General features: G+C 44.4%; 1 protein-coding gene across 1 annotated transcript; it reads right to left on the bottom strand.

Moving 5' to 3' along the window:
* Positions 1-14080: 14080 nt before the first annotated feature.
* LOC137379176 (CUB domain-containing protein 1-like) lies at positions 14081-91422 on the bottom strand. Its single transcript, XM_068049889.1, has 9 exons — positions 91230-91422; positions 66496-66714; positions 65012-65362; positions 62276-62608; positions 44261-44488; positions 41240-41614; positions 27001-27360; positions 24099-24186; positions 14081-16260 (listed from the first exon to the last, which is right to left on the bottom strand). The coding sequence occupies exons 1-9, from the start codon at positions 91297-91299 to the stop codon at positions 15861-15863; spliced, it is 2424 nt and encodes an 807-aa protein (XP_067905990.1). The 5' UTR covers positions 91300-91422; the 3' UTR covers positions 14081-15860.
* Between the last annotated feature and the right edge of the window lie 44349 nt (positions 91423-135771).

The raw sequence follows: 135771 nt of genomic DNA, 5'->3' as shown, positions 1-135771 counted from the left end.
TGGATGGCTGTGTCTTCAACTGCCCGGGCCCTAGGCTCTACCCACACCCTGAATGGGGATGCTCTACCACCAGAACAATGAGCAGATCCATGCTGTGCAGATCTATGTGGCTAGAGAAGGCAAACACAGAGTCTGTTCGCTTGGTGGAAAATGAAATCCAAGCCAGAATAGGTCAGAACCTGGAGCGACTTGAAATACTGACCAGCAAAGGGCTTCCAGAGGGCAGAAGGCCAAACGCTGAGCAGATCAAATTCTCTCCCCAATTTCCTCCACCTCTCGACCTCACACACCCTCCTTCAAAGCCACCTCCTTTGACCCAGCTTTTGGTTGCCTCTGTAAATAACTCGGTGTTTGACTCTATGTTCTTTCTTCTGTGATGGATCTTGAGTTGTTTTTCTCTGTTGAAGGCACTATGCAAATACAAGGTGTGATGAAGTGAGGTTGGTGAGCTGAGCAGCTGAATTTGTGGGGGTTTTTTTAAGGAAAAGAGACTGAGAGAGGATGTAATCAGGAATTTCAGGAATCCAGAATCCATTCCCAAAAATGGCCAGGTCACTGCTTTAAAAACAACAAATTAATCAAAAATAGCTCATAAATGTGTGGTTTTATCACACAGAAACAAGTCGTTCAGCCCAACAGATCCATTCCAGAGTTTATGCTCCATGCCAGCTTCCTCACCCCTCATCAACTAACTTCATTAACATATCTTAAGAATATAGGAGCAGGAGTCGGCCATTCGGCACCTCGAACCTGCTCCGCCATTCAGTAAACTCATGGCTAAACTTTTACATCAACTCCCACCCTATCCCCAGCTCCCTGAATTCACTTGGTGCTCAAAAATCTATCGATCTCAGTCTTGAATATACTCATCGACTGAATATCCACAGCTCGCTGAGGTAGAGAATTCCAAAGATTCACAGCCCTCTGAGTGAAGAAATTTCTCCTCTCAGTTCTAAATGACCGACCCCTTATCCTGAGACTATGACCCCTAATTCTAGACTTTCCAGCCACGAAGAAACAGCTTCTCAGCATCTACCCTTTTAAACCATCTCAGAATTTTATTCAATTCAATGAGATCATCTCTCATTCTTCTAAATTCTACAAAATGTAAGTCCATTCTACTCAATCTCTCCTCATAGGACAGCCTCCTCATCCCAGGACTCAGTCTAGTGAACCTTTGTTGTATCCCAAGAAAGAACACAAGAAATAGGAGTGGAAGTAGACCATGTGACCCATCGAGCCTGCTCTGCCACTCAATACAGTCATGACTGATCTTGGGCTTCAATTCCACTTTCCTGCCCGCTCCCCATATCCCTTGATTCCCTTTGAGACCAAAAATCTACCTATCCCAGCCTTAAATATATTCAATGATGGAGAATCCACAGCCCTCTGGGGTAGAGAATTCCAAAGATTCACAACCCTTTGAGTGAAGTAATTTCTCCTTATTTCAGTCCTGAATGATTGCCCCTTATCCTGAGACTGTGTCCCCGTGTTCTAGATTCCCTGACCAGTGGGAACAATCTCTCAGCTTCTACCCGATCAAGCCCTTTCAGCATCTTGTATGTCTCAATTAGATCACCTCTCATTCTTCTAAACACCAGAGACTATAGGCCCAATTTACTCAGCCTCTCATCATCGGACAACCCCCCTCATCCCAGGGACCAATTTAGTAAATCTTTGCTGCACTGCCTCCAGTGCAAGTATATCCTTTCTTAAATGTAGAGACCAAAACTGCACGCAGTATTCCAGGTGCAGTCTCACCAAAGCCCTGTACAATTTTAGTCAGACTTCTTTCTTCCTGTACTCCAATCCCCTTGCAATAATGGCCAACATGCCATTTGCCTTCCTAATAGCCTGCTGCACCTGCATGTTAACTTTGTGCATTCCTTGTACGAATACCCCCAAGTCTCTCTGAACATCAACACTTACCAGTTCCACACCTTTTAAAAAATATTCTCCTTTTCTATTTTTTACGACCTTTTTTTACTTCCTCTAAGGTAAGTATATCTTTGTATATAATGAGACCAAAACTGTACTCAGTTCTCACCAAAGCCCTATGTAATTGCAGTAATTCCCTTATGTAATTCCTCTTATACTGCAACCTCCTTGCAATAAAGATTAACATACCATTTGCCTTTCCAATTGCTTGCTGTATCTGCACATTAACTTTGTGTGACTCATGTACAAGAAGGCGTAAATTCCTCTGAATACCAATATTGACCAGTCCCACCTTTTAAAAAATATTCTGCTTTTCGATTCTTTATACCAAAGTGGATGATTTCATCCTTCTCCACCTTACACTCTGTTTGTCACCTTCTTGCCTAATCACATAACTGGTCCCTTCTATTGCTTTCTTCCTCATGTGCTTACCTAGCTTCCCCTTAAATGCATCTATGCTATTCGTTTCAAGCGAGTTCTACATTCTAACCACTCACTGGGTAAAAAGGTTTCTCCTAAATTCCCTGTTGGATTTGTTAGTGACCATATGATATTTATGCCCCTAATTCTGATTTCACCAGCAAGTAGAAACATCTTCTCTATGTCTACCATATCAAACTCTTTCAAAATCTTAAAACTTCTTTCAGGTCATCCCTCAGCCTTCTCTTTGCTAGAGAAAAGAGACCCAACTTATTTAATCTTTCCTGTTCTTCTCAGTTCTAGTATAATTTTAGTAAATCTTTCTTGTGCTTTCTCCAGTGTCTTTTTCCTTTTTATTATATGGAGACCAGAACTGTTCACAGTACTTCAAGTGTGGTCTAACCAATGTTCTATACAAATTTGACATAAGCTCTCTGTTTTTCAATTCTATCTGTATAGAAATTAACCCCAGGGCTTTGCTTCGTTTTTTTTAAATGGCCTTATTAGCCTTTGTTGCTGCCTTTAGTGATCTGCATATCTGTACCCCCAGATTCTTCTGTTCCTCAACCCCATCTAAACACTGATTTCCCAAGGAGTATGTAGCCTCCTTATTCTTCCTACCAAAATGTACCATCTCACACTTATCTCCATTGGAATTCATTTGCCCATTCTGTAAGTTTATTAATGTCTTCCTGTATTTTGTCGCAGTCCTCCACTGTAATAATTACAACCCCCCCAATTTGGTGTCTTCCACAAATTTTGAATTTGTTCTCCCGAGTCCAAACCATTTACGTAAATTGTGAACAAGGGTGATCCCAGCACTGATCCTTGTGGAACACCACTTCCCACCTTTTGCCAGTCTGAGTAACTACCTTCAACTCCGACTCTGTTCTTTATTTTGTAGCTAGCTGAATTTCCGTTCTGCCTCTTGTCTCCTGACTCCACCTGTTCTGACTTTGACTCGACTGTGCGGCAGCTCATCAAAGACCTTGCATTGAGCCATTAGAAACAAGCTGGGGAACGTGTTAAGGATTGTGGAAAGCTTGAGTTAAATGTAACCGAATGGGTGACTGTACTTAAAAGCTATTGACTTTGATTGGCATCTAATGAAGCACGTAGGGAAGACGATAGATTCCTCAATCCATCAGCAGTGAAAGGCTGTCATCTAAACAACAATGCAAACTCAATGGGCTAAATGACCCTTTCTTGTTCCCATCATCAGCGAGACAAAGTGACAGAAATCTCTGCAGGAGGCACCTTGAATTTTTTTTTAGCTTTTTCAGGACATATTTTGTCTTTGAATAAGTAAAGCTCAAAAATTGTAAGGTATAATTTTTTTTTTGTTATTTCGGTGCCTGACGTATATATGCAGACCCTCAGCACAATGCTTATCAATAATAACCACGCAGCATTTTACTTTTAATTTGCCTGATATTGAGTGTACACTCTCCCTGCAGACGCTCTTCCCATTTATTGACCAGACAGCCAACTACCTGTAACAAAAGCAAAACACTGAAATAAAATCAGAAAATGCTGGAAATACTCAGCAGCTGTGGAGAGAAAAGCAGAGCTAATGTTTCAGATCGATAACCTGACTGTAGAACATGCTAAGTTTTTCATCTCGAACCATAGGGAGAGCAATACAGACTAAATGGTACAGTTTTGAAGAGTGCACAGGGACAGAAGGACCTGGGAGTTCATGTGCACAGACCTTTCAAGTTGACAGGACATATTTAGAGAGTAGTTAGCAAAGCATATGAGATCCTGGGCTTCATAAATAGAGGCATTGAGTACAAAAGCAGGGAAGTTATGCTGAACCTTTATAAAGCTCTGATTTGGCCCCAACTAGAGTATTGCATCCAGTTCTGGCCACCATACATTAGGAAGGATGTGAGGGTCCTTGAGAGGGTGCAAGAGAAAAAAAATCATCAGCTTAGAGCCGTGACCTGTGGCATCTCATTGAACTTCATACAGCAATCAGTGTGCTCTTGTTACGGGGATTGCTAGTTTGAAACCTCTACTACCTGGAGACGGTTTAAAGCAAATCAGTTTGATTCAATGACTGCACCCACCAAAAACAACAAACATACACTTCTCGTCTCCCCCTATAAACATCAGCTCATCCAAAACTCAGCTTCCGCTAACTTATCCTAGAATTGTGGAATCTTACATCACAAAAGGGGGCCATTCAGCCCATTCTGTCTGTGCCAGCTCTTTCAAAGACTAGTCCAATTTGGTACAGGCACCCTACAGAGCTTAGTAAAGCAGCTAAATTTAAGCATGCAAAATGCTGGCTAATCAAATTAATAGTTTCTCCTGCGACACATGCAGTGATAATTATTGCCTTTGTTGTCTCACTCAGTAAGGCAACAAATGAGGTACTAAAGCTAACATTTTGTCTTGTGTCCAGTTTGTACCCTTCATACATTGTAACTGATGCAATGCAATCGTTACAAGAAGTGATATAAACAGAAAATGCTGGAAATACTCAGCAGGTCTGGCGGCATCCGTGGAGAGAGAAACAGAGTTAACATTTCAGTTCACAGACCCATCATTAACAGTTCTGGCAAAAGGTCACATTCCTCAGAGCAATGCCTCGACCAATCAGAGTCGAGCTGCCTGGTTTAAATTTCAAACAAAGCTTGGTAATTAACTGTCAGTCACTGTAAATTGGTGCATTCTCCATGGCAAAGCCTCTACCAATCAGAGTTCACTTGCCAACCAATCAGCACTCTCTTTTCATACAGTATAAAGTTGTTGCTTTCCCTTACTCCCGTATTCTTGCGGATTGTCCTGATGAGTGCAAGACGTAAAGCTTTGACAAAGGCTCTATTTTCAGCGATTCACTAGTGTGAGAAAAGCTGTTTCAGAAAATGGAGCTATCACAGAAAAAATAAACTTGTTCCTTCCCCAATGTGACTGGAAAATCCAAGTGACTCACTGAGTTCTCAAACTTTTTACTTCACTGCTACTCTAATGCTGACTCATCAGCAAGTCACCACTTTTGGCCCATGGTTAAGAAACAAAAGAGTGCAGAAGACAGGTGGACCTGAGTCACAAGACAGATCACTAATGTGAATTTGTCTCATCTTTTTGAGTTCTGAATGATGATTGTGTTCTGATGCTCCGCCTATTCTAAATACTGGGGAAATCCTAAGTGCTGAAAAGATGTGTTTCTTCATGTGGAGACACATTCCTGTTCAATGTTCCTTTCTTAACAGTTCCTGAGTACTGCATGACGTGTACATTTTAGATTAACAATATCTTTCATTTGCCTCTTGAGTCAGAACTCTCGTAATTTGAGCACACAGTCTGGGTTAGCACTTCGGTGCAGTGCTGCGGGAGGTGCAGCACTGTTGGAGGTACCATCTTTTGGATGAGGCATTCAGCTGTCTGCCCTCTGAAGTGGATGTAAAAGATCACATGGCACTACTCGGCTTACTAATATCACTGTTACTGGACCCCTGGAGATCCCATTGACTTGGAGTCAGGTTCAAACTGTCGTCGGGATAGGGGAAATCTACACCACAGAGATGGCTGAATCTTCGTGGACAGCTTCCTTCAAGGTCAGCTGAGCATCCTTGCTTTGCCACTGACTGCAAAATCCAGGTCATTATCTGGTCATTATCACATTGTTGTTTGTGGGAGCTTGCTGTGCGCAAATTGGCTGCTGCGTTTCCTGCATTACAACAGTGATTTCTATGCATTAATTAAACCTTATTCCCTGTTAAGGATGCCAGCTGGGTTTCCCCAGAGCTTTAACAGGTTTATAAAGAAAGAACTTTTATGTTGCATTTTCAAGGTCTCAGGACATCCCAAAGCACTTCACAGCCAATGAAGTATTTCTGAAGTGTAGTCACTGTTGTAATTAGACAGCGCTGAGCGATCCCACAACCAACAGATCAGATCTAAGCTCTGGAGTCCTGTTACATCCAGTCGTGAATGGTGGTGGTGGACAATTAAACAACTGGCAGGAGGAAGGAGGATGGGGGAGCCCAGCACATCAGTGCAAAAGACAAGGCTGAAGCATTTACATCCATCTTCAGGCAGACGTGCCGAGTGGATGTCCCCAGCATCATAGATGCCAGTCTTCAGCCAGTCCGATTCACTCCACATGATATCAAGAAACGGCTGAAGACATCGGATACTGCAAAGTCTATGGGCCCTGACAACATTCCAGCAATAGTACTGAAGACATGCTCAAGAACTAGCCACGCCCCTAGACAAGCTGTTCCAGTACAGCTACAACACTGGCATCTTACCTGCAATGTGAAAATTGCCCAGTTATGTTCTGTACACTAAAAGCAATTTACCGCCCTATCAGTCTACTCCCGATCATCAGTGAAGTGATGGAAGGGGTCATCGACAGTGCTATCAAGCGGCACATGCTCAGCAATAACCTGCTCACTGATGCTCAGTTTGGGTTCTGCCAGGGCCAGTCAGCTCCTGACCTCATCACAGCCTTGGTCCAAACATGGACAGAAGAGCTGAACTCCAGTGGTGAGGTGAAGTGAGTGACTGCCCTTGACATCAAGACAGCATTTGACTGAAACAAAAACAAGAAATGCTGGATTCACTCAGCAGGTCTGGCAGCATCTGTGGAAAGAGAAGTAGAGTTAACGTTTCGGGTCGGTGACCCTTCTTCGGAACTCATTTGACTGAGTATGGCATCAAAGAGCCCCAGCAAAACTGAAGTCAATGAGAATCAGAGGGAAACTCTACACTGGTTGGAGTCATACCTAGCACGAAGGAAGATGGTTGTGGTTGTTGGAGGCCAATCATCTCAGTCCCAGGACATCACTGCAGGAGTTCCTCAGGATAGTGTCCTAGGCCCAACCATCTTCAGCTGCTTCATCAATGACCTTCCCTCCATATAACGTCAGAAGTGGGGATGTTTGCTGATGATTGCACGATGATCAGCACCATTCGTCACTCCTCAGATACTGAAGCAGCCCATGTCCATATGCAGCAAGATCTGGACAACATCCAGGCTTGGGCTGATAAGTAGCAAGTAACACTCACGCCACACAAGTGCCAGGCAATGACCATCTCAAACAAGAGAGAATCTAACCATCTCCCCTTGATGCTCAGTGGCATTACCATCACTAAATCCCCTACTATCAACAACCTGGGAGTTACCATTGACCAGAAACTGAACTGGAGCAGCCACATAAATACTGTGGTTACAAGAGCAGGTCAGAGGCTGGGAATTTTGAGGTGAGTAACTCACCTCCTGACTGCCCAAAGCCTGTCCACAAGTCAGGAGTGTGATGGAATACTCTCCACTTGCCTGGATGGGTGCAGCTCCAACAACACTCAAGAAGCTTGACACCATCCAGGACAAAGCAACCCGCTTGATTGGTACCCCATCCAGCATCTTCAACATTCACTCCCTCCACTACTGGCGCACATTGGCTGCAGTGTGTACCATCTACAAGATGCACTGCAGAAATTCACCAAGGCTCCTTCGACAGCACCTTCCAAACCTGTGACCTCTACCACCTAGAAGAACAAGGGCAGCAGATGCATGGGAACACCACCACCTGCAAGTTCCCCTCCAAGCCACAAACCATCCTGACTTGGAATTATATTGCTGTTGCCTGGTCAAAATACTGGAACTCCCTCCCTAATAGGATTGTAGGTGTACCTACACCCCAAGGACTGCAGAGGTTCAAGAAGGCAGCTCACCACCACCTTCTCAAGGGCAATTAGGGATGGGCAACAAATGCTGGCCTGGCCAGCAACGCCCACATAGCCCGAACGAATAAAAAAAAAATTTCGGCAGACTGCAGCTGCTCGCAGAAGGACTCCAGGCTCGATCACTGGTGCGTGCTTAGTTAGTTGCTTTGAATCAGGGGTGGCAATTCAGGCAGTAAAATCGGTCTTGTTGCACACGAGTTAAGGGTGAGAAAACCAGCCTACAATCTGGCGCTATTCACTATCACGAGGGTCCCGGCAGGGAGAGCGTCTGAGCCTGCCTAGAGTGCTGGCCTCCCAGTCTGCCACCGGGAGGCCACCTACACGCAGCTGCCCTGTCCCCCTGAGGGGACTTGGAGGGCGACTGGAAAATCGGACAATAGGCCTCTATAGGCCTTTACTCAGGACCACCCGCTGCTTGTGAGCTTGTAGCCCTGCCACTAACCCCCACATCCCCCAGGAAAATGACCGGGGGTGGGATGAAGCCGGGGGATTGGCATGCTGGCCAGTGGCGCGAAACTCCGTGCCCACCCCAATCGGCAGCTAAAACCTGAGCTCGAAGTGCGGACTGTGATCTATAGGTTCACCTCAGATAGTCCCTGTGACTGAATAATTTACTGACAACTATTTCCAGGCTCACGCATAAAGAATGGCCAATGGACGATATTGTAGAGGGCGTGACATCGCCGAGCATGTTTCAAGAATTCAGGAGCTGGGGAAAGAAAATTAAAGAATAAAATTTGTAGACACCCCACCAGGCCCCATAAAGCAGCTAAACTGAAACGTGCAAAATGCTGGTTAACCAAATCAAGAGATTGTTCTGGGACACAACTGGCGATAATTATCGTGTTCGTCTCTCCCTCGCTGCTGCAGCAAATGAATGCATTAAAACAAAAGTATTTCGAATGCAATGTTTCTGTGACAAGCAGCTCGGCCACTGTGAACAGAAGAACGTCTGCTCTTCTGCTGTTTTGTTTCTGTCTCGCTCAATGCAGCTCTCAGCATGAACCAGTCTGAGCTGGTTTGTGGCTGGCTATATCAGTAATATGAGTCTTTTAGCAATTACTCTGCACATTCTGGATGCCTTAAAGCTGCGATTTATGTGGAGGCAGATTACTCTCCAGAAACCCATGTGCCACTCATTGTCGGTCTGGTCTCTCATAATGCTTAATTTTTAAACAAAGGCAGAGGTTGGCATTTGTTGCCGAAACTAAATTTTAGAAAAAGTCTCCATTACAAACAAAGCTGAGGAGAAATAAAACAGATGAAGCCGCAGTTCTGGCTCTAACCATGAAAGCGTTGCACAATCAGCAATATCCTCACTCCCACATCTGGTGTCAGTTTCCCTGACAACCTGCGGTCAGTGCAATATTTGTCATGTTCAATAAGCGTGAACATTTGGATTAAACTCGCAAAGGATTTTATTTTCTCTCTGCCAGCAGTTGGATGTGTCTGAGAAGAAAATGAACAATTGCTTTGGTTCATTATTAAAATCCAAGCAGCCACAAAACTCAAAGTAATAACTTGGGCTGGTATGGTTGAGATATTGTTGTGAGGAAAGGTCCCTGACCTGAAACACGCACACTCTATTTCTCACTCCGCAGATGCTGCTTGACCCACTGTTTCCAGCATTTGCTCCTTTTATCTGAGTTTTCATTTGTTCACTGTAAACCCAACTTTGGACAAGTTACCAGAGAGCTCCTTCGACCCTGGATTTTCAATCCAGGCCAAGAAACGCAGCCACCACGAACAAACCTGAGACAGATTACAGAAAAATATTTTTGCTGGCACGTGTGCAGACTCCAGACGTTGCTGGCAGTTTCAGAGGAGCAATGATGGTGAACGCTGACAACTTTGCTGTCATTACCGCCACAAGACCTGGGGCCATAAGTCCCTGTGGATCTCAGGATTGTTAGTATCCTGGGCTGTCTGCAGCTCCGTTTTCACAGGCCATTCATTATTCATTGCTGCCTGTGGGATCTTGCTGTGCGCAAACTGGCTGTTGTATTTCCTACAATTTCCTTCACTTCAAAAATACTTTTTTGGCTGAAAAGGAAGTCCTGAGGTCACGAAAAGAGTTAAATAAATACAAGTTCTTTCTTTGTCTGTTGGGTAACAAGGGAGTGTTTTATACAGTTGAGCATCTAAATCAACTGTTTGACGGTGTGGAAAAGGCTGCTGGAGCAACAGAGAAAGCAGCAGGAGCAGAGATAGGAAAGCAAGATTTAGATACAAGGAGAGATTGATTGAGAAAGAAAGAGTGAGGGAGGATGTGACCTGTAGTTGTGTACAGCACAGGAGGTGGCCATTTGGCCCTTTGTTGCTGTGCTGGCTCTTTGCCAGAGCAATCCAAAACTAATACCATGGCTCTGCTCCGCTCTTGTTTCTTTCTTTGCTTCAAATATCAATACATTGATTTCAGCCTCAACCACTCCCTGTGGCAAACAACTCCACAATCCTATAATCCACCTGTGTCAGCCATGGTTCGGTGGGTAAGACTTATGCCTCTGAATCAGAAAGTTGTGGATTCAAGCCCCATGCCAGGGACTTGAGGATATAAGCACTGATATAAGATGTACTGAGGGAGTGCTGCACTGTCGGAGGTGCCGTCTCTTGGACAAGACGTTAAAACAAGGCCCCATCTGCCTTTTCCGGTTGACAAAAAAAGATATCATGCACTGTTTGAAGAGCAGGGCTGGTTTCCTGGCCAACGTTTATCCCTCAACCAACAATTAAAACAGATTGTCACATTGCTGTTTGTGGGAGCTTGCTGTGCACAAATTGGCTGCTGCACTTCCTACATAACAACAATGACTACACTTCAATGGTACTGTAAAGCTCTTTGTGACAGGCACGATAGAAATGCCAGTCATAGAGTCATAATGGCACAGAAGGAGTCCATTCGGCCCATCAAGTCCATGTCGGCTCTCTGCAGAGCAATCCAATCAGTCCCATTCACCCGCTGTATCCCCGTAGCCCTGCAAATTTATTTCGCTCGTGCCCATCCAACTTCCTTTTGAAATCATTCATCGTCTCCACTTCCACCACCCTCGTAGGCAGCGAGTTCCAGGTCATTACCACTCGCAGTGTAAAAAGGTTCTTCCTCACATACCCCCTGCACCTCTTGCCCAAAACTTTTAATCTGTGTCGCCTAGTCCTTGTACTATCAGTTAATGGGAAGTTTTTCCTTATCTAAGCCTGTCATAATCTTGTACACCTCTATTAAATCTCCCCTCAATCTCCTTTGCTCCAACCCTAGCTTTTCCAATCTAACCTTGTAACTAAAATCCTCCATCCCTGGAACCATTCTGATAAATCTTCTCTGTACCTTCTCAAGTCTTTTACTTTGTGTAGTTTTTTCTAACCTCTGTCATCACTCAAGTTATAATTTTAAATTGAAAAAAACTCTCTTCACTGACTCACCAACTGGACAAAATAGACTTTCCCTGTTTGTCCCATCACAACTTCATAATTTTATAAACATTTATTAAATCTCCCCTAAGCCTCATGATTCCAGAAGAAATAATCCCAGTATTTTAACTCTCTCTTCACAATGATAGCTTCTCTTCCCAGATAAGATTCCAGTGAATCAACAATCTATGCTTTCAATGTCACTTCTATAAAATTACCCTCAAAACTGTACATAGTACTTTAACTGTGACTTAACAAATTTATCATTAACTCTTTACTTCCGCGTGATCTGCTCCTGTTTATGAAATCCAATTGTTATCGTCCCTTTTTATTTAAATTAAGCAGCTCAGTGATGGCACTCTTGTCTTTGAACTAATGGGTTCTGGATTCAGTCTCCACTCCTAATACTGCAGTGCACTACTGACGATGTGCTCAAAGTGCTGTGAATCTTGAGAAACTACACTTTATCTTTCAGTGAGGCACTTTGCAGCCTTCTAGACTCCACATCCAGTTCAACAATTTCAATCATAACCACTTCTATTCTTTCAGACAGCAGGCGATGGTAATGATTCTGCTATTGCCATTTACACCTCCTCCAGACCCATCTTTTGTTTCTTCACTTGTCCTGTTACCACATCCTTTTGCCTTGCACCATCATCCCTTTAGCCTTTTAACCTTTCCTGCCCGCTATCCTATTATAGATCTTCCCTTTTGTTCTTTCCTCCCTCTCCGCAAATTTCCCTGCCTCTGTACTTGCTTTAAACCTGTTAAATCTCTAACCTTTTCCAGAATTTTCAAAACGGGGTCGAGAACCTGGATGAATTCCGGGTCCCAACCCTGCACCTCAGCTGTGTCATTAACGTGACGCAATCGCCAAATGTTAATGCCCTAATTGCACAGAAGGCGAGCTCATCACCCAATGAGTGGTGCCAAGTGTCTGCAGAAGGTGGGAGCTCCCTGCAGAGTGCGAGTGGCATAGGCAGACGACAGCCATGACAGGGCCTGCTGTTGCCTTGCTGACGAGAGCAGGCAGCTCTTGGAGGGCTAACGGAATGAGGTGGTGAGGCAGCGCTTCCAGAATTTAAAAATGTGCTGCGCTCCCCAATCACCACAGGCCCAAAATATTTCATCATGCAGCAATAAAGTTTGCCTCCTGCCCGGTGAGCCCGACGTCGGGCAATGTTGTGCTCCAGACTGGTCAGGCTCACTGGAATCGTATTTGAAAATTATTGTGCAGACCCCTCACCCCCCAGCCCCCGATCTCCTCCATGAGCTTAATGGGCCCTTAATTTGAGATGGGCATCTTCCCAGTTCCCTCCACCTCACGCCCCCCACCCCACATTAAAACTTGCGGACTGTCCCAGAAGCGTCGGGTTCCGGAAACGACCTCTAGGATCGCGATTTTCAGATCACCTCCACACCTGGCCCTGACCCCGCGGCCCTTTGAAAATCTGGCCCGTTAACTCCGTTTCTCTCTCCACAGATGCTGCCTGACCTGCTGAGTGCTTCCAGCATTCTTTCTTTTTATTGCTTAAACTGTCCAAAGCATTGACAACAGTTCAACCAAGAATGCAAAATTCTTTGAGGTGTGTTGAGGCCACGAGAAGAGTTGTCATAATACAACTTTAGTCCAAGAGCCCGAGCTTCTTCAGCCTTTCCTCATGGTACATGGGATATGGAGACCAAAGGGACAGGGAGTCAATGGTTTAGTTGAATGGGCAGAAAAGTGGCAAATGGAATTCAATCCGGAGAAGTGTGAGCTAAATGCAATTGGGGAGGGCAAACAAAGCAAGGGAATACACAATAAACAGGAGGATATTGAGAGGGGTAGAAGAAGTGAGAGACCTTGGAGTGCATGTCCACAGGTCCCTGAAGGTGGCAGAACAGGTAGATAAAGTGGCGAAAAACGCATATGGAATGCTTTCCTTTATTGGCCAAGGTATAGAATTCAAAAGCAAGGATTCAATGTTGAAACTGTATAAAATGCTGGTTGGGCCACAGCTGGAGTATTGTGTACAATTCTGGTCACTACATTACAGGAAGGATATCATTGTTCTGGCAAGAGTACAGAGGAGATTTTCAAGAATGTTGCCAGGGCTTGAAAGTTGCAGCTATGAGGAAAGATTGGATAGGCTAGGGTTGTTTTCCTTAGGAGGCTGAGGGGTGACTTAATTGAGGTGGACAAAATTATGAGGGGCCTAGATAGACAGGAAGGACCTGTTTCCCCTAGCGGAGGGGCCAATTACCAGGGGGCACAGATTTAAGGTGATTGGTAGAAGGATCAGAGGGGACATGAGAAAAAGCTTTTTCACCCATGGCGGGTGTCTGGAATTCACTGCCTGGATCTGTGATGGAGGCAGAAATGTTCAAATCATTTAAAAAGGTACCTGGACCTGCAGCTGAAGTGCTACTAGACCAGGTGCTGGAAGGTAGGATTAGATTGGGCGGCTAGTTTTTTCAGCTGGCGCAGAAACGATGGGCTGAATGGCTTCTTTCTGTACTGTAACTTTTCTATGGTTCTATGGGAGTCTTTGTCCCTCGAGAAAAATAAACTGTGAAAAAGAAACAAGTAAATAATGAATAAAAAAACTTTATTAAAATGTTTCAAACACAATTGCAAGCTGTAATTTCAAATGTTTGTATTTTCATACTTTTATTAGAAAAACATGACTGTAGTGAGCCCCATCTGGTGATTCGCGGACTCACAGATTAAAGCATATTTACACATCTATCCTCAAAACAAGTACTTTGTACCATAAATAAATTACACATTCCCAAGTTCACTTAAACCCACATCCCGTCCACTTATTTTACATATTCTATTTACACAAGTTTGATTAAAGGGGGGATATGACTGTAATGAATTGTACAGAATAATTGCTTGAGAAGGCAGTAGGCAGCATGATTATAAACAACATAAAACAGTTCAAACTATCAATGTAAGATCAGGGGCTGTGAAATGTCATCCAATGGATACCACATTCGGAGAGCAGAATGTCAAACACTCCTAATGTACACAGTTGGTTTAAAGTGCATGAATGCTGATGGCACTCATCTAAAATCCTCTCTGTGCTAATTTTACCAGAGGTATTATCCAGTTTAAAATAAATGGGTTTCACTAACAAAGCGGACCAAGGCATTTCAGTTGATTGCATTAAGCTGTTGGTGCCCTGGTAACTCACCATATTGAGCTCAGGGCCAAATGTGGCTGCTTTGTTTTGGTTTCCATTCAAGATGATTGTAGCCAGTGAGGCTTGCAACACATTGCAATTCTCGTACAGACAGACATTCTGTATCAAGGCCTTACGTAAGTGCCCTCACGTACTTGGTGGGCTTGCTGCAGAATTCCATTAATAGAGGTCCACTCAATCTAGTATTTGGGGAATGGAAAGCGGCACAGGGCTCCGGAGGAAGAAGAAACTTAAAAAATGTGGAAATCAACAACACAGCAGAAACTTTCCATTTTTCTATCAGCAGTGCCAATAGGCACAGATCATAGACACACAATAACCTGAAGCACACAACAAATTCAAGTACATTCAATTTACGAAGTACGTGCACCACAAAACACAAGACACTTCAGGTGAAAGAATTCCATGTAATTTTTGTAAACGTTTTCAATCAAGTACAGATAATTTTTGGGACAAAAGGAACAATTTTTTTTTTTTTTAAGTAGCCAGTTTTATTTTAACCTGCCTCCTGTACAGCTCACTAACTGTGGAAAAAGCATTCAGCTTTGGAGAGACAAGAACCGTACCCTCACGATACTTAATTGCCCAAGTCAGTTGCCAATTCAGCCCCACGTGAACTGGGACCAGCGGAAATGAAAAGCACGAATGCAGTGCCTGGTCCTGTGGCTCACCTGCTGCTGCCTGAAGTGCGTCGTTACTGGCTACTTTATCGAAAGTGGGTTTAGGGACGGATTTTCCATCTTGGATAGTAAGGGGAATGGAGTGTGAGGAAAAAGAATGTCATCATCGACCACTGAATGAAATGTTACCTTCAACTGACCACAGTGATGTTCATTGTGACCAAGGATACAATGGAGGGGAGGTATAAAAGGAGATAGACGTTATAGGTTGAAGATGCTTCTTTATTTCCAAACTCTAAAATATTCATCCGTTCTGAATGTGGAACAATGAATCATGTAAACTATGCCAAATGAAGGAGTGATGTTCTGGATGATAGCCAGTGCTTGTGAAACTATACCCTAGCACAGGGAAAAGTAAAGTTGGAGAGGGAAAAATATGTCCAAATAAAAAAGCCCCAAAATGTTGCCAGATTCAAAGGGTTAAAGCCAGGGAGGCACAGTCCATCAAAAATAGAACTGATTTGTTTGTACAGAGCAGCTGCTATAAACACACACACACACATTTTGTAAAATCTGACATCTGCTATGAACTGGAATCTTTTTCACCATTCCCAAGAAAAGTGACCATCTCCCCATTGCTCTTCTCCACATCTTGCTTCTTTACTGAAAATGTATACAGGTCATTGGACACCATGGGCACGGCCTCTGGACTGGCACTTTTGGACGTAGCGCTGCGGGGAGGAGGAAGAGTAGGTGGCACGTTTCCCATGGGACCCTCGAAAGACCGATACACGTCCACCTCTGGGATGGACAACATTCTCGATTTATTGAAGTAATCAGCATAAACACGGTCCTCATCAATCACAGCGTAAATGTGTGAGTCATTGTCCTGTCTCCTCTTCCCAAACTTCTGCCTCCGTCCAGGCATATGGTTGTTCACACCGGGATTATAGATGCCAAGTGCAGGCTGACGTCGCCTTTTCCTGTGCAGGGTGAGAATAAAAAGCCTTCATATTTGAGAAATTTCTGATGCCCCTTTCCATGCACGTTAAGATTTGACAAATACAAGACATAACCAGAGAGATGCACATCTATGCAGCCATCTTTGCAACTCAATGGGCTACCAAAATTGGAGATTACATTTTGAGAAGAGTAACAATGGTTTTGTCTCATGTCGAACTCCAGAGAATGTGCAGAACTTCTAGCACAAAAAAAAGGGTAGGTTGGTTGGTGGAAATGTTCAGATTTTGGACCCTGACCCTAACCTGCCCACCACTGGGTTTTCCCGAGACAGGACAAGGGCAGCCAACCTGCTCCCAGGTGGTGGGTTGGCAATTTAAATATGTTAATATCTGGTAGACTCTGGTTTAACCTACTTTCCAGCCTTTAAAGGGGGGCGGCCAGTTTCCCAGTCCGCAGGAAGTCTGGCAGCTGAAGTGAGGTGAGGATGGCTTCCGGGAAGGTAAGTGCCTTTACAGCACTGCTTGTGGGCCGGAAAGAGTAGGGGTGTTTTCCACTGACCCCCACCAAGCTCTCAGGCCCATCAAACACCCTCCCCCCCACCCCATATAAAAACCACATGGTCGTGGGTCAGACCCTCAAGGGTCAGATACCCTCTCTGGTATTGGACACCATCCTCCCCCAGCTTTAAGGATTGATCCTATCTGCTCCTGTGGCCTGCTCCGGAGGGTTTCCCGCCCAACTGGATGCCAAGTTTGTCAATCAGGCTGACTATCAGATTGGGAACTCTATCAGGACTTATGGGGAAACCTGAACTTTCCTACTTGAAATTCTGACACCTACACAACCCACCCCTGATAATATCCAGGACTAGCTTTATATTTGAATCTCAGATTGGAGAATTTCATGAATGTTGCTTTAGAGGCAACTAGATTTAGTATCGAGTTCTAGAAAAAAAAAACTTTTAAAAATTAAATGCACAGTCCCCTAGACACCAGAAGGGGCAAACTAAACAGAATAAGATAATGTCTGTTGGATCTTTGTGAAATATAAAATAGATAATCTTACTAAAGAGCCAACTATTTTATGCAGCTGCACCATTGGAAACGTCTCAAAATGCATCAAATATTTATTTCAACTGTACCAGTAATTTGAATGATGTAATGTTTCAGCCACTCTCCCATACCCGTCCTTCTATTAATGACCTTGTGCAGGAAACTATAATGAAAATAAAGTGTAGGCAGAGCACAATAGAAAGATCTAACAAGTTGAAAAACATTGGAAAAGTTATTGAAGTGATAAATCAATGCTCACCATTCGTTAAAGAGCATGAGTATCTGAAACTGGTTAAAGGTCGAAGGATTAAAGCAAGTGCAGTGGGAGCAGTTTGTGGAGTTGGCAGAGAGATTAAACGCATCAGCCATGTCAACTGAGACACCAAAAAGGAGGACGTCACCCAATGTCGTTTATGGCAACAGCTGACCTTGTCAGATGCTGGGCGATCCAGTTTTACAGGATCAGTGACGCTAGAAACAGCACAGGTTTCATGCATTAATTCAGAGCAATTCCATTGGAACAACAGTAGAACAAGGTATGCTGATAGCAACAGATGCCAAATTGAAGGGATTATGTGGAAAAATCAAGCAGATGGAGAAGTTAAATCAACAGTTAAGCTTTGGTGACAAATTAAGCATGAGAAAACCACTGCCACTAGATATTTACACCAGTATTAATATTTTTTATTCTTTCATGGGTTGTGGGCATCGCTGGCAAGGCCAGCATTTGTTGCCCATCCCTAATTTATCTTGAGAAGGTGGTGATAAGCTGCCTTCCTGAACTGCTGCACTCTACATGGTGTAGATACACCCACAGTGCTGTTAGGGAGGGAGTTTCAGGATTTTGACCCAGCGACAGTAAAGAAACGGCGATATAGTTCCAAGTAAGGACAATGTGTGGCTTGGAGGGGAACTTGCAGGTGGTGGTGTTCCTGTGCAACTGCTGCCCTTGTGCTTCTAGGTGGTAGAGGTCGCAGGTTTGGAAGGTGCTGTTGAGGGAGGTGTTGCAGTATATCTTGTAGATGGTACACACTGCTGCCACTGTGAGTCAGTGATGGAGGGAGTGAATGTTGAAGGTGGTGGATGGGCTGCTGATCAAGTGGGCTGCTTTGTCCTGGATGGTGTCACACTTCCTGAGTGTTGTTGGAGCTGCATCCATCCAGGCAAGTGGAGAGTATTCCATCACACTCCTGACTTGTGCCTTGTAGATGGTGGACAGGCTTTGGGGAGTCAGGAGGCGAGTTACTCGCCACAGAATTCCCAGTTTCTGACCTGCTTTTGTAGCCACAGCATTTATATGGCTACTCCAGTTCAGTTTCTGGTCAATGGCAACCCCCAGAATGCTGATAGTGGGGAATTCAGCGATGGTAATGTTGTTGAATGTCAAGGGGAGATGGTTAGATTCTTGTTTGAGATGGTCATTGCCTGGCACTTGTGTGGTACGAATGTTACTTGCCACTTATCAGCCCAATCCTGAATGTTGTCCAGGTCTTGCTGCATATGGACATGCACTGCTTCAGTATCTGAGGAGTTGCGAATGGTACTGAACATCATACAATCATCAGCAAACATCCCCACTTCTGACCTTATGATGGAGGGAAGATCAATGATGAAGCAACTGAAGATGGTTGAGCCTAGGACACTATTCTGAAGCACTCCTGCAGTGATGTCCTGAGGCCGAGATGATTGGCCTCCAACAACCACAACCATCTTCCTTTGTACTAGGTATGACTCCAACCAGTGGTGAATTTTCCCGGATTCCCATTGACTCCAGTTTTGCTAGGGCTCCTTGATGCCATACTCCGTCAAATGTTGCCTTGATGTCAAGGGCAGTCACTCTCACCTCACCTCTGGAGTTCAGCTCTTTTGTCCATGTTTGGACCAAGGCTGTGATGAGGTCAGGAGACGAGTGGCCGTGGCGGAACCCAAACTGAGCGTCAGTGGGCAGGTTATTGCTGTTTAAATGCCGTTTGATAGCACTGTCGACGACCCCTTCCATCCTTTTGTTGATGATCAAGAGTAGACTGATGGGGTGGTAAGTGGCTGGATTGGATTTCTCCTGCTTTTTGTGTACAGGACATACCCGGGCAATTTCCCACGGGTAGATGCCAGAGTTATAGCTGTAATGGAACAGTTTGGCTAGGGGTGCAGCTAGTTCTGCAGCAAAGGTCTTCAGTACTATTGCCGGAATGTTGTCAGGGCCCATAGCCTTTGCAGTATCCAGTGCCTTCAGCGATTTCTTGATATCACGTGGAGTGAATCGAATTGACTGAAGACCGGTATTTGTGATGCTGGGGATCTCAAGAGGCCGAAATGGATCATCCACTCAGCACTTCCGGCTGAAGATGGATGCAAATGCTTCAGCCTTTCTTTTGCACTGATGTGCTGAGCTCCCCCCATCATTGAGGTTGGGGATATTTGTGGAACCTCCTCCTCCTGTTAGTTGTTTAATTGTCCATCACCATTCACAACTGGATGAGGCAGGACTGCAGAGCTGTGATCTGATCCATTGGTTGTGGGATTGCTTAGCTCTGCCTTGTGCATACTGCTTCCGCTGTTTGGCATGCGAGTAGTCCTGTGTTGTAGCTTCACCAGGCTGACACCTCATTTTGAGGTCTGCCTGGTGCTGCTCCTGGCATACCTTCCTGCACTCTTCTTTGAACTAGGGTTGGTCCCCCAGCTTGATGGATATTGATTGAGTGGGGGATATGCTGAGCCATAAAGTTGCAGATTGTGTTTGAGTACAACTCTGTTGCTGCTGATGGCCCACAGCGCTTCATGGATGCCCAGTTTTGAGCTGCCAGATCTGTTCTGAATCTATCACATTTAGCACTGTGGTAATGCCACACAACATGATGGAGGGTATCCTCAATGTGAAGGCGGGACTTTCTTTTCATAAAGACTGTGCAGTGGTCACTCCTACCAATACTGCCATGGACAGATGCATCTGCAACAGATAGATTCGTGACGACAAGATCTAGTAGGTTTTTCCCTCGTGTTGGTTTGCTCACTACCTACCGCAGGCCTAGTCTGCCAGATATGTCATTCAGGACTCGGCCAGTTCAGTCAGTAGTGGTGCTACTGAGCCAGTCTTGGTGATGGACATTGAAGTTGCCCACCCAGAGTACATTCTGTACTAATGGATCTGCTGCTGAGTTGCTGACACTAAGTCATATCATAACGCTGTTTTACAAGGACAGGACATATCACATGATGCATAATATTGTTAAGATGAAGAGGTATGTAATCTTTTTACATGTACATGTTCTGACTGTGAGGTCAATTAGGGAGCAATTTTCTTAAAGCAGAAAAGTCAGTTAGATATCAGAAGTAACCAGCAGTTATACGAGTGGCGTTCTTTAAAAAAAAATGCTCCATGTATAACAGAATTACTTCAAAACGGTTTCATGTACAGTAGCTGATCTCCTGGAGCATTGCTCATAAGCCAGAGAATACAATGATTGTATGATGCTAGTCCCACTCTGCCATCCTTTCCCTGCAGCCCTGCAAATTTTTCCCTTCTAGTTGCTTATCGAATTCACTTTTAAAGGCTATGACTTCAGGCAGTGCATTCCAGATTGTAACCACTCGCTGCGTAAAAATGTTTTTCCTCATTACACCTTTGGTTCTTTTGCCAATCACTTTAAATCTATGTCCTCTGGTTCTCAACCCTTCTGCCAATGGGAACAGTTTCTCTCTATCTACTCTGCCCAGACCACTCATGATTTTGAACACCTCGATCAAATCTCCTCTCAATCTTCTCATCGCTAAATAGATCAACCCCAACTTCTCCAATCTATCCATTGAAGTGAAGTCCCTCAGAACTAAAACCATTCTCGTAAACCCTTTCCTGTATCCTCTCTAAAGCCTTCACACCCTTCCTAAAGTTTTGTATCTGTATCAAAAAAGTGTGACATCTCAATCTCGCTGACAACATGTTAGTAAGTTACTAGTGGATCTCCTATGGTGCTGCTCACAGTGGGGTGGATGTTATACTGCTTGATAAGGACATTTCACCATTGTAAAGCACAACGTATCATCCTGCTGCTGAGTTGAAGCTATGTCTAAGGTAGCAATGTATAAATGCTGTTAAATAGAACACTAGGCGAGGGTTAGATTTAATTGCTGTCTAGTTGCACGTCTGAACTGTGGTTTGTTTTCTTTACATATTGAGAGGCTGTTTACCCTGAACTAGGGGGCACAGTCTCACAATAAGGGGTTGGCCATTTAGGACTGAGATGATGAGAAATTTCTTCAGAGGGTTGTGAATCTTTGGCATTCTCTACCCCAGAAAGCTGTGGATACTCAGTTATTGAGTATATTCAAGACTGAGATCAATAGAATTTTGGGCACCAAGGGAAGCAAAGGACATGGGGATTGGATGGGAAAGTGGAGTTCAGGTAGAAGATCAGCCATGATCTTATTGAATGATGTAGCAGGTTCGATGGGCCGTATGGCCTACCCCTGCTCCTATTTCTTAAATAAAAGTCTAATTGGTAACATCAGTCAATTTGGTGTCAATTAAGTTAATTTCAAGTGTTAGAATTCTTAAAAGAAAGTCAGAATTATAATGAAGAGGAAATGCAAACTATATGTACACACCAAGTACTAGTTTCCTTGACAAGCTGTATAGCAACTGGAGTCAATTTACAAGGCGTGCTTGGAAAGAGGCAGTTGAAATCGCGATGCTGTTTTGGCTACTGAGAAGATCTTTACAGTGTTCACTGGGACCCTCTGCATGCAATGTCCTTCAGCTCTAAAACTCTTGGCAAACCTTCTGCAGTTGTCGCTGAAAGCAAGCCAAAAGCACAGAGACTTCACCAACCACCACTCTCAACCTCAATAAAACTAACTGACTGGGATACTTTCCAGCTCAGATGGGCCAGACTGTTTTTTTCTGGAACATTTTATGATCTGGAATGAACTGCTTGAAAGGGTGGTGGAAGGACTAACTTTCAAAAGGGAATTGGATAAATACTTGAAGGCCAAAAATATTTACAGGGCTATGGGGATGGAGCAGGGGAGTGGGACCAAATGGATAGCTCTAGCAAAGAGCTGGCACAGGCACGATGGGCCAAATGGCCTCCTTCTGTGCTGTATGATTCCATGATTCTAAGTCGAGCACAGCAGACTCCCAGATTGACAAGGCACAGTGTTGCCCAATGACAGTGGCACCAGTCAAATTAGGCAATAGAGTTTTTAAGAACAGGAAGATTGGAGTACAATTTTTTTTTTAAAGTTTATCAAACATCTATAGCTGGATTATAGTAATTTGGTTCACCCACTTGAACCAACCTTCATTCATTCATCCAAAAGTTTGTACCTTTTGTAAAAGATTAAATTTATACTTTAGTTGCTTTGAAATGTTAAAGTAAGGCAAACCTTCACCAGCTGGAGTGATGTCACATCATTCTGTATGAGAAGGCAAAATACACAATTGGGGAAACAGAATAGTTCACACCAAGTAACAGCACCCTGGGCCGTTACAACTAACAGGCACCCAAGACTAGACAAGATTACGTACAGAGTAATAAGCACTGAAGAGCAATTGTACTATAGACAATAATGGGAGAGATGATGCAGGCAATAAAATGTACAAGTGAACATGTATAAGACCAGGGGATCTAATCAGGTAATCAGAAGACCAATTTACAGCAATCATCAAAATGAGACCATGGCTTTGAGTTCACTTCAATGTAAGTGTGTGTTTAAGGGATTTTTAAAACTTCATATATTGTTAATTTTATGAGCTTTTTATGTCTCTCTTTTTCCCAGCAACTACCAGTGAAGCCAAATGAGAGTACAATCCATACACTTAAACATGCTACAAGACTTGAGTGATTGAACATTAGATAAGGTAGCTTACCAAAAACAAAATCTCCTGTTTATTGTGGGCCCATTTTTAAAGCCGTGATTTATACACATATTATTAGTTGTAAATATGCCTCGAGTCAACTGTACATATATGAGCATTTCAAAATGCAGCTTTTGGTTTGCAATATTATAAGGGATGTCTCAATGATGTTCAGAAAAGATGCCAAGTTCCCAAGAAGAGTTAATTATAAGATCATGAATATTATGAGCACTGGAAATATTTGACTGTTTTTTGAGATCGTTCTAGATACTTCAAGTTTCTCCTATGAAAAGATTGGAATGGCACATGAAAGTTTGGGACATACTTTGGACAGCTGAGTGTCTGAAGCCATTAAACCCTTGCCACTCAAAAGAGAAAGTCACAAGTTCAAGGACCAGGCTGCCCATCACTCAAACTCGTTCTGTTTAGTAGGAGAGGTTCAATAAGTCTCGAATAGTTTTGCTCCATGGTGATCAATGTATTACAAAGTTTCAAAGTAATTGCAGCACAGAAACAGGCCATTTGGCCCAACAGGTCCGTGCAGTGTTTATGCTCCATGCAAACATCCTCCCAATCCTTCTTCATCTTACCCTATCAACATAAACTTCTATTCCTTTCTCCCTCATGTGCATATCTAGCTTCCCATAGAATGCATTTATGTTATTTGCCTCAACTACTCCCTGTGGTAGCGAGTTCCACTCTCTGGGTAAAGAAGTATCTCCTGAATTCCCTACTGAATTTATTCGTGACTCTCTTATATTTATGGCCCCGAGTTCTGGTCTCCTCCCCAGCCTGGCCTTGTCCAGCTCAGTTCTCTTGTCAGCCCATCACAAGTGCAGCATTCAAGCGGTTGTGAAGAAACCCTGTACTGACCGTCTCAACCAACCTTGTTGAAGATACCATGAGTCTCCATGAGAAGGTGGGGCAGAGGAAGGGTAGGAAAGGTACATACCATTTTTTAACGCAGCAAACAATCACAGCAATAATGACGAGCAGAGCCACGCCTCCAGCAACAGCGACAGCAATAGTGATAGTTGTATCTGTTGTTTTAAGAAAAAGCATATGGTGTTACTCCAACTCTCATATTGGAAGAGTACATTGTTCACTATCCCCATTTCTTTGTTATGAGTCTCATAAACAGACAAGTTGGGGGATTACCGCAGTGAACTATTGTCTGGAAGGCTTCAGAATTGACTAGGAGTACGTAATCGCAGGAGTAGGCCATTAAGCCCCTCAAGCCTCTACTGTCATTCAATGAGATCAAGGCTGATCTGTATCTTAACTAATGCAGGTGGGAGGTATACAGTAAATGGCAGAACCCTTAGGAGTATTGACAGGCAGAGAGATCTGGGCGTATAGGTCCACAGGTCACACTGAAAGTGGCAACGCAGGTGGATAAGGTAGTCAAAAAGGCATACGGCATGCTTGCCTTCATCAGTCGGGGCATAGAGTATAAAAATTGGCAAGTCATGTTGCTGCTGTACAGAACCTTAGTTAGGCCACACTTAGAATATTGCGTGCAATTCTGGTCGCCACACTACCAGAAGGACGTGGAGGCTTTGCAGAGGGTACAGAGGAGGTTTACCAGGATGTTGCCTGGTCTGGAGGGCATTAACTATGAGGAGAGGTTGGATAAACTCGGATTGTTTTCACTGGAACGACGGAGGTGGAGGGGCGACATGATAGAGGTTTACAAAATTATGAGCGGCATGGACAGAGTGGATAGTCAGAAGCTTTTTCCCAGGGTGGAAGAGTCAGTTACTAGGGGACATAGGTTTAAGGTGCGAGGGGCAAAGTTTAGAGGGGATGTGCGAGGCAAGTTTTTTTTTTACACAGAGGGTGGTGAGTGCCTGGAACTTGCTGCCAGGGGAGGTGGTGGAAGCAGATACGATAGCGACGTTTAAGAGACATCTTGACAAATATATGAATAGGAAGGGAATAGAGGGATATGGGCCCCGGAAATGCAGAAGGTGTTAGTTTAGGCAGGCATCAAGATCGGCGCAGGCTTGGAGGGCCGAATGGCCTGTTCCTGTGCTGTACTGTTCTTTGTTCACTCCATACACTTGCCTATCCTTATACTGGCCATTACTGAAGACCACACCCTCAAGAACAATAGCTCACCTTACAGACTGAAACCTAAAGATTAATAGAACAGCATATATGATGGGAAAACAAATATTCAAATGAAAGGTTTGAAGACCAAAGGGTTAAATGTTGACAGCAGTTGGACGTTGGGTCAGTGGTCTATGAGATAGCCCAAGTACCTGCGGAATATTAAAAGATGGAATGGATTAGATCAGAGTGGGAAATTACTCATTGTCAAGGCCAGTTGTTACCACAGAAGTTGCTGACAATCTCAGCAGTGGTAGCCGACCTCCCAAACTGTAAATATAGAAAAGCTACCCAGCTTCAAACAAGCTGACAACACAAAAAAACAAGGTACAACTGGAAAGCAATAAAAGCCTGTGACCAAGGCCACTGCCTCAAAGCAAATGAATAAGTTGAATTCCTTTTTATTAAATTGAATTTAAGAATTTTTAATGCTGTGTTGGGATCGCATTTTGCAATTGTTTGTTTTCTAAGTAAACTGAAGCTGCAGGACCTCATGCATGACATACAAAAACATGCAATACAATGAGACTGCAGTGGGACGTGCTATAGCCAATATTAAATCAATTGTGTTATCGAAGGAAAAATAGACAAAAAAAGGCAATTTTTGCATTAAAACATTTCTGATGGGGTAATTACCACAAAATGTATTTCTGGGCCTGTCCCAGAATAAGCTTCGATTTCTGACACTATTTTGGGTGCACTTTTCAGCATTTTGAAGTGTTGGTTGATCTTTCCCTACATTGCAACAGTGACTACACTTCAAAATTACTTCATTGGCTGTAAAGCACTTTGGGATGTCTTGAGGATGTGAAGGGCACCAGATAAGTGTAAGTCTTTCTTCACTTTGCCTTCTTTTTCTGCGTTTTCACTTTTTGATATAACATTTCTAAATGTTATGTCCTGCGATTGAAATTCATTCCAATCGTGCATCTTTACCACCTTCACTGAATATGTGCCTGCACAGTCGTGTGAACTTGCATCATCCTGTTAACTCTGATGCATAAGCAGTGCTTATGGGACTTGAACCAGTTAGATTAGAAAACCCAGTACAATCTAGGACAGCTGCATCTGAGGTGAAACAAATATACATGCAAAATAAAATGCACTGTGCTTAAGAGACACATGACATTGAAAAATAACCTATATTCTATAACCATTACATTAATCTCTGGTTTCATTTAAGTTTGGAATCAAATAACCTGAGAGAATTTACATACAGTGTTAAAAACATTAGGCTACATTCACCAACCCTGGATCTTTAGAGTAAAATGGTCACTTTTAATTCAATGCTCAATTTCTCCGGTTACAGTTTCTTGTTATTTTTCGTACAATCTCATATTTAATCGAATAAATTCACTTAAAGCGTAAGTAATACTGTAGGAGAAATAATACAAGTGCCTTTTTATAGGCTTGCAGATTCAGCACAGCGATCAAGGATAACCAACAAGTTGACTATGAAAAGATTTATAAAAAAATGTATAAAATACATTTATAGATTTATCAGAAGTACTACTTTAATCAGATTACCTTTGAGTCAATTCACTGCTCTCTTCCTTTCATTTTTTGAATGTTGTAAAGGTATAACCTTACTCGCCATTGACCTATGAACAAACATACAGCCACCCTCCGAGCCTCATTAGTGACCGCATGCAGGATAATTACTTTGGAATAAATAAAACCCAATCTTTATTTTGATGCAGCGAAGTCAAGTTTGGGTCAAACTCAAGGTGGCTGCTTCTTACCTTTATCTTCCAACACTAGCACTTGAAACATAAGGTTTAGGTGTCCACTTGAAAGCTCGCAGTTAGACACGTTCAGCCAGAATCTGTGGGCTAGAGTGACGGGTGATTGTGGCAGACTGTCAGTTTCCCTGAAGCTCATCAAGCTGGACTCCTCTTCTTGTTCTCTGATGCCAATGACCACATGCCCATGTTCGCACTTGGGGACTGACGCATTCATAAAGGTAAGTTCAGCCACATGGTCTGCATGAATGGAGATATTCCACGATGCAGTTAACTTATTTGGCATTCCAGGACCCCAATTAGGAGTTAGGAGATACACTGGGGAGCCGATATTTGGGAGAATGTTCATAATATAGTCCTCTGGTGGAAGAAGACAGAGAAACAAATGAATTGAAATGGAAAGAGAAGGATGGATAGTGAAATCTGCTTATTCCATTTGTAACATACAACAGCAACCAGCACCATTACTATAACATTCCTCATGCAAGAAGATATCGCAAAGCACTTTATAATGAGGGAAAAGAAACTGTGGAAATTGAGCGGTAAGGAAGAAGAGAAAATGGAATGGTCTGGGATGGATGACACCGTCATGGTGAATCAACTCATAATCCACCATTCAACATGTGGACAATTATCTGCCATTGCGAGTGGGCCAGTAACCACAGGTCATAGATTCAAAATTATTGGAGAAAGATCTAGAGGGGAGATGAGGAGAATTTGTTTCACTCAGAGAGCTGTCGGGATCCGGAACACACTACCAGAAAAGGTGATGCAAGCTAATTTTAAAACAGGTACTTGAGGATGAGGAATGTACAGGGTTATACGTGTGGGACAAAGCACGGCTCCTCTCTCAAAGAGCCAGCACATACACGATGGGCCAAATGGTCTCCTTCTGTGCTGTAAGTGTCTATGATTTACCGTGGACGATGTACTAAAGCTACTGAACCATCACAGATATCACAATCAGTTGCGTGAAATTGTTGCATTAGTGTGCAACAGCTGGGACATAGGAATAACTTATGAAGCTGTCTTTTATCCTCCATTATCTCTGCAAAAGGAGGGGGCCGGGGTTTAAGGCACAATCAAAGAGAAACAATTCCGCCTTATTCATAATTTACCTTTATAACTAATAATGCGGTGCACAACTGAAGCCATTTATCTTTTTTTTTAGGTAATGTACCCAAGCTAATTTAGCATCAACCTGAATTTAACATGCAAATCACAGCAAAACATATTCACAAATCAGCCAAAGGAGGTTTTTAAAACCGTTTTATGTTGGTCCAGATGGGACTGGCTGGCTTCATGTCAAGTTGGGAAGAGTTTTATTTTTTGAACTGTTTAATGGAAGCACAAGATGTGACTGCCAAGTACGGCTCAGCGAGTAGCACCCTCACCTCCGAGTCAGAAGGTTGTGGGCTTAATTCCCTCGAGTGGGCACATAATCTAGACTGATGCTCTAGTGTAGTACTGAGGGAGCTCTGCACTGTCGGAGGTGTCACCTTTCAGATTAGATGTTTGAACACTCTGCCCTCTCAGGTGAATGCAAAAGATCCCATTGTACAATAGCAGGGCAAATTTCCCTGGCCAATAATGAATCACACAGCCAACACCAAAAAGCAGATTATCTGGTCATTATCTCATTGCTGGTTTTGGAAGCTTGCTGTGCACAAAATTGGCTGCTGCAATTCCTGCAATTACAACAGTAGCTACACTTCAAGTGTTCTTTATAGCCAATGAAGGAACTATGGAACATCCTAGGGTGCTATATAAAAGCAAGCCTTTCTTAAACAATGTTTTACTAAAAACCTACAGTTGGATTGGTAAGCTCCTGAGTGAGGCGTGTAGAAAACGGAGCGTCGAGCCAAGCTGTCTTTCAAGGATTATGCAGCCTGTGAGAAGTTCACAACCAATTGACTGGGGAATCTAGAACATGGGGTCATACTCTCAGAATAAGGGGTCAGCCATTTAGGACTGAGATGAGGAGAAATTTCTTCAGAGGGCTGTGAATCTTTGGAATTCTCTAGCCCAGAGAGCTGTTGATGCTCAATCGTTGAATATATTTAAGACCGATGTCAATAGATTTTTGGATGCTAAGGGAATTAAGGGATATGGGGATAGTGCAGGAAGGTGGGGTTGAGGCAGAAGATCAGCCATGATCCTGTTGAATGGCAGAGCAGGCTTGAAGGGCCGAATGGCCTGCTCCAGCTCCTATTTCGTACGTACACTTGAGAATTCAAAGCAGGCTCCCTCCCTGCTCTGGGGTAACCAGGAGATGAAACACAATGAAATGGGGGGAAAAAAGTCAGTTATCCGGGAACTTTATTTTAAAATATGGTTTCTCGAGAACATGCAGCGTAAATTTAAACTAATGCAAGTAATTGACATCTCTTTTTTTTTTAAATCTTGAAATGCAAATTGCAAGAGGAGGCCTCTCAGATTGAGGGCCTCATTGTTGATGTGAATGTAAAAGGGAAAAGGAGGGGGGGGGGCGGGGGCGGAAAAAGAGAACAAAATGTGGGTTCACGACCTTTGACCCAAGGTTTCTTAAAGGTTATAAAGTGTCCAAGGGGATGATTACAGATATGGTTGGGATTATTGCTATGGCTGGCACAGTGAAGGAATATGATCAACCGTGTAAGATACATAAAGAGATGCAGAGGATTCCCCCACAAACACAATCACTAACTATTTTTCACCAGTGTCCAAATCCGTTGACACGACCTTTCCGTATTTCTTTTAAAAAGCTGGCACAAACACAATGGGCCGAATGGTTCCCTTCTGTGCCTTCTGAATTTCCTATGTTTCTACACTATACATTGCCGAATCCTGGGTCAGCATTTAACATAGCCATTTACCTGCCATTTGTTGGCATTGCAGTTGAGCTACTGAACCATGACGAGGATTAGAATTACTTGGAAAAAATTGCTGCATTCATGTGCAACAGCTGGGACACAGGAACAACATATTAATCTGTCTTTTATCCCACATTCGCATCACAGCTTTATCTTCAAAAGCAGTGTTGTAATATAAATGAGTTGGTTGGTCTCCCTTTTCGAGGGCATTATAAAAGATTGCTACCAGTAACTCCATATACAACAATAACTTGTATTTATATAATGCCTTTAACATAATTAAATGTCCCAAGCTGCTTCAGAGGAACGTTAAGACAAAATTAGATACTGAGCCATATAAGGCGATATTAGGGCAGATGACCAAAAGCTTGGTCAAAGAGGTAGATTTCAAGGTAAAAGCAAAATACTGCGGACGCTGGAAATCTGAAACAAAAACAAGAAATGCTGGAATCACTCAGCAGGTCTGGCAGCATCTGTGGAAAGAGAAGCAGAGTTAACGTTTCGGGTCAGTGACCCTTCTTCGGAACTGACAAATATTAGAAAAGTCACAGATTATAAGCAAGTGAGGTGGGGGTGGGGCAAGAGATAACAAAGGAGAAGGTGCAGATTGGACCAGGCCACATAGCTCACCAAAAGGTCACGGAGCAAAGGCAAACAATATGTTAATGGTGTGTTGAAAGACAAAGCATTAGTACAGATTAGGTGTAAATACACTGAATATTGAACAGCAGCAAGTGCAAACCTGAAAAAAAACAGTGGGTAAGCAAACTGAACAAACTAAGATGAAATGAAATAAATGCAAAAAAAGATTGTAAAAAATGTAAAAAAGAATGTAAAAAAAAGGAAGAAAAAATAACTAAAAATGAAAGTAAAATGGGGGGCTGTCATGCTCTGAAATTATTGAACTCAATGTTCAGTCCGGCAGGCTGTAGTGTGCCTAATCGGTAGATGAGATGCTGTTCCTCGAGCTTGCGTTGATGTTCACTGGAACACTGCAGCAATCCCAGGACAGAGATGAGAGCAGAGGAGAGTGTCGAAATGGCAAGCAACCGGAAGCTCAGGGTCCTGCTTGCGGACTGAGCGGAGATGTTCGGCAAAGCGGTCACCCAGTCTGCGCTTGGTCTCCCCAATGTAGAGGAGACCACACTGTGAGCAGCGAATACAGTATACTACATTGAAAGAAGTACAAGTAAATCACTGCTTCACCTGGAAGGAGTGTTTGGGGCCTGGGATAGTGAGGAGAGAGGAGGTAAATGGGCAGGTATTACACCTCCTGCGATTGCAGGGGAAGGTGCCCTGGGACGGGGACGAGGTGGTGGGGGTAATGGAGGAGTGGACCAGGGTGTCGCGGAGGGAACGATCCCTTCGGAATGCTGACAGGGGAAGGGAGGGGAAGATGCGACTGGTAGTGGCATCACGCTGGAGGTGGCGAAAATGACGGAGGATGATCCTTTGGATATGGAGGCTGGTGGGATGAAAAGTGAGGACAAGGGGAACCCTGTCATGGTTCTGGGAGGGAGGGGAAGGGGTGAGGGTAGAGGTGCGGGGAATGGGTCGGACACGGTTGAGGGCCCTGTCAACCACAGTGGGGGGAAATCCTCGGTTGAGGAAAAAGGTCATATCAGAAGCACCGTCATGGAAGGTAGCATCATCAGAGCAGATGCGTCGGAGACGGAGAAACTGGGAGAATGGAATGGAGTCCTTACAGGAGGTAGGGTGTGAAGAAGTGTAGTCGAGGTAGCTGTGGGAGTCGGTGGGCTTATAATGGATATTGGTAGACAACCTATCCCCAGAGATGGAGACAGAGAAGTCGAGGAAGGGAAGAGAAGTGTCAGAGATGGACCATGTAAAGGTGAGAGAAGGGTGGAAATTGGAAGCAAAGTTGATAAAGTTTTCCAGTTCGGGGCGGGAGCAGGAAACGGCACTGATACAGTCATCAATGTACCGGAAAAAGAGTTGGGGGAGGGGGCCTGAGTAGGACTGGAACAAAGAATGCTTGACATATCCCACAAAAAGATAGGCGTAACTAGGACCCATGCGGGTACCCATAGCGACACCTTTTACTTGAAGGAAGTGCGTGGAGTTGAAGGAGAAGTTGTTCAATGTGAGAACAAGTTCAGCCAGGCGGAGGAGGGTGGTGGTGGATGGGGACTGGTTGGGCCTCTGTTCCAGGAAGAAGCGGAGAGCCCTCAAACCATCCTGGTGGGGGATGGAGGTGTAGAGCGATTGGACGTCCATAGTGAAGAGGAGGCGGTTGGGACCAGGAAACTGGAAATTGTCAAAATGACGTAGGCGTCAGAAGAGTCACGGATGTAGGTGGGAAGAGACTGGACCAGCGGAGAAAAGATAGAGTCTAGATAGGAAGAAATAAGTTCAGTGGGGCAGGAGCAGGCTGACACAATGGGTCTGCCGGGACAGTCCCATTTGTGGATTTTGGGAAGGAGGTAGAAGCGGGCTGTCCGGGGTTGTGGGACTATGAGGTTGGAAGCCGGAGAGGGAAGATCTCCAGAGGAGATGAGGTCAGTGACAGTCCTTTGGACAGTGGCTTGATGTTCGGTGGTGGGGTCATGGTCCAGAGGGAGGTAGAAAGAGGTAGGGAGCTTCCGGTTGCTTACCATTTCAACACTCCCCCCTGCTCTCATGCTCACATCTCTGTCCTGGGATTGCTGCAGTGTTCCAGTGAACATCAACGCAAGCTCGAGGAACAGCATCTCATCTACCGATTAGGCACACTACAGCCTGCCGGACTGAACATTGAGTTCAATAATTTCAGAGCATGACAGCCCCCCATTTTACTTTCATTTTTAGTTATTTTTTCTTCCTTTTTTTTTTACATTCTTTTTTACATTTTTTACAATCTTTTTTTGCATTTATTTCATTTCATCTTAGTTTGTTCAGTTTGCTTACCCACTGTTTTTTTCAGGTTTGCACTTGCTGCTGTTCAATATTCAGTGTATTTACACCTAATCTGTACTAATGCTTTGTCTTTCAACACACCATTAACATATTGTTTGCCTTTGCTCCATGACCTTTTGGTCAGCTATGTGGCCTGGTCCAATCTGCACCTTCTCCTTTGTTATCTCTTGCCCCACCCCCACCTCACTTGCTTATAACCTGTGACTTTTCTAATATTTGTCAGTTCCGAAGAAGGGTCACTGACCCGAAACGTTAACTCTGCTTCTCTTTCCACAGATGCTGCCAGACCTGCTGAGTGATTCCAGCATTTCTTGTTTTTGTTGTGGTAGATTTTAAGGAGTGGCTTAAAGGAGGAAAGCGAGGTAGAGAGGCAGAGAAGTTTAGGGAGGGAATCCCAGAGCTTAGGGCCCAGGTAGCTGAAGGCATGGCTGCCGATGGCTTTTTTAAATTATTTGTTTCACGGGATGTGGGCGGCGCTAACAAGGCCAGCATTTGTTGCTCATCCCTAATTGCCCTTGAAAAGGTGGTGGTGAGCTGCCTTCTTGAACCGCTGCAGTCCTTCTGGTACACCCACAGTGCTGTTAGGAAGGGAGTTCCAGGATTTTGATCCAGTGACAGTGAAGGAACGGCGATATAGTTCCAAGTCAGGATGGTGTGTGGTTTGGAAGGGAACTTGCAGGTGGTGGTGTTCCCACCTGTCCGCTGCCCTTGTCCGTCTAGGTGGTAGCGGTCGCTGATTTGGAAGGTGCTGCTGAAGGAGCCTTGGTGAGTTGCTGCAGTGCATCTTGTAGATGGTACACACTGCTGACACTGTGCATCTGTGGTGGAGGGAATGAATGTTGAAGGTTGTGGATGGGGTGCCGATCAAGTGGGCTGCTTTGTCCTGGATGATGTCGAGCTTCCCGAGTGTTATTAGAGCCGCATTCATCCAGCTCGTGGAAGGTATTCCATCACACTCCTGACTTGTGCCTTGTAAATGGTAGACAGGTTTTGGAAAGTCAGGAGGTGGGTTACTTGCTGCAGAATTCTCAGCCTCTGACCTGTTCTTGTAGCCACAGTATTTATGTGGTTGCTCCAGTTCAGTTTCTGGTCAATGGTAACCCCTAGGATGTTGATAGTGGGGGATTCAGCGATGGTAATGCCGTTGAATGTCAAGAGGAGATGGTTAGATTCTCTCTCGTGGGAGATGGTCATTGCCTGGTACTTGTGTGGCACGGATGTTACTTGCCACTTATCAGACCAAGCCTGAAAGTTGCCCAGGTTTTGCTGCATATGGACATAGGCAGCTTCATTATCTGAGGAGTCATGAATGGTGAACATTGTGCAATCATCAGTGAACATCCCCACTTCTGATCTTATGATGGAGGGAAGGTCATTGATGAAGCAGCTGAAGATGGTTGGCCTAGGGCACATAGGGCAGCAATTAAAATGGGTGCTGTGCAAGAGGCCAGATTTACAGGAGCACAGATATCTTGGAGGGCTGTGGGGTTGGAGGAGATTACAGAGATAGGGAGGGGTGAGGCAATGGAGTGATTTGAAAACAAGGATGAGAATTTCAAAATGGAGGTGCTGCTTAACCGGGAGTCAATGTAGGTCAGTGAGTACAGGGGTGAGGGATGAATGAGATTTGGTACAAGTTGGGGCATGGGCAGCAGAGTTTTGGATGACTCAGGGTAGAATGTGGGAGACCAGCCAGGAATGCATTGGAATAGTCAAGTCTAGAGGTAACAAAGGCATGAATGAGGATTTCAGCAGCAGATGAGCTGAGACAGGGAGGAAGCTGGGCAAACATTAGCATATTCCTAAAGGAACAGACTACTGATGCATGTCTTTGACATAGCAGCCTGAAACTGGTCAGGGACAGTGCACAATAAATAATTGTACCCTTTTTGCACCATGATCAGCAAGAAACGTTCTTATAATGCCAAACAGAACACTGCCTCAGTAATGATAATAAATTCAGCATTAAATCCACCAGATCTGTTCACCTCTACATAGAATACTGCAGCATCTACTTTCAATTAAGTGACTGTAATGACGTATTAGAGCTATCTCGGGTCAGAAATGGGATTGAGACAAAAACATCATGAGCAGAAATTGGTCCTCATTGTGCATTTTCTGGCAGGAAACTGGGGCAAAAAGGACTGATTTTGATGGGGGTGGGGGAAGGGCAGGGTTGGGGTGCCAGCAACATCTCGCACTTGATCGTCCCCTGTTTATGGCTCTACCATATTGATAAAAAGCCACTTTGCAGGCCTCCAAGGCATTAGTCACTTTGAATGTGTTAATGAGGGGCCTGTCTAACCATTTTTTCCTGAAATGCGTTGCCGTAGCTTCACTCTGTTTAGTTCCATATCTGGCCTAACTAGTGGTTCATAAAGAAAAAAAGACTTGCATTTATATAGTCACTTTCACAACCACAGGACGACCCAAAGCACTTTACAGCCAATGAAGTACTTTTTGACGTGCAGTCAATGTTGTAATGTAGGAAATGCTGCAGCCTATTTGCACACAGCAAGCTCCCAGCAATGTGATAATGACCAGATAATCTCTTTGTGTGATGTTGATTGAGCGATGGATATTGGCCAGGAAACCAGGGATAACTCCCCTGCTTTTCTTCAGAATAGTGTCATGGGAGCTTTTATGTTGACCTGAGAGGGCAGACTGGGCCTTAGTTTAACATCTCATCTGAAAGATGGCACCTCTGACAGTGCAGCACTCGCTCAGTACTGGCACTGGAGTGTTGGCTTAGATTTTTGTGCTCAGTTCTCTGGAGTGGGTCTTGAACCCACAGCCTTGTGACTCAGAGCTGAGAGTGCTATCAAATGCGTCATGGCTGACACTAAAAGGAATAAATGAACTGCTGAAGGCTGCCATTGAAATGATAAGTGAATGGAGGGGTAGATGGACCACTCCTTCCAGTTCCACAGAAGTTCTGAGGGCTGTTACTGGCTCTTGATTGCCTCCTCTCATCCCATTCAGCTTACCTTCCTTAGGACCCAGCCAATGGCTACTGATAGCTAGGCAGCCGAACCAAATCTGTCCCAGTCAAGCCTGCGGCCTACCTCTGGGTGTCCAATTAGTGAATGCAGATTGCTGGCAATATGCTGATGAGGCCCAGGGCCCATTTTCAGTGAGCCTCAGGCCTCTAGCGCGTGCTGGGGCTGAAAAGGGATCTCAATGAGCACATGGGGCTACAAATGCAGAGAAGCGAGCAGGCATTTTGAAACGAAGGCTAAACTGCGTTGCCCATTCTCCCAGGTGAAGGTTTGCACATAGGCTACAAGCCCCGTCACGGTGTCCGAACAGAGATGGAAATGGAAAGGTTAAAGCTCTCGGATCATATGAGGCTGTAAGGAAAGGCTGCAAAAGCAACAATAACTTGCATTTATATAGGTGCTTCACAACAGCGATATCAACACTGAGTCACATATGAAGATATTATGCCAGGCTGGCCAAAGTGGTTGGTTATAAGGAGTGGCTTAGAGGAAGGGTAGAGGTTTAGGGAGGGTGCAGGCAACAGTTAGAAACAAAACAGAAGGTCAGATAAATATTTAGCTGTGTGGGATCAGTAAAGTACTGAAGGAAGTATAAAATATTTATGCATACTGAGGGAAAGGACAAATCGAATCCAAAATTACTAAGGAGGTGTGTTTGAAGGAAACCTCACAGCTTAAAAAATCATTTAATAGCATGTTTCAAACACAAGGAGAAAGCACTGATGTGCAACAGAATTGCCACGAGGCCAGAAATCCCTCAAACAAGAATTCATTAAAGAATTATAATGGGTAATAGCAGCAAGATTGAGAAAACACTCGAGAGTCATTGATAGGAATTGATACAAGCAACAACCCAGATGATACAAAGCTTGGTGGGAAGGTAAGCTGTGAGGAGGATGTAAAGGCATATGGACAGGTTAAGTGAGTGGGCAAGAACATGGCAGACGGAATATAATGTGGGGAGGTGTGAAGTTATCTTCGGAAGGAAAAATAGAGAAGCAGAATATTTGTGAAATGGTGAAAATTGTAGGTATTCTGAGGGACCTGGGTGCCCTTGTACATAAATCACAAAAAGTTAACATGCAGCTACAGCAAGCAATTAGGAAAGCAAATGACATATTAACCTTTATTATAAAGGAGTAGAAAAATGAAGAAGTTTTACTGCAATTGTGTAGGAGCTCGGTGAGGTCACACCTTGAGTACTGTGCAGTTTTGGCCTCCCTACCCAAGGTCGGATATACTTGCCTTGGAGGGAGCGCCTCACAGGCTCACTAGTCTGATTCCTGGGATCAGGGGATTGTCCTAGGAGGAGAGATTGAGTAGACTGGGCCTATATTCTCTAGAATTTAGAAGAATGAGAAGTGATCTCATTGAAACATATAAATTTCATAAAGGGCTCAGCTGGGTAGATACTGGGAGGGTGTTTCCCCTGGCTGGGGAATCGAGAACTAGGTGTCAAAATCTCAGGAAAAAGGGGTCAGCCATTTAGAACTTAGATGAGGAGCAGTGTCTTCACCCAAAGGGTTGTGAATCTTTGGAATTCTCTGCCCCACTCAGAGCTGTGGATGCTTATCCACAGAGTATATTCAAGACAGAGATTGACTGAAACATAGGAGCAGGAGTAGGCCATTCAGCTCTTCGAGCGTACTCTGCCATTCAATACGATCATGGCTGATCATCCACTTCAATGTTTTTTTTCCCCCCACACTATCCCCACATCCCTTTATGTCATTGGTATTTAGAAATCTGTCAATCTCTGCATTAAACAAACTCAATGACTGAGCTTCCACAGCCCTCTCGGGTAGAGAATTCCAAAGACTCACAACCCTCTGAGTAAAGAAATTTCTCATCTCTGTCCTAACTGGCTTCCTCCTTATTTTAAAATTGATAGATTTTTGGTTACTAAGGGGATTAAAGGATATGGGGATGGTACGGGAAGGTGGAGTTGAAGATCAGTCATGATCTTATTGAATGGCGGAGCAGGCTCGAAAGGAAGAATAGCCTGCACTTTCTCCTATTTCTTATGCTCTTAAATTGCAACTAGAGTAGAGGAGCAATATTAACAGTGCTATAAGTAACATGGGTGGAGCAGAGATATTCCTACATACAATGAAAAGCATTATAACTAGCTGGTTAATAGATCATGGATTGCAAGCATTGTGGTAAATCATGCAAGAGGAAGAAGTGTCCAGCAAACTTGTATGTGGTATGGCAAATAAAACCACTGCTAAAGTACGTAAATGCAAAACAAGAGCAAACCTGTTAGACAGGCGAAAATAATAAAAGGAAATTCACAGAACACTGAAGCAGTGTGTGAGTGAGAGCAAGAATGAATTTTTCACGGCCGTGAATCAGTGAGAAGATTACAAAGGGTTTACAGCACGGAAACAGGCCATTCAGCCCAACAGGTCCATGCCGAAGGTGATGGTGAATGCACCAAACCTCAAGGTGAATAACACTTTAAGCTTAACGTAACCCGGTGCTGCATAGTCAGTGGAGTATATGATGGAACAAGTTTAATGTAAAGGTGGCGAATGGTTCTGGCCTTTAATTCAAATCAATAGGAAAATGGCTGTTCAGATTCAGGATCAGGCAGTACAGGCCACTGTCTCAGACCGAACTAGACTGGTCACAACCTTGCCCAAGCTCAGCTTCCGAGCCCACGCCCTGCCCCTGACCTCCTACACCAACCTCTAAGATCACCCACTTCCACCCCGCCTTGGACATCAGTTTTCATCTCTAGACTCGACTATTCCAATGCTCTTCTGGAAGGCCTCCTATCCTCCATGAACCTTAGCTCATCTAAAACTCTGCTGCTTGTATCCTATCCTACACTGTCCCGTTCTCCCATCACCCCTGGTCATTGATCACTACATTGCGTCTCAGTCTCCCAATGGCTGCAATTTAAAATTCTCACCCTTGGGTTAACCCAACATGGCCTTGCCCCTCCCTCTCTCCGTAGCCTCCTCAAGTTAAACATCCTCCCCATAGAACTTTCTTGTGCAACCCCTCCCCACACCCACCACACCCTCACCCCCCCACATTCCCTTCAATGCCTCGTCGGAGGCCATGCCTTCAGTCTACATTCTACCTTCCCTAAGCATCTCAACATCCTTCCTCGCCTTCCAGACCTTCCCCGAAGCCCACCTCTTCGACCAGGCTTTTTGCTCATCCCTCCTAATATCTCCTTCTTTGCCTCAGCAGCCAGTTTTGCACTTTTCCTTTAAAAGAGGCGGTGGGTCTCTGCCGCAACCAGCCCCTGTGCCAAAACATTCCCTGCTCCAAACACTCTCTGTGCAAAGAAATTTCTTGTAACTGCTGATGAATATTTTAAATTGATGGCCCTTTGACGACGACTCCTCGATCAGAAAAATAGTCTTTTCCTATTCACTCTCTTAAAAGTCTTCAGAATTTAAAATGCTTTCTTAAATCTTCTCTTGGCCTTCTCGCATCTATATGTGTATGGAAGATATGCATGGCAGAGAATTACTTAAATTGCAAAGGTACATAGACAATGCCCGGAGTTTAAACTTGGCGTGTCCCATCAGTTTATTAAATGACGCCTTGGCCGCACGTTGTCAGAAGATTGTGGGTTACATCTGTATTATGGACGTGAGCTCACAATCTAGGCTGACACTGATGTGCTACATTTGTTGAAAGGGCCATTTACAAGATGAGACACTGGGCTGGATTTTCTGCTGGAGGCGGGGCTCCCAGTGCCGGGCCAAAGAAGTAGGGCCCTCCCCCCGGAGCAATCCTCCAGTCTTTTTGATTCAAAGTTTTAGGAGGTGGGATCCCCGTCCCTTGAAATTCGTTAAAAGGGACATTCAGAGGGCCGGATGCTCAGCAGTACAGGCAGCACCACTGGGAGCGGTGGCCACTGCTGGTACTGCAGAGGCCTTGGACCCAGGCCCAGCGATGGAACCCCAGAATAGAGGTAGGTGTTGCCGGGGCCAATCCGGAAGGCTGCGGCGAGGGGGGGGTGGGGAGATTATTGCTCAGTCCAGGGAGAGGTGGGGGGGGGGGGGGGGGGGGGGTTGGGGGCTGGTAAAGGTGTTCCAGGTGACGGTCCTCTGTGGGCCAGGAGGGGGGACCCCTAAAGTCTGCAAGGAGGGTGTCTTGTTTTACAAGGTGTCCTCCCTGCACGGTGGAGGCCCCCCTCCCACCGCTGGTAAGATACCAGAAGTGTTGGGAAGAGACCCTTAATTGGCTGTTAATGGCCCACTTAAGGGCCTCAATCGGCCTCTGGGCAGGAAGGACGTCATCGGCCTATTCCGCCCCCGGGAAGATCACTGGGCAATGGGCCCTCCGCCCCACCACCCATCACGATACTCTGCACACACCACCGCACCTCCCCCACCTCATTTCCAAGTGGGTGGGGGGGGAACCCATAAAATCCCAGCCATTACATCAGAGCTCAGTCAGTCTATTCAGGTGGAGGTGAAAGATCCCATGCTACTATTTGATAAGAGCACTGTGCTCACCCCCATGTTCTGGCCAATATTCTTCCTCAGCTCACACCACCAAAAACAGACCATCTGGCCATTCACTCGTTTGCTGCCTGCGGGATCTTGCTGTGTTTAAATCAGACGCCACATTTACCTGTTCAACAGCAGTGACTGCACATTGTGAAAAATCATAAATAATCCCTGTGGGCATTTGCCTGAATTTAATGTTTAATAATTAGATATTTGCTGAAGGAAGCAATATATTGATGTTTTTCAGATGCTGAGAACTGACATGAAATTGATACATAAACACAACTGGGTCAAAAATCCTTGGCTATATTACTAGTAGATGTGAGAGAGTAAGAGGCTAACACTGGAGCAGAATCTGGAAAATCCCAGGTCACTGAAGCCTACAGTCCTAATTTGCACAAGGGCCTGGGTCATTGGAATTTTCCTCAACCCCAAACATGCCCCCTGATATCAATGGGGATGGGATGGGGGAGGAAGGAATTCTCAGGTGAGAAATTTCCTCAATTCCAACTTTTAAGGCCCAGCAACCTATCCGTTGGGATGAACCTAGCATACAGGTCCTTTTAGCAGCAGAAGTTGGGCCTTCGTAGGGAGGAGTGGGGAAACCCCAGGCCTGGAGTTCCCATTAAGAATGCTGGCAGAGTATGATAAGGTTCTTTGTAAAGCTGCCACTCTGGCAGCAGGCTAAAAGTTTTGGAGAGGATTGTTAAAGAGCAGCTGACACACACTGCATTTCCCACCCCACCCCCAGGTAAGGACACCATGCCGCTACAATGGTGTGGTTACCCACCACTTAAATGAGGTGATCTGAGGATATGCCTGCGGGGCCAGGAGCAATGGACATCAGTGTCCACTACATTACACTTATGCTGGCATAGCAGCACTGAAGATCTTTGGCTCAAAGACGCTCGAGACATGCTGCCTCCTGGAAGTTGTTGAAAGTATCTCTTAAAACCAACTGCCACTACTGGCAGGTCTTGTTTTAACTAGTTACCTGTAAGATGTGGAATGAAAGATAGGCTGATATCCAGGTCATTGGAGTTCCATGCATCCGTTGTCTTCAGCTCCAGTAATACATGGTCAGCGGTCTGGATCTTGTCTATTGTTCCATTGGGGCAGAACTGGCCAACAACAGATCGGGCCCCGTTCTGGCAGAAAGTACTCATGTTGTACATCAAGTTGCCATCACAGGTCTGGCCCGGTAGAAGTTGGCGGAGTTTGAATCGTTCGGAGGACAACTCTATCGTCAACTCTGGTGGTTGTTCAACTATCCATTTGAAGGTCTGATGAGGCACTGGTAGTGTTGTCAGTATGTCTGGCAAAGACAAGCCCATATTTCTCACAGAACACTCTTCTGAATCTTTACAGGCTTTGTAAGAAAGGAAAAGAAAGGGGAGAAAAAAAAACTTAATTTTTAGACTGAAATCATAAAATGGTAGCAGCACAGGAGGCGGCCATTTGGCCCACTAAGTCCCTGTTGGCTCTCTGCAAAAGCAGCTCAGCTACTCCCACTCGCCTGCCTTTTCCCCATAGCTCTGTAAATTTTTTCTCTTCAGATAATTATCCAATTCTCTTTTGAAAGCTACAATTGAATCCGCCTCCAGCACCCTCTCAGGCAGTGCATTCCAGATCCTCACCACTCGCTGTGTAAAAAAAGTTTTTCCTAATGTCACCTCTGGTGCTCTTGCCATTCACCTTAAATCAGTGTCCTCTGCTTCTCAATCCTTCCGCCAATGGGGACACTTGCTCCCCATCTGCTCTGTCCAGATCCCTCAGGATTCTGGGCAGGATAATCTTTATCCATGCTTGATCCTGGGATGAATTGAGATTTGTTTTCCTGTTCATTCAATGTTTTCCATGTGATTTCTAAATCCAGGTGCAGGATAACCACTTGCCCAGTTTTAAATTGGTCCAGGTTTTTAAATAAAGTTTGTTATGTTTTTTTTGTTCCTTGCATAAAAATTAATTGCTCAAGTGTATGACCGAGCAATTCCAGTGCTCTGCCTGAACCCACATGCATTCAGCTGTTTTTAAGGTTTCCTGCTCCCATTCACTTTTAAACTCGGGCAAAGACTGTCACCTGAGGAAGCCTTTAACAAGCCAGAGGGAGACCATAAAGCTCCTTAATTCAATTCCCAGTCTGTGTTGCTTTAGCTAACCTCATCCTGGTTACTGGAGATTTAAAGATACAAATGGTCAATAAAATATGGCTGGTTTATAAAGGTCAAAAAAGTACAAGAGCAAAGAGGTAATTATGTGCATGTATATGTACAAAACATTGGTTAGACCACAATTAGGGTACTCTGTATACAATGTTGGGCTCCCCATTCTAGAAAGCATATACAAATCATAGAATGACAAGGGCAGTAGATGCATGGGAACACCACCACCTGCAAGTTCCCCTCCAAGCCACACACCGTCCTGACTTGGGACTATATCGGCATTCCTTCACTGTCGCTGGGTCAAAGTCCTGGAACTCCCTTCCTAACAGCACTGTGGGTGTACCTACCCCACAAGGACTGCAGTGGTTCAAGAAGGCAGCTCACCACCACCTTCTCAAGGGCAATTAGGGATGGGCAATAAATGCTGGCCTGGCCAATATGCTCACATCCCATGAACAGATAAAAAAAAACTTTCAGCATAAACCAGCAGGATGAAACCTGTTCTCTCAGCCCAGAAGGACTCCACAGAAAAGTGATTTTAAAAAAAACTTTCTTGGGCCTCAACAGGTCAATCTGCAACCTCTCTGTGGAAGGTTTAAATCTTTAAACCACTGACTATCTGATTCAAGATGGGTTAGTTCCAGACTGAATCAGAAAAATGTCCAACTTCAGCCCTTTAACAGCAACCCTACTGCAGCAAGATGAAATTTCCAATCCCTCACACAAGCTGTCTTTGTGGCCTATCTGAATTATTGTTGAATTATGAAGTGTTTTGGCTTATGGACTCTGCCCAAACTTCTCAAGTGGGGTCCTCATAACCAGCAGAGAGAGGAGAGTCTCATCCCATCAATGCAGACAGGGTTCATATTCCACTTCCAGTCATATAAGACATTGTACAAAACTAGTCCACTCTTAAAAATACACTCTATTTAGTCTCTTGACGTTACTGTGTTAGGGGTTTGCAAAGTTCGCTCAGCTTTACTGTTCATTGGTGTTTGTGGGGAAGAATGGTATTGTTATGGATAGTGACCCATGCTCTATGATTCGCTGCCTGTCAGTGATGCCAGTCGTGTCCTGAAATTCATTCAGATCAGCAAGGAATATGTATTTAATTGTGCAAAACAGCACCTCACACCCTAAATGGGAAAAAAAGACACCTTTAGGGTACCTCAGACACAAGCTGCTTTCTGCAACCAACTCCTGTAATAAATCATGTTCCCAGCTACACCATTTTGTAATGATCAACAAACACATCATCACAAGGGAAGGGAATAGCAGATGGACAACACTAATCAGCATGGCAAAAGAAACTTGGGAGTGGCGGTGGGAGAGGAAGGAGACATCATTTTTAAAACACAGTGAATTCACTGCCAGAACAAGTGGGAGAAGCTTCAATAGTATAAGAGAATTAGATATATACTTGAAAAGGAGAAGAAATTGCAGGGCTATGGGGAAAGAGCAGAGGATTTTGGATGAATTGGATAGCTCTTTCATACAGCAGGCACAGGCATGATGGGCTGAATGGCCTCCTCCTGTGCATTCGATGAAGATTGTTGGCCACGTCCTGGTACTAGGACTGAAAAGTGGCATTAGCAGAAGGCTCTGAGATGTTGATCCGCACTCCTGCTCTGAGGGAGCAAGTTTGTGGCCTCGTGCCAACATAGAGGGATTTGCCTATCACACTGGTTCTCAAACTAAATCTTGCTGTAGCTTGCAAACCTCAAGCTTATTCTAGTCATTTCTGAAATCACTCAAAGAAGGCCCAAAAGAAGTGAAAATACAACAAGTATTCAAACTTTAGATGGCACATTTTTCAACAAATGTGGTGGCCCAGGAAAGTTAGGAGTACTTACAGACATTCTTGGTGGCTTCAACGATGATGTCCCGTGTTTTGTTACATGCAAAGTGGAAAGAAATGTTCAGGTGATCTCCTGGCTCCAGCTCCAACTCGGAGCTACAGTCGGACGAGACAGGAAACTTGCAGATGCAGAACAAAGTTGAGGGATCTCCGTCAATCTTCAATATCTGCTTCAATTTCACATAAACACCATCCTCCTTTTTCAGTTTAATTTCAAGCCTCTCTACAGGATTGAAAACAAAACAAAATTAAGGAGAGTTTCAGAACCTTTTTTTTTGAAAAAAATAATTAAACTTGGCTTTGGAGTTTCTCAGGTAACTTGTTGGGTTGCCAGAACATTTGCCAGATGTAATACTGATCCATATAGCTCAGGAAGCTACGAGGCTTGATCCCAAGTTGTTTTGGGCTAGTTACAACCGAGGCAAAACAATCTTTTAAAAAGCCCTAAAGAAATTCATTGGACTTGCAACGTAACAATAACTTACATTTATGTAGCGCCTTTAAGTGTAATAAAATGTTCCAAGGTGCTTCACAGGAGTATTATAAAACAACATTTGACATTAAGCCACATAAAGAGATATTGGGGCAAAGGACCAAAAGTTGGGATAAAGAGGTAGGTTTTAAGGAGTGTCTTAAAGGAGGAGAGAGAGAGGTAGAAAAGTGGAGAGGTTTACAGAGGGAATTCCAGAGCTTAGGGCCTTGACAGCTGAAGGCACGGCCACCAGTGGTGGAGTGATTAAAATTGGGGATGCTCAAGATGCCACAGTCAGAGGAGCACAGGTATCCAGGAGGGTTGTGGGGCTGGAGGAGGTTACAGCGATAGGGAGGGGCGAGGCCACGGAGGGATTTGAAAACAAGGATGAGAATTTTAAAGTCACGATGTTGCATAACCAGGAGCCAATGTGGGTCAGCGAGCACAGGGGTGATGGGGAATGGGATTTGGTGAGTTTTGGATGACCTCAAGTTTACAGAAGATAGAACATAGGAGGCCCACCAGGAGTACATTAGAATAGTCAAGTCCAGATGTAACAAATGCTTGGATAAGCGCAACTTAACTCCCATTTAAAGGTTATCTAACTTTTACCATTTTAATCTCATAAACAGGGGGTTGTAAATATGCTGAGGACCTGTAAAATATGATCTATATAGGGCATCGGGCTTAACTTAAAAAATATGGAGCATACGAATTAGGAGCAGGAGTAGGCCATTCAGCCCCTTTGTGCCTGCTCCGTTATTTAATAAGATCATGGTTGATTTGATTGTGGCCTCGACTCCACTTTCCTGCCTACCCCCGATACCCTTTGACTCCTTTGTTCGTCAAGAATTTATCTACCTCTGTCTTAAAAATATTCAATGACCCTGCCTCCACCGCACTCTGGGGAAGAGAGTTCCAAAGACTCACAAGGCTCAGAGCAAAAATTACTCCTCATCTCCATCGTAAATGGGGGACCCCTTATTTTTAAACTGTGTCCCCTCGTTCTAATCTCTCCCACATGAGGATACATCCTTTCAGCATCCACTCGGTCAAGTCCCCTCAGGATCTTATAGGTTTCAATAAGATCACCTCTCATTCTTCTAAACCCCAATGGATACAGACCTAACCTGTCCAACCTTTCTTCATAAGATAACCCCCCATCCCAGGTATCATTTGAGTGAACCTTCTCTGAACTGCCTCTAAAGCATTTATATCCTTTCTTAAACAAGGAGACCAAAACTGTACACAGTACTCCTGGTGTGGTCTCATCAATACCCTATACAACTGTAGCAAAACATCCCTACTTGTATATTCCATTCCCCTTGCATTAAATAAATATTCCATTCCCCTTGCCTTCCTAATCATTTGCTGTATCTGCATACCAACCTTTTGAGATTCATGCATCAAGACACCCAGATCCCTCTATACTTTAGAGTTATGCAATCTCTCTCCATTTAAACAGTGTTCTGCATTACTATTCTTCCTGCCAAAGTGGATAAGTTCACATTTTCCTACATTATACTCTATCTGCCAAATTTTTGCCCACTCACATAACCTATTGATATCCGCTTGCAGATTCCTTATGTCCTCTTCATCCAAGTCATTGATATAAATTGTAAATAGTTGAGGTCCCAGCACTGATCCCTATGGCACTGCACTCGTCACATCTTTCCAACCCGACCTATTTATGCCTACTCTCTGCTCCTGTTAGCGAACCAATCCTCTATCCATGCTAATATGTTATCCCAACACCATAAGCTCTTATTTTGCTTAGTAACCTTTGATGTAGCATCCCCTTGTCAAATGCCTTCTAGAAATCTAAGTATAGCACATCCACAGGTTCCCATTTATTCATGTTGTTTGTTTCTTCCTCAAAGAACTCCAATAAATTAGTCAAACATGATTTCCCTTTCATAAAACCTTGTTGACTCTACCTGATGGCATTGAGATTTTCTAAGTACCCCACTATAACCTCCGTAATAATAGGTTCCAGCATTTTCCCTATGACAGATGTTAAGCTAAATAGCCTGTAGTTTCCTGCTTTCTGTCTCCCTCCCTCCTTGAATAGAGGAGTCACATTCGCTATTTTCCAATCTGATGGGGCCTTTCCAGAACCTAGGGAATTTTGGAAAATTAAAACTATCTCAGCAGCCAATTCTTTTAAGATGAGGTCAATCAGCTTGAAGGCTGTATAGCAAAGTCTAAATTCCTATACTATACTAAAAAGGATCAGAATAGTTGGCATCCTTGATTATATTAATATCAATGCCGTTTTAGTTGGAAAGATCAGGCCCCAAGAATCCAGAGCCATTCCGGAAGCTGGACTCCCTCCAAAACAAGAGTCTGCTGGAATAATCTAGACAGGCATCGTTTATGCCTACATTAAAAACATTAAAAGAACTGTTGGTTTGGACATTGGAGCTGTAGCTCAAAAGGTTGCTTCTGAGTATGAAGGTACTGTATTCAAATCCCACTCTGGATTTAAGCATAAAAATCCAGGCTGGCACTCCAGTGTGGTACTGAGGGAGTACTGCACTGTTGAAGGTGCTGTCTTTCAGATGAAATGTTAAACCAAGGCCCTGTCTTCCCTCTCAGGTGCATGTGAAAGATTCCCATGGCACTATTTCAAAGAAGAGCAAGGGAATTATCCCTGGTGTCCTGGACAATATTTACCCCACAAACAAACAGTCGATCCGCTCATTATCACATTACTGCTTGTGGGAGCTTGCTGTGTGAAATTTGGTTGCCACTTTTCCTACAATTACAACAGTGACTACCCTTCAAAAGTACTTCATTGGCTGTAAAGCGCTTTGGGAAGTCCAGTGGTCGTGAAATACAAATGCTGCCTTTCAAAAGGTTGTTCAAAATTCTGCTACATGGTCAAAATGAACAGCATTTTGACTGTTTGAAGAATGCAATAAACTGGAACAGAAATGTGCCCGAAGATGAGGAAGAATTTTGCTCAGCAATTATTTGAACTTTTTATGCTCAATCTGGAACTATTTTTATGAAACGCAATTGATGTACAATGGGAAGAAAATGCATAAATAATTCAGAAAGTCTTGTGTATAAACCTGACTTTGTGTTGTCATCATTATCTATCACCCTTTTACGGCAACATTTATCACTGGATAAACATTAAAAAGGAGCAACAATACTCTGTCAACATTTCATATTTCAAAAATCCTTTGTCACCGTTCTGTCACACTTTCTTTATAAACCAATCAAATCACCCCAAATGCTTATTGGATGGAAAGCACTGGCATTTCTATTCTGAGTAACTAATCTCCAAAAAAGGTTTAAGTAAAATTCTAAAGTGAAAAGATACATTTTCCACAATAACATGATGATGAAATGATACAGCACAGAGGCAGGCCATTTGGCCCAGCCTGCCGGTGCTGTCTCTTTGGTAGAGCTATCAAATTAGTTCCACTCCCTTGCTCTTTCCCCAGAAGCTCTGTAAATTATTGAATTATCTTTTAATATCTTTCCTAGAGTTCTTACTTCATGCCTAAATCTGTCTTAAAAGCCTAGGTGCCAACTGGATATGTTTACTTCCAAAGCTAGGGCGGCACAGTGGCGCAGTGGTTAGCACTGCAGCCTCACAGCTCCAGGGACCCAGGGTTCGATTCTGGGTACTGCTTGTGTGGAGTTTGCAAGTTCTCCCTGTGTCTGCGTGGGTTTTCTCCGGGTGCTCCGGTTTCCTCCCACAAGCCAAAAGACTTGCAGGTTGGTAGGTAAATTGACCATTATAAAATTGTCAGTAGTATAGGTAGGTGGTAGGGAAATATAGGGACAGGTGGGGATATTTGGTAGGAATATGGGATTAGTGTAGGATTAGTATAAATGGGTGGTTGATGGTCGGCACAGACTCGGTGGGCCGAAGGGCCTGTTTCAGTGCTGTATCTCTAATCTAATCTAATCTAATCTAGGTTGCACATCCAACCATATTTGTGCATTGAGCGGGCTGGATTTAATGGGCCCCCCAGAGATGGGCTAGGAGGCAGGGCAGGGGGGGGAGGGGGGGCTCCATAGAATTGCAATAGGAGGCGGTGGAGGGGGGCAGAGGGCTATCGCACCACTATTTAGTCAGGGACGGGATAGGCCAACGACCACCTTGCCTCCCAGCGACCAATTGAGACCCTGAAGAGGCCAATTATCAATCACTTAAGGGCCTCTTCCTGCTGCTGCTTAAGTCATCACCACCCAGGGAGGTCACCCAGTAAAATGAGGCAACCTCCATGTGGGCTTGCGGGGTTGGGGGTGGGGGATGCTTTCTTCGTGGACAACCTATGGCCCACGGAGGGCCTCCGGCAGAAAACCCATCTCCCTGTACCTCACCGCCACCTCCCCCCGCCTTATCCCTACACTCAATGCCCACCCTCCCTCCCCCCATCACCGCGGCTTCAGGGATCCGGGTCTCCAGCGCTGGGCCTGGTTCCCAGGACTCCTGCATTACTGGCAGTGGCCGCTGCTCCCAGTGGTGCTCCTGATACTACTGAGCAGCGAGCCCTCTGACTGGCTGGTAGCTCGGGAAGGTGGAATCCCGTCTTTAAAGGGATGGGGATCCTGGCGTCGGGCTGTTAATTGCCTGGGCATCATTAAATAGAGCTCGCGTGCGGGGGTAGGGGGGTGGGTGGAGAATGGCTCCGAATGGTAAAGATGGGGGACCCACCGCCTTTTCTGCCAGGTGCCAGGAGCCCCACTGGCTCCACTAAATTCTGCCCAGTATGTGCACTTTGTAGAATTCCCCATTGTGAAATCTGTGCATCAAACGTGAGTTCCACTAGAAAGGTTTCTCTCCTCATTATGAGGATTTGAAAATTTATTTTCTTTTTCCCAATTAAAATTTTTTGAAACAAACCGGGGATTGAATCCTCAAAGTTTTATTTCAGATACATCAGACATACATCACTGGCGCTGGCTGCTGTGGCAACCGTGAACAGTTGGGATTGGAACAAATTTTGTTTCTTTGTTAACAATTTGTGAAGAAGACATAACGTTCGTCGATCCAGATAATCACTTTTTTGGCTAAACATTCTGTTAAATAACATTTATACCTGCTGAACAATTTTTGGAGGCAGAAGGAAATTTTTCATATAAAAACTTAGACAATAAACTTCAGCATTTTGAGGTCATTTGTTTCTAGAATATTATATTTACTAGAAGACGATGAGGATGAAAATCAATTTTGACAAATTGAAAAATGGACAATTGTAGATCAGCTGCTGGATTTTCCATTCCCAAATCCAGAGACCACGATCCGAGTGGTTATGCCAGGATCATGCTTTCCAGTTTTGACCTTTACAATAAACAGGGTCAGTGAGAAGGCATCTAATTTGAATTACTACTGGCTCATCTCCTCTCTCTGGCCCCATGAAGCCAGAAAAATCCAGCTCCTGACCACGTTTGCAGGATGCAGTAGTTTCGCCTCCCCTCCCATTCTGCACGGAACCATTCTACACCCTGCGAGTTGGGGCTGATGCCCCCACCTCCTCCCACCCCCCCCCCCCCCCCCCCCAGGGGATTCCAGGCCAGGGTGCTGTCCTGGCCTAGAATCCCCTCTTCGCCCATGGTGGGCCCCATTTCTGTTCACCTGAACACCAATAAACCTCATCACTCTCTCTCAACAAAGTGGCCTCTTGACCTGACTGAGCCAAGCAAACAAGACCTCCCAACACAGGAACTCCCCTCCCATGGCTCTACCCCAGACATCGATGACATTTGCCATGTGTTGGGCAGCCACACCTTACAAGGCTGCCTGAAAAATCCTGGAAATGGCAGAGACCTGGAGGAACCAGGAATCTTACTGTTTTCTGGGTGGAATGAATGGCATTCCCACTGAAGTCACCGGGGAGTTCAGCAGAACCCATCGAGGAAACTAGGTCACATTTTCCATGGGCGAATACCAGGAAATTGCACAGTCCCCAGCTCACAATTTTAATATCTTCTATTTTGCAGAGTGTTTGATAGTGAGGATCTGACAAGTCAATTGCTGAAAGGGAAATAATCTATCTCATACCGTCACTGAAAGGGAAAACATGAAGGAGGCATAAGTTTCTGTTTGTAATTAATTTTCCACACCCAAGGGACAAGATTAAACATAACCACAAACCATTATACAGGGAAAGCGTACTTAATTCAAATTGCAGTCAGCAAGTTCCGGAGCACATTAAAGATTTATTTACCCCTTTGGTCATTCTTGGTCAATAGGCAGAAATTATACTTAAAATGATAAACAGGTCATATTAGGATCAGTAGAGTCAGTTAATTAATTTCAACCTTTTGTTTTCAAGTATGTTCTCTTCAAGGGCAATACTTCTTCCATTTCTAAGTAAGACTTTTGTGAAATAAGGTCACAAAGTAATTTCAGTGAACTGGGTATCAGGACAAGTTGAGAAGGCGGTTTTAAAAAAAAAAGCATGCATGATCCTTAGCTTTATTAATAGAGGCATAGAGTACAAAAGCAAGGAAGTTATGCTAAACCTTCATAAAATACTGGTGAGACCTCAGACCAATTGAGTCCAATTCTGGGCACCATAATTTAGGAAGGATCTCAAGGCCTTAGAGAAAGTGTGGAAGAGATTGACTAGAATGGTACCAGGAATGAGGAAGTTCAGTTATATGGAGGAATGAGAAAAGCTGGAATTGTTCTCTTTGCACTAGTAAAGGTTAAGAGTAGATTTGATAGAGGTGTTCAAAAATCATAAAAGGTTTCAACACAGTAAATAAGGAAAAAACAGTTTCCAGTGGCAGAAGGATCAGTAACCAGAGGACACAGATTTAATAAAAAAGCAAAATACTATGGATGCTGGAAATCTGAAATAAAAACAGAAAATGCTGGAAATACTCAGTAGGTCTGGCAGCATCCAAGGCGAGAGAAACAGAGTTAACCTTTCAGGTCGATGAACACAGATTTAAAGGTGATTGGAAAAAGAACCAGAAGCAACATGATTTTTTTTTTGTTAAATGGAGCGAGTTGTTGAGACCTGGGATGCACTGCCTGAAAAGGTGGCAGAGCAGATTCAGCAGTAACATTCAAATGGGAACTGGATGAATACTTGAAGGAAAGCATTTACAAGGCTAAGGGGAGTGGGACTAATTGGATTAGCTCTACCAAAGAGTCGGCACCAGTATGTTAGGCCAATTGGTCTACTTCTGTGCTGGATCTGCGATACTATGAAGCATGGTCCTTTTATAACCCCCTGTTAATTTGTCCACTAGTATGAAGACAAAGGAGAAGAGCTTTGAAGCTCACAGTGGGTGGTGGAACATCAAAGTATTTTTAATTGACTTTGACTGTTATCCTTCCGAGCCTCTCCTCTGTTGGGCAACCATGGCAAATTGAGTTTGGGAAACCTGGCAGGAAGACAAATATAAATAATTTGATATAGCAGTTCAGATTTCTTTGATAGTCAAGAGCTGCTACCCTTTGTCCTGTCATACGAACAGCTGGTGGCCATCCAGCCACTCGAGCCTGTTCTGCTATTCAATGTGATCATTGCTGATCTGTGGCCTGACTGCATATACCCGCCTTTGCCCTTTGGCGAAGAAAAACCTATCAATCTCAGTTTTAAAACTAACAATTGATCCAGCATCAATTGCCTTTGCAGAAGAGAGTTCCAAACTTCTACCACCCTTTGTGTGAAGAAGTGTTTCTTAACATCACTCCTGAAAGGTCTGGCTCTAATTTTTAGACTACGCTCCCAGACTCCCCAATGAGTGGAAATAGTTTCTCTCTTAATATCTTGAAAGCTTCAATTTAATCACAGTTTAACCTTCTAAATTCCAGGGAATACAACCCTAATTTGTTTAATCTCTCCCCGTAATTTAACCCCTGGAGTCCAGGTATCATTCAGGTAAATCTACGCTGCCCTCCCTCCAAGGCCAATGTATCCTTCCTAAGGTGTGGGGCCCAGATCAAGCTCACAGTAACTCCAGGTGTGGTCTAACCAGGGCCTTGTATCGCTGAAGCATAACTTCTATCCCCTTATATTCTAATCCTCTGGATATAAAGGCCAGCATTCCATTAGCCATTTTGATTATTTTCTGTACCTGTTCATGATATTTTAATGATCGATGTATCTGGACCCCCAAGTCTCTTTGGATCTCCATTGTTTCCAGCTTTTCACTATTTAGAGAAATTACTCTGCTTTATCCTTTTATGGTCCAAAGTGGACAACTTCACATTTACCCAATTGAAATCTATTTGCCACAGCTTTTCCCATTCACTTAATCTATCAATGTCTCTTTGTAATGTTAAGCTTCCATCTACACTGCTTATAATGTCGCCTATCTTTGTATCATTGGCAAATCTGGATGTGTGGCTTTCTATCTCATCGTTTAAGTTGTTAATAAATGCGGAGAATAGTTGAGGTTCCAAAACAGATCCTTGCAGAATGCCACTAGTCTCATTCTGCCAATTAGAGTACCTGCCTGTATCCCTACTCACAGTCTAGCAAAGAGCCACAATATAATTGGACGTACATATTTAAACACTTTACAGAGTAAGCTTGAGCAGTGGGACTTTGAGACGTCTGTTGCTCCACCATTTTTTGGCTTTATCCTTGCATCTAAGCTTAGAAAAAATAATTGCAGGCTTGTATAAACTGACGAAACTGAAGTTACAAGTGTAGCTAGGTAGTGATCTGTTCAGGTTGAATGCAATGCTGTGTCAGAGCCAGTCAAGCAGAAACATGCACAGAAAGGATGATTGAGTTGTTCATTGTGGTCAGCTATGACTGTTCCTACTTGCAATATAAGTGCTATATTAGACATAAAGGCGTGATTTTTCTTACTGTTTCCAGTGCAATGGTGCTGCTTGAATAACGTAGAACATTTTGTCGCAGGGGCCATTTTTTGGCACTTGTGCGCTTCGCATGACCTAACTGTGAGCTTCCTTGTGCTTCTTGAGGCCTCCTATGATGCACTTGCTGAGTCGCCACTGGCCTCATTTACAAGTGACCACGTATTCATTCTATGGACAGGAGTTTCATGGACCTACCCCACTACTGCACTCAGGGCAAGTTATACCAGTCTGAATGAGGTTTGGCAACAAACAATTGTTAAAGTTGGAGATGATTTTTCCCCCAGAGAGGTAAGAGCCTGCAGGTTTTGTATCAGAGATTTCCGAAGTTAGGAGACTTTTTTCAAAAAATAGTTTTTTTCCTTTGAATTCTGTCTACAGAAGATATCTACACTTGCTTCCGACAGCTGCTCCGAGTATTGAGGCTCAGTGGATTTTCAAAGCTACCAGAACTCCTGCCAACTAATGCCAGGGGTTTTCAGGAATGGCATTTCCTTGTGGGCACCTATTCTCATGCTTTTTGTAGATGCCACCTGAGTCAGGATTCTGGGAGATGGATGGCTCCTCATGCTGTATCGAAGGTTCATAGGGCTGAGGTGGCCTGACTTGCAGTGGTGGCTGGCTGCATCTCTGGACAGTGTTTCTGGGTAGCCTAGTGCCACACATTAAAAAAAAAGACTTGTATTTATATAGCGCCTTTCACAACCACAAGATGTCTCAAAGCACTTTACAGCCAATGAAGCACTTTTGAAGTGTAGTCACTGTTGTCATGTAGAAAACATGGCAGCCAATTTGCACACAGTAAATCTCACCACACTTTGACTTACTCATCCTTGGAACAGAGAAAATAACAAATGTGTCATACTACCTTTGTTAAAATGGGTTATATATCATAGAACCATAGAAAAGTTACGGCACAGAAGGAGGCCATTCAGCCCATTGTGTCTGCGCCAGCTGAAAAAAAAACTAGCCGCCCAATCTAGCCCCACCTTCCAGCACCTGGTCCGTAGTCTTGTAGGTTACAGCACTTCAGGTGCAGGTCCAGGTACCTTTTAAAAGAGTTGAGGGTTTCTGCCTCCACCACCGATCCAGGCAGCGAATTCCAGACACCCATCACCCTCTGGGTAAAAAAGTTTTTCCTTATGTCCCCTCCAATCCTTCTACCAATCACCTTAAATCTGTGCCCCCTGGTAATTGACCTCTCCGCTCAGAGAAACAGGTTCTTCCTGTCTGCATCTATCTAAGCCCCTCATAATTTAGTACACCTCAATTAAGTCACCCCTCAGCCTCCTCTGTTCTATGGAAAACAACCCTAACTGATCCAATCTTTCCTCATAGCTGCAACTTTCAAGCCCTGGCGACATTCTTGTAAATCTCCTCTGTACTCTCTCCAGAGCAATTATGTCCTTCCTGTAATGTGGTGACCAGAACTGTACGCAATACTCCAGCTGTACCACTTTTCTGGTCCGTAATTCTTCTTATTCTTAGAGGCTGTACCTTAAAGAGATTATATCAATTGTCGTCTCTCTCCTTCAATGGATTTTATTAAACACTGCTCTAGATCATGTATTGGCCTGTCCTTTTGTACCCTAGACAACAGCTTGACCTGTGACTGTCTCCCGGCTCTCAGTATCTGAGGGTTAGTAGGTAATCAACTGAAATTTAAAAAAAAGGCAGTTTCTCTCGAGACAACTAATCTGCTCTGTCAATTTCAAAGAAAGAAAGGAGGACTTGCATTTCTATAGCACCTTTCATGACCTCAGGACATTCCAAAATGCTTTACAGTCAATGAAGTACTTTTGAAGTGTAGTCACTGTTGTAATGTAGGAAACATCACAGCCAATTTGCACACAGCAAGCTCCCACAAACAGCAATGAGATAATGACCAAATAATCTGCATTTATGATGTTGATTGAGGGGTAAATATTGGCTAGGACACCAGGGAGAACTCCCCTGCTCTTCTTTGAAATAGCATAATGGGATCTTTTATGTCCACCTGAGAGGGCAGACAGGGCCTCAGTCTTTTGTCTCATCTGAAAGACGGCACCTCTCACAGTGCAGCACTCCCTCAGTACTGCATTGGAGTGCCAGCCTTGATTTTTGTTCTCCAGTCCTGAAGTGGGACGTGAACTCACAACTTGATTCAGAGACGAGGTCCCAGTACCACTGACTGGCTGGCATTAAGCTTTCCTACTACAGGGAGCATGCCCTTATACCTCAGCCCAGTGTCATCCTTTGGTGAGACAGAAAACAAGATCCTTTTGCCTCTCCCCATTTTCACAGCCAACTGTTGCTGCACCTCTGACCCGTGCGGGGTCGGGATGCAAAAATGGTCCCAATGTCTGGAGAATTCAACCCATGGTAACTACATCACCTACCTAACTGGTCATCCTACTGTGCTCAATGAGTGAAGCTAACCCAACATTTTAGATGGGAACAACTTCTAATATATGCTAATGAGCCACTCACTTTTCTCAACCATTATGGTCTGTTAATATACGCAAATATGTCAATTTGTTTCTCTAGCTAATGCATCTAATGAACACCTTAGATATCTTATATTTTAGAAGTTAGTCATTTGTGGGCTAAACTGATCTTGCTACTAACATCATGATATCAATTAATCTGAAAATCCTTTCTAGGACAAATAGATAAAAATCTCAAGACATGAAACTGGTTACTAGACAAGCCTAGCCTTGTCTCTGTACTGTGTACAATTTTGGTCTCCTTACTTAAGGAGCAATATACTTGCATTGGAAGTAGCTCAGAGAAGGTTCACGAGGCTGATTCCTAGGATGAAGGGGTTGTCCTATGAGGAAAGGTTGAGCAGGTTGGGCTTATATTCATTGGAGTTTAGAAGAATGAGAGATGATTTTATTGGAACATATAAGATTTTGCAGGGGCTTGACATGGTAGAGACGTTTCCCATCGTGGGGGAATCTAGAACTAGGGGGCACAGTTTCAAAATAAGGGGTCTCTCATTTAAGATGGTGAACAGCAGGAATTTCTTCTTTCAGGGGGTAGCTATTCTTTGGAATTCTCTACCCCAGAGAGCAGTGGCGGCTGGGTCATTGAATATGTTCAAGGCTGAGTTAGACAGATTTTTGATCTACAATGGTCAAGGGTTATGGGGGAGCAGACAGGAAAGTAGAGTTGAGGCCACAATCAGATCAGCCATGATCTTACTGAATGGCAGAGCAGGCTCGAGGGGCTGAATGGCCTACTCCTGCTCCTATTTCCTATGATCTTATGTTATGGTCTTCTCAATTTATAGCAACAGAATATCTTGCAATTACTGCCAAACTAGAAAAATTAAAACAAATCTGGCAAACAGCTTCTAAGAGCTGGGACAAAAACCAATGAAAGCTGTTGTTAACTCTTAAATAGCCCAAAATGAATGATGATTGATATGTGAAAACAAATAACTACACTGAAAGTGCAGTGGAACTAGAACTTGTAACTTACGCTTCAGATATACTCTTTATACTTGCATTGGAGGTGGGACAGTGAAGGGTCGCTAGCTTAGTTCCTGGGATAAGAGGTTGGCCTAGGTTGAGAGGCTGTGTAAATTGGGTCTATGCTCTCTGCAGTTTAGGAAAATGAGAGGTGATCTCACTGAAACATATATGAATCTGAAAAGACTTGACAGGGTAGACCCTGAGAAATGTTTCCCCTAGCGGGTGACTCTTTAATACGGGGGAACAGCCTCAGGATAAGGGGCCAATCATTTAGGACTGAGCTGAGAAGTTCTTCTCTCAAAGGGTTGTGAACCTTAGGAATTCTCTACTCCTGAGGGTTGTGGAGGGGCCATCCTTGAATATATTTAAGGCTGAGACAGACAGATTCTCAGTCTCTCAGGAAATCAAGGGATATGGAGAGCGGGTGGGAAAATGGCGTTGAGGCTGAGGATCAGCCATGATCATATTGAATGGCAGTACAGGCTTGAGGGGCTAAATGGTTTACTCCTGCTCCTATTTCTTATGTTCTTAACAATCTTTTGTTTGTATTACAGATAAAAAAATGCAAGCATGAAGGGGAATACAGGAGTTGAAAACAAAAGGCTGTTTTTCTGGGGGTGGGGAAAGGTTGGGAACATGGTTTTTTGCACTTTATTTGGTACATTTTCCAGTTTCTTTGCAATCTAAATAAGCATGGGCATTGCACTTTTTCATAAAGAGTATTTGTTCAATTTTATGGAAAACTAGTATCCATTTGATGTTTCAAATTAATTATTTTCTTACATACTTTAAGACGTCTTTTTCCCAATAGCAGTAGATGATCTATTATTTGGAGGGAAAAAACTAGTAGAAAACGGAACTGGGTGTTGCAAACCAAAGATCATTGCAGTCAGGTCTGTATGCTGCAAATTTAGGATTGTACACAGTCCTCTCAAATTCTGCTTTCCACTCCCATTTCCTCTACCTACTAATGCATCTTTAAGAGGTTTAGGGGGTATGATCCCCTTTACATTAAAGTGCAGTATGTTTCAAAGCTTATACATACTTTAAGCTTAAAGATCCAAACAACATTTGCATTTTCAGCAGACCAACTAAACCCAGCTTCTCCAAAAACAGACAATGGCTGCTTATCCTCTTCAACCCCCAAAGTTCACAGAGGTACCCAACCCTCCAGATGCAGTTCACTGAGACTCTGTATCGCCCCCTCAAGCCTCCTAGTTATGCTGGTAAACCAGCTCCATCCTCAATTCACGATGGCACATCTCCTCTCTCCTCCTAGTTCCTGCTAACACCTTTCTCCCTCTTCCCCCTCAGTTAATGCTGGCACTCACGTTCCTTCATGCCCCTCTCTGTTAGTACTGTGCCCTACCCTTCTCCCCAGTCCCTCAGTTCATGCTATCATGGAGAATATGTAGGCATTTGACTTTCCTCTACAAATTTAGCCAGTTCATATATATATTCTATATTGTGCTTTGCATTAGTTAGATTTCCTTCTTTATGATCTCTCTCAACTGGGTAATGAGAGTCAGCGGAGTATGGTTAAAATAATTACTTTAATTCAGTACCAAAATTATTTCATCAAGTTGGTCACCCTACAATTAAACTTAGTGAACCAGTAAACGAAAAATTACAGATATTTAATAATCTGCCTTCCAATTCCTTCCATGTTTCGATGCACAGTATCCAATGCTCTGAGCAAAATGAATACAAATTAATCACCTTCCAGAGAGAGAAACTAAGCTAGCAATCCTACTCAGATTGGGTTAAAGGGAGGGTTTTATACTGAAAATATTGAACTAATTTGCATCTTTACTTTTACATCTCCACAATAAAACTTATTAGGGTCAAATTCTCTTGGCCCTTGCCTGAATTACAGTGAAAGTCCAGATGAACAGCTCAGTAAAAAGCTGGGACCCAAAATTGCTTTGCTCGAACTCCCAAATGAAATCTTTAAAGGACATTGAGGCAGGCAGCCGGAGAGTTTCCTCTTTCCCAGCCCATATGGGACCTGGTGTAACACTAGATGGCTTTTATTCCCAGTGAGTTGAAGTTCATCAGTCCTCAGAAGATACGTGGACCTCACTCGGCCAGGACAATTTTCAGATCTTCACGGATCAGCCTTCTTACACAGGGGTCAAAGGGGAGTGGGGTACAATACACGCCCTCTCCACTGGAGACTGTCAGGGCACCAGGTTATGGGGTTTTCTTGCAGCACGGGGGCTAGTTACCTGAGTTATGCCATTAGTGGAGGAAGCTCTTGGCTCCATGCAAATGAAGTACTCTCTCCGTGACCCTGCAAACTCCTAAGCATTACCACTGGAAGTCACCATAAATTCAACATTACCCCTGAGAATTGTAGCTGATGGATTTCAGCACTCCCATTACTAAGAAACTCCTGTTTATATACCATGTCCAAATTCATGCCTTAAATATGTGGTTCTGATGAGAGGTCTTTGACCTGAAATGTTAACTCTTCCTCTCTCCACAGATGCTGCCAGACCAGCTGAGTATTTCCTGCATTTTCGGTTTCTATTTCATATTTCCAGTGACCGCAGTGTTTTACTTTTTGCCTTAATTATCTGGAACGTCTCCACTCACTGAAATAATTGTCTACTTCTTCTAGGATTGTCCTTAATGTTAACCATTTCTCTGCTGTTTTTTTTCCTGTTCCATCTTAGACAGACATAAATTGAAAAAATACAACCAGTCCAACTCCTCAGAATTATTACAAGTTAAATAAGCAATAGAAAGTGTCAAATAGGAAATGTAACTGGTTGTACTGGCTGTCTTCTTTCTCATGCTCTCTTCGGCTAATCCTTCTATCCACCTTTCCCCACACCCTCAATTAAATAGAAAGACTTCCATTTATATAGTGCCTTTCACAACCTCAGGATGTCCCAAAGTGTTTACAGATAATGAATTACTTTTTTGAAGCATAGTCACTGTTGTAATGCAGGAAATGCAGCAGCCAATTTGCACACAGCAAGCTCCCACAAACAGCAATGTGTTAATGACCAGATAATCGGTTTCTGTGATGTAGTTTGAGGATAAATATTGGCCAGGACACCGGTGAGAACTCTCCTGCTCTTCTTCAAAATAGCACCATGGGATCTTTTACAACCACCCAAGAGCGCAGACAGGATCTCAGTTTAATGTCTTATCTGAAAGAAGGCACCTCCAACAGTGTAGCACTCCCTCAGTACTGCACTGGAATGGTAGGTCTCTGGAGTGGGACTCAAACCCAGAAAGTTCTGACACGTTGCTACCAACTGAGCCATGGCTGCCACACTTCTTGCATCCCTCTTAATGCCAAAGCACTACTCCACCTTTCCAATCTCCTGTTGCAGCTGTAGGAACACTGTGGAGCTCCTGGGCTTGTGGCAACAGCAGCAGATAGGAGATTCCAATTGGGACTTAGGAAGGAGAGTTGGTCTGCGTTGATATTAAAATGCCAGGGCTCATAAAATGCAGACTGTCAAATGCAGACACCAGGCATAAAAGAGCTATTCGCCACTGGAAATTAATCATACACTTCTCTTGATCAGTAATACTTAGCGGGGACTGGGGGGCACAGTAGATGAGCACAAAGTCATTGGATCAATTGCAGCCCAGGAAGCTTCCTCTCTTGAATGAATGCGATTGATTTTTGCTGGCTGCCGGCTGCGAGGAAGAAAATAGATTTGTGCTGCTGTTCTTTGAACTGCGTACATTAATTCAGTTCTCTCACTTCCTCAGGTTCAGCCATTCGCTCTGTTCTCCCACCCCCGCACCCACCCCCGTACCAAACACCAGCATCATCAGCACCTGTCAATTAAACTGGGAAAAAAAAAACGGAGGAATGATGTGAAATGCAAATCAGAATTGGTCATGTCTAATGCTTCGTGGCAGAAAAAACCTCTTGAAGCAGCTGTCAAGTCTTACTTTCCCAACACCTTGTTGTATGCTGCCCACATTCCCAAGCAATCACAAGTCCCGTCTTGAACCCGCTCCCAGTCTAGTCTAATACAAACACTAATCTTGGCAATGAGGCATGCTCCAAGTGTTACGTAAGCAACAATCTCCTTGCAATTACAGACACTGATTGGAAGACAACCAGGAGACAAGCAAACACACAAGCATTAATTCATGTTGCTGTGGAAACAGGGTAAATTCTCCCAAAATGCACAATTGGAAAGCCAGAACGGGCAGCGTTAATTATATCTGACAGTGCCTTGGACTAATTTGTTATGTAGACATATCTTCAATTAATTGTTCAGCAATTGCCTGAGAAAGGAGTATGGGGAACAGGTAGAGGCAAAGCACTTCCTCACCAAGAGATAGAAACACCTCGAGCTTGCTCTAGCAAACTACTGGTCAACTGCAGAGCATCACAAGAGACTCAGGAACTCATCAACTCTTGGGCAGGAAGTGATATGTTGGGGGCGGGGCAGGGGAGGGGTGCGTTAACACAGGAAGCTGGGGAGGGAAGGGAAAGAAAGTAGGAGAAAGATTAAAAACCACAACAAAAAGACTTGCATTTCTATAGCGCCTTTCATGAGCGCTTTAGAGCCAATGAAGTACTTTCTAGGTGTAGTCATTGTTGTAATGCAGGAAACCCCAATTTTTGTACAGCAAGATCCCACAAACAGCAATGCGATAATAACCTGATCATCTTCAGTGATGTTGGTTGAGGGATAAAACATTGGCCAGGGCATTGAGGAGAACTCCCTTGCTTGTCTTCGAAATCGTACCATGGGATCTTTCACATTCGTACAAGAGGGCAATCGGGGCCTCGGTTTAATGTCTCATCTGAAAAATGGTACTTGTGACAGTGCTGCAATCCCTCAGTAAAGCATTAGAGTGCCTCTGGAGTAGGAATTAACACAACTTTCTGATTGTCAAAAGAACCAGAAGTAACATGCGGAGAAATTCTTTTTTTTTTTAAAAACGCACGCATGGTTAGGATTTGGAATGCACTGCCCGATAGGTTTCTGGATACAGATTCAATAGTAACCTTCAAAAGAGAATCGGATAAATACTTGAAGGAAAAACGATTGCAGGGAGATGGCGAATCAGCTGCGGTGTGGAACTAACTGGATTGCTCTGAAAGAGCCAACGCAGACTGGATGGACTGTAAAGAATCAAACAGCTCAGAAAGATCAATGGCTCAGAGGTAAAAACCATGAATGACAAGCATTGAGCAAAATGACTACTGTACTGTTCAGGACCCAGCCCACAGTATTGTGCTTGAAGGGCACAACATCATAGTAAATGATCGTAGACAATGCTTACCTCCATAGTCGTGAAAGAGTTCAATTTTAAACCTCAAGGTTAATACTTCGGTACTTGTTCTGTCCATGTCACAGTTCTGCAAAGTCAGCATAAAATTTTTGTAAAATTTGCTTGCCTTCTTCCCAAGCATCGATGGGCCATAGTACATACCAGCCTCCCTCTTCACACACGTCGGGAGGGTGTAATTCTCTTTGGTGACATTGGCATGGTACCTCGAAGGAACAGAAAATTTCCAGGTCATCAGCTCATCATTTGGAAACCCCATGGGCCAGTTTGCTGACATGAAGTAGACAGGAGCACCTGGCTGCAGCACCACTTCAACAACACTGAACTCTGGAATAGATAAGAAAATGATAGTTAGTTTTCAGCATCAATAACTCAAGCACCCTTAAGAACGGAACAGAGGTTAATAGGTTCAACAAACCTGGCTTTTCCTCCCCCCACCCCGCGCAATCCCAAGAAATCGATCCCACCTACTCATCTTCCCACTTGGAGTAGTTTCCTCAAACCTTTTCATAACCTTGAAAATTTCAAATAAATTAGCTCAAAGGAAGCAAACTTAATTTTCTTAACCTTTCCCATCATTTAATTGCTTGGTCCCTACAATCATTGTTGCTGATCACCTCTATCTTTTTGAATGCAATAATATCCTTCTTGAATGTTGAACTCCACCTCACCCCCACCTCACCAAATCAAATTGGAAGAATTAGAGCCACATTATATGAGACTACCTTGTAAAATCAAAGCCTGCCTACAATGAAGTACATGCACATACAATAGTTGAATGGTTATGGTATTAGACTAGTTCTGAAGAAGGGTCACTGACCTGAAACGTTAACTCTGCTTCTCTCTCCACAGATGCTGCCCGACCTGCTGAGTATTTCCAGCATTTCTTCTTTTTATTATGGTATTAGACTAGTTTGTCCATCAGCCCTGTACTCGATGACCTACATTTGCTCCTGTTCCGGCAATACCTCAATTATAAAATTCTCATTCATGTTTACAAATCCCTCCATGGCTTCATTCCTCCCAATTGCTGCAACCTCCTCCAGCTCTACAATCCTCAAAGATCTCTGCGCTCCTCCAATCTCTCAGGCCTCTTGCACATCCTTGATTTTAATTGCGCTACCACTGGCAGCCATACTTTCAGTTGCCTAGGCCCTAAGCTCTGGAATTCCCTCCTTAAACTTTCCACCTCTCTTTCCTTCTTTGAGACACTCCTTAAAACCTACCTCTGACCTGGCTTTTGGTCATCTGCCCTAATGTCTCCTTACATGGCCCAGTATCAAATTTTGTTTGATAATGTTCCCGTGAAGCGCCTTGGGACGTTTTACTACTTTAAAGGCACTATATAAATACAAGTTGTTGTTGTAAGCCAGAGGTCATATCCAACTGAACTCAAGAACACTGGTAACGTGTGGGCTAGCACCAGAAAATGACCAAGGTAGCTGGGTTATTGTTGTAAAGACCCACCCTGTTCAATGAAGTCCTGCCACCCCTACTTGCATGTGACTCCAGTCCCACACTATGTGGTTGACTCAATGCCCTTTGTGAAATTCAGGATAGGCAATAAATAGAGTCTTTTCAGCATCAACCACAACCCACAAACAGATAAAAACAACATCTGAATGACATGTCCTTACTGGAAGCAATCTCAGATAGCACGACATGGCCATATTCAGAGAAGGCCTGCAAATGTAAATTTAAAAGTTCCATGTGTAGCTAAATTATCCCATAAGCTGACAGGCCTATTTGGGCAAAGTCCCAGCACTGTGTCAATAACATTATTTATCATTTGCTCCCCTTATTCTGAGACTGTGACCCAGTGTTCTAGAATCCCCAGCCAGGGGAAACATTTTCTCAGTATCTACCCTGTAAAGCCCCTTAAAAAATTGTATATGTTTTTATCAGATCACCTCTCATTCTTCTGAACTCCAGGGAATATAGGCCCAGTCTACTCAATCTCTCCTCATGGGATAATCCCCTAATCTCAGGAACCAGTCTAGTCAACCTTCATTGAACGGTCTCTGGAGCAAGTACATCCTTCCTCAGATAAGACGACCAAAACTGCACACAGTACTCCAGGTGCGGCCTCACCAATGCCTTATATAATTATAGTGAGACTTCTTTGCTCATATACTCCAACCCCTTTGTAACAAAAGCTAGCATATCATTTGCTTTCCTAATTACTTGCTGTACCTGCTCATTAAATTTCTGTGATTCATGTACAAGGATACCCAGGTCCCTCGGAATGCAAACATTTCCCAGTCTTCCATCATACAAAAATTTTCCCTTTTTTATTTGTCCTACCAAAGTGGGTAACTTCACACTTCGCCACATTGTAGTCCATCTGCCGTGTTCTTGCCCACTCACTCAATCTGTCCACATCCCTCTACAGTTTCCTCATGTTTTCTCTGCAGTGACCTATCAACACTTGGTTGCATTTGCTTTCACAGTTTAGGGGAGGCCCCTGAGACAACTCAACATCAACTTCATTGGAAATTAAAATAGGGGGAGATGTAAAGCAGGTGCCTGTTGGAGAGCCAGCATGGACTAGATGGGCCAAAAGGCCTCCTTCTGTGCCATAAATGACTCCATGATATCATCAACACACTCCAGAGTCATCAGAACACCAGAAAAGAAACTAGGATATTAAAGACGAGTTTACGTTTGTTAAAAACGGAACTTTTGTAAGTGTAAAGTTACTCTTTGAGATTAAGCAAATGTAGCACATACTTTTAATGGCGGATACAAAGAACAGCTGAAATCCTGCATCATCAAGTGTCTCAGTCCAGGGGACCTGAAGCTCTACCAGTGTCTTGCCTTGAACCTTCAGGTTGGAGATGGTTCCATTCCTGCAAAAGATACCAACAAGGACATCGCTGGTGGACTTGTAGCGCAAGTGGCCTTTAATTGTGTATGTAACAGAATCCAGACAGGTGGCAGAGTCTATCTGCTCCAAGTAATTTCCAACAAAGCTCAAATGCACGCCAACTTTGTAGGGCACTCCAATGTTCCAGATGTACGTCCTGTTGAGGTTCGGCAACTGCGGCAGACGAAGTGCATGTTCAAGGTCAGAATCCTCACCTACAGAAAGAATAGAAAGTAGGGCAGAACTTATTGGATCAATTTTTGCTGAATTAAGTCTTAATTAATGAGAGAGATGAGACAGGGCTTCTGATCGCTATCTTGTGGCCACACAGCTGGAAACTGCAGGCACAGAAACATTGAGAGCAGCATCATGCTCAGCTGTGATGCCCTTACTGTTACCGACATTCACTGTTCAAGCTTCAAGCACAAAGAATGGCCATATAGATCCAATAATGTACAGGAGGCAGTGGCACAGTGGTAATGTCACTGGACTAGTAGCCCAGAGGCCCAGGCTAGTACTCAAACCCACCATAGCAGATAGTGAAATTTAAATTCAATTAATAAATCTGGAATTAAAAAACTAGTCTGGTGGTGACCATGAAATCATTGTCAATTGTTGTAAAAAAAAAAACCCCATCTGGTTCAATAATGCCCTTTGAGAAGGAAATCTGCCATCTTTACCTGGTCTGGCCTACATGTGACTCCAGATCCACAGCAATGTGGTTGACTCTGAAATGGCCTAGCAAGCCACTTAGTTCAAAGGCAATTAGAGATGGACAATAAATGCTGGCATAGCCAATGACGCCCACATCCCATGAAAGAATTAAAAAAAAAGCTTTTTGATTGAAGGACCCCTTTTCAAATGGATGAGTAGTCATGACACCCACTCCCCTCTAAATTATAATACTATATAATACTCATAATGTGAGTGTGCCCTCGGTGAACCTATATTTTGGTGCCCTTTAAGTATGCAGTACTCAAATATTTACAAAAACTCCCATTTCCTGAACAAGGCTGAACTCGGCTGGTGCCCATCATTAGCTTTGGTAACTGCATGTCCACCTGCTGATTGTCGTGCTCCTGCATCCATGTTCCCCTCCGAGGTGGGTCCTGCTCGGTAAGCACTTTCACATTATTCTGCAGACCACCTGGAAAGTCTCTATAGACCCCCAAGCGTCCGTGGATCCCAGTTTGAGAACCATTGATTATAGGCAAGGTAATGAAGGCAGGCTGTACAGGAGGAAAGGGAGGAGAAAGAAGAGAGACCCACCCCTCCGAAAAATTTTAACGCCTGGACAGAACCTGCTAACGACAGCCAATGAAATGAATAATAAAGCTGAGTTTCTCACGGATTTCTTTTTGAACTTCAATGACAAAGTGATGCTCAGGATCAATGCAGCTGAAAGTGAAGTTGAAGAGCAGGATCTCTTCTTGGGTGAGCTGATAGTCCTCGTAACACTTCTCTTCAGAGATGCATATCTTGCAATCAGAGGTCTCCAAGCTCCTAGACGCTTGCTGGATGCTTACAGTCATATTTCTCTCAGCAGTGCTTGAAATCATTTCAGAGTCTGTTTACAAAGCAAATCAAGCACAAAAAACGTTCAAAACAAATATTTTCCATAAACATAATACGAGATACTTCACAAAGATTTCAATGGGTTGATAAAGTTGCCAACGTCCACCAGTTAAAAGGGGAAGATTTCCTATACATATTATGTGCAATAAAACTGGAAACCCATCAAGATAAAATTTGTTCACAATTTCACCAAGCACAGCTCGTTTCTTGTGTTTCTTAGAGCAGTTTTGCGATTAATGTTCCATTTATTAAAAAAGGTATGTCAGTAAAAGATGAGCTTTCAACAACCAACTTGTTGTATTTGTCAGCTGTGGTTCAGTGGGTAGCACCCATGCCTCTGAGTCAGAAGGGTCTGGGTTTAAGTCCCACTCCCAAACCTTGAACACAAAAATCTAGGCTGACAGAGCAGTGTTGAGGGGGTGCTGCACTGTCATTTGGATGAGACATTAAACCGAGGCGCTGTTTGCTCTCTCAGGTGGACATAAATGATTCCATGGCATTATTTTGAAGAGGAGCAGGGGAGTTCTCCCCGGTGACTTGGTCAATATTCATCCCTCAATCAACATCACTAAAACTGGTCTTTATCACATTGCTGTTTGTGGGAACTTGCTGTGTGCATACTTGCTGCTGCATTTCAAACATTACAACAGTGATTACACTTCAAAATTAGTTGTAAAGCACTTTGGAACGTCCTGAGGTCATGAAAGGTGTTATATAAATGCAAGTCCTTTATTCTTTATGGAGGAAAATTTGTGCAAATTCATTTCACCACTCCTCGCCCACCTAATTTGCAACCTATCTGCACTGACTCAATAAGGCAGATGATGGAGACCAAGTGCCATGACTGCCCTGGATCCCACATCATTAGCTAGGCTTGTGTGCTCTGGAATATAAAAGGCTCTGGGGTGGTTTGATTGTGGATTTTGAAAGGAATTGATAGAGTAGGTAAAGAGAAATGTTTCCCACTGGTAGGGGAGTTTAGGACAAGGGGACATAACCTGAAAATCAAAGCCAGGCCATTCCGGAGAGAAGTTAGGGAACACTTCTTCCCACAAAGGGTGGCAGAAATGTGAAACTCTCTCCCACAGAAAGCAGTAGAAGCATGCTCAATTAATAATTACTGCTCTGTGTGGCTCAGTACCACTGTACAGGAGCTCCGCCTCCTGAGGCAACAGCTTGGTGATCCCATCTTCAAGATAACACTTCGGGCATGTCCAGTGATCTAGTGGGTTGAAAGTATAGTAATTGGAGCAGGCCATTCAGCCCCTCGAGCCTGTTGTAGCTGATCTGTATCCAAACTCCATCTACCTGCCTAGGCTATCTCTTAATACCTTTGTTCAGCTGGACTGTTTTAAATGGGAATGTCATGTGGAAACAAGGAACTGTAGGGAGATTTTCTTGAGCACCATCACCTGAATGCAGCAAATAGTGGACAGTCAGGCGGGTTAGAGAGCACGGAAAAGAAGCCGCCTGATGTTAGCCAATTTAAATCGTGCACTCCGACACCCACCCACCTCAACCCCATCCCCCGATCTCAGGTGAACCAACACACCTGAGTTCAGCACCCCCTCATCTGCAGATTGATGCGAAGGGACAGGAAAGAGGCAGAAAATCAAATTTTGTCAGTGAGTCATTGAGTGACATTAATAATCACAATATCCAGGATGTCTGCAGCCAAGGGCAAGGAGACAAAGAAATGAAAAAAAGCTATGAAAAGCTGAAGAATACAAATCCTTAATAAGTCCAAATCTGATTACTATGCAGCAAAACTCAATAAGGTGAAGTGTTCTCTTCATATGAGTATATGGTGAATTATTAAAGTGCACCTGGGGCAGTGTTGTGATAACGTGATGGACAATCTGTGGTGACTGAGTGTCGAGATTCGGTTGCAAATTTCCAGTTCATTATTTTCATTTGGCAGCAGCAAGCGTCTTCAAGGTCTGTGTCCGTGTGTCTGTCTGTGTGTTTATTAGTGGCTAGGAGCAGAGCTGCTCCTCTTCTGTACAACTGAGGAATGCCCTGAAGAAACCTGAATAAGAGGGGGACAAATTGGGGGGCGGGGGGGGACAAAAACAGTGGCTCACACTGTCACCCAACTCCGTGCCCATGGAACATGCATCAATTTTAGGTGCAAAATTCTGAACATACTTTGGTTCAAAGATTTACTGTCTATACTCCAACAAGGAATTGATACACCTTAGCAGGATTAATTTCCAAAACGCAGGCTACAATTTTTGGAATCTCTCCACCTTCCTCGACTCTCCATTTTTCTTCTATCACCAGATAAGGCCCCAGTCTCTGCAGGCTCTGTTACTGGACAGGTAATCCAGAAGCCTGGACTAATGATCTGAAGACACAAGTTCAAATCCCACTGCAGTAGTTGGGGAACTTAAATTCAGTTCATTAAATATAAGAGGGAACTATAAGCTATCAGGAATGGTGACCACGTAACTACCGATCAACATATAAACGTTTCTGGTTCACTAACGTCCTTTAGGGAAGGAAATCTGCCGTCCTTACCTGGTCTGGCCTACATGTGACTGTAGACCCTTTGAAATGGCCTGGCAAACTACACAATTAAGGGCAATTGGGGATGGGCAATAAACGCTGGCCTTGCCAGTGATGCACACATCCCATGAATGAATTTAAAAGAAAAGGATTACAAAATGTATGGCCATCACCAAAACTGCGAGCCCCTCTCTCAGAAGTCAGAAATGTTCCTTTAATCTTGTAGATTAAGTAACAGCATTTTGCAATTCCTGGAGATGTTAGCTAGCTAAATGTGCCTTCTGGTAATATTTTTTCACAAATGGTCAAGATCAATATGACGCTTCAATCCTTCATACAACACATCGCCCTCGTTGCAGGCTCACAAAATGTTACAAAAGAAGTTCTGTTCAGTGTAGATTTGCTGTCACTTTTCAACCAATTTCAACCAACTTGGGAAATGATGTTTCAAACAGTCAGGCACCAGCTGATCTACCATTCCTTGACCATGAACTGACAGCAGTTGGGTACAACTGAAGCTTTAATAGTCAATTAATTGAAAATTCCAGCAGTTTCTTATCCATCGACAATACTGCAATGCAATAAGTCCTGTAGCCAATTTATTTTGATCTGATGTGGTTGAGAAACTCAGGCTCCAACATTGATGAAAACTCCAATTAATGGTGCTTTTTCATGTAATACTGTCAATCCAAATGACTGTACAATTCTCGGTTCTGATGGTTCCTGCACCAATAAAGCTCTTCAATTGCTCTGAGTCTAAAATGGAGTAAAGTTATGATAAGAAACCTCCTTGGTCCTAGCCTCCAAATCCTGCCTTTTGGGCCTGACTGCCAGCTTGGTTAAGTTGGCAGCAATATCACCTTCGAATAGGTTGGGATTCCGAGCCCCACTGCAGGACGTGTCTACATAACTTGGGTGACACTTGGTGCTGGACTGAAAAGATTGACACATTGTTAGGGATGTGGGGCTGAACTTTTGGGCCCCAATGGGGTGCTGGGGGCGAGGGGGCACTGCCAGTTTCCCGACTCCATCCCATCCCATTTTCCCACAGATGGAATGGTGGGTGGTGACGGGCAGCATGACTACATGCCCGCAAGTGGTGGGTAGCTGATTCACCTAACTAATAACCCATTAAGACCTATTGTTGGCCTCCAGGTCCCCGAAGGCAAGAAGGAACAGGTCAGCTGCCTGGAGCAGCCTCCCAGCAGCAGGATTGGGGACCAATGCTCCAGTCATACTTACAGGCCCTCTCTGCCTGCCTGGCTTCTGCTGAAGCCACAAGCCACCATGTGGAGGGGCTCCCCCCTCCTTGCCCCCCCCTCCCCCACCACACCACCCTGACAATGGTGGTCTAACTGTAAAGGGCCTATTTTATTTTAAATTTTTAAGAAGTAGGAACGATGCCACCTCCATTATGGGGTGCCCTCTCTCTCACTTACCTTGAAAGGCAGACTGCTGCTTCTCCAATGCTGGAGGACCTCCTATTGGCCCTCCAGCTTCAAGAGCCCATCCACTGTCCCTAATTGATGCTGAGCCCGCCCTCTAGCCATTAATTGGCCAATTCAGGGGAAAGTTACAGATGAGTGACTGTTTCCCCACACAGTGCGGGTTTCTGACCCCCCACTTGAGCCTGTTGGCGGGGTCCTGAACCCCACAGGGAAAAAGCCCTTGGGCTTTCGAACGAGTTGTTAACTGTTCAGGTGAATGCAAAAAATTCTTTCAAGTTGTAGGTCAGAGGTCATTCATTGCCATACGGCCTTTTTGCAGTACATTTAATTGCAGAATAGTCTTGCAAAGCATTTCACAGACGTGGGTGGGGTTTAAAAGAAAACAGATACCAAGCCAAAGGAGACAAAATTAGGGGGCGTCACCAAAAGCTTTGTCAAAGACGATGGTTTAAAGAATGCTTCAAAAGGTGAAGAGTGAAACATAATGAGGGAATTCCAGACAGAGTGGGACATTGGCAGCTGAAGACACAAACACTGATGGTGGGGAAGATGCACACAAGGCTAGAATGAGAAGACAGTATGGGAAAGGGGCTGCAGCAATAGGGAGGAACAAGACCAAGGAGGAACTTAAAGAGCAGGAGAGGAATTTGAAATGAGGTACTGGTGGATTGGGAGCCAGTGCAGGTTAGCAAAGGATGGTGTGATGGAAGAACAAAATTTGGTGGAAATAGAATACTGGCAGCAGAGCTTTCAATTAATTGAATTTTATGGAATATGGAAGACGGGAGACTGGCCAGGAGAGCTTTGCAGTTCTCAAATCTGGCAAAGGCATTTCAGTGGCTGATGGTTGGAGCAAGGGCACGGGCAGACAATTTTAGGAAGGTGGAAGTTGACGATCTCTCTGGTGGACAGGATATGTGGGCGGAAGCTCAACTTGAGGTCAAACAGCATGCAAGGTCACAGACAATCTGGTTCAGTCTTGGACAGTGGCAGAGGAGAGGGAGGAATATGTGGGGGTTAGGGGCATGGGGAGCAACTCAGTAACTCAACTCCTCTACCCAAGGGGAGAGGGAACTGTAACCTAATTGCAGGGTTTGAGAGGATTGTATCTCTACCCCAGGGGATTGTATCCCGAACCCAGGATGCAAGGGGATTTTATTCCTTTTCATCTCTCTTTTTATCTCTTTTACCTACTTGACTCCATTTACTCCTTGTTCTTCCATTCTACAGGCCCCCACTAGACAGATCCTCAACACTCAGTCCCAGCACATTGTTTGCAGCCCTATTGTGAAAACCCGTCCCTGAATCAGTGCCTATAGTTTGACCAGGACCCAAAGACATGGCCCCCCCCCCGCCCCCACTAACTTCTGCTTCTGGGATCAAGTATCTCTTTCCTTTCTCAGAGGCAAACAGTCTTTAACAATTATTTAAGATGGCAATGAACCAGCAGGAAAAAGAAACAACCCTTATGATTGTGCTCGGTCCTATATTGCACATCAATGTGCAATTGTGGAACATGGGTGCCCTTCCACTGGACCCACCCCACCCGCCTACCCGCCCCTCCTGGCTGGTTCAGGACCCTCTGCAATTGCCCTAATGCTACCCCTGCTGCAGTCCCAGGGTCACAAGCAGCTCCTAAGACCTGAGAATTTGATTGTGAAACCTAATTAGTCCAACTTATCACCCGGGCCTGCTTTTTCCAATCTTATGAGGCTTGAGATTTGGAACGGGTTATTTTCACTGCTTTTGTCTCAGTGGCGAATAAATTCTAAATCAGGTCACCAAAATGTGGAACTCGCTACCACAGGGAGTAGTTGACATGTTGATTGGGTTCCATGAATAAAAAAGGGTGGGAGGAGGCTCATGTGGGGCATAAATGCCAGCATGAGCCAGCTGGGCCGAATGGCCCACTTCTATACTGTATACCTTGTAACTTTGTAGGATCAGTTAACTTGGGATCTATGCATGTTAACAAGAGCACAGACCTGTGACTCCAATGCTCCATGGTATACACCCAAGTAGCCCATAAAAACTTTCAGTGCCTGTTATAAATATACAGCTTGGTTCGTTTGGCTGCACTCTCACCTGGGAGTCAGGACGTCCTGGGTTATAATCACTCGTAATTGAATCTGACACTCCAGTGCAGGAATGAAGGAGTGTTGTATTGTCAGGGTACCTTCCTACAGAGGAGAAGTTAAATGAAGAACCAACGTGATACTATCACGGTGGATATAAAAAGATCCTCGTCAACATTCTCCCCTCACCAACAACCATCTCGCAGCACACCCTGTTGGTTAGACATATCTGTCCATGGTTAGATTTTTAAAAGCTTTTGCGAGTTGATAATGGGGCGGAGAGGGCAACAGGACATCTGGGACTATGGTGAACAACGGGAGAGTATATCTCCCTAACCCATGAGATTTAAGGATTGAGAAATAAACGGAGGACGCAGGTGAATTCGAGGGGATGAATTCAATTTCAAATCAGGTAGCAAAAGAGAAATGAAGAGAAAGGGTAAGATTGGATAGTGCGGGAGAGAGAGAGCGAAAAAGAGAGAAATGGAGAGGAAAAGTAAGAAAGAAAATTTAAAATTTTACATCTTTCAATATCTCCTTTAACAATTGACAATTTGAAGGAATAAGGCTTCTACACTTATAACTGTTCACTTTCTGGGCAAGAGAGGTTGATTGGCTATCAGCAACAGTTTTCATGTCACTAAAAGGGTACGTATGCTGTTAATTACAAGACTTAACTTCCTGTGGCAAGTTTAATGGGTAACTAACATGCAAATTCATGAAAATCACGGGAAGGTTACACATGAGACACCATTGTTTTGGGGTGAACGGCGGAGCAGCCCAAATCGGCCAGTAACTTGTGGCGATCCATAATTCACAGAGTATCCCTTCCTCACGAGAAGTTTCTGGCCGATTTCCACATGAACAATGGTATCCATCTATATATGTTCAAAAAAATCTAACCTATTAACTGGTCCTTCATCACATTGCTGTTTGTGGGGGGCAGGGTGTTGTACTTTCCTATGTAACAGCCATGGCATCTCAAAACTAATTCACAGTGTGAAGCATTTCTATATGAAGTGCTACAACAATTCAAGTATTCTTTATTAATATCCTACAGGAGTGGAGTTTCTTGACAAAATACATTTCCTGCAACTTGGCAAGGTCCTGACAATCCAGACATGCTGGGACACAGAAGATGGGTGTTCCAATTACTTCATGTTTTGGATTGAGAGCATTCTATGATTCAAACCCAAAACCTGAACACAGCCACTTCAGCAAACTCCGTCAGACATAACCATGTCTCACAGACCACCACAGGAAAGAGATACACAGCACCTTGACCACCACAGCAACCATGGCACAGAGAGCCAGTGGACGAGTGAGATGCACAGTCCCGAGATCACCGCAGAGGAGAATGATGCAGAGCTGATACACCACAGTGAATGGGAGAAGTGCCTGACTATGATGGAACTGCACGATGCGCAGTTCCAAACTATGGCAGGTGAGAGAGAGGTATGCAGCCACTGAACCATGGCGGAAGAGAGGAGACAGACATTAGACTATGATGGAAAGCAATGCAAAGTAGAATCACAATTTGCGTTTATATAGCATCTTCAGCATAGTAAGAATTCCCCAGGCGCTTCACAGGAGCACCATCCAATGAAATCTGACATTGGCCCATGTGAGGAGATATTAGATCAGGTGTGCAAAGGCCTGGTTGAACAGGTAGGTTTTAAGGAGCATCTTAAAAGAGAAGAGCTGGAGAGGTTTAGGGAGGGAATTCCAGAGCTTAGCACTTTGGCAGCTGAAGGCACAACCGCCAAAGGTGTAGCAATTAAAACTGGAGATGCATCAGAGAAGAGAATTGGAGGAGCATAGAGATCTGGGAGGGGCAAGGCCCATGGAGGGATTTGAACACAATGGAAGCGTGGCTGGGCTGGGAGCCAATGTAGATCAGTGTCAGAACAAGGTTGAGCTGCTCTAACTGGAACTAGACACATACTTCCCATCACAGTGCTATACAATATGCTATAGCATTCATTCTTCTCACATTCTCACATCATCACTTTCTTCTTTTCTGTACCGACTAATTACTTGGTTCAAGTTTGTGGAGGCATTTGTAGCTTCCTGTAAACTAATTGCCCCTCCCCTTGGGAGTGGTATGGTGGGGGGGGGGGGGGGGGGGGGGAGGGGAGAAGAAGCCAATTATCAAAGTGAAGATAAAAAACCCAATAGGATTATTTTAATTCTATTTGCTCCGAGACTATATTTTTTTTAATATAATAGACTTGGTCATTAGCAGGTCCCCGAACTATTCATCTGTCTCAGTTTTATAATCAGCCGATCAGGTGGAAGTATTATATTTAGCATGTCAGAAGTGAGAGAGTCAAGTGTGACTGATGTGTTAAATGCCAATCTTTTACATCCATGGACTTTAAGGTGTCAGCTATCTCGCAGTTGGTAGCATTTGCGCCTCTAAGTCAGAAGGTTTTGGGTTCAAATCCCACTCCAGGGCCTTTGAGTATCAAAATCTAGGCTGACACTCTGAGCAGGACTGAGGGACTACTGCACTGTCAGGGTTGCTGTCTTTTGAACGAGACGTTAAACTGAGGCCTGTCTGCCCTCTCAGGTGCATGTAAAAAGATCCCATGACACTACTTCAAAGAAGGCCAGAGGAGTTATTCCCTGGTGTCTAGGCCAATATTTGTCCCTCAATCAATTTCACAAAAAGAGATTATCGGGTCTCATCACATTGCTGTTTGTGGGAGCTTGCTGTGCGTTTCCTACATTACAACAGTGACTACACTTCAAAAAAAGTACTTGATTGGCTGTAAAGTACTTTGAGACATCTGATGGTCATGAAAAGTGCTATATAAATGCAAGTCTTTCTTTTCATTGACTTCAAAGAAACGTAATATTGATGTTAAACCTACATAAAACAGTAGTTCCGCCCCCAGCTGGAGTATTGTGTACAATCTGGGCACCATGCTTTAGAAAGGACGTGAAGACTTTGGAGAGGGTATGGAAGGGATATACTAGATTGGTTCCAGGGATGAGGGATTACACTTATGTGGGTAGACTGGAGAAGCTGGGGTTATTGTCCTTAGAGCAGAGAAGGCCAAGAGGAGATTTGATAGAGGTGTTTAAAATCATGAAGGGTTTAGCTAGACTAAACAAAGAGAAACTGTTTCCAATGGCTGGAGGGTCGATAATGAGAGAGTACAGAATTAAATTGATTGGCAAACGAACCAGAGGCGACATAAGGAAGCACTCTTTCATAAAGTAAGTTGTTGTGATGTGGAATGCACTGCCTGATAGGATGGTGGATACAGATTCAATCGTCGCCTTCAAAAGGAAACTGGAGAAATACTTGAAAGACAAAAATTGCAGTGCTATGATGAGTGGGGAAGTGCGACTAACTGAATTGTTCTTCAATAGAGCTGGCACAGGCTTGATGGGCCGAATTAACCTTGGCAAGTTGCTGCAGTGCCTTCTGTAGATCCATGAGAGCTGCAATGTGCTGGTGACACCAATCAAGTAAACTGCTTGAATGGTATTGAGCTTGTTGAGCATTGTTGAGACTCCACCCATTCAGGTGAAAGGCAAACATTCTATCCCATTCCTAACTCGAACTTTGTAGCTGCAGGAGTGCCTTTGAGGGAGTTAGGAGGCAAGCCTGAGTGATAACTGGATGGGAATAGAGTGCCCAACCATCATAGAACCCATCCAATTTTCAGTCCGTAGAAATTTGGCTACGTTGTTTCCTATCTCAAGTTAGTGTGTCGCCCAGGCCAACATTTGTTGCCCAATCAATTTCACAAAAACAGATCATCTGGTCATTATCACAGTGCTGTTTGTGGGAGCTTGCTGTGCGCAAATTGGCTCCACCTTCGGTCCTCCATCCAAGCGATCCAATTGGTTCTGGCAGCCACCCGGTATGCCTTCCAACTGTCCTGATTGGTTTATATTGGCAAGCTCCAATCCTGGAGTGGGGGAAATGACTTTCCTTGTGAAACACTGACAAAGCTGACATACAAATTGAAAGGTCAACAGTCTCATTAAAAGATATCCTGTCTTTTTCTTTTAAACCACACCTATGCGTCCAGGTAAGAGGCAATATGTGATTTCACCAGTACATTTACTCAGAAAATAATCAGGTCCTTTTTTTTGGAAGGAGACACTTCCTAATAGGTCAGCTTCTGTATGTTGTCTCTATTGCATACAAAGCATTAGCAAATGTTCTTTACGCAAACAGTTACAGGACGATTGCAAGAACACAAACAACCCAGTATTACACCAAGACTTGGCACTGTAAGGCAGTCTCTATATTTGGATCTGTGACTGAATTCAGTGGGGTTGCTGGCAGCTAGCTCCACTGAAGCATTGGACTTTGTAGGCACAATCTGTTTGCATTAACAACGTGCAAATATCCAGCTTACAAATGGTGTGCATGTGTACAACATATCGGTTTTCATTTCCTTTTCTAACTGCTGGAAACAGGGATGGTACCTGTGCTGCAGGAACAGAACGAAAACAAGGAGGTCACACTGACCTCTGCCCTAGACAGGCCTTTCTGATCCTGACTGGGAATGAGTGTGCACTTTGGTAGTTTATAAGTGGCAAATGAAAGGTCAGATGTCAGAAGCTTTTAAGTCCAGTGTGAAATTGAGCCCATGCTAGCACTCCTGCAAGAGCAATCCAGGTAGACACACTCCCCTGCCCTTTCCCTGGAATCCTGCAGTTTTTTTCCCTTTCAAGTGCTTATCTAATTCCCTTTTGAAAGCCCGATTGAATCTGCCTCCACCAGCTTTTCAAGCAGCCAATTCCAGATCACAACCACTTGCTGTGTAAAAACGTTTTTCCTCATGTCGCCTTTGGTTCTTTTGCCAAACACCTTAAATCTGTGTCCTCTGGTTTTCGACTCTTCCGCCAACAGGAATAGTTTCTCTCTATCTAGACCCCTCATGATTATGAACACCTCTATCAAATCTCCTCTTAACCTTCCCTTTGCGAAGGAGAACAGTCCCAGCTTCTCCAATCTACCCTCATAACTGAAGTCTCTCATTCCTGGAACTATTCCAGTGAAGCCTTTCTGCACCCTGTCTAAAGTGTGGTGCCCAGAGTTGGACACAATACTTCATTTGGGGCCAAACCAGTGTTTTCTAAAGGTTCATCATATCTTCAGTGGAGCTTACTCAAACAAAATTTGACACATTAGATATAAGAACAAATGAAAGACATTGGTTTTAAGTAGCATCTTAAAGGATCATACTGAGGTAGAGATGCAGAAAGGTCTAAGGAGGGAATTCCAGAGTTTAGGGCACAGGCAACTGAAGGCAAGGTTACCAATGGTGGAGCAATTAAGATAGGGAATGCGCAAAAGGCCAGAATTGGAGAAGTTCAGAGATCGTGGGGGGTTACCATTGACCAAAAACTGAACTGGATCAGCCACATAAATACTGTGGCTACAAGAGCAGGTCAGAGGCTGGGAATTCTGCAGCGGGTAATTCACCTCCTGTCTCCCCAAAGCCTGTCCGCCATCTACAAGGCACAAGTCAAGAGTGTGATGGAATACTCTCCACTTGCCTGGATGGGTGCAGCTCCAACAACACTCAAGAAGCTCGACACTATCCAGGACAAAGCAGCCCACTTGATTGGCACCCCATCCATCACCTTCAACATTCACTCCCTCCACCGCCGATGCACAGTGGCAGCAGTGTGTACCATCCACAAGATGCACTGCAGCAACTCACCAAGGCTCCTTCGACAGCACCTTCCAAACACACGACCTCTATCACCTACAAGGGCAAGGGCAGCAAATGCATTGAAACATCACCTGCAAGTTCCCCTCCACGTCACACACCATCCTGAATTGGAACTATATCATCGTTCCTTCACTGACGCTGGGTCAAAATCCTGGAACTCCCTTCCTAACAGCACTGTGGGTGTACCTACCCCATATGGACTGCAGCGGTTCAAGAAGACAGCTCACCACCACCTTCTCAAGGGCAATTAGGGATGGGCAATAAATGCTGGCCTGGCCAGTGACACACACATCCCATGAATGAATAAAAGAACAAAAATTCTGAGGGTTGTAGCAGTGGAGGAAATTACAGAGCTAGGGGGCTGGATTTTATGACTCCACTGCCAGGAGTGGTGTCAGGTGCGCAAAATGGCGGCGGTCCCACTGGTGAGTTAGGATACGGGCAGCAAAGTTTTGTATCAGCTCAAATTTATGGAGGGTGGATGTTGGCCAGGAGAGTATTGGAATCGTCAAGTCTAGAGGTAACAGAGGAATGGATGAGATTTTCAGCAGGCGATGAGTGACATCAAGCATCTAGGCGATGCAATGGGTTAGATCCTACCTCTTCAGCTTTGACCTCTGGGTTCAAATCTAGCCTGGACTAATGTGATGAACCTCCATCTAACTGCTGGCTGGAAGGGTCCTACCCGAACAAAATCTAGTTCCTAGTGAGCAGTGGCACATGTCAGAAAGTGGCCCTATCCAGCACTCTTACTCACAAAGCCCACAGGATAGCTAGAGCAAGCAACGGAAAGAAAATCACATCGATGTATTAGTAGTTGCGTTTGTTAGGATGGGGCTGGGGCATATTAGAGGAAGCTTTACTAAGCATTTAACTCCAATCTGGTAATATCTGATGGTGTCATTAGCCACCTGGGATAGGAAGTGTTCCCTCCCTTACCTCAATGAGCACAAAATCCAGAAACAGAAATTTTAAAAAGTTGGAAATTTAAATAAAAATTCAGGATGTGGGCATTGATGACATTTACTGGCCATCCCTAAATGCTTGCTTCTTGAACTGCTGCATTGTAGGAGTTTTTGATACAACTGAGTGGCTTGTTAGGCCACTCTACAGGGCAGTTAAGAGCCAACCATGTCGGTGTGGGACTGGAGATGCACGTCGCCCCGAATGGGTCAAAGTGGCAGCTTTCCTTCCCAATAGGATATTACTGTACCAGCTGGGCATTTATGACAGTCGGACAGCTGCAGGGACACTTTTACTGATACCAGTTTTGTCTTTGTTAAAAAAAAAACCCCATCAAATTCAAATATGAACTCACATTCTCTAGTGCAGTAACATAACCACTGCACTACCATATCTGGCTCTGTAGCCCACTGAACACCAGGTTCGAGTCAGGACTAAAGAGGTCACCCACTTAGCAATAGGTAGATTTAACGATAATGATATTCTAGCCCTCTGAATTAAATCTTTCCTTCTATCTGCACAACCCTCTTCAAATTTCTAATGATGACAGACAACTATTGTTCTTTTGGAAGATCAATGTTGACACAAAATAGGATTTCTGCATCATCATTTTTCTGCTAATGTGTCTATCGGAGAAGACTTGTCACCACTTTCAGCATCTAGCTCTATAGTACCGCATAAAAATTCAAACAACCTCCAATTTTTTTTTTTTTTTTTTAAAAGAAGTTGATTGTATTTCAAACAAGATACACATGAACAAGCGATTTAATGAGATCCTGGCAGCTTCAAAGCTTAGACAAAAGAGTTCGCAGTTAGTCAGTGCTGCTCCCATTCTGTTTTTGGCTCAAGGTTGAACATTTTTAAAAGCAGCATTTGTTGCCAAATCAAACAACACAGACTAGGCATTGGCCTGGTCTCTCCAGCCATATATGGTATGCATTAGCCGTTGATCTGTACTAAATTGATGGTCACTGAGTAAACAGATCGAATATTAACAAACTCCCCTGGTTTGGAAACAGGCACAGCACAGAGTCAAAGCTACCTCATTTACGTTGCTCCACTGTGCCACTGTTGCTAATGTAGATTTCGCCAACAAGTGACAACGAAGGCAGGAAGCAGCACAAAGATCGTTTTTGTCCTACAAGTTATGAGAGGGAAAGGGTTGAATAAAAAAAAAGCTAGTAACTCCAAGTTCCCCTCCAAGTCACACATGATCCTGATTTAGAACTATATCACTGTTCCTTCACTGTCGCTGGGTCAAAATCCTGGAACTCCCTCCCTAACAGCACTGTGGGTGTTCCTACACCCCAAGGATTGCAGCGGTTCAAGAAGGCGGCTCACCACCACCTTCTCAAGAGCAATTGGGGATGAGGAACTAATGCTGGCCTTAACAGCAACACTCATCCCAAGAATGAGTTAGTAAGCCATGCAAACTCAGGAATCTCAGCTGTTGGTAGCAAGTCGCCGTGCCTACGTTCCCAGAAATATTATGTGTTGATGCAACCTCATGCATGTCATTTCTGGAGCAGAGCCTTTTAAAATTTAAATCCTTTTCCTGGTCCCATAAATGCAAATCTAGGATGTAGCACTGGTAACCAAGGCAACATATTGGATCAGCACATGCACAAGTGCCTGAAAGTTACAGCCCGTGTCCAAACATATTGCAACTTTTTAAATTCATTCACGGGATGTAGACATTGCTGGCAAGGCCTGCATTTGTTGCCCTTGAGAAGGTGGTGGTGAGCTGCCTTCGTGAACCACTGCAGTCCATGTGCTGTCGGTATACCCACAGTGCTGTCAGGAAGGGAGTTCCAGGATCTTGACCCAGCAACAGTGAAGGAACGGTGATATAGTTCCAAGTCAGGATGGTGTGTGACTTGGAGGGGAACTTGCAAGTATTGGTGTCCCCATACATCTGCTGCCCTTGTTCTCCTAAGTGGTAGAGGTCATGGGTTTGGAAGGTGCTGTTGAAGGAGCATTGGCGAGTTGCTGTCGCACAACTTGTAGATGGTACACACTGCTGCCACTGTGCGTCAGTGGTGAAGGGAGTGAATGTTTAAGGTGGTGGATGGGGTGTCAATCAAGCGGGCTGCTTTGTCCTGGATGGTGTTGAGCTTCTTGAGTGTTGTTGGAGCTGCACCCATCCAGGCAAGTGGAGAGTATTCCATCACACTCCTGACTTGTGCCTTGTAGATGGTGGACAGGCTTTGAGGAGTTAGGAGGTGAGTTACTTGCCGCAGAGTTCCCAGCATCTGACCTGCTCTTGTAGCAACAGTATTTACATGGCTGCTCCAGTTAAGTTTCTGGTCAAAGGTAACCCCCAGGATGTTAATGTTGGGGGAATTCAGTGATGGTAATGGTGTTGAATGTCAGTGGGAGATGGTTAGATTCTTTCCTGTCGGGGATGGTCACTGCCTGGCATTTGTGTGGCACGAATGTTACTTGCTAAAGTCTGGCAGCAGGAGGGTTAACCCCCATGTCAGACGTGATTTCCCCTCTATTCCACAGAATGGGTTATCACACGCCACCTCTAATACTGTAAGGAAACCAGGAAATAGTAGCATTCTGGTTATGTCACTGGACTAGTAATCCAGAGGCCTGAACTAATGATCTGGCAACATCAGTTCAAATCCCACCATGGCAGCTGGGGAATTTAAATTCATTTAATTAAATAAATCTAGAATAATAAGCGAGCATCAGTAATGGAGACAATAACATTTTAGATTTAGATTTTTTTAGATTTAGAGATACAGCACTGAAACAGGCCCTTCGGCCCACCGAGTCTGTGCCGACCATTAACCACCCATTTATACTAATCCTACATTCCTGCCACATCCTCATCTGTCCCTATATTTCCCTACCACCTACCTATACTAGTGACAATTTATAATGGCCAATTTACCTGTCAACCTGCAAGTCTTTTGGGTGTGGGAGGAAACCGGAGCACCCGGAGAAAACCCACGCAGACACAGGGAGAACTTGCAAATTCCACACAGGCAGTACCCAGAATTGAACCCGGGTCGCTGGAGCTGTGAGGCTGCGGTGCTAACCACTGCGCCACTGTGCTGGATTAGATTAGATTAGAGATACAGCACTGAAACAGGCCCTTCGGCCCACCGAGTCTGTGCCGAACATCAGCCACCCATTTATACTAATCCTACACTAATCCCATATTCCTACCAAACATCCCCACCTGTTCCTATATTTCCCTACCACCTACCTATACTAGTGACAATTTATAATGGCCAATTTACCTGTCAACCTGCAAGTCTTTTGGGTGTGGGAGAAAACCCACGCAAACACAGGGAGAACTTGCAAACTCCACACAGGCAGTACCAGGAATTGAACCCGGGTCCCTGGAGCTGTGAGGCTGCGGTGCTAACCACTGCGCCACTGTGCTGGCCAATAGACTTCCATAAAAACTCATCTGATTCACTGATGCCCTTTAGAGAAGGAAATCTGCCATCTCTACCTGGGCTGGCTTATGTGAGACTCCAGACTCTCAACAATGCTAGACTTTTAACTACTTTCTGGAATGGCCTGGCAAGCCACTCAGTTAAAGGCTATCAGAAAAGTGCAATAAAATGCTGGACTTGCCAGCGGCATCCACAGCCTGTGAATAAATAAAAATGTCCAGATTGTTGTTAAGAATGATTTAGCTGAACAAAGTTTGATCCCAGTGGATTACAAATTGAATTCTTTGTTACGTCAACATTAGGTTGGCTTCAAGTCAAAACCTAATACTAGTTTTCCAGGTACTACTGAGATATTGTATATTGTACTGGTCAGAATCTCGTTCTTCGAAGTATTGGATAATTATCTCAAAGAACTCCCTGAATAAACAAAACTAATATGGAGATGGGAGGAATTTCCTTGGAGCATCTTCACCTCTGCCACCACTACTTCAGTAGAAGTTTGATGCATACCCCGTTTATGGATTAAAATAGTTTATCTCCCAAACTTTCACCAAAATTACAGCGGCGGAGCAGGAGATGATCTGAGGAAATTCACCCCCTTCCCCCACCTCCCCTCCCCTCTCTCCCCCCCGATAACACTGTCAATCAACTGGCTCTCTTTTGAAAGGGAGCGATGGCTGGGTGTCCAAAGTGCCTGCTTGTTTCAGGTGCTCGACCCCTTTTAACATGAAAATCAGGGTCTTATGATGTGACTAGGACCCTGATTGCAATCTTTTTCTCTGAACCCCATGGGTGATGGAACCAAAGAGGCCCGACAAAGGCAAGTGTTAAATTATTATTTTGTGGGCTCCGGAGCAGTAGGATGTCTCAATAATAATTCGGGCCCCTGCTGCCTGGGGACTTGCACCTTCCCTGATCATGAAATTCACCCCACCTCCTGCAACCTACTTTGCTGACAGCCATCCCAATCCCATCTGAAGGCATCAAACTGATGCACTAAAATCACCTATTTGGTGTCTCCTGCAACTTGACTGCCAAAGTTAAATGAGGCCGGGCCTCAAAGTCTTTGGGGACTCTGCCCGTCGCAACATGGATTTGGCTGGCATGCTCCCACCAGCTTAGAAGTCAAAATGGATCTCCGTAAGTGAGCCACCACCAGTCAGCAGAAGATCCAGTTTATCACTAGAGTTTGAGAAGGAACCATAAGGGAGCCAAACAAGAGACCAGGACAATCAGGACAGAGTTATCTTGTTTCAGAGATGAATGCCACGGGAAACCAAGGAAATGTGATAGTGGATGGATTAAGATTGGTAAAACTAGATTCAAAAAAAGGTTAGAAAGCCGAATAAGCTATCCAAGAAATTATATCAATGATCAGATACCAGCTATTCACACATGATAAAGTTAACAGTCTCAGAAAAAGAGGTAGCTCCAAAAACAGACAAGGCAGCTTGGACTAAGAAGCAACTTATAAAACATTGGGGACTCTTTGCCTGAGAAAGTTTATCATGAAGACAACATTGCACAATGAGTTATAGCTACCTGGCATCAGGCCACACTGAGGAAAGGTTTACTGAAGGGAACAGGAAGGAATCCAGTGGTGGTCATCCACAGAGGGGTAAATATAATCGCCACAAGGATCGCCTCTAAACTCGAACACAGGAATTTCAAAGTACTGTTGTGTTCGGAGGGAAAAATGTGAAGATCACCAAGAAAATAATGTTAATGAGTGGCTGGCAAAGTGGTGTCAAACCAACAAAGCTACCTACATAAGTAACTGGGAATACTTTCAGAACTAAAAGGACTGGTACAGGAAGGGCAGTATACACCTAAAATCAAGTAGGGATAAATAGGCTTGTGGGAACAATGAGGTAACTATCTAAATTAGGTAAAGGGGGAGGTAGGGCAGGAAACACAATCCACAATGAGACAGACTGTGGGCAAGAGGTTAGTCAACAGGTGGAAGTGGACAGAGAAACCCAGAGAGGCATATGTAAATTTGAGACCAGGAGCAAGTAGACAATAGTGAATAGAATATGTAGAAAGCATGAAGGTTAGATGCATTATGAATAAGATACCAGAACTGTTGTGGCAGTAGGGAATATCAGAAACATGACTAAATATTAAGGATGAAAGTCAATACACCATTCAGGGATTTAACAGGTTCAGAAAAGACAGAAAAAGGATATAAAAACAAGGTGTGGTATTCTCATCCAAATATTCAGGGCGGACAGGAGGTAAACAAATTTGATTCTATGGAAGGGGCAAATCCACAGAATTAACTATTCCGTGTAGCCATCTCTAATGGGCAAAAATCCAACCTAACATATGGCTGTGTTATACACCACAGACAGCAAATAGAGTCACTACAGCACAGAAGGAGGCCATTCTGCCCATCAAGTCCATGCTGGTTCTCCGTAGAGCAATCCAGTCAGTTCCATTCACTGCTCTATCCTCGTAGCTCTGCAGGTGTATTTCCCTCAAGTGCCCATTTAACTTCCTTTTGAAGTCAAGGAGAACAATTTGCCCTATGCAGAGATAACGTGGTCGTGCAATATCAGTCGTGATATTGTAACTGATAGATGCCAATCAGCCAAATATAAACTGGGAAAATGCAAATGTTTTAGAATTAGGGTTGGTAACTGTAATGCACAACTAGAGGCATTGTTGCTTTAGTGCTGGCATTTGCAAAGGATCCAGATAATGTACAGAAAGTGGAAGTCATAACACTCCAAGAAACAATGACCACAGTAGATAAGTTTTAACAATCGTAGGTACCCAAGAGCAGGAGCCAGATATATAACTTTAAAAAGAATAAGTTATAAGATAATTATGGCATAACCAAACCAAATAGATTGGTGAAGTTTGTTCAGCAAGACCTCAATGGAAGAGAAGTGGAATGCCTTTAGAGGTATAATGCTGGAAGTGCAAAATAAATACATACTAAAAATCAATAGGGTCAGACTAAATAAACAAGATGGATTAATAAACAAATTAAAACTGATACAAAGTGAGGAAAGATAACCTTTACAAAACCTGCTAAAAAAAAAAAGGGAAGGGTCTTAGTGGGAGTGAATATAAGAAATGCAGAAACAAGTTGGAAGGTGCTCAGAGAGGTGCGGAGGAAGAGTTAGCAGAAAAGTACAGAAACAGGGACAAAACAGAGCACAGTGATTGAAAAAATATTTCATACTTGCAGCAAGAGGACACACAGAGATGAGATGAAAACCAAAGGTGATATAAATGGAATTGAAACTGAGGCACACGCCAGTTAATATTCTGAATGTTTCCTTCCTCCAAAATTTACAAGGGGAGATTTGAGAAATCTGACCTCTGTAAAGAAAGTGAACCAAAATAAAATCAACAGTTTTGATACAAATGAGGGGGAAGGGACCAGGGAGATTTGCGAGGCACTGACAACCATAATGTGGAAGTCACGAGGCATCAGGGAGGTACCAATAGATTGAAAGCAAACCTGTGCGGTGTCCTTATTCAAGAAAGAGGATAAAACAGACTCAGCTAACTACAGACTCATCAATCTTGCAACCATTCCATGTAAGATGATGGGATTAATCATCAGGAGTAATCTATAGGATTATCTGTATAATCGTAACCTATTAAATAACAGCCAACGCAGATTCAGAAAAGAAAGATTATGCCTGATTAATCTTCTTATCGGCTTTGAGGCTATCAACGTCTCAAGGGGATCATGGAAGTCCTATGACATTGTGTGCCTAGACTCTACTCTGCCCATGTCCTTACACGCACCATATCATTCACCCATCACTGCTGTGCTCGCTGACTTACATTGGCTCCCGGTTAAGCAACGCCTCGATTTTATAATTCTCATCCTTGTTTTCAAATTCCTCAATGGGGTCACCCCTCCCGATCTGTATAATCTCCTCTAACCCCACAGCCTACTGAGATAGCTGCGCTCCTCTAATTCTGGCCTCTTGAGCACCCCAATTTTAACCGCTCCACCACTGGTGACCATGCCCTCGGCTGCCCGGGCTCCGATCTCTGGAAGTACCTCCCTCCACCTCTTGCCTCTCTACCTCTCTCTCCTCCTTTAAGACACTCCTTAAAACCTACCAAGCATTTGGCCACCTGCCCTAATATCACCTTATGTGGCTTGATGTCAAGTTTTGCTGTAGAACGCTCCTGTGAAGTATCTTGGGTTATATTATGTTAAAGGTGCAAGTTGTTGTTGTAGGCCCACGTGAAAGGTGAGGCTCAGGGTAAAGCCTGGGAATGGCTAAGAACCTGGCTGAAAGTGGAAAGCAGTAAGTACTTGTACAGGAGATAGGTTGGATTTGGGGGCAGATATAGTACTGAGGGGGTTGCCCCAGAGCTCACTTATGTAAACCACTACTGTTTCTAATTTACATAAACGACAGATTCAGAAGCTCAAAACAAGGTGGGTAGATTTACTGATGATACCAAACTGGAAAGGGCAGTGGAATCAGAAGAGGCAACTCAAAAAAAAAATACACAGAGTGACTTGGACGAAATAATTATGTGGGCACATAAATGGCAGATGAAATTTGATGCAGACAGCTGCAAAATACTGCACAAGGCTTGGAAAAATAAGAAACACATATACATGACAGGACTAGTGTTGAAATAGTTATAGATTAAAGGAAACAGCCTTTGGAGTTGTGTGTTGGTTGGATATGCTAAACATGTCCAAACAATCCAAAAGAACTAGCAACAAAGTGGAAATGAAAACCCTCTATGTATTCAGGAAGAATCAAGAGGCAGTATTAGAAGGACTAAATGGTGGTTTTGAATGGATGAATTAATACCTGACAATATCTTTTTCAGTGATACTTATTTTGTGATCTTGCAAAGAGATTCTTTTCTTTAAAAAAAAACCAAATTGCTATACACAAATGATGAACATTATTATTCTCTCTATTATGCATTTAGACAAAATGTGCAAAATGCGTAGGCTTGTCTAAATACAGGTGCAAAATTGTAACTGCTGGCACAGTCACCCTTGGCACCAACAGCAGGAGCTACAGAGCTCCACACGGTAAAGTAAATAGAACACGCACACAGACAAAGCTCGAGACTCTTTAGGCCATTATGTGCTGAGGTAAATTCAGTACCCTCATACCGTTAATAAATTACAGCCAATGACACTAACCTGGTAACAAAAAAATGGGACAGCCACATCATTGCCAGCAGCTATAAATGGTTCACTGCATTGGGAGCTGTGAATTGCTATATTTTCAGGCAGCATTGCTCGTTTATACTGCAGAGGTCCTTGGTCAGAAATAATCACGCTGTGCTGGAGGATGCAGCCATCACGTTAATTGACTTCACTGTAACGAGTGTGGTAAACAACTTATCCCAAATGCCACTTTCTAGACATTACCTGTAATTATATGCCCCTCAGGCAAATGCTCATGATTCACCTGTCCAGGTACCAATCTTATTGGCTTTGAGTAAAACAGTGAGGGACATGAAAGCCTATTTTAACTTTTTTAGTAGGTTAAATCCTAGAGTTCCAACATGGCCTTGTGTTCCAGAGCCATTAGATGGACTCCCACACCACCGCACGCACCCCCCCCAACCCACCCCCAACAACCCCCAAACCCAACCACTCCCCCAACCCAACCCCACGCCCAACTCCAACCACCGCCGCACCCCCCCAACCCACCCCCAACAACCCCCAAACCCAACCACTCCCCCAACCCAACCCCACGCCCAACTCCAACCACCGCCGCACCCCCCCAACCCACCCCACCCCCAACAACCCCCAAACCCAACCACTCCCCACAACCCAACCCCACGCCCAACTCCAACCACCGCCGCACCCCCCCCAACCCACCCCCAAACCCAACCACTTTCCCAACCCAACCCCACGCCCAACTCCAACCACCGCCGCACCCCCCCAACCCACACCCAACAACCCCCAAACCCAACCACTCCCCCAACCCAACCCCACGCCCAACTCCAACCACCGCCGCACCCCCCCAACCCACCCCCAACAACCCCCAAACCCAACCACTCCCCCAACCCAACCCCACCCCACGCCCAACTCCAACCACCGCCGCACCCCCCCAACCCCCCCAGGGCTGAAGATGCAGCATTTAGTTGATACTGAAAAGGGTTGCGGCAAAATGGAAGCTATAAATAAACTTGCAGAATGGGTGTGTATGGCAAAAGAATTTCAATATAGGTAAACGTGAGGTGGTATGTTTTGTTCGGAAGAATAATGAGGCCACATACTCATTAGAAAATGAGTCTAAATGGGATAGAGATACAAAGGGAGCTAGCGTTCTGACAGACAAATCACTGAAAGTAGCAACAATAAGATTAAAAGGACATTTAAAAAGAAAGTAAAAGCACTGGGGTTTATTTCTAAAGGGTTAGAATTAGCCTTTCTGAGGCTCTGACACCTGTGCTCTTGCAGTTTCAGAAAGTATTGCATGTATTCGTCACCCAATGTGAGGGTGAACTGCTATATAACTGAGATAAATGGATGCCTGTTTACACACGAGGAAAGCAGAGAGGGAGATTAAAGGGCCTTTTCCATCAGTCAACAGCCTCAAGTTTTTCACATTCCCACAAACACAGAATTCCCAAATATGTGAACACCAATAATGATAAACCCCACTTTAGCAATGATTGAGAGCAACATTATTGAGGGTTCTGTCACAGAAGAACAATTGATACATACAAGCTTTGAAATTTTCTCTCACCTTGCTAAAACCACCCAGCTTAGATTGCTGGGACAAACCTGTCTGCCATTAGCCCACCTGCTTCCCCAGTCACTTCCAAGTAATTTTCCGTTTTGGCCTACTTTATGGATTAATCCTTTCGGCATAGCTCAGATATGAACAATAGATAAGGGGAGTCGTGTTGCTTTGTAGCAGAAACAGAAGTTAATGTGTGGGACCCAAGGGCTGGAGGTGCCAACAATCTGTGGTCATTCACTGCTACAGATTCTCCGAGTTCACAAACATTTAAAATAAAAATAAGCTCCAACAAAAAAAAAAAATTGGAATCGAATCAGATTCAAACATTGCTTCTATTTTCCCCTTCCAGATTTATTAATTGAATTCAAGTTTCACCAGCTGCTGTGGCGGAATTTGAACCCATGTTTCCACAGCATTAGCCTGGGCTCTGGCATACTAATCCAGTAACATTACCACTATGCCACCAACTCCTTAGTACATTTAATGCCAGGTTCCACAATTCTCTACAGCGCCCACATCCCTCCCTTGAAAAAAAGACTATTTATAGCATTTTGGAGTCAGTCATTTACGGCACAGAAGAAGGCCATTCAGCCCATCGAGCCCATGCCAACTCTCCATGGAACTATTCAGTCAGTCCCACTCTTCTGCTCGATCCCCGTAGCCCTGAAAGTTTATTGCCTTCAAGTGGCCATCCGATTTCCTTTTGAAGTCACTGATCATCTCCACTTCCACCACCCTCGCGGGCAGCGGTTCCAGGTCATTACCACTCGCTGAGTAAAAAAGTTCTTCCTCATATTCCCCCTGCGTCTCTTGCCCAAAACTTTCAATCTGTACCATCAGTTAATGGGAACAATTTTTCCTTGTCTAACTTATCTAAGCCTGTCATAATCTTGTACATTTCTATTAAATCTCCCCTCAATCTCCTTTGTTTTAAGGAGAACCACCCCAGTTTTTCCAACCTAACCTTGTAACTAAAATCCATCCCTGGAAATGTTCTGGTAAATCTCCTCTGCAGCCTCTCTCTTACATTCATATAACGCCTTTCATGAACACCCAGATAGCCGAAAGCGGTTTACAGCCAATGAAGTCCTTTTAAAGCATAGTCACTGTTGTAACGTAGGAAACACAGGAGCCAATTTGTGCACAGCAAGCTCCCACAAACAGCAATGTGATAATGACCAGCTAATCTGTTTTTGTGATGTTGATTGAGAGATAAATATTGTCCAGGACACCCGGGAGAACTCCCTTGCTCTTTTGAAATTGTGCCTTGGGATCTTTTACACCCACCTGAGAGGGCAGACGGGGTCTCAGTTTAACATCTGAAACACAGCACTGCCGACAGGGCAGCAGTCCCTCAGTGTGCACTGGAGCGGCAGCCCTGATTTTTGTATTCAGGAGAAGGACATGAAGCCTGAACCTTCCTGAATCAGAGGTGGGAATGTTCCCCAACTGGCTCACAGGGCCTTACACTTTCAACAGTTCTCCCAAACAAAAATAGTAGAGAAGGCAGCACCCAAAGACAACAGCACAAGGCACAGGGAGCCCGTGAAAGCAACCCCCTGGCAAAACGTGGCGATTTGACCCTTCGCATTTGATGAAGAGCAGGGGAATGGAGCGAGTTTGCTGGGCAGCAGTTGTGAGGTTGGAACAATTCTCCCTTCGCCAGGTGAACTTTCACTTACCTGTTCCCAGCATCCAGCCCAGCAGGAGCAGCCAGGCTGCACCGTAACACATCACCCTGCAGACACTCATTCCCACCCGAGTGGGCAAGGGCTTCTCCCACTTTAATCCGAAATTAACCTCTTCGCAAACGCCTCTTGTTTTTTTTTTCTTCTCCTTTCCTTCTTCCACCGACCTGCGCTGCTTCCTGTTGAGAATCACCTCTCCTCATTCGCCTGCAGGTAAAACCTGGGCGTGTCGGCGACTTTGCACAGGGCTGTCTGAAAGTGTAGGACATGTCAGGGGAATGTTCCTGGAACATGCTCCTTCCCCACCTCATCAAACCAAATATTGTGCAAGTCTACAGAGGGGAGGAGTGAGTTGTGAATGGGACACCTTGTTCCCCTTACTGGAGGAAGTCGGGATAACCAAACACCACACCCAACTGGAAAATCCAACTTTTTGAATTTTCTTCATTGTGCCTCTTTTGCACAATGTGGGTTCCTTGTTGATATCTTGCAGTGTGCTAAACCTTGCCAAAGTAGCAGTATCTTCATGTCTTTAATACAATAACTTGTATTTATAGAGCACCTTTAATGGTGGAAAGTGTCCCGAGGCGCTTGGCAGGAGTGCCATTGTAAAAATTGACACAGATCTGAAGAAGCTCAGGAGATATTAGGATTGGTCAAAGGGGTAGTTTTAAGGAGTGGCTTAAAGGAGGAGAGGTTGGGAGACAGCGTGGTTTAAGGAAGGAGTTCCAGAGCTTAGAGCCGAGGCTGTTGAAGGCACGGCCGCCAATGGTGGAGCAAAGAGATTGGGAGTGTTCGAGAGGACAGAGTTGGAGGAGAGCAGAGTTCTCAATGAGTCGGTGTTCTGATGGAGGGACTCCATTAGGGAGGGGCTTGAACACGAGGATGTGAAATTTAAAATCAAGGTGTATGTGGGGGCGCGGGGGCTGAGAGCCAATGTACGTCAGTGAGCACAGGGGCGATAAGCGAGTGCGGACTTGGTGCCAATTAGAATATTGGCAAGAGGATAGAAGTTGGGAGACCAGCAAGGAGAGTATTGGGATCGGCAAATCTGGAGGAGGATGAGGGTTTCAGCAGCAGATAATTAGAGGTAGGAGCAGTAGCTAGATGGGCAAGGTTGGAAGAGGTGGGCTTTGTGATGGTGAGGCTATAGGTTCAGATAGTCAGCTCGGGGTCAAATAGTGGTCAGCTCGGGGTCATATTGGACACTGAGGTTGCAAACAGCCCATCTTCTGTCTTCCCAAAGTTTAATTGGAGGAAATTGTGCTCATCTAGTGCAGGATGTGAGACAAGCAGTATGATGTCAGAGACTGTGGAGAGGTCTAGAGAGTTGATAGTGAGGTAGAGCTGCTATCGTCAGTGCACATGTAGAATGTGACAGCATGTCTTCTGATATGGTCACTGCAGGGTAGCAGGAGGATGAGTAATACAAGGGGACTAAGGACAGACCATTGGGGAGCACCAGTGCCAACTATGTGGGGTGGGAAGAGAGGCCACAGCTATATTGCCGGTCCCTGAAACCCTCCAAGGCTGTGATGTTAAACTCTCCAGGGGATACAGTGACTAGGAGCCTCAGTAGATATTGTTGACTTACATCTCATCGGATGTCAGAAGAGATTGAAACCTTTTCCCCCGCCATCTCTGCTCCATGCCTTTGGGCATTTCTCTGTTCCCAGGCACAAAAGAGAAGAAAAGAGACAGAAGATTGTCATGTCAGGTTTTTGCCCCTTTCTGTTGCTCAGGAATTCTTGCTCCCCCCCTGCTCTCATCCTCACCACTGCCCCTGGGAGGGGAAGCTGAGTGCCTCCACCAGCAGAAAGTGCCAGAATTGAAATGAGGTCAGAAGAAGCTATCACAGCCCTTCCCACTCACTTTACTCCATGTACAGCAGGTGGGTGCCCATTTAGAGGGGTGACTCAGAGGTAAGAGTGATCCCAACTGAGCCCTGGCTCATACTGTTTTTATTGCAGTTCAATTTTGTCAGGCTGTTTGTATAGATATAGAAAAGAGTACACAAGGTTCAGTGCACATTTGTAATTCTTTCGTGGAATGTGGGCACTTGTTGCCCATCCCTAATTACCCACTTGAACTGAGTGACTTGCTGGGCCATATCAGAGGGCAGTTAAGAGTCAACCACATTGTTTTGGTTCTGGAGTCACATGTAGGTCAGACCAGGTCAGACCAGCAGATTTCCTTCCCTAAAGGACATTTTAAAATTCTTTTTAAACAACAATTAATGATAGTTGCATGGCACCATTACTGAGGTTAGCTTTCAATACTAGCTTTTGAATTAATTAAATTTAATTGATTTTAAATTCCACCAAGTGCTGTGGTGGGATTTGAACCCATGACTCCAAAGCACTAGGCTAGGCCTCTGGATTATTAGTCCATTGACCTTGCCACTATTGCCCCTGGCATTTACACTATAACAGTGAGTGAGCCTTGCACCATGCATTGGGTTATGGAAGAGACTGATGAACACAGTACACTCCTTGACAAAATCTGACTCACACCTCTCTCCACCACGGGTTTCCAAGTGGTACAGAACAGTGGTTTAAATATTGAATGAAAAAATATACCAATGTAATTCTGCCAGGTGCTAAAGGAAGTAAAATCTTGCACCCTGGAAAATATTGGAATCTGTTGGATTTTTGTGCATATGCAAATGATTCCTTGCTATTTATCACTTTCTAAAATAAAAGTGTTTTACATTTAAATCATAATTTTTTAAAAATTCATTCTTGGGGTGTGAGTGTTGCTGACAAGGGCAGCATTTATTGCCCATCCCTAATTGCAATTGAGAAGGTGGTGAGCTGCCTTCTTGAACTGCTGCAGTCCATGTGGGGTAGGTACACCCACAATGCTGTTAGGAAGGGAGTTCCAGGATTTTGACAGCAACACTGAAGGAATGACGATATAGTTCCAAGTCAGGATGGTGTGTGGCTTGGAGGGGAACTTGCATTTGGTGATGTTTCCATGCATCTGCTGCTCTTGTCCTTCTAGGTGGAAGAGGTCGTGGAAGGTGTTGTCGAAGGACTCTTGGCGAGTTGCTGCAGTGCATCTTGTAGATGGTACACACTTGCCACAGTGCATCGGTGGTGGAGGGAGTAAATGTTTAAGGTGGTAGATGGTGTGCCAATCAAGCGGGCTGCTTTGTCTTGGATGGTGTCGAGCTTCTTGAGTGTTGTTGGAGCTGCACCCATCCAGGCAAGTGGAGAGAATTCCATCACACTCCTGACTTGTGCCTTGTAGATGGTGGACAGGCTTTGGGAAGTCAGGAGATGAGTTTCTCGCTGCAGAATTCCCAAACTTTGACGTGCCCTTGTAGCAACAGTATTTATGGCCTGAATTTTGAAAGACGAGCTTCAAAAAAGGCACAGCAAACGTGCGACTTGAGTGCTGCTGAGCCGCCGCGATATTTCATGTGGCCCCTGATGATGTAGAGGGGGTGGGCGCTCCGTCCCTAGCAACGGTGTCCAGCGCCACCGCACGGGCGCTGGCGTTATTTTTTAAAGGGTTTCAGGCCCTTCAGTTCGAGTTACATTTTTAAAGGTGCCGGCATCCGGAAAATTGAAATAAAATTTTAATTTCACTTTGAATCCCTCTCCCAGAAACCCCCTCCGCCCGCCCGCCCCAATGAGTACTCAATGTATCAATTGCCCTCTCACCCCAAAAGAAACATTTTTCACGATCCCGGACTTTCCCCCCCTGTACTTTATAACCTTTGACCCTCAACCCTTCCCACCACCCCCTCAACCAATAGGAAGAGTTTTCCTCGCTCCCCCCCTCCTGCCCTGAAATTTCATACCTCCCCCCTCCCCACCAGTGTTACGCTCGAAACGGAGATCCGAAGGCACGGGAGTTCTGGCCACCAGCGCTGGAATATCACCGTGGGACGGCCGTCGGGACAAGGTAAGTGTATAAGCATTAATTACAATTAATTTAAGTATTTAAATTAAGGCTCCGCTGCTGAGCAGTGGGTTGGCTGCCCCAAGGCCTTGCTGCTGCCGGTAAAATGGGGTGGGGCCTTCCCAGCGCCGAGGCCCATGGCAGGCCTCTCCTGGAAGTATTTTCCGGGCTCCCCCGCCATAGTCCCCCGACGTCGGGGGGCTGGTAAAATGCAGCCCTATGTGTCTGGTCCAGTTAAGTTTCTGGTCAATGGCAACCCTCAAACCCTCAGGATGTTGATGGGGGATTCAGCGAAGGTAATGCTGTTGAACGTCAAGGGGAGATGGTTGGATTGTTTCAATATCCTTAATTAGGCTCCACAGAATCGTTGTGCAGTTGCTCAAAGCAGCAGAATGACCTGCACGTTCCTACTTGTTCCTCAACTATTTTTGTAGTTTTATTACAGGGAAATTTCCAGAACAAATCGGAGGGGCTTCAGTATAAAATGTAGCAGAGTATTTTGCTTGCCACTCCCACCTCGTTTTCATTTTTATTAATTTTTGTTCCATTAGAAAAGCAATAGAAGGAGACACACAATAGCATGTTTGGAATTAGTATTTAGCAGCTGAATTAAAAGACATGAAGTGCTAATGTTACTACTGGGACTTAGGCCTGGTTCATCTTTTTAAAACTAGTACAATACTGCACAATAATAGTATATACATAAATAAAAGCAAAATACTGCGGATGCTGGAAATCTGAAACAAAAACAAGAAATGCTGGATTCACTCAGCAGGTCTGGCAGCATCTGTGGAAAGAGAAGCAGAGTTAACGTTTCGGGTCAGTGACCCTTCTTCGGAACTGACAAATATTAGAAAAGTCACAGATTATAAACAAGTGAGGTGGGGGTTGGGCAAGAGATAACAAAGGAGAAGGTGCAGACTGGACCAGGCCACATAGCTGACCAAAAGGTCATGGAGCAAAGGCAAACAATATGTTAATGGTGTGTTGAAAGACAAAGCATTAGTACAGATTAGGTGTGAATATACTGAATATTGAACATCAGCAAGTGCAAACCTGAAGAAAAACAACCTGAAAAAAACAGTGGGTGAGCAAATTGAACAAACTAAGATGAACTGAAATAAATACAAAAAAAGATTGTAAAAAATGTAAAAAGGAATGCCAAAAAAAAAAAGAAAAGGGAAGAAAAAATAACTAAAAATGAAAGTAAAGTGGGGGGCTGTCATGCTCTGAAATTATTGAACTCAATGTTCAGACCGGCAGGCTGTAATGTGCCTAATCGGTAGATGAGATGCTGTTCCTCGAGCTTGCGTTGATGTTCACTGGAACACTGCAGCAATCCCAGGACAGAGATGTGAGCATGAGAGCAGGGGGGAGTGTTGAAATGGCAAGCAACCGGAAGCTCAGGGTCCTGCTTGCGGACTGAGCGGAGATGTTCCGCAAAGCGGTCACCCAGTCTGCGCTTGGTCTCCCCAATGTAGAGGAGACCACACTGTGAGCAGCGAATACAGTATACTACATTGAAAGAAGTACAAGTAAATCGCTGCTTCACCTGAAAGGAGTGTTTGGGGCCTGGGATAGTGAGGAGAGAGGAGGTAAAGGGGCAGGTATTACACCTCCTGCGATTGCAAGGGAAGGTGCCCTGGGACGGGGCCTGGTCCAGTCTGCACCTTCTCCTTTGTTATCTCTTGCCCAACCCCCACCTCACTTGTTTATAATCTGTGACTTTTCTAATATTTGTCAGTTCCGAAGAAGGGTCACTGACCCGAATAGTATATACATGTTTAGTCAAGAACATTTTCTGCCCTGAACGATCCGGAGAGAACCCTCCAAGGGCTTAGTCTGATTATGACTGGCAATCATTACACAAGCTGTTATACATACCTGGGGTTTCTTTCATACCATTTGTGTGTAGTACATTTCAGACAGGTATTGCTGCCACTCTAAAACATGTAGCCACGTGTCAGTAATTTACACATCACAATACAAAAAGGCATTTTAAAAATACTTTGACAAATTGGATCTCCTTACTACAATTGTGTAGTGTTTTTGTTTTTAGAAAAGGACATTTCGGGAGTTGAGGTTAATTCAAATCATTATTGAATAATTATTCGCTCCGTCACGGGTGGCCATGCCTTCAGTTGCGAGACACTAAGCTCTGAAATTCCCTCCCTAAACCTCTCCGCCTCTCTATCTCTGTATCTCCCTTTAAGAAGCTCCGTACAAACTAGCTCTTTGACCAAGCATTTGGTTGTCTGCCCGGCTATTGCCTTATGTGGCTCATTGTCAAATTTTGCTATGAAGTGCCTTGCGACGTTTTATTATGTTAAAGGTGCTATATAAAAGCAAGTTGTTGTTGATTAATTTAAAGATGTGAAGCCCAATCTTTCACTGTATGTACTTGACAATTAAAAGGTATCTTTGCCACAGTCTGAAATTCCAGAGTAACTGTCACATACATGAATGTATGTTCGAAAGCTGGAGCATACTGTCAGGCAAGCCCCCCGCCTGCCAAGAATGAGGAAAATTAATTTTGCCACAAGAACATTGATTTTAAACTGCTGATAGTGAAGAAAGAAGTTGCTTTAAAAAACAATCGGAAACTTTGGCTGGAGAGAGACATTAGCATATCAACAGACAGTGCTTCAAAGGACAAAGGGGCTATTCCCTGCTCCAATTTAATCCACAATGGACTTTTGATTACCAGACGTTAAAGCATTCCAGGTTAACTACTAAAATGGCCGAATACAAAAACAGACGTAGCCAGGCCAGTTTGGTCACATGACGGACTGACTGTTGGAGTTGCTTGAATTTTGAACTTGCCAAAGAGTGTTTGAAACTCAGAAGGCTGTTAGCTCCTGGACTGTGAACATTTCTCTCCTGTCTGCTCTCATCTAACTCTCATCTAGCTCTCACCAGCTTTAGAAACCATTGAAGAAATATGAGCACCAAGAGAAAAAGGTCTCCTACAGTGAACAAGGTTTAAGAAGAATACTGGGCCCCAACAAAAAGTAAGAGCTGTCTACAATCAAGGACTCTACAGCGAGCTGGAATCACAGAAACAGAAGCAAGAAACCCCCTTTAGAGACTGCCTCAAACCTCTCCATTTTATTTTTCTTCTCTTTTCTATCCCTATTTGCATGTGTATATCGTGTGTGCATGCTAGCGTGGGTGTGTCGTATATCCGTAGGTGTTAACCATATTAGAGTTTAAGTTTAAGGTTTAATAAATTTCACTTTTCTTCTTTAAACCAAGAAGGCCTGTTGGCCTTATAATTGGAAAACTGTGAATAAGGATTCACAAAGGGGGAGCTCAAAACACAGTGTGCTTAAAATTAAACACTGTTACAATAAGACTAGGTGAAGACAGTAAAAGACCCCAAGACACCTTTCTTACCTGGTCATAACAGTATCCTCAGGGCTTACATGACATGTTCTCTTATGTGTCAGTATCACAGGATGAAATTTGACACTGCATTTGAGAAGAGAGAATTCAGAATATTGTATGAGAGGATGGAAATACGTGATTAACCTATGAAATTGCTGTGATTTGGTACAAGGAAGTACACTATGACATATTGATTCTACGGGTCACTTCTCTTAAACAAATATTTGCATACCTTAGCCATTGTGCCATGCGGTAGACGTGTCAGTATATATATGAAACTCCACGGTAGATGATGAGAGGCTGTTTCCTTTGGCTGGAGAGTCTGGATCTAGGGGTCAGAGGGCCAGGATAAGGGATCACTCATTTAGGACTGAGATGAGGAGAAATTTCTTCAATCAGAGGGTTGTGAATCTTTGGAATTCTCTACCCCAGAGAGCTGTGGATGCTCAGTCAATGAGTAAATTCAAGAATGAGGTTGATAGATTTTTGCACACGAGATGAATCAGAGGATCTGGGAGCGGGTGGGAAAGTAGAATTGAGGTAGAAGATCAGCCATGATCTTATTGAGTGATGGAGCAGCCTCGAGGGGCTGAATGGCCTACACCTTCTCCTATTTATGTTAATGCTCAGAGTTTTTCAGCTCATCAAATGAACTTAATGTTTTAGCTGCACAGCTGGCCACATCTAGTCCTATCTTTGTGCAAATCTGATTTACCAAGCCTTTATAATTAAAGCTTGTTACACATTAAATGTGTGGAACATCGGAACATAGGAGCAGGAGTAGGCCAGTCAGCCCATCGAGCTTGCTCCGCCATTCAATACGATCATGGCTGATCTTCCACCTCAATGCCTTTTTCCCACACAGATCCTCATATCCCTTTATGTCACCGGTATTTAGAAATCTGTCAGTCTCTGCTTTAAACATACTCGATGACTGAGCTTCTACAGCCCTCTGGGATACAGAATTCCAAAGATTCACAACCCTCTGAGTAAAGAAATTTCTCCTCATCTTGGTCTTAATTAGCTTCCCCTTTATTTTGAAATTGTATCCCCTGGTTCTCGACTCCCAAGCCGGGCGAAACATCTTAGCTGCATCTACCCTGTCTATCCCTTTAAGTATTTTTGTAGGTTTCAATGAGATCACCTCTCATTCTTCAAAAGTCTGGAGAATACAGGCCCAGTTTCCCCAATCACTCTTCATAGGACAGTCCTGCCGGCCCGGGAACAAATCTTGGTGAACCTTCATTGCAATCCCACTATGGCAATAATATCTTTCCTAAGGTAAGAGGTCCAAAACTGCACACAGTACTCCAGGTGCGCTTTAACCAAGGTCCTATACAATTGAAGCAAGACTTTACTACTCCTGTACTCAAATCCTCTTGCGATAAAGGCTAACAGTTAGCCTTCCTAATTGCTTTCTGCACCTACATATCAGCTTTCCGTGACTTATTGACGAAGACACCCAGGTCCCTTTGTATATCTACATTTTCTAATTTCTTACCATTTAAGAAATACTCTGCACATCTATTCCTCCTACAGGAACAGTTCGAACTGGCCTCGGGAGCCAAAGTTAACCACGGCAAGAGCGAGGCCATGTTCTTTGGGAACTGGGCTGACCGATCCTTTGTCCCCTTCACCATCAGGTCTGACTACCTGAAGGTGTTGGGGATATGGTTCGGAAGGGCCGGGGCGTGCACCAAAACCTGGGAGGAGCGAGTAGCCAAGGTACAACAAAAGTTGAGCATGTGGGGGCAGCGATCTCTCTCCATTGTGGGTAAGAACCTGGTCATCAGGTGCGAGGTGCTCACGTTGTTGCTGTACGTGGCGCAGGTCTGGCCCATACCCCACTCCTGCGCTGTGGCGGTCACCCGAGCCATTTTCCGCTTCATCTGAGGATCTAAAATGGACTGGGTCCAGAGGGACACGATGTTCAAACCTCTGGACAAGGGCGGGAAAAATGTACCCAACGTGGCCCTCATCCTGATGACCACCTTCGTGTGCGGCTGCTTCAAGCTGTGTGTAGACCTCCAGTACGCAAACTCCAAGTGTCACTACGTGCTGAGGTTCTATCGGTCCCCGGTGTTGCGAAGGATGGGCCTGGTCACATTGCCGCGGAACGCTCCATGCAGTTGGACCGTGCCGTACCACCTAAGCTTCATGGGGCAGTTTCTGCAGGAAAACACCTTTGACCACTGATCCATCAGGCATTGGTCTGCATGGAATGTCCTCAAGACCCTACGGGAAAAGGAGACGGGGGATCCTGTCGGATGGTTCCCCGAGCAGACTGCCAAAGTCATTTGGCGGAATGCCTCATCGCCAGAACTTTCAAACAAGCACCAAGATGTAGCTTGTCTGGTGGTGAGAAGGGCCCTTCCCGTCAGATCCTACATGCACGCCCGTAGTCTCGCCCCCTCCGCACAATGCCCCCGCGGTGGCTGTGGTGGGGAAGAGACGGTCGCCCACCTCCTCCTGGAATGTGTCTTTGCAAAGCAGGTGTGGAAAGAGATGCAGTGGTTTTTGTCGAGGTTCATCCCAAGCAGCTCTGTCACACAGGAGTCTGTTCCCAGGGACGCACACCGAGACAAACATCAACTGCTGCTGGAGGACTATCAATTCGGTGAAAGACGCCCTTTGGTCTGCCCGAAACTTGCTGGTCTTCCAGTGCAAAGAGTTGTCCACCACCGAATGTTGCAGACTGGCACATTCCAAGGTCCAGGACTACGTGCTGAGGGACGCAGTAAAGCTTGGGGCAGCCGCAGCAAAGGCTCAATGGGGAAAGACCACAGTGTAAGGTCCCCCCACCAAGCTGAACTGAGGGGCTGGATCCATGGGGAACCCCTCGAACTGTATCAGGAATGTTTTGTGTGCTGTAAATGTAAAAATGTATATGGCATGACAATGAAATGGAAGGGTTGTGAGGCAACTCATGATTATATAGAAGGAAACTGATCACCTTTGCACTGGTTGTATTTTTTGACTTGATGCTGTTTTAAACTGTTTGGGAATGTAATTTTTACAGATTTTTATGAATAAAGTATATTTTGGAAATAAAAAAAACTCGGTGAATGACGCTCTTTGGTCTGCCCGAAATTTGCTGGTCTTTCAGCGCAAAGAGTTGTCCACAACCGAGTGTTGCAGACTGGCATATTCCAAGGTCCAGGACTATGTGCTGAGGGACGCACTAAAGCTTGGGGCAGCCGCCACAAAGGCTCAATGAGAAAGACCACAGTGTAAGGCCCTCCTGCCATTGTATACCGCGGGGCTGGAACCCATGTAAAGCCCCTCAGGCTGTATGCACCGGTGAATGTTTAACATGAAACGTATATTGTAAATATAACTGGTAATTGTTAGTGGAGTGTGACACCTCAGAGTGTCACGTACTGTATTGAAAGAAAATTGAACATCTGTTGCATTTTATGTAATGCCATATTTAAACTATTATGTAATGTACAAATTTTATGAATAAAGTATATTTTGCGAACAAAAAATTGGAATGTCAGCACGACAGCGCAGTCACAGCTCACCAAGCTCTCAACACGTAACCTTTAACCCCTCTGCAATCAGCAGGCACTGAGAATCAGACGGCTAGTCATCCAGCTCACTCTTGCACAACTATTCACAGCAGCCTTATTGCAGGCCTTAAAACAGATCTCCACACTGCGTAATGGCTTGGAAAGGATGGGGGTAATTTTAACCTTGGACGATGGTTTAAGATGATGCTATTGAGTTGCTTCCCTGTTCTGCTTCACACCCAATTTTCCCCTTCATTGTAAACAATGTAATCCATCTTTCGATTAGGCACTTTTACAGCCTTCCAGACTCAACACTGACTTCAACAATTTCCAATCATAACCTCTGCCCCCTTTTTCAGAGAGCAGCTGTGTTGCTAATGATCCTGCTTTTTCCCATTTACACCTCTTCCAGACCCATCTTTTGTTTCTTTGCTTGTCCCATTGTCATCCCCTTTTGCTATTAAATCTCTTCAGTCTTCCAATCTATCACAGACCTTCCCTTTATTTCTTTCCCCCGTTTCCTCCTTTCCCTGCCTCTATACTTGCTTAAAACCTGTTACATTTGGAACTTGTTTCATTTCTGATGAAAGCTCATTGACATGAATCCTTGGGCTGAATTTTCCCAGCCCTGCAGTGGGGGGCATTTGGGGAAGGCTAACAAGGCAACGGAATACACAATAAATGGTAGGATACTGAGAAATATACAGGAACAACATCCTTGGACTACATCCTGAAGGCAGCTGGACTGGTAGATAAGTTGGTCAAGAAGAGGCATATGGGATACTTTCCTTTATTAGCCAAGGCATAGAATATAAGAACTGGGAGGTTATGCTGGAACTGTACAAAACTCTTGTTAGACCACAGCTGGAGTGATGCGTACAGTTCTGATCACCGTACTACAGGAAAGATATGATTGTAGTAGAGTGGGTACAGAGGAGATTTATGAGCATGTTGCCTGGACTGGAGAATTTTAGTTATGACGAAAAATTGGATAGGCAAGGGTTGTTTTCTTTGGAACAGAGGAGGCTGAGGGTAGACATAACTGAAGTGTATAAAATTAGGAGGGGTATAGTTAGAGTGGATAGGAAGGCTTGCTTTATAACCAGGGGACATAGATTTAGGGTAAGAGGTAGGAGGTTTAGAGGGGATTCGAGTGGGAAATTTATTCACCCAGAGGGTGGTGGGGATCTGGAACTCACTGCCTGAAAAGTGTCGATAGGCCTGAGTAGCAGAATGGCGCAGTGGTTAGCACTGCAGCCTCACAGCTCCAGCAACCCAGGTTTGGTTCTGGGTACTGCTTGTGCGGAGTTTGCAAGTTCTCCCTATGACTGCATGGGTTTCTGCCAGGTGCTCCGGTTTCCTCCCACAGCCAAAGACTTGCAGGTTGATAGGTAAATTGGCCATTATAAAGTGCCCCTAGTATAGGTAGGTGGTAGGAGAATGGTGGGGATGTGGTAGGGAATATGGGATTAATGTAGGATTAGCATAAATGGGTGGTTGATGGTCAGCACAGACTCGAAGGGCCTGTTTCGGTGCTGTATCTCTATATGACTAGTTAGATTTTAGTTTAAATTGAGGATATGATGGAATGAAAGGTCTCCTTCCATTCTAAGATTCTATGCGGTGGAGTGGGGGAGTGGCTGGGAAAGTAGCGGGAGCCCCGTCGGGATAGCACCCCAATGGATCTTTCCCAGGTGCGGGTTTGGAATAGGATCGACTGTCTGCTCCACGGAGGCAGGCAGCCAATTAAGATGGTTAAGGCCCCAATTGTGGTGATTCTGCAGCCTCACCGCCATTTTGCTACCATGAGCAGAGGCCGCCAGCTCAGTGGAGGCGGCCTCAATGCAACAGGCCGGGAGAAGGGGCACCATCGGAGATGGAGTCTCCAGGCTCCGATGACGGGGCTGTGAGCAGGAAAGGCCTCACCTGGGGCCTTAGTGATTCCTCTGGAGGGGCTTCCTCTCCACTCTGAGGAGCCTCACAGCTTCACCCTTCATTATTTTTGATTTTGATCCATGCCTCCGAGAGTGTCTCCATGTTGAGGTGCCCTTGTGGTCCCCGAACTGCCTCAACAGTGCCCACCACACCCGGTGGTGCTGCTGAGGCTCCAGAGTTTTGACCCTCTGGTTGGGTCTGCAACATCAGGAGCCCACTCACCTTTCTTAATTGGACGGTGGGCGCGGAGGTGACCAATTAGCAGGCCACCTCAGGGAAGATCTCTGAACTGGTCTCGTTGCCGGCAAGTGCGGGTTCGGAACCCCCATTTGGTCCCGACGTCAGGGTCCCAAAGCCCCCAGGAAAATCCAGCCCATTAACTCTGTTTCTCTCTCCACAGATGCTGCCTGACCTGCTGAGTATTTCCAGCATTTTCTGTTTTTATTTCGGATAGCGTGGATAATGCATGGTAAATGTGGCTTTACCCATTTTACAGCATTGCTCAAAGTTCAGGGCAAAGTGGAATGTACAGTGGGGCTAAAACCACACAGGAGTTCTGCTGGTCTCCGGGTATAACTCCAGCTGGAGACCAGGAGAAGTGCCAGGAAAACACAGCAGATCCCTTCTGGGAGATTCCTCAGTGCCTTGTAAAGGATAGAACATCCCTCTGGCCCTGATGAGGGCAAATGATGGGCTGAGATTGAGATCAGGAGTCAGCATTCCCCAAGAGTCCCCAATCCTGCTCCACAGTTGAGACCCAGTGTTTGGATGGTATGCAGAGTGACTGGAGTGACCGGCCTCCCCCAAGGGTCATATCGGGGAGACGAGCTTCCTGGATCAGCTCCAGTAGCAGTGCTGGGGACGTGTGCCAATGTAACCCTCTTGGCTCCTTCAATGGGCAGAGCTTCCATGGTCATGTGGTGGGGGAGTGGGGTTGGGCACTAGAGATGCACCCAAGTCTGTGCTTGCACCTTTCCAGTTCTGGAGGGCATCATTGGACACAATATTGGCATAACCACTGGGATTGTGACACATGGAATTTTGGGCCCAATATATGTTCAGTATTAAAATTCCACCAATATTGTCTGTCGCAACTTTAAGTAACAGCTTTACCTTGTGTTGCATTTAGCCTGAACTATGTAAGCACCATTGCCACCAACTGGAAAGTATCATGCATTACAGGCAGGAATTTGCATTAAAAACTCATAAAACATAGTGGCAAGCTGGCTAATGTGCGGACGCATTGATGACGTCCGCGATCGCCCTGCACATGCTCTGCATTGTCAGGAGTCACTTTGCAAAAACAAACAGGATGCCTGAGAAAAGAGTGACCATCTGAGGATGCATTTTTGATTGTTTTATCGTGAACTTCTGGTGCTTAGGCAGAGAATTTAACACCATTGGAGGTTGTTTAATGGTTACACCATTCCTACCCAACCAGCAGTAAGATTTACTGAAGTCAGATGCAGGTCCGAAACCACTGATGCTGCCTTAAGATGCAACTTTGTGACCTTATCCTCAACATGGTCTGTGGCCAGGCAACTGCAGAGATTCCTGAGTGAATATTGGGGATTGGAAAAGGGAAACTGCACTGAACTCAGGATCAATTTGCTAATTTAAGTTTGGTTGATTTATGGTGTGTGAGATGGGTTCCCCAGAGGGAGAGAGGGGAGTTTCAATGGGAAGGCCAACTTGTGCTGCCCCCATGTGTCTCCTTGTTGTCTAAGATAGGGTTAAACTGGTGATGTATGAAGGGAAATTGATAAAGAAATGTTGAGCATTGTGAGTCTTTGGAATTCTCTTCTTCAAAAGGCAGGAGAAGCAGAGTCTTTGAATATTTTTAAAGCAGAGGTAGATAGATTCTTGATAAGCAAGGGGGTGAAAGGTTTATCGGGGGTAGGCGGGAATGTGGAGCTGAGGTTACAATCAGATCAGCCATGATCTTGTTGAATGGCGGAGCAGGCTCGAGGGGCCGAGTGGCCTACTCCTGCTCCGAAATCGTATGCTCGTACGTTCGTAAATGAATGTTCTTTCCTAGAAGGTGGACATCACCTCAAGATATTAAAAAAACAAACTCTGTACAATCAGACTCTCCAAACAGATTCACAACGTATTTATTGAACAGTTGCTTGTCTTTGAATGTCACCTAGATAGATGACTGGCAGACTTGAGTTATGAATATGGATGCGGTAGCTTCGTGGTTATGTTACTGGACTAGTAATCCAGAGGCTTACACTAATGATCTGAAGGCATGCGTTTAAATCTGGAATTCAACAAAAAAAGTTGGTATCAGTAATAGTGATCACACAACTACCAGATTGTCATTAAAAACCCATCTGGATCACTACTGTCCTTTAGGGAAGGAAATCTGCCATCCTTACCTGGTCTGGCCTATATGTGACTCCAAACCCACAGCAATGTGGTTAACTTTTAACTGCCCTCTGAAATAGCATAGCAAGCCTCTTGGTTGTCATGACAGCAGCTCATCACCATCTTCTCAAGGGCAATTAGGAATGGGCAATAAGTGTTAGCCTTGCCAATGACGTCCACATGCCATGAATTAATTTTTTTTTAAATGGTTTACCTGAGGGTTATAGAAAGCCACTTTGCAAGCACAATAGATGTGTTAGAACCTCAGCATTCATGAATGTGTTGCTTTGTCAATATTTAATCCTTTCTTGTAAATTAACGCTTATTTCGTTTCCAGATTTTTCAAGGCATGCATAATTTTTTTTTAGTAAAACAAGCAAGGGTAAAACATACAGAGGGATTACAAAGTGCTGTGAATGTTCATTGATGCAGTAAAAATCAGTTTCCAAATTAACACCACCTAATGCAAGAAGGATCAGTTTTACTCTGAGAATGTGTTTGCTTGGTTACAAGGGAGCATACACGTGGAAGTACTGGTAACAGGAGGCCCAGCATGTTCGGAGTGTGGATATTACCATCCATACGATAGCATTTCTTGTAATGTTACTGTCCCGTGATGTTGTTTATGATAAGTCAAGAAGATATATTCATTTATAAAGACAGTCGCTTCATATTATTCCACGCATAATAAATTACTCCACTGATGAGGTGTCTCTGTTTGTGATATAGAGGCAGAAAATGCTGGAAATACTCAGCAGGTCAGGAAGCATCTGTGGTGCGAAAAACAGAGTTAACGTTTCAGGTCTGTGACTTTCCATCAGAACTGAGAAAAGTTCGAAATGTAAAAAGTTTTGAGCAAGTGAAAGGGGGGAGGGTGGGAAGAACAAAAGGGAAGGTGTGAGAAATAAATGAACCAGCAAAGAAACATGGAACAAGATGGGGGCAGATGTTATGATCTAAAATTATTGAACTCAATGTTGACTCCAGAAGGCTGTAAAGTGCTCAGATGGAACATGGGGTGCTGTTCCTCGAGTCTGTGTTGAGCTTCATTGGAACACTGTAGCAGGCCAAGGACAGAAAGGTCAGTGGGAACAAGGTAGAGAATTGAAATGACAGGTGACAGGAAGCTCAGGGTCGTGCTTGCAGACTGACCAGAGGTGTTCTGCAAAGTGGTCAATCAGTCTGTGTTTAGTCTCTCCAGTATAGAGGAGACCACATCAAGGCAGTTATGTTGAACTTGTATAAGACACTAGTTCGGCCTCAGCGGGAGTATTGCTTTCAGGTGTGGGCACCGCTCTTTAGGAAAGATGTGAGGGCATTGGAGAGAATACAGAAAAGATTCATGAGAATAGTTCCAGGGATGAGGAACGTCAGTTATGAAGATAGATTGGAGAAGTTGGGAATGTTTTCTTTGGAGATGAGAAGGCTGAGAGGAGATTGGATTCAAAATTATGAGGGGTCTAAACAGAGTAAACAGATAGGGAAAAACTGTTCCCACTCATGAAAAATTTGAGAATGAGAGGACACAGATTTAAAGTGATTGACAAAATAAGCAAAAGTGACATGAGGAAAAACTTCTTCATGCAGCGAGTGGTTAAGATTTGGAATCCACTGTGTGAGAGCGTGGTTGGGGCAGGTTCAATTGAGGCATTCAAAAGGGAATTACACTGTTATCTGAAAAGGAAGAAAGTGCAGGGTTATGGGGAAAAAGTGAGAGAATGGCATTAGGTGAAATGCTCATTCGGAGAGCTGGTGCAGACACGATGGGCCGAATGGCCTCCTTCTGCGGCGTAACAATTCTATGCACAGCGAATACAGTATACTAAATCGAAAAAAAGTACAAGTAAATCGCTGTTTCACTCGGAATGAGTGTTTAGGGCCTTGGGTGGTGAGAAGGGAGGAGGTAAAAGGGCAGGTGTTGCATCTCCTGCTTTTCTATGGAAAGGAGCTGTAGGAAAGGAGGGAGGTGTAGGGAGTGACTGAGGAGTGGAGTGAACGGTCCCTTTGGAATGCTAAGGAAAGGGAGGGGAGGGGAAGATATATTTGGTGGCACCATCACACTGGAGATGGCAGAAATGGCAGAGGATGATCCATTGAATATGGAGTCCGGTGGGTTGGAAGGTGAGGACAAGGGGAACCCTATCTTCCACATCTACCTTGACTACTTCCTCACACCCACATCCTGCAAGGACTCTATTCCATTCTGTTTGAATGATGCAACCTTCCATACTAGCGCTTCTGAAGCGACTTCCTTTCTCCTCAATCGAGGATTCCCCCTCATCATGGTTGACAGGGCCCTTGACCGTATCCATTCTATTTCATACACTTCTTCTCTCACCCCTTCCCCTCGCCCCCAGAACCACTATAGGGTTCCCCTTGTCCTGGTCCATTCCTCAGTCAACCCCAACACCCTGCTGCTGTTTTTTTCTCATTTCTTTCTTTAAAGGATTAACCCTTTACTTTGTGTTCGGATGACTACTATCCTGTCATTTACACCTCATCCAGACACATCTCTTGTTTCTTCATTTGTCCCATTCCTCCCACTTTGGCTTTGTACCAGGAAACCTTTTGTCATTTTATCTCTCCTGCCCTCCACTCTATCACAGACCTTCCCTTTTGTTCTTCTTCGCCCACCCCCCACCCCCCCCCCCCACCCCCCCCCACACCAACTCCCTGCTTTCACTTGCTCAAAACCTATTACATTTCTAACTTTTCTCAGTTCTGATGAAAAGTCACAGACCTGAAACGTTAACTCTGTTTATCTGTCCACAGATGCTGCCAGACCTGCTGAGTATTTCCAGCATTTCCTGCGTTTTCTGCGTTTATTTCAGATTTCCAGCATCCGCAGTATTTTGCTTTTGCCTCTGTGTGTGATGCTAGTGTGTCTTATAAGGTTTACAAGATATCATTGCTATGTCTTCCTGAAGTCAATTAGAGACTAATTGCTCTTGGGTAGATCCTGAGGTCAGAAGAACCTAGTGGGAATTGAAGCAGGGATTTCCCTGGGTCTGCAGTGTGCAATTTCCACCGAGCCTTGATACATTGCACTCGTTTACACAGAGTTCCCAGTCTACAGCAGGTGGAAATCCTTTGAACGCAAGCCCAAACGAAATGTCAAGCACAAACCTCAGATCAATATGGGGCGAGTTTCTTACAGGCATTCAATCACCAATTTTATGGGTCAGTTTTTAAGTATTATTTTTCCCTCCAATTGATTAATTTGTGATGTACTTTTAATGCCCAAACGTTCCATCCAAAAACCCCCTTCATAATTTTTCAAACTCATGAGGGGTCTGGACAGAGGAGAACCAGAGGACACCGATTTAAGGTGAATGGCAGAAGAACCGAAAGTGACATTGAGGAAAAAAACGTTTTTACGCAGCGAGTGGTTAGGATCTGGAATGCACTGCCTGAGAGTGTGGTGCAGGCAGAATCAAATGTGGCTCTCAAAAAGAAATGGGATAATTAACTGAAGAGAAAAGATTTGCCGGGCTACAGGGAATGAGACTAGCTGACCTGTTCATGCAGAGAGTTGGCATGGACAATAAGCTGAATGGCCTCTTTCTGTGCTTTAACCATTCTATGATTCTATGGTTGTGGGTTCAAGACTAACTCTAGGATTTGAGCAAAAAATCAAAACTGCCTCTCCAGTACAATACTGAGTACTGTTGGAGGTACTGTCTTTCAGATGAAATGTTAAACCAAGAGCCCATTTGTCCTGTATGTAAAATATCCGATGGTGCTACTCTGAAGGAGAACAGGGGAGTTCTCCCTGACTAATGTTTATCCCTCAATCAACATCACTATAACAAATTATTTTTCATTATCACATTCTGTCTGTGGGAGCTTGCTGTGCACATGTTGACTGCTGGGATTCCTACTACAGTGATTGCAACTCAGAAGTACTTGATTGGATGTAAAGTGCCTTGCGACGCCCTGTGGTCACGAAAGGCACTAGATAAATGCAAGCCTTTCGTATTACATCTGTCTGAAACACCATGGGGAATTTTTTTATCTCAAAAGGGATTATATAAATGCACATTGTTGTTGTCAATCTATACTTCACGCTGGACCTTGTGTCTTATTCATAAGCAAATATGCATTAGCATATGTTTCAAAGCATTTAATCAAAACAGCTTGGTTGATAATCTGTTTCACATATCCACAGCTCTGTGACAATTGTTAGCATAATTTTTTTATTCATTCATGGGATGTGGGTGTCGCTGGCTAAGCCAGCATTTATTGCCCATCCCTAATTGCCCTTGAGAAGCTGGTGGTGAGTTGCCTTCTTGAGCTGCTGCAGTCCATGTGAGGTAGGTACACCCACAGTGCTGTTAGGAATGGAGTTCCAGGATTTTGACCCAGTGACAATGAAGGAACGGCGATATAGTTCCAAGTCAGGATGGTGTGTGACTTGGAGGGGAACTTGCAGGTGGTGGTGTTCCCAAGCATCTGCTGCCCTTGTCCTTCTAGGTGGTAGAGGTCGTGGGTTTGGAAGGTGCTGCCATTTGCAACATAACAGAACGCCACGAGAAAACAAGTGCAAATCCAGGAAATTTCACACCCACAACTGAATTGAATGAGTGGAGCGGAGCTCTAGTAATGAGTTTTTATGGGTTTCAGTAGAAGTATCCAGGATGCACTGCAACATTTCGAGGTAACTACCAAGTAGCGTGAAAACCAACTTAACTCGTGTCATATGTGCCAGAAAAGTGGCTATACGACGTACAAACACCACTGTTATGGCTCACGTTTTTCTGAAAGTTCCCAGTCGTTAGGCAGACTAGTCTCCAACTATGACCAATATGACCTCACGTCATCAGGCATCAGGCGATCGCCTGCCCACGTGAGTGGGCAGCATTTCCAAAACAGCAAAAAACAACCTAAAATAGTCTTCTTATTTCACACGATTCATTTTGTTTTCTGGTAAGCGGATGTTTGGCAGTATTACTCACAACACAAGGTGATCTAGGAAGCAATTATATTTTTAACAATAGCATTTTTTCCTTTTCACAAGGAAACAGATTGTGCAGGCATGAGATCCATTTGTGTTTTTGGAACCCTGGGTTTTAAGTTCAGGAAATTACTAAAATGCCCAGGAAAACACATTATTCATCACAACAGCAATGCATGCTGAGACTTCTGGATAAGGTATGCTATGGCTTAGCTCCTTTCGAAAAAATTAAGATACAAGGGGTTGAATTTCCTTACTGTTTTCGGTGCACTTACTGTACTGGGATGGTGTAGGGAACTTTATGCATCAGGAAAGTTGGAAGAAGCCGTTTCTGCCTGGCTTCTCCCGAGTTTCCTGACGCTTCGACAACTTGCCACCTGTCCGTCAAGTCTGCACTAGCCTCATTTGAAAGTGAAAAACAATGGTGAAGGACTTTCAAGTTTCCTGAAGTGGGACTGTTGCCAGGGTGGACAGTGGGGAGTGAGGGAGTGGGGGGGTAACAGGGTGAAATTCAGGAGCTCCTGAGGCTGAAGATCTTTTTCTCCAGGTAGGAAATGATTTTTCAAAGCAGTTTTATTTATTTTTTGGCATTCTGTCTGCAGACACCTGCGTTTTTTGATTTTTTGATTTAGAGATACAGCACTGAAACAGGCCCTTTAGCCCACCGAGTCTGTGCCGACCATTAACCACCCATTTATACTAATCCTACACTAATCCCATATTCCTACCACATCCTCACCTGTCCCTATATTCCCCTACCACCTACCTATACTAGGGGCAATTTTCTCAGATTTGGAGACTGGCACATGTTTGGACCCCCACCATCAGGGTTTGTCAGGAGCAGGTATGGCATTCACTATGGGCACCTATTCTCATGCTTCTTCGAGATGCCAATGGAGGTCCGGGATTGCGGGAGATGGTTTGCAACTCATCTTTGACAGAAAGCTCAAGGGATTGGGGTGGCCCTTGTTCTATGGCAGCTTACTCGCTTTGTGTTGCTTCCAATGTTCCACTGCTTTGGTGCTATGATGGGGACAAGCTGGGAGGCCTGACATGTGCTGCATTTCTGAGAGACAGCACTATTCTGCAGCTGTGACTCCTCGGTGGATTAAGAACGTAAGAAATAGGAGCTGGAGTTGGCCATTCGGCCCCTCGAGCCTGCTCCTCCATTCAGTAAGATCATGGCTGGTCTTCTACATCAACACCACTTTTCTTCCCCATTCCCAAATCTTTTGATTCCCTTGGTACCCAAAACTCTAGCAACATTAGTCTTGAATATACTCAATGACTGAGAATCCACAAACCTCTGGAGTAGAGAATTCCAAAGATTCATAATCTTCTGACTGAAGAAATTCCGGACCTAAATAGCTGACCCCTTACCCTGAGACTATGACCATAGTTGAAGCCTCTGCAGCCGCAGGAAACAATCTTTCAGCATCTACCCTGGCAAACCCTTAAAGAATTTGATATGATTGAATAAGATCACCTCTCATTCTTCTAAACACCAGAGAATACAGGTTCATTCTACTTAAGCTTTCCTCATAGGACTGCGCTCTTGTCCCAGGAATCAATTTAGTAAACCTTCAGTGCATCCCCTCTAAGGCAAGTTTTTCCTTCCTTAGATAAGGAGACATAAACTGTACATAGTACTCCAAGTGTGGTCTCGCCAAAGTCCTATATAATTGTAGCCTTCCAAAAACTGTACAACTGGCTCTTCAAGAACAGAGATTTCCAAAAGAGGACAAAAGCTTTAGTCTACAATGCTGTTGTTATCACTACCCTTCTATATGGCAGTGAGACTTGGGTCACCTACCAAAAGCACCTCCGGCCGCTGGAGAATGTCTGCCAGCCGTGTCTCCGCAGGATGCTCAAAGTCAAGTGGGAGGACAGGTGAACAAACTGCAATATTCTCACCAAAGCCAATTCCTCCAGCATCACAACCATGATCATGGGAAATCAACTCTGCTGGTCTGGACATTGCATCCGCATGCCAAATAATCGACTTTTGAAGCAGATCCTCTTCTCACAACTTATGGATAGCACCCAATCTCAAGGAGGATAGGAAAACGTTTTAAGGAGACACTCTGAATACCGCATTGAAAAGAGGGCAAATTGACATGGGTGCGTGGGAGGAACCTGCCACAAACCGTACCAGGTGGCAGTGCCTCATCCAACAAGCCAGAACACAGTCGGAAACTGCCCTCATAAACTCTGCTGCGGAGTAAGCGACAAAAGCGGAAGGAGAGAGAGAAGAACCCTGGCGGGAGAACCCCTCCCCCCCACTTCCTCCGAACAACTCCTGTCCTCTCTGCCCAAAGACCTGTGGCTCCAGGATTGGCCTGTTGAGTCACCTGAGGACACACAAATCATGAAATCCTGGCAGATGTCATCCTCATTTCGAGGGGACTGACAACATATAATTGCAGCAAGACTTTCTTACTAATTTAGCCCATCCCCTTGTAATAAAGGCTAACATGCCTTTTGCCTTCCTAATTAATTACTGTACCTGGATGTTAACTTCCTGTGCACAAGATCTCCAAATCCCTCAGAACACAAACACTTACCAGTCTCTCATATTTAAAAAAAAATTCTGCTTTTCCATTCTTCCTACCTAAGTGGATAATTTCACATTTCCCCACATTATGCTCCATCTGCCAACTTTTTGCCCAATCACTTAACCTGTCTTTATCCCTTTGTTGTTGCTTTGTATCCTCCTCACAGCTTACTTTCCCTTCTAGCTTTGTATTATCATTGATGTAGATGGTAAATTGCTGAGGCCCAAGCACAAATTACCTGTTGGTATTCATCTATCTTGTTCTGAATCCTTTGTGCATTCAGATATAAGATGTTTAATTTTACCATTTTACTATGAGGGGAGATGGTTAACACATCAATTGTTGGAGATGGTCATTACCTGATACTTGTAGTGGTGCGAATGTTACTTGCCACATATCAGCCCAAACCTGGACACTGTCCAGGTCTTGCTGCATGTGGGTACAGACTGCTTCATTATCTGAGAAATTGTGACAGGAACTGAACACTGTGCAATCATCAGCATTCCTCTTTTTTAGACACTTTAGTGGTGGAACAGCAGGAACAGTTGGAAATGATGGCTCGAGGGTTTGAAGGCTCGACTGTTAGGACTTGTTACTACCTGAGAAAGTGTGAATATCGTATACATGTAGCTGCCTGGACTTCATCAAGCAAGAGTGTGGACAGTGGAAGCACTTCACCGGGGTTGTGATATTTAACTTGCGAAAACTCCTGGAACCAGATTTTCAGCCATGGAGCAACATTTTATGGGACTCAGTGGAAAATGTAGTGATTGACCCACTGAGAACTGGACAATGGATTCATTCCAAGTAGCAGAAGATATCAACAGGATGTGTGAGTGTTCACTTCTCCTGCCATGTATCTGCATAGTGCGTAATATGAAATAGTGGAAAACAGGTAATATCAGATCAGTTCCATTAATGAAAACTGGGAGAGATGTGTAATGGGTGACTAATTCAATATTTTACACTATTGTACAAGGGCAAAATTACGTCCATAAAGTTTAATGCTGACATGCAACCTTAGCTGGAGACATAGATCAGTTTATTAGATTGTGTGGCATTCAAGGAGTGCAAGGTACCATTGTACCCATGTCAGCATTCCAGGAGTGAATGACACTGTTGTACCCATGTTGGCATTCGTACACCTGCAGGCAATGCCACTCTTTTATCAATAGAAATGTAGATACTCCCTTAACGTTTAGACGGTACGTCTTGTGACCGCTTAAGACTCACACTCTTATATTGAATCTAGATTCTCCAATTGATTAAGGATGAAAACTGCTGTGGAAAATAGACTACCCTCTCCAAGGATAACTGATGGCACCTTGGATGAACACCCAGATCCCTCACGAAAAGCCGACAATGGCTCACATTGGTGTTCCTGTTCAGGGAATGTTTCCAATTTGGACTGACAGGATGGACATTATGATCCAGAGTGAGTTGGCAGAATAATTGGGGGTGAATTTCATCAGGGCTTCGTCCTCTCTGCCACTGTAACTTTGGTTGAATCACCAGTGATGCGTGAAAAGGGGTCAAAGTTATGGGGGGAAGCAGGAGAAACGCCAAGAAAATCCCCCTGCCATTGAAGCATGGTGCAAGCTGCACAAAATTGCCATTGAAATGCATGTTTCTTTGAAAAAGGAGCTAAAACAAAGTTAGACCAAAGCAAAAGATGGAGAACAAACCCCCCGCAGTAGAACAGCCGGTGTCTGAATCCATGCAGGTATGGCAGGCACTTATCAAGCTTTGCTCTAACATATTAATCTTTCTGCATTAGGGCGGAATGCACAACTTTGTAAGTAATGTTACCTGAGATTTCCCAGCGGTTCTTCATGAGTTTTCTTTTAGCAGAGGGCAAAGCGTTTTTTGTGAATATCAGCTTTTATTAATGTCAGAGTCCATTCGTGTGTTCTGCATAACACCCTGTCCTGCTGTGTTGTCCCCTTGTCCTAGGTGTATTCCTGTGCCACGTTCCTTCCCAACTGATAAGTGATGCCCTTTGGAAGGAATAGGTGTGGAAGATTTCCGAGCGGTCTCTTGAGGACGGGCTTGTGATTCCACCACTCGCCTGCCCCTTTCATGTAGCGCAGATGTCCCTGCATGTGCCAGGAAGGAGATGTCCTATTCTGACGGAGAGGATTCAGACATATATGCTGCCAAAGGACTGGCAAGAACTTGAAAGCCAGCAGCTGTTTCCTGCGCTTTTGTTTCAATGCCACAGTTGGTGGGGGGTTGGGTGGCGTCCTGATGCTAACTATAGTGCATAGAGATTGTGGCATTGAAAGGAATCAAGAAAGGCTTGCATTTATATAGCACCTTTCATGACCTCAGGATATCCCAAACCACTTTACGGCCAATTTTGAAGTGTAGTCACTGTTGTAACATAGGAAACATGGCCGCCAATTTGCGCGCAGCAAGGTCCCTCAAACAGCAATGTGATAGTGACCAGATAAACTGTTTTAATGTTGTTGATTGAGGGATCAATATTGGCCAGGACACCAGGGATAACTCACCTGCCCTTCTTCAAAATAGTGCCATGGGGCCTTAATTTAACTTCTTATCTGAAAGATGGTTCCTCTGACAGTGCAGCACTCCATTAGTATTGTGTTGGAGTGACAGCCTCTGGTGTGGGGTTTGAACACACAATCTTCTGACTTAGAAGCAAGAGTGCAACCAACAGAGCCACAGCTAACACTGAGATGTGATATGAAGTCTCTGCCCTCCATTTATAATTGTCCCCAGGATGTTCTCAAAGTCTACTTTGAAATGGGCCTTCGAAGATGGACTTCAATAATCATATTCTATAAAATCTTTCTCCCCAGTTTCAGTTTTCTCCCTAATCACATTCAACCAAAATAATGCTACACAAACACATTCCAGTAAAAGAAGTTCTGCAAGATACCATGACAGTTCCTTGTCAAGTAACACTAAAAATAAAATTTTAACAAGTGCAAAATTCAAATCTTCAGAAGAAAATTGCAAACGTACCTCCAATTGTCTCTCAGATGGGGGACAGGGCATTTGGAGCCAGATTTTCTAGCCCATGTGAGCTGGTGGGCGGCCAAGATGCACCACTTGTAGTGCGAGTGCCTGCCAAGGCTATATAAATGCCGGCACCTGCCACTGACCCTGTATACTCGAGTGGGGTCAGGGACGTAGGTCTGCGTTGAGCATGATTCAGGCATAATTTGGGCTATTAGCCCAACAAAGCTTGCACCCTCCCTCCATTGTTGTCCCAAGTCTGTTTCTAGTTCTTCAAACTCTTCTATCTTTAAATGTGGCTTGGAAGAGGGACTTCTTTAATAATATTAGACAAAACCTTTCTCCCCAGTTTCGCTTTTTGCATTCCACCAAATATATCTCTACACATTCACATCCCAGTGCAAGAAATTCTGCAGAATATCACAACAGTTCCCCTGTCCTTGGGGAATTGGCAGCTCCTTTCTTTAGTTCTTGCTGCACGAAAACTTGACACCTGACAGCCGCCTGAATTGCAGGTGCTTCCAACTCCGGTTAATTGTTGACAATAGAAAACCACATCAGACTTGCCTCACTGTGGAGTCTTTGTATAGATTTTAAATCATTCTCTTTTATATGCCTTTGCTGCAAAGATAAACGGCTTTTCTGTTAATGTGTACCTGTACTGTGACAGATTCTTGAGTAAGCCTGGTTTTTCATCCGATTATTTGGGGTAGGTTTGGGGTGGAAATGGAGAGGAATGCACTGGTGGGGTGAGTTACATCCTGTGGCTCAGTCAGTAGCACTCTCACATCTGAGTCCACTCCAGTGACTTGCACACAACAATCTAGGCTGACACTCCAGTGCAGTACTTAGGAAGTGCTGCACAGTCAGAGGTGCTGCCTTTTTTAGATGAGACATTAAAACAAAGCCAGGTCTGCACTCTCAGGTGGATGTAAAAATCCTATGGCTCTATTTCATCTAAGACCAGTGTAGACCCTGTTGTCCTGGTTAATATTTATCCCTCAGCCAACACATTGCTGTTTTTGGGAGCTTGCTGTGCGCAAATTGGCTGCCATATTTCCTACATTACAACAGCAGCTGCACTACAGAAAAGTATTTCATTGGCTGTAAAGCAGTTTGGGATGTACTGTGGTCACAAAAGGCGCTATGTAAATGCATGCCTTTTTTAAAAATGTGGTGGGACGGCCTTGTGGTGGCCTGATGGGAGATGGCAATTTTTAAGGGGAGAAGAATTCAGGAGCAGTTATTTGTGGCAGATTTGAAGCAGTGTGTGAAGCAGAATGTGTTTTCCTCTGTTTATCTCCTCAAATCTTCCCAACAGTAGATGGTAATCCAGAGGTCTTCAACAATGGAAGCATCGACTTAGTGAGTGGACAGTAATTGTGCCTTAGTGATGAGTTCAATGGGGACCTTGAGTTCACCTCTGTGAGAAACCCTGCTCTTCATTTAAGTGTCTAATTATGTGGATAAAAATATGAACTTCAAAATGCTTTTTAAAAATGCTAATTAACAGTATTGTACAGCGCAAATGTGAAATTCTACTCTGAAATGGAGCCCTTTGCTCCATTGAGCTGGAAACTGTAGAGTTTTGCTGTGTTTTTTTAAGTCTTCTTAAATGATACCTGCAGATTTTATATTTGGATTCAACACAAACACGATTTATTATCTTACTTATCTACATTGCATGAGCTTTAAACATTGCTCAGGTCCAGGTCTTTTCCTCACAGGTGTGTGTGCTGTGTCTGCAGGCTATATGTTCAGTTTGTCTCTCAAAATGCTGTCTCCTCCTTATATATGCATGATGATGTCATCAGTTACTTCAGTGGCCTTTTCCCTTAAAGATATGGCTTCTTTGAGTTCACCACTACATTACATTACATTACCCCCTTCTTTTAAATTTAAATGTCCCCCTTTTTCTTTAAAGATTAACAAATGCTCTCCAGCTACTTAATCATGCAAAATTATATTGAACAAAACTTGGTTGGACGGAAGTTTGAAAACTTGGAGCAGAGAGGTTTCAGGCACATGCCCCTCAACACCAGAACATTGTTCCGCCTGGCTCCTCACATCATGCATGTTATGACAGCATGTGTAATTTAGGTAGTCAATGTCTAGTTCAGGCTCAGCAGGATTGTCTTTGATTGGATTTCAACCTAAAATGTCAGCTGGATTCTCTTCATCTTTGCCTGGTTTGTATATTAGTTGACAGTTGCGTGGCATGAGTCTCAACCTCCATCACTCGATTCTTGGCATTCTGTTCTGTAAAAATGCCCAGCAATGGTTTGTGATCTGTCACTAAATTAAACTTTGCTCCATATAGGTAGAGATGGAAATGTTCCCCCATACACCTGCGAGCATTTCTTTTTCTGTCTGCAAATATCTTGTTTCTGTGTCTGTCAATGATTTACTTGCGTATGATATTGGTTTGTTATCTTGGCAGAGCATGGCTCCAAGACCAACTGGACTGGCATCTACTCTCAATTCAGTCTGTCTTCTGGGATCAAAATAAGGTACTGTTCGCATGTTTGTTAAAGCTTTCTTTAAGTTATGAAATGCCTGTGCTTCTGTCTCATCCCATTTCCAATTGACATCTTGTCGAGCGAGCTTTTGAAGTGGGGCTGTCATACAGACATACTCTGGGATAAATCTCAGGATGTACGATGCTAATCCTAGCAGAGATTTGACTTGTTTTGCATTCACAGGAGAACCTGCATTCAAGATTGCCTTTACCTTCTTAAAACCTGGAGATAGACCTTTTTCATTAAACCTTCACTTCCATAGCTGAAAAATGCACTTGTCTTTATTTAGTCACAATTGTGCACTTGGAGTCAATCCACGACTGCTTATTTGTACTTGTCATGTTCTGCTTGTGTTCTCCCGTATACAATAGTGTCATCTGAGACCTTCTTGGCTGGATTCGTCTACCTCAAGTTGGTGATATCAGTCAGTCAGATCTAGGGTACTGAAGATTGTTGACCCACTCACATCTTCATTTATCTCATCGAGTGTTGATATTGGGTGCCTTTCCTATTTTATCGGTTTGTTGGCCTGTCTCATGTTGATGCAAATTCGTACTTGTCCAGTGGCTTTGGGGACTACAACAATTGGGCTGGCCCATGGCATTGGCCCTTCTGTATTTTCAATGATGTCCAACTTCTCCAGTCTGTCCAATTCTTTCTCTACATCTTTTCTATGGAATGGAATCCTCCTGTCTTTCAGTTGTTGACTCATCTATGTGGAGCTTGATCCTCTTGTTTTTCACTTTGCCGATGCCTCCGGATAATTGTGGCTATTTCTTCAGGAGGCTTCTTTCATCAGGTAGTTCTGTCCTCTGACTATGTTGATCATGATCAGCTTCAATTCGCTGGCAGTTTCAAAACTTGGAAGATTTCCCTTGCTTGAGTCGACAACATGGAACCCAATCTGACATGTGGACCCATGGGAGGAACTGCGAGTAACTTGGATGATCGCTAGGACCGGTGGAGGAGTATCTGGTACATAGGAGAAGATTTCAGTTAGTGGCTTGTTCACTTGCAGTTTCTGTTTTCTCTGTAATTTGTGGAATGTCGGGACATCCATTAAGTTGACTGCAGAGATGTTTGACTTGCCTGTGAACACATAGCACATGGGCAGGGTTGGGACTTGTGGTTGCAAGCAACAAAAATCTTCTCTAGTGCTGAATATATGTAACCTTCCTTCTGGCATATAACTCTATTAATGTCTTCTTCAGGCTTTGATCGGCATACTCTTGCGAAATGTCCCATTTTTCCACAGGCTTTACACCTCTTTCCTCTTGCAGGACAAGTTTTGTAGTCAGGATATGCACCACTGCAATGATTTCCTGTTCGAAGGTGAGGTGACTGTAATCTTGATTTCCTTGACGTATCCAGACCTTTTTCTGGGTTTCCTCTGTGCCCTTGTGTTTGGTGTGTTTCTCTGATGAAACCTTCCTCTTGTGGCATTCACGGATTCTGTCGACGATCCTGACCTGGCCTCAGGGGATTCTCGTCTTATGTTATTTGCCTCTTTCTCTTCTAAGACTTTGCCTTGTCTTTCGACGGCTTCCAGCTAATATCAAGTAATCTTTGCAAGTTTGATGATTTGCCCCAAGAGCTTTCCTTCTTACTCTTGGTAATTGTAGGTCATTATGATCTGGGAGATGATTTCTTTCTCCATGTCTGTGAATTTGCAATTCTGGATCAGATTCTGAGTCTCGTCACACAGTGGTCAAGGGTCTCACACTTATTGTGTTTGGCTTGCCTAAAGACATAAATTTCAAAGTGAGAATTTGCCTTTGGTTGAAAATATCTTGTGTTAGGAAAGCGCTTCAATTTAAAAAAAATATTTTTTTATTTTTTGAGGACTTGTGTTAAAACTGAAAAGATTCCATGATGTGTTTTTTTTTAACCAAGTTCACCAAAAGGATGCTTGAGATGTTGTTTTGAAAACCACCAGTGCTGGAAACCACTCGTGATTTGGGCTCAGTAAACAACAGAACCCTTGGTGACTTGGGGAAAAATGGTTACAGAGAAGCCACATGTCAAGGTTTATGGAGGTCAGGAGGTCGACTCTTTGGGGGTTGGACATTGTTTTCAGTTTAGTTAGGGTGTGAACTGTTTGAAGATATTTTGTGTCAATCGATGCTTCACATAGATGAGTCAACAACAGAAACACAGTTTCCTGCCAAGGAAAAGGAAATCACCCAGCTCACCTCTTTCTCTACCTCTTTGAAGAAATCCTGCAAAAATCCAATGTGGGAAAGTTAAAATCCCTGGTGCCTCATAGCTCCTGAAAAGCTGAGAAAAATCCTGCGATTCAAGTGTGTGTTGGCAGAAAAATCTTGATGCCACATTTTTCCTGGAAAGCCTACTAGAATAATTCTCGACCTCTCCAGAACAGACTGCTTCTGAAATGATCGCAGTTATCCATCTCCATATACCCAGACGCCAGACCAAAAAAGAGACAACTGACTTCCTTCCATATCTTTTTTTTCCATCAAGAATTAGCAAGTATTTGTCTTTTTTGTAACAGACCTCTGCAGAGAGAATTTCTGTATTTTTCCAGTGTGTGTGTGACTGTAATTGGGGAATTTAAAAAGGGAACTTCCATATTTCAATCTGTGTGTTAATGCTTTTCTTCATTACTAGTTAGGTCTTGTTTTATAGTAAACTAATAATTTTGTTGTTATTAAAGAAACCTGGTTGTTGTATTTTAATCTGGGATAAAAAATAGAGTGTATGATTGGCTGTACTGGTAACCAGGTAAACATTTGGGTATATGTTGTGATCTGTGGAGAAGTGGAACTAGAAAAGACAGTGCGCTCCTCTCACTTATTAGAAGATTCTCCGCTGCATCAAAATCATCGTCGGTTCCGGTATGTGTGTGTATTGACGATATCATCAACTTTTGGTCCAGTCGTAGGAGTAATACTCTCTTTCTTCGGGGTGTATTGATATCGAGTGCCACCATTAGGCGTTAGAATCTTGCAAGCCATTTTCTTCAGTGTGGCTCTGGGTTGCTGCCTGTCACTGTAAAGGCTGGAAAAACTGACAATTGCTGTGCACACATGGTGTTTGCTTTTGATTAAATCTGGAATCGTCAATGCAAGTCTTCTGTATGTTCTTGGGTTGTCCTCTTTTCAAAAAAATGGCTCACATGTTCAGCTTTTCACCCCTTTTAATAATCAATTTCTGGCTGCATCACGGATGGTGGCCTAGTGGTAATGTCAGTGGACTGGTAATCCAGAGGTCCAGACTAATGCCCTGGGGATATGGGTTCAAATCCCACCACAACAACTGGTGGAATTTCAATTCAATTAATTCATAAAAATCTGCAATTGAAAGCTAGTTTCAGTAATGGTGCCATGAAACAATTATCATAAAAACACATTTTGTTTACAAATGCCCTTTAGGGAAGGAAAACTGCTGTCCTTACCTGGTCTGACTCACAGTTGACTCGAGAACCACAGCAATGTAGTTGACTTTTAACTGCCTTTAGAAATGGTCTAGCAAGCCAATCAGTTGTCAAGGGCAATTAAGGATGTGCAACAAATACTGGATTTGCCAGTGATGCCCACATCCATGAAAAAATTAATTTTTCCCCCCTTATTTCTGTGAAAACTGGACAGATCAGTCACTCACTTGCAAGTCGCCCCTGTTCTCACCACTTGTGATCTTAACCTGCATGCACTGAAGTGGCCACCTAAAGGAGGTGGGAGCATGAATTTATGCAAATGGGGGTCTTATCATTTGAACTAGGCCTGGGTGGGGAATCAGCCACAGCTTTCCTACCAGGTGAAAGGTCGATGTCTGCTGCGAAGGACAGAGAGGCCCAAAAGATGAGTCAGCGACTTTCTTTTGTGGGCCAGGTGTCCCATGGGCCGCTCCCAAAAAATCTCTCCCTGCCTCTTACTTGGCAGCCAATGGGTGGTGAAGGCTCGGGCAATCTTCTAAGGCCCAGCAGGCACTCTGCACCCCCCCCCCCCCCTCCTACCCAGAATGGGCAGGAGGTGCAACAACAGCATTTCAATGAGGCCCAGAGGTTATGATTGCTGTAGGTGCTCAGCAGACTGGCAATTAACTGGAGAGAGCAGCTTCCCACTGAAAACCCTCTTCAAATTAAAATTATCCCCCTCCCCCCGCCTCCCACACCCTCTGAACACCCCGCTTCCCCCAACAACATTGAGCTGCTCTGTTATGTGGGGTGTGCTTGGTCAATACAAGTTACTGTTGCTGGTTGATGCTACATGAAACGTATTAAAACCATTGCTATAAGATAGGTGATGTGACTCAGTTGGTAGCACTCCTGCCTTTGAGTTAAAGGTTTTAGGTTTAAGGCCCATGGCAAGATGAAAGTGAAAAATTAAAGTTGATGTTGCAGTGCAGTACTGAAGGAGTGCTGAACTGTTGGAAGTGCTTTCTTTCAGATGAGATGTTAAACTGAGGCTCTGTCTGCCCTCTTAAGTGAGTGTAAAAGATCCTATGGCGCTATTCAAAGAAGAGATGTCCTGGCTAATATTTATTGCACAAACAGACTATCTGGTCATCAGCACATTGCTGTTTGTGGGATCTTGCTGTGTGCAAATTGGCTGCTGCATTTCCTACATTACAACAGTGACTACACCTCAAAAATACTTCATTGGCTGTGCAGTGCTTTGAAACAGCTGGTGGTCATGAAACGCATCATATAAATATTTGTCTTTCTCTTCCAATCGTTCTCTCTCTCTTTCTTTCTCCTTTGTTTGTTTCTCTCCCTTTTCTACTCCCCTCTCTCTCCTTCTCTCTGCTCCTTCTTTCTCTCTCTTCATCTCTTTTTTCTCTCCTTATCCCCCTCCCTCTTTTGTCTCGGCCGTCTCTATCTTTCCTTTTCCTCTTTCTTTCTCTCTCTCTCTCTCCTTTATTTCTTCTTTCTCCCTTTCAAAGTGTGCTAAATTGTGATGTTGATATGACTTGTACCCAGAATCTTATGCCAGTATCTTGGACATAGAAATTTCACTTTCTGTGGTACTGGGATCTCCAGTAATGCTACCATATCTGTAAAAACAGCATAACTGACTTAGAAACAGCCACCACTCTACACCACTCAATTTAGCAGCAATTCAATGTTGAATGCCTTGTAAACAGAAATGACAAATTATATTTAAGTGATAGGGTAAAATTATTAGTCTTATCACCTAATTCAGGCAAGGTGGCAGTTGTATAACTGTATGTGGTAAACTATATTGCTGCTTTGGGAAAAAAGAAGTAACTATGTTATTAATGTGACATGTACAAGCGTTTATAACTGAATTGTCAAAAATAGGGTGCTGTAAAAGTGAATAAAAATAACCCTACTGTTTCACAAAGTAAGGAAAATCACTGGAGTGTGGTGTATGTATTCAGTTTTATAATAAAAGTGCAGGTATGCAGTAGGCCCAGTCAACATCTGAATAGCCAGGTTAGTATTTCAAGTGTAGAATGTTTGGCAGAGCTGACTTGTAAAGGCATAGGGTATTTTTACTTTACACTACTGTATCTCCTTCATGATATTGTGAAAAATAAAATACGTTATAGTCCTTGCAAAACAGTTGATGCTGATATGATTAACTTCTTCAATATTTGATTGGGAATGTGATTGGTGGTTGCAGGGATAGATATCGGCTGGAATGGTCAAAGAAGAAAAAAATGAACTTGTTTTTATACAACACCTTTCAATAGCCCAGCAAATCCCAAAGTGCTTCGTAACCAATGAATAACTTTCGAAGTGCCGTCACTGCTTTAATGTAGGAAACACAGCAGCCAATTTACACACAGCAAGCTCCCACAAACAGCTTTAAGATAATTGACCAGATAACCTGTTTTAGTGATGGTGGTTGAGGGAGAAATATTTGCCAGGGTATTGGCAGAGCTCCCCTACTCTTCTTCAAATTGTGCCATGGAATCTTCTGTGCCCAACTGAGAGGTTGGACAGGGCCTCGGTTTAATGTTTCATCCGAGAGATGGTGGGCTGGATTTTATGGGCCCCCAAGGTGGGATCGGAGGTGGGGGGGACCCATAGAATCGCAATGGGTGGCGAGGGGTGTGGGAGCTGAGGGCCCATTGCCACCAAATGATAGGTCGACGATAGGCTAATTGAGGCCCTTTAGTGGCATACTAATGGCCATTTAAGGGCCTCTTCCTGCCGCTGCTGGGATCTAACCAGCGGTGGGGGGGCCTCTGCCACACGGGGAGGGCACCTTGTAAAAAGAGGGCGCCCCCCCCCACTGTGGGCTTGGGGGCGGGGGAGTACTTCCTCCATGGGCAATCTGCGGCCTACAGAGGGCCCCGATCGAGAAACAATGCACCTCCCAGGACACCCTCCCACTGGGCTTTACAACCATCCCTCTCAACCCCCGTTGCTGGGGCCTTCTGGACTGGCCCTGGCGAGCCTGCCTCACTCACCTTCGGTCCGGGGTTCCAGCGCTGGGCCTGGGTCCGAGGCCTCTGCAATAGCTGCCAATACTGCTGAACTGCCGGGCCTGTGATTGTCTTTAAAGGGATGGAGATCCAGGTGCGGGACACTTAGACAAAAATTCCAATGCGGATCGCTCCAGGGTGGGGGGGTGCGAAAAGGCCGAGGCAGGGATCCGCCTGCCTTTTTGGCCTGGTGCTGGGAGCCCCGCCTCCTCCACCACTGCGGCACAGTGGCGCAGTGGTTAGCACCGCAGCCTCACAGCTCCAGCAACCCGGGTTCAATTCTAGGTACTGCCTGTGCGGAGTTTGCAAGTTCTCCCTGTGATCGCATGGGTTTTCGCCGGGTGCTCCGGTTTCCTCCCACATGCCAAAGACTTGCAGGTTGATAGGTAAGTTGGCCATTATAAATTGCCCCTAGTATAGATAGGTGGTAGGGAAATATAGGGACAGGTGGGGATGTGGTAGGAATATGGAATTAGTGTAGGATTAGTATCAATGGGTGGTTGATGGTCAGCACAGACTCGGTGGGCCAAAGGGCCTGTTTCAGTGCTGTATAACTAAACTAAACTAAACTAAACATCTCTAAATAAATAAATAAAAATAATAAAAATCCAGCCCGGTATCTCTGCTAGGGCAATATTCCTTCAGTAGTACATTGAAGTGTCAGCCATGGCTCAATGGGCAGAGTTTTTTTACCTCTGAAGTCAGGAAGATTGTGGGTTTAACTCCCAGTCCAGAGACATGACTGCATCATCAAGGTTAAGGGGTTGGTAATCTTATTAACAAGAAGAGCCATTTTTAAAATTCAGTCAAAACTGCAATATCTTAAGAGCCACATTGCTGTTACTCAAATACCAATAATAGTGAAAAACAAGACACATATTTCAACAATATTTTAAAGGTTTTCACATAAAAATTAAGTAAATGATACTTTCTCACAAGTACAATAATAATAAGTTTAAACAACAAAATAAGCAATTTATTTACTATCAAAATGGGTTTGCTCCACCTAGCTTGGGAGCCCCATGATTCCTCAACGAGCAGCAGATTGCCGATCCCAGATCGAAGCTGACACTCTGGTGCTGCACTGTTGGAGATGCTGTCTTTTGAATGAGACATTAAATAAAAACCCCCTCTGCCCACTCATATAGCGCCTGGAGTGGCTATAAAGGCCAATTTTAGATTGATAGACTCTTCCACAGGCGCTGCAGATAAAATTTGTTTGTCGGGGCTGTTACACAGTTGGCTCTCTCCTTGCACTCCTGTCTTTTCTCCTGCCAACTGCTAAGTCTCTTCGATTTGCCACTCTTCAGCCCCACCTTTATGGCTGCCCGCTGGCAACTAACTCCCACGACTTGTGGTCAATGTCACAGGACTTCATGTCACATTTACAGACGTCCTTTATTTATTTTTTATTTAGAGATACAGCACTGAAACAGGCCCTTCAGCCCACCAAGTCTGTGCTGACCATCAACCACCCATTTACACTAATCCTACATTAATCCTATATTCCTACCACATCCCCACCTTCCCTCAATTCCCCTACCTATACTAGGGGCAATTTATAATGGCCAATTTACCTATCAACCTGCAAGTCTTTGGCTGCGGGAGGAAACCAGAGCACCTGGCGAAAACCCACACGGTCACAGGGAGAGCTTGCAAACTCCGCACAGGCAGTACCCAGAATTGAACCCGGGTCACTGGAGCTGTGAGGCTGCGGTGCTAACCACTGCGCCACTGTGCCGTCTTTAAAGCAGAGATATGGACAGCCGGTGGGTCTGATACCAGTGACAAGCTCGCTGTACAATGTGTCCTTGGGGATCCCGCCATCTTCCATGGGGTTCACATGGCCAAGCCATCTCAAGCGCCGCTGGCTCAGTAGGGTGTATAAGCTGGGGATGTTGGCTGCCTCGAGGACTTCTGCTTTGGTGATACAGTCCTGCCACCTGATGCCAAGGATTCTTTGGAGAGGGCAAAGATGGAATGAATTGAGACATCACTCTTGGCTGACATACGTTGTCCAGGCCTCACTGCCGTAGAGCAAGGTACTGAGGACATAGGCTTGAAACACTCGGACTTTTGTGTTCCATGTCAGTGTGCCATTTTCCCGCACCCTCTTGGCCAGTCTGGACATAGCAGCGGATGCCTTTCCCATGTGCATGTTGATTTCTGCATCAAGAGACAGGTTACTGGTGATAGTTGAGCCGAAGTAGGTGAACTCTTGAACCACTTCCAGAGCGTGGTCACCGATATTGATGGATGGAGCATTTCTGACGTCCTGTCCCTTGATGTTGGTTTTCTTAAGGCTAATGGTTAGGCCAAATCCGTCAGCAAAGAGGAGTTCCCTGATGAGGACTTTCCGTACTTTGGTCTAAGACGGGCAAGGTTGAACAACATGCCATCTGATCTTGTGTGGAGGAAAATTCCTTCTTCTGAAGACTTGAACGCATGTGAGAGCAGCAGCGAGAAGAAGATCCCAAACAGTGTAGGTGCAAGAACACAACCCTGTTTCACGCCACTCAGGATATGAAAGGGGTCTGATGAGGCACCGCTGTGCTGAATTGTGCCTTTCATATTGTCATGGAATGAGGTGATGATACTTAGTAGCTTTGGTGGACATCCGATCTTTGCTAGTAGTCTGAAGAGACCAAGTCTGCTGACGAAGTCAAAGGCTTTGGTGAGATCTATGAAAGCAATGTAGAGGGGCATCTGTTGATCATGGCATTTCTCCTGTAGTTGGCGAAGGGAGAACAGCATGTCAACGGTGGATCTTTCTGCTCGAAAGCCGCACTGTGCCTCAGGGTAGACACGCTCAGCCAGCTTCTGGAGTCTGTTTAAAACGACTCGAGTGAAGACTTTCCCCACTATGCTGAGCAGGGAGATTCCACGGTAGTTGTTGCAGTCACCACGGTCACCCTTGTTCTTATAGAGGGTGATGATATTGGCATCGTGCATGTCCTGTGGTACTGCTCCCTCATCCCAGCACAGGCAAAGCAGTTCATGGAGTGCTGAGAGTATAGCAGGCTCAGCACTCTTGATTATTTCTAGGGTAATGCCATCCTTCCCAGGGGCTTTTCCACTGGCTAGAGAATCAATGGCATCACTGAGTTCCAATTTTATTGGCTGTTCGTCCCAATGACACCCAATGCATTGATGCAAACCTTTACATTGTGCATATACCAATTGATCAAGTACGAGCCCATCACAGGCAGGTCATAAGATGTTCTTCAGAGAGAGCACATCATTGCATACACATCCTTGGAACCAATCATTGGTTGGCAAATGTAGAGACTGACAACAATTGCAGAGCTGCAGACAGAAGCACTCCTCTGGCAGATATAAATGAGAAAGGATTCAATTCCACAAACACGCAATTGTTGTATGATGCCAAAAATGTAATCATATGCCCATGTCAAATTTTCCTGGCTGTATACATAACTCCTTTATTCTTGCTAAATTGTGCGTGTCCTGCGTGAAACAGATGGAACATGTTTCCTGGTAGGCAGTGGCTGTTTTGCTTTAGACCCACTTATGGTAATTCTCCACTTTAATCGGAGAAACTCTTCCAGGCACAGTTGTTACCCACGTGTTTAGATCTAATTGTGAGCAAACAGGCAGATGGGTGATAGTTTTTTTCAATATCTTGCCACATTAGATCTAACTCCTCAGTAAGTGAAGATCCACAGATTATTTGCACCATCCTAGAGGAGAAACTGCACAACTCATCTCTGGAGATCTCTGCACTCAGCTAATTCTGGTCTCTTCTGCATCCCTGATTTTAATTGCTCCACCATGGACAGCTAGTCCTTCAGTTGCTCGGCCCCAAGCTCTGGAATACCCTCCCTACACATCTTCGCCTCTCTACCTCGCTTTCCTCCTTTAAAACGTTCCTCAAAATCTACCTCTTTGACCAAGCCTTTGGCCATCTGCCCTAATATCACCTTATGTGGCTCAGTGTCAAATTTTGCTTTATAATGCTCCTATGAAACGCCTTGGGACATTTTATTATGTTAAAGGCACTATACAAATACAAGTTGTTGCCATTTTTTGGATGTCAACAATCTACAATAACGCATCACAGCCTAGAAAATGCGCCGCATATTGCCTATCTATCACCTACATTGGTACCCAGTGGTGTGCGTAATCCGCGCTCCGCTAGCCCCACGTGGCCGTTTTCGGGTGCAAACCGATTTCTAGGGCTCCATGTTCACTTATGCAGTCCAGTGACTGTGTTTGAAAGCATTCCATTGTAAGCAAAGTCCCTTGGGTTGTTTCCAAAAGAGTTAATAGACGCCATATAAATGGAAGCTTGGAGTCATGGTCTTTTAATGGTGGTTGAAGGTCCATTGTAGGGCACTAAAGGATAAGTTCTTGCGATAGCAAAACATTCCAGATGAATGTTTATGTTTAGTCCTCATGTGACTCCAAAAAGCTTTGAAGGAGAGATTTGTGTGACTGACAAGCAAATCGCAAAGCAACGCCATTATAAACCCAATAAATACCACACTATGTTCTAAACAGTTATGCCATCATATCTTCTCCACAGATTCATAAACTGCACTTGGAGTCATTTTAACTTTGGCCAATTGTGTAAAACGTGCAATATCAGTTCAACTGTCCATTGTCCATTGTATGCCTTTCTCCCATTTCATTGATCCACCAGCGGTTGAACATCAAACTAAGAACATAAGAATTAGGAGCAGGAGTAGGCCATTCAGCCCCTCGAGCTTGCTCCACCATTTAATAAGGTCATGGCTGATCTGATTGTGGCTTTAACTCTATTTTCGTGCCAGTTTCCCCAAACCTTTGACGGCCCTATAGTTCAAGAATCTGTCTATCTCAGCCTTGAACATATTCAATGACCCAGCCTCCACTGCTCTCTGAGGAAGAGAATTCCAAAGATTAACGACCCTCTGAGAGAAGAAATTCCTCCTCATCTTCGCCTTAAATGGGTGACCCCTTATTCTGAAACTGTGCTCCCTAGTTCTAGATTCTCCAATGAGGGGAAACATCCTCTCAGCATTTACCCTGTCACTCCCCCTCAGGATCTTATACGTTTCAATAAGATCACCTCTCATTCTTCTAAAATCCAATGGATACAGGCCCAACCTGCTCAACCTTTCTTCCTAAGAAACTCCTTCATCTCAGGATTCAGCCTAGTGAACCTTCTCTGAACTGCTTCCAATGCAAGTATATCCTTCCTTAAATAAGGAGACCAAAACTGTACGCAGTACTCTAGGTGTGGTCTCACCAATGCCCTGGTCAATATGATGTCATTCACTCCACACACTCATGTCCTGCAGCCCAATTAACGATGGAAATCATACAGATTACCATGTGGAAAATAATAGTTAGCGTACAAAGTTTTCTTTGTTGTTGAGTGTAGCTATTGTCAGCTACCTTTCATGCTTATGATAGCCTGCTATCAACAGCCACTCCATGTTCTTTGTGTAACACAACAGGTGGTTGGATGGGAGCCAGAACCCTCCACAGAATCTGTGGGAGGTAAGGCAAAGCAGCAGGAAGTTGCCTTATTGTAGCCCCAGCCTTCCTATCACTTTGGCTGCCTGGCGCATCTGACAGAAGCTCGGAGCTGAGCGTAGAGGGGTGTCTGGTTTCTGCCTATTAGTTGGTCATGAAGCCAACCGTGAGGAACATGTCTCACACAGTTCTATATGTCACTGTAATACAAAACAGAAAAAGCTGGAAATACTCAGCAGGTCAGGCAGCATCTGTGGAGAGAGAAATGGACGTTTCAGGTCTGCGCCCCGTCATCGGAACACTGGAGTGAATTTTACCATGGGCTTCAGGACAAGAACTCGGGGGCGAAAAGTGGGTCCTGAGCCCTCACCTGCGGCAGCGGGACCGACTTGGCGCCTTTACTGCGGGCGGCCTCATAATTGGCCACCTGTGGGCCCGCCATCGGTGGGCGGGATCCTGATGCTGCCGGTCCAATCAGACCACCAGGAGAGGTGGCCACAGCTGAGGCAGTCAGGAGACCACAAGACTCCAACAGGTGCGTCCCACCTGGCTCCCCACTATTTTCCAGGCCACCTCACCCCCACCACCCCCCCCACCCCCGCTTTCCCAGCCTGCCACCAGAGGCCGGGAAAATTCTGCCCAGTGTTTCGGGTCTGTGACCTTTCATCCAGACACTGTTCTGTTTTGCCAAACATCTGAATAAAGCTAACCTGGATAAGATCTTATGTTTCAGATATGACAGTCCAGTAAGTTTTCTAAAGTAACACGAGATAGATACAAATGATTACGGATCGTTTGGCAAATCTTTGCCCCAGAAAGCCCCTACAGTCTGATCCTTCCCCCCACTCCCCACCCCCCCCCCCGCCCCCCTGTATCCCATTATGACATCTAAGTATTTACTCAATGCTTCCAAGGTTTCCATCCTCGCTGCCCAATTGATATTCAACATTTACAGCACCGTGCCAGATCCACAACCAGTGAATGGGGTTGTATATGATAACATACTCCTGAGTTGTGCCTTGTAGGTGGTGGAGAGGCTTTGGGGAGATGGGAGATGAGACATTCGCAGCAGAATAACCAGCCTCTGACCTGCTCTCATAACCAAGGCTGCTGGATCCTGATCACAATTTTGACATACAAACCATTTCTTTTTTGTGTGAAGTGCGGCTCCTTATAGGCCCACAAAAATACTCTGACTTGCTGCTGACCCATGTCCGCCACCACCTCTAGCTCCCCCACCCCACCCCTCCCCCCACCCTGGGATTGGGTGCCCTTTACTAGTCAGCTGAGCATTAGGAATCCCAGGCGAGTGAATGGGATGCTCGAAATTCCGAACGCTCCTTCCACTGTTTGCACTTGGTCGCTGCCTGGGTATGTCGACGTTGTTCGAACTGGCTGGCACCTTCGCGGATGCTTCTTCTCCATTTTGGGCAGTCTCGGGCAAGAGATTCCCATGAATTGGTGGAGATGTCACATTTTTTCGGGGAGGCTTTAAGGACATCCTTGTAGTGTTTCCTCTGCCCTCCTGGCCACCTCTTGCCATGACAGAGCTCGGAGTAGAAAGTTTGTTTTGGGAGTCTTGTGTCAGGCATGCAGATGATGTGGCTTGCCCAGCGTAACTGACTAGCCATGACCAGTGTCTCGATACTGGGGATATTGGCCTGAGAAAGGACATTGATATTGAAGCGCCTGTCCTGCAAGATCTTGCAGAGGCACTAGTCTAGCATGCTCACACAACAAAGTCCACATCACCCCCTACACAAAAATACTTCCGAAAACATAAAGCTCAAGCTAAAATTGGCTTCCTGCCTATGCCTTGCTGATCAGCTCCTTCCGCCTTGAACCATGAGCTGCTGAATAGGTTTATCACTTGGCGAGTCCGGTACTGGGGCACCCAATATCGCAAAGGAGCCCTACTTCAGGTGTAGGACCCTTATCTGAATGTTTTAATCAGCCTCTGATATATGTTGACAGAGCAGCCCGATCGAATATGTTAGACACTTCGGCACCTGTTTTGCCCAAACAAATTTCTAGGTCAAAGTTATGTAAGACTATCCTCATGACACAGTCACCTGGCATAAGGAATCAGCCTTGTAGCTCTCCTCTGAATTGCCTTGAATGCCTGAATGTCTCCCTTGTGTCTTGAAAAGCAGTGCTGCATGCAGTATTTAAGGTGTGGTCTGCCCAGGGTACAATACATTTTGAGCAGGCCTTCCTTTGTTGTATTTATTTGACTATATAGCTGAGGTTTCCATTTACTTTATTGATTGCAGCTCCATAGCAACTAGAATTGCAGAGTTCTGAAGCTACTAATGTCTCTCTTAATTTCGTCTTATTAGCAATTTCACCAGCATTCACAGAATACTTAACACACCTGTTTTTATTCCCTCTGCCATGTGTCAGCTGTGGTTCCGTTGGTAGCACTTTCGCTTCTGAATCACGAGGTTCTAGGGTTAATGTCCCAATCCAGGACTCGAGCACAAAAATCAAGGCTGACGCTCCAGTGCAGTACTGAGGGAATGCTGCACTGTCAGAGGTGTTGCATTTTTGGGAGACATTAAACTGAGGCTCCATCTGCTTGCTTGGGTGGAGGTGAAAGATGTCATAGCACTAATTTGAAAAAGAGCGGGGGCGGGGTGGGGGGTTCTCCCCAGCGTCCTGGCTGATCTTTATCCCTCAATCAACATCACAAAAACAGATTACCTGGTCATTATCACATTGCTGTTTGTGGGAGCTTGCTGTGCACAAATTGGCTGCCTCGTTTCCTACATTACAGCAGTGACTACACTTCAAAAAAGAGTGTTTCATTTGCTGTAAAGCATTTTAAGATGTTCGGTGGTCGTGAAAGGCGTTATATAAATGCAAGTCTTTCTTTCTTTCATGGAGCATTTTACAATTGTCCGTATCAAATTTAATCTGCATAATTCCACCGACAGAAACATTTTGACTGGCTCATTTTGTATTTCTTGAGCTGCCTCTACTCTGCCTGTACTAGTTGGGTATCATCTGAAACTTTTACCAATTTACATTGCATTTCTGCAACCAATTAATGAAAATTCAAAGAATTGTGATGACAACCCAGACCCTGGGGTACGCCAATCAGTGCTTCCACTCGGTCAAAATAGCTCATCTTGCAAGTACTTGCTAAAGAGTGCAGCTAGTACCCGGTTACAACAACAAAAACATGCATTTTTATAGTGCCTTTAACTTGTCCCACAGGAGCGTTAGCAAACAAAATTTAACACCAAGCCACATAAGATATTCCCCCAGAATTTTTCTGAGGTGGCAGAAGTCCTGTTGCCTGGGTTGAAAGCAAGAGGCGACCCTGATTTGGGGGCTTCGGGACCTGGGGGTCGCATTTCGCCGGTGGAAGCCACTTACTTGGCTATTGCTGGGGCTGCTATCCTACACACTGTGCATGATTTTCCAAAAATTAGTCTGAATTTGCAATAGGCGCAGTTGGTGCACAATAAGCAAGGGTGATGAAGTGTGGTCGAAACAATTTTCCGGTCCCTGCGACTTGGCTGCTTCTCCAACATCAGTGATGTCCAGCCAAAAACTGAATTGGGGGTCAAGAGATTCACTGCTTCCAATTGCAAGACTTTCAGCTTGTATGCACTACAACGGCATCTTCACTCACACTTCTGCTTGTCAGGTTCTATTGAATACTGATTGCATAAGTGTACCAATTAACTTTGCAAGTAATAGATTATTGTGGGATTTGTTTGATGCGTGACCTTGAGGAGACAGCACATTGTTGCATGAATATACTGCTCCTGATGTAACTTCTTGGTGCAAACTCCTGTTCCAGGGCAAAATCAGATTTTTCTTTCTCTACGCTTGTCTGAATAAATAAAGTTACAAGTGTGTACAACACTTGCAGAGGCTACTTGTTGGAGCATTTCGGAGGCAAAACATATTTACTAACAAGGTAACAAGGTGTGGGGTGTTCAGTGTGAGGCCTCTTGTGGTAGAAGTCTTTATTGCATCTGTTTTACAGCTGTTAAAGGGGAAATTATAGGACCCATTTCTGGGAACATCATGTTGGATTCCTAGTATGCCTGAAAAATATCCAACCCAGAATTGGGACAGCTCATTCAGACATACAGGGCGGCCACCTAACACAGACATTAGGCCCTTACATAGGCCAATTGGAGGTCTAATGCCTCTTTAAGGCCCCATACCAGAAATTGGGCCACGCTTAGTGGAGTAGGCCTCAGGTTTTCAAGGTATGGGTGCGGCCTAGCCAACAGCCGTCACCGAAAAGCTGAGTGATTTTTTTTTTTTAATTTCTGTGGAGTTGAGAAGAGCAGGAGTTCTCCATCATATTTCTTCGGCTGCCTGCAATCGTCTCACCCTCCCACTGTTCTTCCTCCCACCAGAACTTACCTGAGCCCCTCTGCCAAAATCACAAGCAACCTGTCCATAGTTTTGAGATAGGTTTCGGTACAGTATGAGCACCTAATGACGTGGAACCTTTGCCCCTTATGCCTCTGACAACCAGAAGCGCGAGTTGAGATG

Source organism: Heterodontus francisci, chromosome 2 (assembly GCF_036365525.1).
Source record: "Heterodontus francisci isolate sHetFra1 chromosome 2, sHetFra1.hap1, whole genome shotgun sequence".
NCBI classification, from domain to species: Eukaryota; Metazoa; Chordata; class Chondrichthyes; order Heterodontiformes; family Heterodontidae; genus Heterodontus; species Heterodontus francisci.
Note: the sequence above shows the minus strand (reverse complement) of the source record. Positions and strands in the feature narration are given on the sequence as shown.

Bases quoted from the DNA above. Each gene is read 5' to 3' on its own strand.
- LOC137379176 (XM_068049889.1), bottom strand. From the start codon at position 91,299: ATGAGTGTCTGCAGGGTGATGTGTTACGGTGCAGCCTGGCTGCTCCTG. The intron at 65,363-66,495 runs GTGAGAAACTCA...TTCTTTCTGTAG, and splicing joins TGAAGTTCAAAAAGAAATCC to GTGAGGATTCTGACCTTGAA. The intron at 44,489-62,275 runs GTAAGCATTGTC...TCAATCCTGTAG, and splicing joins ACTCTTTCACGACTATGGAG to AGAGGCTTGAAATTAAACTG.